A 112,757-nucleotide genomic window follows, 5' to 3' on the forward strand; every position below is an offset into this window, starting at 1 on the left:
GAGCCCCTCCGAGACAAGGCTGAGGACTGGGGTCAGCACCATGGCCAGGGGCCACGACGGATGGCCAACCAGGCCTGTAAGCAATGCTGAGGCTCCCGGGCTGTGCAGCCTGGGGCCTGTGGGAGGCGGGGCCTGACGACCAAGGGAGAGAAACTTCACAGCACTTGGTCCCTCCACACAACTGCCCCTTCCTTCCTCTCCCCCGCCCCAGCAGCTGCCCTGGGGCCCGCCCATGGGGACCCACTGTGTGGCTTCAGCCAGCACCTTCACTTCTCTGAGCCTTTCCCGAAGAGCCCAGAGAAGTGACGCTGCCTAGCCCCAATGGCAGAGGCGGCCACAGAGGTGGACTCTGCAGAAGTGGGACTGTCCCTTTCCCGACTGCCCCAACCTCTGCCCCCTCGCCTCTGCCCATCCGGTCCCCCTCCCAGTCTCCGGGGCCCACTCTCAAGAAGCATGTCTGGCTCCCCGGTGCCCATGCCCCAATATCCCCAACGGGCTTTCACCCCACCCACAGAAGCAAGCATCCTGCCAGATTGAAGGGGCCTCAGTCTTTCCCGGCCCAGTGCCCCCGTGCACCCTCCCACGGTCTTGGAGGGGAGGCATCATCCCAGGTTCCTGCATCAGGCAGCGGGGCGTCCCCCGGGACCTCGAGCAGAGGGGGTAGAAGGACGGGACGGAGGGCTGGGCCGAGACTGCAGCGGGAGGCTTAAGGCTGGACGCAGGAACAACTTCCAAGGGGTGAGCGAGGGTGGCAAGAGCTGGCTTGTGAGGGGAGCCCTTCCCTCCCGTCTCCCTGCCTGCCAGCCCGAGGCCCGTTACTTGGCTGGCCAGCCCAGAGCGGGTGGTGTGGCTGGGCCCATAGGGCGGGGGGGTGTGCTGAGGGTGCACACAGTGGGTCCGCAGAAGCCCCTTCCATGGCCCTGGAGGCAGATGGGGGTCCAGAGGGGGAGGAGACAGGGGGCCGCCCGCCACCCGGGGAGCTATAAGACTTGGTTCTGCCCTGGGTCTGGGCTGAGTGGGTAAGGGGCGGCCGGAGGGGCAAGCGGCTGGGCCCCGGAGCAGGGGAATCGTGCCTCCATCAGTGCCCCCACAATGGCTGTGTCCACGCGGAGCCCTGCCGTGGGAGGGGCGCTGCCACGACCGCAGGAGTATCTCATCATGGTCGGTTCACGACAGGGCACAGCACCCTCTGCCCGGGGACCCCTCCGCAGAGGCCAAACTCTGGCTGGAGCAGCGCTTCCAATACGGGAGCCATGGGTCACATGTGGCTGTTGAAAGCGAAATTAATTAAAAGTAAGTAAAATTACAAATTCAGTTCCTTGGCCACACGAGCCACATGTCAAGTGTTCAGTAGCCACATATGGCCAGTGGTGGCCATCCTGGACGGTCAGATGCAGAGCATGGCTTCCTTCCCTTCCATTGGACAGAGCCTTCTAGAGACTGGCTCTGGGCCTGAGGGTCAGGCCTTCTCGCCCTACCCACGGCTCAGTGGTGGGCTGCCTGCGGAGAGAGGCCAGGGGAGGGAGGGAGGGCAGGCCATCTCCCTGGGCCTTCTTGCTGCCGCCTCCTCGTAATGCCCCCAACTCTGGCCCTGAGCTGAGACAGCCGCAGAGCAGACCACGCTTGAGAGGCCTCATGGGTCCAGACCTGGCTGGGCCGGTGCTGGGGGATGGTCAGCGGAAGACTGTGGAACTTCGCGGCATCAAAGCTGACTGCAGTCGGCCAGGACCCACCGTGTGCCTGCCCCATCACCCCGGCTCTGAGCTGGCCCTGGGTGCAGAGTCCTTAGTGGAGGGTCTGCTCACGGTCCTCCTCTGGGCCCAGGCAGGAGCGGGGTCTCTGGGCAGAGGGAGCAGGGAGGGTCCTGGAGTGCCTGACTCTGTGGACGGGCTGAGAGAGGTGCCTGCGGTGGGCCTTGTGGTTTACCGACCGCAGGAGATGGGAGCCCCGGCCCTCGCTGTCCTTTCCCTGGAGCCGTGCCTCCCCTTTTCCCTTCCCTCCTCGCTTCAAAGCCTGAAGGGACTGAGGGTGGAGCTGGGGGTGGGGGGTGGGGGGCCTGAGGGCACAGGAAGGGCTCGTTCCTGCTGAGCGGGGCACAGGCTCTGTATGTCCTGACTGGGAGGCTAATTGTGGCATGTTGCATCCACAGTTAATTATCGTGCATGTGAACAGCTAATTACTCCCCAGGCTCAGCCCCTCCCCCTTCTGCCTCTGGCTCCCTAAGTTCCCTGGTGGTTGGGGAGGACCACGGGATGTCCCTGGGCAGAGATCCTGTGCTCTTCCCTTCGACCCAGCTCCCAGCTGGCCTCTGAGGGGCCTGGGAAGGGTGGCCGGACCCTAGGGGCCCTCACTCCGCCTCCATCCCCAGAGGGAGGGTGGGGAGACTACCGGCCAGGCCAGCCAGGAGTCAGGGAGCTTGTTCTAGGCCACCCTGGCTTCCCACAAGACCGCAAATAAAGGCCCCCTCCCCCAGCCCTCGCTCCTCCCTCAGAGGTTGGGATGAAAACGGCTGGAGATAGATAGGACTTGGAGATGCGCTCCCTGCTGCTCCACCCTGGGTCCTCCTGGCCCCCAAAGTGCTCCTGTTTCCCGTCCCTCAGGGAGCCTGAGCATCTACACTAGGACTGGGGACTAAAGATCTGGATGAGTATATTGCCACGGGGTCAGGACTCAGTGAGTGACCACGATCAGGACTCAGAGTATGACCAGGGTCAGGCCTCAGAGAATGACCAGGGTCAGAGCTCAGTGTATGGCAAGGGTCAGGGCTCAGAGTGTGAGAAGGGTCAGGGCTCAGTGTGGGACGAGGGTCCGGGCTCAGAGTGTGACCAGAGTCAGGGCTCAGTGTGTGGCCAGGGTCAGGGCTCAGAGTGTGACCAGGGTCAGGGCTCAGAGTGTGAGCAGGGTCAGGGCTCAGAGTGTGGCCAGGGTCAGGGCTCAGAGTGTGACCAGGGTCAGGGCTCAGAGTGTGAGCAGGGTCAGGGCTCAGTGTGTGGCCAGGGTCAGGGCTCAGAGTGTGAGCAGGGTCAGGGCTCAGAGTGTGAGCAGGGTCAGGGCTCAGAGTGTGACCAGGATCTGGGCTCAGTGTGTGACCAAGGTCAGGGCTCAGAGTGTGACCAGAGTCAGGGCTGAGAGTGTGACCAGGGTCAGGGCTCAGAGTGTGAGCAGGGTCAGGGCTCAGAGTGCGACCAGGGTCAGGGCTCAGAGTGTGAGCAGGGTCAAGGCTAAGAGTGTGACCAGGATCAGGGCTCAGTGTATGACCAGGATCCGGGCTCACTGGGTGATCAAGGTGAGAGTTCAGTGTATGACAAGGGTCGGGGCTTCAGCTTGTGACTAGGGCCAGTGATCATGATTTCAAAGTCACTCAGGGGTCATGGCTGAGTGGGTGGCTGTGGTCAGGGATTGGTTTCTGGCATCAATAACGCGCCAGTGTCCCACTCCCTCTGGGACTGGGGGAGGCGGTCCTGGGATCTGTCGTCCAGCTGGATAGGTTTGGCCCAGTAGAGGGCCATCCATTTCAACCTCCCATGCTGAGCCCACCCTGAGTTTCTTCAAGTTGTGGCCAGGCCCCCAGGTTTGGGTCTGGGATGGTACAGCGGTGAGGGTACGGGTGTGGCAAGTGTTGATGGAGGGGGTGCTGGATGTAAATTGGTAGCAAATCTCAGGAAAAGTGGCCATTGGCTCAGAGTTCTAGAATCCTGGAGTGTCTGGGCTCCAGGTCAAGAGTTTTGAAACCTTCAAAGGTTAAGAAATCTTCAGAACCGTTCAGTCAGAATACTCGTGTCCCAGTAGGGAAACTGAGGCTCCACTTCAGGGTGCTCAGCGGGGAGCCAGGTCTGGGGGGCGGTGGGCAGAAGTCCCTACATCTGATCCTCCGGGGCCAAGCTGACTCTTCTCCCTGCTCAGGGAGGAGCATGGTGGGGGGCGTCCTCTCTGCCTCTAGGAGGGGTTCTGGGTCAGGAATGGGGGTAAGGGGACAATTTTCTAAAAGGGGTAAGTCGGAGAGGGAAGCAAGGAGTCCCCTGTGCAGGGAGGGGGAAGGCAGGGCCCTGCGGAAAAGCCCCAGTCTGAGGGGACACCACCTCCCCCGGGGTGGCCTGGTTGGAGGGGCCCCAGCCTTCCCCGGGAACCCCAGGCCAGGGCCCTGAGCAGAGGGGCGGGGAAGGCTGCTACCCTCCCCCACCCGCAGGGAGATGGGCTGGTGGCAGAGCAGCAGCTGAAATCCTGACTCAGAGCTGCCCGCACCCTTGGTGCCGCCTCGCTGCCTAACATCAGAGGCCCCCTGGTGGCCACAAGCTGCTAGTGCAGCGAGGGGACTCAAGCAAGGACAGCTGCAGAGGACCTGGGCAGAGGAAGGGTGGGCAGGTGCAGCCCCGGTGTCGCCACCTCCATCTCCTCCCCCAGTTCAAAGACTTAGGGAAGAAGGCCCTTTCTCCAGAGGAAGGAGGGAATAAGGCTGCCTTGAGTTGCCCTTCCCCTGCCCCCGGGGAGAGTGGTGCTGGGGGGAGGGAGGCAGGCGGGTGCTGACAGTGACCCGTGATAGTGTTGACCGTGATGGTGATGTAGTGGCACTGGCTGTGGGTTATGGTGATGGTCAGTGAAAGAACAGTATAGGGGTAGAAGCTGACATTCAGATTAAGGATAGTGACAATGATTGCAAATTAATGTTTGATGGTGACAGTGATGACTCTCTGATGAAACCTCCTGCTGAGCGTGCTGAGAAAAGCAGACAACTGGACCAGATGTTAGGTTGGGCAGCAAAGGCATTAGTGGACTGCTAAGATGATAAGTGTATAAAGTATTGGACATTCAGGCAGAGCCAAAGAGGATCTTGCATTCAGAGTGGACCACAAGTTGCGAAAAAGGAGCAAGGGGCTGGGAGGCAGAAGCATCCTAGTAGAGAAGGATCCTGAAGTAATTTCCCCGAGGTCATTCCTCCAAGATTCTGGATTTCATTCTAGAGAGGCCCTCTACGAGTATCTGGCCAAAGGTCTTAGAAGAGGGACTAGGGACACTTGAATTTGGGAGGTGAAGCTGCTGAGGGGCCATCTCCATCAGCCTACGGAAAACAAGATCCCAGTATGGGAATGGGATGTCTGCACTGTCACCAAGTCAAAGGAAGAAGGACAGAGGATGAGAATGGGGAGGGAATGAGTGAGGACAGCCACAGAGAGTCAATGTGGGCTAGACCTCACTTTCAGACCCCCCCGCCTTTCAGCTCTTCTTCTAAGCCCCTCTCTCTGCATCTCTCAGAACAGGAGACGCCCTGAGGAAAGACTGGACAAATGCAACCTGGGCGTTCAAGTTGGCCCTCCTGCACCCCCAACCTCTGATCCTCTTGGATGGGGCCCAGATCCGTGCCTCTGACTCTGTCTCCTGCCCATCACTCATTCCACCTTCCATCCAACCTGCCCAGCACTCTCAGTCACGTAGCCCCAGGTCATCCATCCACACGGCCCACCCATCTCTTCAGCCCTCCGCTCATATGCCAACCACCCATTTACGCACCCATCTATCCTGTCCATCCTCACCGGCCTCTTTCCTCCATCCATCCACCCATCCACCCATCCACCCACCTACCCTCCCCCTTTCCATCGGACATCCCACCCATCTTCCCAGGCATCTGTCCATCCATTCATCCCCTGGAGCCCCTCCTGCATCCTTCCACCCATCCCATCCTCCCATGCACCTATATTGTCTGTGCACAACCCCCTAGAACTTCCTTCTCTTCATCCATCTGCCGTCTGTCCATCCATCCATCCATCCATCCACCCACCCATCCATCCACCCATCCATCGTCCAGCCAGCCAGCCGGCAACCACTCCTCGGCTCCTGGCTCCTGGAAGAGGCAGAGAGCAGAGACCCAACTCTTGGCTTTCCTACTGCATGGGGCAAGAGCTGGGCTTTCCTCGGTGTGCGCGCGTGTGTGCATTTTATCCGGCCCCCATCTCGCTCCCCTCCCCCACACCCCGCCCCCCGCTCGCGCTCCCCTCTAATGTGTGATCTGGAAGCTCTATAAAGCCTGATGTAATCCGTAATGCAGTCCCTGGCTCCCGATTCGGGATCCAGTTTCAGAGAGCGAGAGATTGGGGAGCGCCGGCAGCCCGGTGGGGGAAGCAGCTCGCCTCTCTCCTCCTCTTTCTCCCGTCCTCGGCCTCCTCCTCCTCCTCCCCGCGCCGCCCCGCCCCCGGCTCGGCTCAGCTCGCCCCCCCCCCCTCAGGAAGGGGAAAAAAGGCGAGAAGAGCGGGGCAGGCGAGAGGAGCGGAGCGGCGGCGGCCGGAGAGGGAGCGGCGGGCGCAGGCGGCGGCGGGCGCGGCGTTGGCGGCGGCCCCGGCGGAGGAGCGCGGAGCCGGCGAGCCGGGAGCACAGGCGGCCGCGCCGCGTCCTGGCCGGGCCCGGGCCCGCGCGCCCCGCATCGCCCGCAGCCCGGGCATCCGGACCTCCGCGGCGCCCGGGGGGCTCCGGCAGGCTGGGGGAGGGGAGGGGACCTGCGTGCGCCGGCCGCGCGCTCCAGGGGGCGTCCGGCTAGGCCTGGAGCGGGCCGGGGGCGGCGGCGGCGCGAGGAACCCCCCCTCCGGTCGGGCGCCCGGCTCGGCCGCCGGCGACGCGGGGCGCTCCGGGGGATTTGCAACTCGCCGGATCAAGTCTTCGCCGGCGGGGCCGCTGCTGCCTGGGAAGGTAAGGAAGGCTCCGGTTGGGGGCTGGGGGCGCGGCGAGAGGGGGCGCAGCCAGGGTGGGAGGGGGCCGGGGGAGGGGCGGGCGCCCGGACTTCCTAACTTCGCCGTTTGGGGCTTCGCAGCTCCGAGGTTTGCGCTCGGAGCCTGGGAGTTTGGACCCCCCCGCCCTCAGCCCCCTGCCTCCTCCGGCGGCGACGACGGAATCTGGCAGGTCTCCGCGCGCCCGCACCGGGCGGGTTGAGGAGGGGGCGACCCTGGACGTGGGAGAGGCTCCTCGGCGCTGCTCGCCTCCCCCCACTCCACACACACGCAGCCTGGCCAGGCTGGCAGGCTGGGCTGGGGATGGCACCCTCTCCTCATCATATGCAGACCCAGGGTGGGCTAGGGAAGGCGTTCCCCTTGGGTCTCTAACACATACAGACGCTGGCAAGGGTCTTGGAGAGCCCCAGATGTGACCCCCATAGCCACACATAGACCCAGGTAGGCTCAGGAGAGACACCCCAGTGTATCCCCCTTCCTCTAATCACACCCAGAGCCCCTACAGACATTGTAGGGGCCGGGGCTGTCCTCCCCCGCACGGAGCCCCGGGGTGGGCACCAGAAGACCCCAGGCTCCCCCTCGCAGCTCTCACCCATAGACCCAGCGCTGGCCGTGGACACTCCCCGGAGGTTCTCTTCCCCATCGCACCCCCTCCACACACACACACGCCCTGGCTCGTTCCGTTCGCGTCTTCTTTTCTCTCGGTCGGACAGGCCCCGCCGATAAGCCGCTCCGAACTTTGGGTCAGCACGGCGTAACAGCGAGGCCAGCCGCCGGGCACTCCTTGGTCCGCATGCCCAGCGGGCAGAGGCCGCCGGCCCTCCCCGGCCACCGCGCTCGCTTGCAGCCGCGCGGAGCTGCCTCGAGGAATGAGCATGGCCCCCGCCCCCTCCTGGGGAGGCTGGGGGCTCCGAGCCCGGCCCGGCGTCCTCTCCCGCTGGTCGCCGCAGCCCCCTGGGCAAGGCAGAGCGCGCCTCGGGCCTGCCTCCGGAGGGGGCAACGGAGCCGAGAATCGCCGCGTAGCGAGGTGGCCGGGAGGGCTCGTCACAAGCTGCAGCTCGGAGCCCGGGCCCCTCCGCCGGGCCGCGGTGGCTCAGGCTGGGTCACTTCCCAGGCAGCCCAGAGAGAGCGCCCAGCCGGGCACCCAGACCCCGGCTCGCCGGGCACCTTACCCTTCCCACTTTTATGTTGGGCTTCCGAGTTTCTTGGAGCGCAAGGATCCAGGCTGGAACCGGACGAGCCCTAATGCCTCCCCGCCACCACCTCAGCACCCTTTCCCTCCGCGCCTGCCCCATCACGTTCCATTCCCCCGAGTCTGGGGCGACGATTCCTTAGCGGCAACTCCCGGGGAGTTGAAAGGCGTGAAGGCTGTGGGTGGGCAGGGGCGCGCACCCCCGCTCTAGAGGATCCGCCTGGCGTACATGTTGGGAGGGGGCTGGGAGGTCTGCTCTCCCGCCCGACCCTGGGGACCCATGGAGACCCTTGGTGCCCTCCTCCACAAACACTAATACACGCCCCCTCCGAGCGAGAGCCGCGGCGGGGGCCGAGCTGCGGCCGCGCAGAGCGGGACCTGGGGGAAATGGCAGGCTGGGATCCCTTTTCATATCCGGGAGGTGGTATATGGTGTTTGGGGTCTGAGGACGCGGCCATAGCGTCTCCTAGAACCCTGAAGCCTTGCATTTCTCTGCGACCCTCGCAGCCGACGGGCAGCGAGGGAGGTCGAGGGAGGGAACCGCTGCTTCCCCAACCGCAGGCGGCAGCGAAACTCTGCTCCCGGACGCCCGGGTGCCGCCGGCTCCGGCTTTGAGTACCCGAGCAAGGTCAAGCAGCCGAAGGAGGGGGCGGGGGCTCCTGGGCGCGCCCCCGCCCGCGCAGAGTCGGAGCCTTGGGAGGGGGTGTGGGCCGCCCGCCGAATCAGCCCCGAGCGCCCGCCGCCTGCGCCCGGTCCCCGGAGGCGGACGTTGCGCGCGTTCAGGGATCCCGGAGCGCCCCGCGCCCGGCCCGGCGCCCTCCCTCCCGGCTCGCTCGCTGCTCCTCTCGCTGCTTTCAGACTTGTTGCGCCTCGATCTGGGGGACGAGGGGCCGGCCTGGGAGGCCCGGAGCCCGGGCGGCGGGGGACCGAGCCCGAGGCCGGCGGGAATGCGCCCGGGCGGCGCGCGGCGCGGGGCCTGGAGCGGGGAGTTTGCCGCCTCCGATCCTGGAGAAGGGCGCCTGTCCCCGCCGCGCTCCCGCGCGGGGGCGAAGAAGACGATTCGCCGCCCTCGGCATCACGCCGCACTCCCCCGGACCCCAGGCTGGAGAAGACGCAGCCAAGTTGCGGAGCCCTTCCTCGACCGCAGGCTCCGGCCCCTCGCGGGCCTCGGTGGGCGCATCCGTGAAATGGGGGCGCGGGTTGTGCTCTCGGAGCCCTTCCGGCTCAGTCCCTCCGCGCTCGTCCCGAGATCCAGCGTGCCGGGCCCGCAGCGTGCTGGGTCTGCGGCGTCCGGGCCAGCCAGCTCCCGAGGCAGCCAAGCGCCCGCGGACACACGCCGCGGGGCCGGGCAGGAGGCGGCCGGGCAGAGCCGGACGAGCGGCCGGGGCGCGGGTAGCCTCCGCTGGCGCCCTCGCCCCCTGGTCGGCCCGCCCGGCCGGGCCTCGCCTCCCGGAGCGGGTCCTGGAGCCCCTAGCCCGCCCCCTGGGGACGCCTCCGGTTCGGGGCCCGGGCGACGCGCGGGGCTGCGGTGGCGGAGGGCGGAGGGCGGCGCGCTGCCTCGGGCGGCCGGGAGAGGGCGCCCGCGCCCGCCCGCCGCCCTGCCCGCCCCTTACGTCTCCTCCGCGGCCCGCGGCGCCCGCCCACCCTGGGCAGCCCCGGCCGCCGCCGCCCGCTCCCGGGTCCCTCCGCTCCCCCGCCCGGGCCCCGGGCTGGACTCTCAGCCCGAGCCCCAGCCACCGTTTCTCCGCGAACTCGCCTGGCCCCCGTGCCCCCGTGCCCTGCACAGGCGTGAGCGAGCTTGTTGGTGTGCATGTGTACATGGGTGCCACGCATGTACGTGCCTATGCGGCCGGCAAGCTGTCGGCGTGTGTGTGCAGTCATGTAAAGTGCCACATGTGTGTGCATGACGCGGTGCATGTCTGGTGTGAATATGCACCTCGGATGGAGTACGTAGTCGAACCACGTTTTACTGTGGACAGGTCCTATGTCCGCGCCGTGTGCAAGAGGCGGACCCTTGGGAGTAAAGCTCTAACCTCCCCCCATCCAGACCCCAAACCTGGGAGGTTTTGTTAACCTCCTCCATGCCAGCAAACCCACAGTCCCCCATTGTCCTCTGGAACTCCCTGGTTGCAGCTACGCCATGGGGCAGAGCTGTGAGTTCTGGGTAAACACACACGACCCGGATACCTTGTGCAAAACCCGCATGCACACACATACTAAACATGTGGGTGTCCACACCCCTGCACTGAGGGGCAGTAAGGGTGAGGCAGAGAGTGTGGCTCCCAGGGGGAGGACGGGTGGGAATATTGGAGGAAAGAGTCCCTGACGAGCTCGGTGAATCGGCTTTGGGAGGTGGAAAGCCACTGTCTGCAGGAGCCCGGAGGTGGGGCTCCCCCAAGAGGCTTCCACAAGGAAGTGGCAGCTAGAGTGCGACCCAGAGAAGGGGTGGGCAGGTGATGCTGAAGGGCTTCCAGGGTTCTCGGTGGAGGGAGCAGCCATGCAAAGGCGCAGTGGCAGGTCAGGGTAGGTGTGAGGGGTGGACTGGAGCTGGAGAGGAGGGCTTCAGAGGGGCAGGGCCAGACCTCAGAGCCCTGGAGGCCTCGGGCTGTGTCCCCTGAGCAGAACAGAGCCAAGGCAAGGTCCTAACCAGGGTAGTGACTTGGCCTGACGAACATGCTGAAGAGATGGGGGCGCCCCGCAGGCAGCAAGGTACAGGAGGCAGAACGCCCATGCGGTGCCTGGGGCCACCCGCGCCCACACCTGTGCCACACTCCACATGTCCTTCATCACGACAGGGCGGCCAACACCCTCACCCATTCCAGACCGCTAAGCAGCATGCAACACACACAGACACGCCGTGCAGCACGCGTGTCCCAGAAAGAAAAGGAGCGCCCGGGGCTCCTGCCCCAGAACCTGGGCCCGCTGAGTGTTCACTGGGGCTGGCGGGGCACCAGGAGAGCCCCTCTTCCCGCCCTCTTACAGTCGCTGGAAGAGCAGGCCTGAGAGGGGAGAGCTGCAGTGGGAACGCTGATCCCCGAGCCGGGGACCAGCCACAGGTGACGGTACAGCTTCAGGTCACGGGCGCAAGCCCCCCCCCCCACAGGGCAGCCTTGGCAGCGAGACCCTGACCCCGAAGGCGCAGCTGGATACAGACCCTGGCTCAGGTCTCCTGCCTGAGACCCCCGGGAGCCCTCCCCTGTGTCACCATCTCAGCTGTGTGGTGGGGACAACGGTCCCCCGCCTCCCAGCATAAGGTGGGGACTGGAGCTCAGGGGACAAGTACAAAACACGTTAAGGGGGCTCCTTATGTTCTGCTCTGCCCCCCACTTTCATATTAACTCATTCCTATTAGCTGAAAAAGTGACAAGCGATGGTATCAGAACCACAGAACGAGTGCAAAAGGGTCTCCTTCCCACCCTGGAGCCCAGTCCTGCCGCCTGCGTAGCCCTGCCCTTCCAGAATGTTCTGTGCCTCCGCAAGCACAACTGTGTGTCTGTCCTGTGAATGGTTTAGACAAATAGAAGTGGTCTGTGTATGCCATGGGCACCTAGCTCACCACCCACACCCCTCCCCCACACCCCACCCTACTCTCCCACTGCCCCCACCTCTCCATCGTCCCCCACTCTATCTCACCTATTGCCCCCCTGGCACCCTCACCCTCACCTTTGGCACCTCCATTATCTTTGTGCTGATCCTGCCACCTGTCTTCCTGCCCATTCAAGTCTGTGGGTGTCCTCGAGGGCTCACCTGAGGGGGTGCAGATGGGGTCCCTGCGGCCCACTGGGCCCTGCTGTGTGACTGTGGGATCCTGGCCCCAGTGCCGCCAGAGCCCAGGAGAGGCCTCTAGGGCAGGTGTCCAGAGTCGGTCCCCAGCCCAGGCAGTTTCTGGGGGGCTCAGAGGCTGCGGTGGGCAGTGAGATGAGCACCAGGCTGTCCCCGTCCCCTCGCAGCTGTGGCTGGCTTTGGGGGTGCTGGCTTCTGGCTGCGATGTGGGCTGAGGGGTCCCTGAGCTGAGAGAAGAGGCAGAGGAGTGACTGGTGCTGGCGAGTGTGAGGTGCTGGTGAGCAGGGCCTTGGAGCTCTGTCCAGGGTGGCCAGGCCAGGTCACTGACCCCTACCTGGATGCGGATGGAGCTCGTTCCCAAAGCCCCAGGCCCCACCCCCGTCCCTCATGGCTCACTCTTCCCAGGCCCCAGGCCAGCCTGAACCTCCCTCCTGTTGGTGTGGTGACTTTGGACTAGCCACTTCTCTGAGACTCGTGACGCAAGGGTGGTGGACCGTCCTGCGCCCGAGGGGGCCGGGCCGTGAGCTGTAGAGTGCTGTGTACCTGCAGTGGCCGGGGCTGTGGAGGGCAATTCTGGGGGAGGACCAGATTCCACCTCGGGGGTGACATCTTGTCCCCTGAGGAGCGCTTGTGACCATGACTTCAGAACCTGCATGGATGGGAGCAGAAGCCAGTGGCCCAGAGAGAGTGCCTGCCGCTTCCACCCCACCAGCCCTGACCTGTCCCTGGGCCCCCTCACAGGGGGCACTGCCAGGAAGTCTTCCTGTTGACAACAGCACACCTATGCACACAGTACACATGTGCTCACACACACCCACATCCACTTGTGCACACTCACATGTGCACACTCGCACACGCTTGCACTCACACATGTGCACACTGCAACTCACATACTGCCTATGCACACGCTCCCTCACACTCACACCTCCATGCACACTCACTCATACACCGCATGCACACACACATGCATGTGTCCCCCCACACACACGTACCTGAGTGCCTGGCTGTCCCAGCCGAGGGCCCCATGGTCCTGTTTCTGGTTGCTGGGTTGGCCCCCTGCACGAGCTCGGCCTGGGATGCTGGTCTCCACCCAGCCCAGCCCAGTGATCAGGGGTGCAGCTGCTTGTGGCCCTGAGACCTGGCTCCAAACCCTCTCTGTCAACCCCCTTCTCCTGGGTTGTCCCAGTCAGGGGAGAGGGTGCCCCATGGGCATCAGGGAAGCCCCAGGTCATGCTCCCAGGGTGCAGCCTCCAGCTCGAGGAGACTCGGTTCCTCTGAACCCCGGGGACAGGAGGCTGCCCTGCCTCCTTCTTGGGACGGTGGGTCCTGCTGCAGCTGCTTGTGCGGTGGATGGGGGGCATCGGGAGCCAGGAGACTGGTTCCCACGGAGCACGTCCAGGCTGAGCACGGGTCTCCTCTGCCGCCTCCGCGGACTGTGAAGGCATGTGCTGTCAGGAGCTCTGCCATCCCCACCTGGCCGGGCCGCCTGGGACCTCGGCACCTTCTGCCCAGGGCCGTCCTGGGGCCTAGGCATGCCGTGACGTCCTTCCTGACCACTGCTTCCAATCTTGCCACTGTCCCCTTTCCCTGTTTTGTGACCTTTGACAGGTGACCTTGGACGAGCCCTCCCCACCCCAGGGAACTCAGGAACAGAGACCCTGGCGTGGGGTGTGGATGGGGGCATCACTCGTAGGCCAACAGCTAGACGTGGCAGCTGAGCTCCCGTCTCGGGATGCAGGGCTCTCTGGGGACCGAGCAGGGGGACGCAGAGAGGAGAGAACAAGGACATGTGTCCCACAAGAATTCCAGGAGCACCCCCTCCCTGTGAGAGTCCCCTGCCCGTGCAGGGAGGCCCAACCCATGGGACAGATGCTGTCGCTGTCTCCACTGGGAACTCTCCTGGAGAGCAGGTCTGTGTGGATACACAACGTTTTCACACATTTGCAAAATGTGTGCACGTTCCTGTGTGCACGTGCGTGCATTCTCTGCATGCACATGTGCAAGCTTCGGGTTGCGGGACGCAGAGGAAAGGGCACGCCCTCTCCTGGGAGGCCTTAGCAGGCTCACATGAGGCTTCCCGGGGCAGCCGCCTACCCGTGTCCTGAGGGTAGGTGGGTGCCCAGGAGGGGCGTGGCGCGAGTGAAGCCCTGCCCACTTGAGGGTGCTGCCGAGTATCTTCAAGGCCTGCAGGTGGTCTGGGGTGACAGGATCCTGGTCAAGAAGAGGTGTGACGAGGGCCATCACAGAGCTGGCCCCTGACCCTGGGGCCTTGAGGGGGAGGGGTGACTGTCTGTCCGGGGTTTCCTGGGGGTCCCTTCCCCTCCTTTGTGAAATGGAGGTCGTGATCACCCTGCACTCCATGGCCAAGGGGAGCAGATGAGCCTCTGTACCTGTACAGGGTGCCCAGGAGCAGAGCCAGCACAGGACAAGGCCCCTCCCTCAGCCCCAGCAGTGACCTTCGGGGGTCTCCTCTGCTCCTGGGCAGCTCTGCTTGCCTTCTGGTCAGGTTCCCCCGTGGCCCCTATGCCCAGGCCTCCCAGGGGGCCTGGCCTGGCAGGCATGGTGGGTATGGTGGGCCTCTCCCGGGACCCAGCCCTGCTGGCAACCCAGCCCTGTCTGGGCACCCCCTCCCGGCCCGGTGTGGACACTTCACTGGTCTGCCTTGTGTCCCCTACTCCCTCCGCCCCCGTGAGTGGAGTATGGCCAGGGGCCTCTTTAGGGCAGGTCATCTGGGGGGCTTTGGGGACCCGGTGGCAAGGGCTGGGGGTGGGGACCGATGGTGGCTGTGGGTAGGAGGCAGCCTCTCCTAGTGCCCCACCTGGTTCTGTGCTCATGGATGGGGGCTTGCCTGGGTTCGTGGCCCCGAGCCCCCGCGACCACTCAGACGGGTGGTCCTGGGTCTACGTCAGGGGCTCCGGCCCGAGCTGCCTCTGCCTCTGAGTGATGGGACTGCCCGACCTGCCACAGCCCCGGAGGGATCTGCAGGGGCCTGCAGGGCATCCCGAGTCGGGAGGGCAGGCTGCCCTGGACAGGGGTGGTCGGGCACCCCTGGGAGGCCTCTCCTGCTTGCTGGCCTAGCCCCTGCCGGCCCGTGAGCCCCTGGGCCGCCCTCGGGGCCGCAGGGCCCACCCCCCTCCCCCAGAGCAGCCTTTTCCCAGGGCACACAGGCGGGCACTGTTCAGAGGGCCGGCAGGACAACAGAGTGCCTTTTGTGGCTGGTGTCTGGGGATGCCATTGGCGGCCTGGGGTGGGTGGGGAGGGGTGCGGAGGCCGGGGCTGGGCGCAGTCTGTGCCTGTGCACCGGGCTGGGTGGGGGAGGGGGCTGAGCCTGGAGAGGAGGGCGGGACAGACGGAGGTGAGGCTGGAGAATCGTAGAGCCCGAGGGGCAGTGTCCACCTCAAGCCCTTATTGTACGACGGGGAAACCGAGGCACCCAGGGTTCTGGTTGCGAGGCAGGGGCCATGGATGGTTCTCACGTGCGTGGATACGTCTGGGACGGTGGTGGGAGGGAGGGTGCAGCGTCTCTCAGTTGACGGGGACCCTGCAGGCTGCGATATGGGGTGGGTATTGCTCCACCTCGTGGGGATCCTGTCAGGTCTTAGACCTGGGGTTCCTGGCGCATGGTCAGTGCTCAGTGAGCCATGGTCATTGTCACTCTTTTTTCTCGCCTGGTCTTGCCAGCTCTCTCAGGGCTCCCCTCCCACCCCCATGGCCTCCACCTGTTGCCCCTCTCAGACACCTGCAGTGCTGCCCCACCCCTCTCCCCAAGGCCACCTGTAGGCTCTAGGGGGCCGTGAGGCAGGAACGGGCTGGGAGCTAGCTTCAGGGATGGGGCTGGACACCAGCAGAGCCTCCTGGAAGTGAGGGCAGCGTGGCCCTGAGAAGGTAATGGGTGGGGCAGGGACCGAGGGGCTTGGCTGCCGATTGGTCACGGTCCTTGGGAGCCCAAGGCGGGCAGTGGACGGTGAAGCAGCAGTGACCAGGCTGGGAAAAGGGAAACCCGTGGCCAGACAACGGCTTGTGGTTTAGGGAAGGGGACAGTCGCCCTGGGAGAAACCCATAATTCAACCATGAGCACCTAGGGAGGGGAGTGACCCGCACCCACACTGGGCCCTCAGCCCTGGGACCAGAGGCCGTGACCCTCCTGCAGCCCCTCACCCTTGGCCCCCAGAGTTTTGACCCCCAGTGGAGGCCTGGGCGCTGGGTGTGGGGAGGGGAGGGGCCAAGGGCCTGTTGGGGGGCCCAGTGCAGACGTGGCTGGTTCTGCTGGCGGTCACCCGCGTCCGCCTGGCGTGGGGCCAGCCTTCCTCTTCCTCTGAGGCCCGGCCGTGGGCTCCTTGGGCTCCAGCCTGGCTGCTGGGCTCTCCTGAGATGGGTCCCTCCAGGCCCTCCTCTCCCAGTTCTGGTCTTTCTCCCGCACATCCCAGTGGGCGTGGGCTGAGCCCTACTCACCTCCTGCCATGTAAACTTGTACAAGTGTGCTACATGTGTGCGTACACATGTGTGCACACACATGCACATACAGACATGCACATACACACACCAACACATGCTTGCACAAACACGCACACACACATGTGAACACACGTCTGCCTCCCCTGCACACTGCTCCCCCATCTCAGCTCCCGTCACCCAGGCCTGGGATGGCCTTGACTTGTCAGCCTCCACCACGGCTGTGGGACCTGGGGCCTGCAACGCATGTGTTCCCGGCATGCCCAGCTCTCCGCCTCCCTGAGCGTGCGGGTGGAGAGGGCTCGGAGGGGCCCCGCAACCATTTCTCCAAGGCCTCCTTGGAGGGGATCAGGCAGTTAATGGGGATGAAGGAGGCGTGCTCGGCTGGGAAGGATTGTGGGTCTGCTGGGGCGGGGGCAGGCGGAGGGTGAGGGGCCACAGCAGCTGCAGGAACTGCCCACGCTGACAGCCTGGGCCCCCTGCCCAGCTCTGCCCTGTGACCAGCCGGAGGAGGCAGGGCCGGGCTGGTTTTGTGCTGCCCAGGCCTCTCCCAGTCCCCAGAGTGTAGACTGATTCAAATTCTAGAGGACCCCAGGGGGCCAGGAAGTGATGTGAGCCCTACTGCTCCCCCCTCACCCTGGCTCCCTGGTGGCCCTTGTGGTCCCCTCTGTGGAACCCCAGGACTCCAAGGAACCCTGTTTGAGAACCACAAGGGTGGGCATTTCTAGGCCATCTTCTGCCCCCTGGAGTCTGTCAAAGGCTCACTCCAGAGCTGTGGTCCCCGAGGGTGTGGCTGCCTCAAGGGACTCTGGGCTTTGCCTTGACCTGTCCTTTACCCTACCCTCCCTGCTGGCACCTCTCACCTCCTCAGCGTCCAGGCCAGAAATGTCCCCTCTGCGTCCCACCACCAAGCTGGCTGCTGGGGCCTCTCTCTTCTGTCTCCTGAGCATCCTCCCCCCAGCCTCCTTCCCTGCCATGCCTCTCCCACCTTCCCTGCCCCCACCCCGGGCCATCTGGTCCTGCGTGGGCTGCCAGGGCCCCTCTCTAAGGGGTGGTTCTCACTGGGGCGCGGTCCTGCTCCTGACCCTCGCTGCCACCTCTTGTCCGCTGTGCAGGACACTGCGTGTGGATCAGCAGGTGCTCAGGGAGTGGAGCGAGCCGGGGATGACGAGGCCCGGCTGGCAGGACGGGGACAGGATCAGGTCCGGTTCTACCTGCCCGGGGCAGTGCCAGCCATGCAGAGAGCACGGGCTTTGTCCAGCAGCGCCGGGCTCGAATCCTGGCTCAGGCACTCCAGACCTGTGGGCCCCGACATCCCCGTCTGCAAAATGGGACTGTAACGGGTGCCCTGGGGTTGCTGCCATGATGACGAGGTGCCCGGCCCAGGGTGAGCTCAGCCAACGTCGAGTCTCCCTCTGTGCGCCTGGGACGGGGCTCTTCCTGTGTCTTCTCTCCGTGCTGGGCCTGCGCTAGGATGCCCCTGCCCCGGGCCTGCCGAGTCCACACGGCAGCGTTGTGGAGGCAGTGGCCGTGCTCGCCAGCCCCTCACCCCCGGCACCAGGCTGCTCATGAGCACCCGGCTTCTGAGGCTGAGTGTTGTAACAGGCTGTACCCACTTTCCGGATGGGGTGGCTGAGCCCTGGAGGATCCTGTGTCTGGTGCAGGCCGTTGGTGGCTGGTGCTTCTGCACTTGCTCCCGGCCCCCCAGGTCCCCGAGAATCAGCTCCCCGTGGTGGGAGGGCTGTGGAGTGGGCAGCCAGGGGCCAGGAAAGGAGGGATGGGAGAGGGACTGTGGACGAGGTGGGCCCTGGCCTAGGCTGTCTCAGGCTGCGCAGGCCTCTCGGTGGGAAGGCGGTGGATTTGGGGTGGCCTTGACTCAGGGTCAGGGCCAGCAGCTCAGGCGTGGGGTATGAGGCGGTGTGGGCCCGTGCCGCGTGGTAGGAGTCGAGGTGGCGCCGGCTTCGATCGGAGTTTCCGCGGGGCTCTGCCGGCGTTAGCCTGGGACTGGGGCTGCGTCGCTGGCACTCTGGCATCAGGGAGAGTGTCCTGTGGGTGGGGCTCCAGCTTGGGGGCTGGCAGCTGCTCAGGTCCCAGCCTGGGACCAGGGAGGGGGCACTGTGGCCGGGCTGGGGCTCTAGTGAGGTTTGGAAACACTCCCAGCAGTGCAGTGTGGCTGGGCTGGTGGCCCCCACATCTGACACTGGCACTGGGACCCTGGCCATCACCTCTCCGTCCCCATAACATAGGGGTGGGTGGCCAGGGCAGGTGGCTCTGCTGTGCTGATGTCCAGGGCAGCCCCCTGAGTGGTCTAGAGGTGAATAGGATGAGTGTCTTCCCGGAGGTGGGGGCCAAGTGCAGGGTCTGCCCCCTCTGCCCAGAGGCACCAGGATGAGAAGTTGGCAAGTCTCTTCTCAGGGGACCTGAGCGTTTGCCGCTGAAGTTCCCCAGGGGGCCGGGTTTGACGCCCCGGCCCTGGCAATCCAGAGCCCCTGCGCCATCCCATCTCCCCACTGGGTTACCTACTGCCCTGCTTTGGGTAACCCCAGTCCTGTGCTTACCCTCCTGCCGAGAGAGTGAGGCTTCACTCCTATTTTACAGATGGGGAAACGGAGGCTGGGAGGTGAGGGACCTGCTCGAGGCCACACAGCCGTGAGAGGGGCAGCCCGCATCTGGGCCTCTCGGCTCCGGTCGGCTCAGAGCCTCAGGCGGCCGCGCCCAGCTCCCCGCTCTGCCTACAGGACTCACGCAGGAAGGACGCCAGGAGGGGACTGCAGAGCAGTGACCGACCTTGTGTCGCTGGCCAGCTGGGCCCAGGCGGCAGGAAGCGGCGAGTCCCTGTGGGCAGGCGGCCGGCGTGTGCACGGTCAGCAGAGCGGAGGCGCTGGCACCAGGAGGCCGGCCGGGCTCTGGGGTCCTGGCTGTGGCCCTCCCTCCCTCACCCACCGGCTCAGCTGCTGCATGGGACGGACGGCCCAGCCAGGTGCTCGGGGACAGTAGGGAAGTAGGTTTGGAGGCAGGAGGAGCTTGCCAGGGTCCGCGTGGAGGCGAGTCCAGGACGGGCAGCGCCGGCTTCCTGAGCCAGGGTGGCTAGGCTGGGTCCTGCTCACACGTGCTGGGAGCTGTCCCCCTCCCCCAGGTGTGTGTGGGCTGCACAGCCAGCACCCTCTCCTGGAGCAGGCAAGGTGACCCCAGTGACACAAGGTTAGGGTCAGTCCGAGGGGGTCAAGGGTGGATCCTCCCACGCCCTCCCCATGACCTTGGGTCAGTCTCTTACTCCTCTGAGCCTCAGTTTCCTCATCGTGAAGTGGAGGTAACAGCACTGGCCTCGCAAAGGAGGGGTAAGGCAAGGGGTTAGTGCAGGCCAAAGCCTGGACACGGGGCTCCAGGGGACACCCCACACCTCCCCGCCTGGAGCTGCAGGGCCCAAAGGCCAGTACGTCCTGCACAGAGGCAAGGCAGTGGCATGAGCACAGGGCAGGAGGCTGAAGGACGGGGCCTGAGAGCTTGCAGTGACAGGCAATGTCACAGTCACAGCCACGGGCTTGGGGTCTGACCCCACCTGCCCATCAAAGCACGCGTGAGAGGCAGACGATGGGCGGGGTCTCTGCACCCTTACCCAGGGCGGAGGCTTAGTTGGCAGGACTGCCCGCAGGCTGGGGCTCTGGAACAACCTTGGGGGGGCGGTGCTGGAAGACCCTCGCTTCCTTTCCCCCTGCCCACTTCCCTTCTGTCAGGGGGCAGGGGGAAGGGGGAAGGTAGGGGAGGAAAGAGGCAGAGCCTGGGAGACCCCGCCAGGGGGTCAGAGAGAGCCCAGAGGGGAGAACAGCCACTGTGGCCGTGATGGGGTGAGTGGGCAGGCTGGCCCAGAGCCAGTGGGAGACACGCCAGGCTGCTGGGTCAGACGGGCACAGCTGAGGCCGCTATGGCACGCACCCTGGCCTGATGGAGGAGGAGGTCCCCTGGCCCCCTGGCTGCTCTGCCCCTGCAGGTGGACACGCTGGTGGGTGCAGACAGACAGGTGGACAGAGCAGGTGCCTGGGAGCAAAGACCAGGGTGGGCGGTGGGGCGCTGCCCCCAGCGTGCCCGGAGTCCCAGTCTTCCGGGGGGGGGGGCCTCACACCATCCCGCCTTCTGCTCTCTCTCTTCTAGCTGCTGCTGGCGGCCACAGGCGGGCGTCGGGGCCCTGGACCTTAGGAGCCTCCACTGCCCTCTCCACCACCTGAAGCCCTCTCCTCCTCCTGCCCTCGCTCGGAGCCCCTGCCCCGCTCGCCGCCGGACCCTGGCATGTCAAGGCCTGGCTCGCGCCTGCCTGCCCAGCCCGCGGAACCCCGGCGGCCCCGCGAGCTAGGATGAGGGGCCAGGCCGCTGCCCCGGGCCCCCTCTGGATCCTCGGTCTGCTGCTGCTGCTGCTGCTGCTGGGGCGCCGGGCGCGTGCGGCCTCGGGGGCAGACGTGGGGCCCGGGTCTGAGCCGTGCGCCACGCTGGTGCAGGGCAAGTTCTTTGGGTACTTCTCAGCGGCCGCCGTGTTCCCAGCCAACGCCTCGCGCTGCTCCTGGACCCTGCGCAACCCCGATCCGCGGCGCTACACGCTCTACATGAAGGTGGCCAAGGCGCCTGTGCCCTGCAGCGGCCCCGGCCGCGTCCGCACCTACCAGTTCGACTCGTTCCTCGAGTCCACGCGCACCTACCTGGGCGTGGAGAGCTTCGACGAGGTGCTGCGGCTCTGCGACCCCTCGGCGCCCTTGGCCTTCCTGCAGGCCAGCAAGCAGTTCCTGCAGATGCGACGCCAGCAGCCGCCCCGGGACGGCGACCCCGGCCCCCCGGCTGGGCCCCCGGGCCCCGGCGACGACTTCTCCGTGGAGTACCTGGTCGTGGGCAACCGCAACCCCAGCCGGGCCGCCTGCCAGATGCTGTGCCGCTGGCTGGACGCCTGTCTGGCCGGCAGCCGCAGCTCGCACCCCTGTGGCATCATGCAGACGCCCTGTGCCTGCCTGGGGGGGGACACCGGCGACCCTGCCTCCAGTCCCCTGGTGCCCCGCGGGGATGTCTGCCTGAGGGACGGCATGGCCGGTGGCCCTGAGAACTGCCTCACCAGCCTGACCCAGGACCGGGGCGGGGATGGTGCCCCAGGTGAGTGACTGGCTGGGAGAGGACCCGTGGGTGGCTGTCTGCGCAGAGGGTGGGTGGGGGAGGGTCTTCTCTTCAGGGCTGCACTGGCTACCCACCCCCGAGTGCACCATCAGGGGATCTCACGCAGAGATCAGTCCTTGCGGGCACGCTGGGCGCAGGCGGCCTAGGGGGCTTGCACTGGCCCCAGGGCCCGTGTGGCGCCCGGCACACGGGAGTGCTTGCTGAGCGTGCAGTGAACGAGAGAAGGGAGGGAGCACCAGTGGGTCTGACTCCTCTCAGGAAGAGGAGGGAGTTTTAAATTCCTGGCTGGGGGAGGGTCCTTCGCATTTTGCAGGCAGGATGCTTCTGACGGTTCTGACGGGCCAGGGTCTGCAGGGCCTTGGGCCACGACTGTGTGGAGAGAAGGGGGCAGAGGGGGGCTGTGTGGAGACGCCATCAGGAGACGAAACTTGGGGGTTGAGTGTGGATCCAGGGGATGGCTACCGAGCACTGGCGGCGTGTTTAGGCGCCACGGACACGGTGAGAAAACCAACAACAGAGGCCCCTGTCGTGGAGCTGCCTTCAAGGGGGCCGGGGGCAACCAGCCAAACACGAGAAGCAGAGGTGTCCGGTGACAAGGGCTTCTCGGGAAAGGACACAGGGAGGCTCCCTGGTGGCAGCACTGCCATTTCACCAGAGGTCAGGGGGCCACTTGGACCAGGGGGCCGTATTCCAGGTTCTGGGAGGTGCAGGGGAGCCTGTTGGGCATCGGGAACGGCATTTTGGGCTGAGGGAAGGGCAGGCAAAGGCCAGAAGGGGTCGTATGCTCAGTGCATCCCAGCAGAGAGGGGTCCGGTGTGTCCTGCTTGGCTGTCCGGCTGTCCAGCTGTCCATCTTCAGAGAAGCTTGGTTTTTCCTCCGTGAGACAGGAGCCTGTGCAGGAGGATGGGGTCAGCAGGATGGGACACTGGGTGGGGCTCCACAGACAGCGGGGCAGGATGCACAGGATGCCCAGGGTTTCCTGGGAGCGTCTGGGAGGCCAGGGCTGTGGCTGAGATGGCAAGGGCAGCAGGGGACGGGGACGGCTCATCTCAGACTGTTGAGTTTGAGACACAAGGCCAGCAGCTGAATACGCGTGCTGGGCATCCAGGAGACCGGCTGGGCTGGCTGGTCCATGCTAGGCGGGTCACCGTGGAGCGAGGTGACATTGTCCAGGGCCCTTAGCCCCTCCTGAGTCAGAGAGGCCGATGGACTCTTCAGAGTAACATGTTTATTAATGTTAATTAACGTATTTATTAAAGGCACAAAATTAGCTTCGTAGGGTCACAAAGGAAGCCAGTTACCCCGGAACACGTTTCTATTCACAGCCTCTAGGGCGCGGCTCCCAGGTTAGAAACCTCGGTGAGTCGGTGAGCTTAGCCGGTGAGGAGAGGAGGTGAGCAGGGGCGATGCTAGCCCTCCGGTGGCCCAGGGAGGAGGAGGCAGAGCCCCGGGAGGTGGGGGTGTCCGGGAAACCAGCAGAAAATGCCCCGTTGAGACCAGAGGACATTAGTTGTGTCAGAGCGAGGCTAGGAGGGCTGACCTTCGGACTGGGCAAGGCGGAGGTCACTGTGACCTTGGCTTAGGCAGCTTTCATGGTGTGGGAGGTTGGGAGTGGGTCCGCGGGGACAGGAGGCGGAGAACGGAGCAGAGAGTAAGGAGGGCTCTTCGGAGGGCAGAGAAGCAGGCGACTGGTTTGGGAGGCGGGCGGGTCAGGTGGACCGCGCGGGGCGGTGCCCTGGCGCTGCATCTCACCCTGCCGCTCCCCTACAGGCGCTTGCCCCTGCGCCTCGGTTTCTCCGTCTGCAGAGTGCTGACTGCTTTGCGGGACTGTTATGTCACATCAGACACGGTGGCCCCAGGGCCTGGCCTGCACTGGCGCCCAGGGCACAGGAGCTGGTCTCTGTGAGCATCTCGGGGTGGCGGCCACGCCGGGGAAGTAGCCAGCGCTGCTCAGAGCCGTGTGGAGCTTGCTGGAGGGACAAGGTCATGGGGTCGGGGCTGGCGTGTTGCATGCATGACGAGTGGCGGGAGCTTGTATGGTGGAGGGAGCTGGAGCTTCACTCCTTTGCTGAGCACCCGCTGCATGCAGGCCCTGGACAGGAGTCAGCTGTAAGGGCGGACAGGCGTCCTGGGCGCGTTTGCCTGTTATCTTGAGCCCAGAGGGGCCACTGGAGGGCTGTCAGCAGGAGAGTGACTCACGCTGACCTTGTTTGGCCAATAAATGCAGAAGGGTGTCGGGGCTCAGAGGGGGAAGCTGGGGACCAGGAAGGGGCTGCTGCAGGTGTCCAGGAGGGAGGTGACGCTGGCCTGGTCAGGGCACAGCTGCAGCGGGGAGGAGAGTCTGGAGCAGGGTGCAGCTGATGAACTTGCCGATGCAAAGGATGTGGCTAGGGAGGAAGGGACGCTGGAGCACCCCCAGATTCCTGGTGGGAACAAGGACATCGGCCGAGGTGGGGAAGTGCTGGGGTGGGGACACAGTGGGGAGGAACAGCCTGGGGAAGAAGATCTGGAGGTCAGAGTGGGACCTGAGTGTGAGGTACCCGGGGGTCATCCAGGTGGGACTGTCACGCGAGCAAGGAGCTCGGGGGGCGCCAGGGCAGGATGGGGTAGGCTCCCATCACAGCCTGATCCCTGCTCGTTCTGCGTCCTGGGGCCAATCCCCTCAGCTCTTACAGCCCCTCATCTTTGAAACGGAAAGAGTGCAAATATCTTGTCTCCCTGATTGTGTGAGGCGTGAGGACTGGGGTGGAAGTGTTTCTAAGCCCCACCCGTGTCAGTGATGAAGCGTCAACATCTTTGTTTGTTATTAGGGAGGGAAATAGAGGCCCTGCGGGCAAAGGCGGGGTTGGAGGAGGAAGGGATAGTGGGAGATTGGGCTGGGCAGTGTGGACTTGCACAGGGATTCTGGGAAAGGGGAGGCTTGGAAGCCGTGCTCACAAGGTGTGTGTGCGCATGGACTTGTGTTCATGCTCCCGTGTGTGTGTGCACGTGCAATGTATTGTGCGTGCATGCGTGTGCCTGGGTGCAGTGCATCATGTGTGCATGTGTGTGCTCATGTGCCCAAATGTGCAAGTATGTGCGTGTGGGCGTATATGTGTGGTATGTATATGTGTTGATGTGTGCATTGTGTCAGCATATGTATTGGGCGTGCCTGATGTGTGCATGCATGTGTATGGTGCATTGGACACACAGAGGCGCCTGTTCATGCATACATGTGCATGTGTGCATGATTGCCATGTGCATGTGTGCAGTATGTCGTGTGCGTGTGCGCATGCATGGTATGTCCGTGTGTTCGTGCATGTGGGTACGTGTGTGCGTGATTGCCGTGTGCACGTGTGCAGTACGTTGTGTTCGTGTGCGCGTGCATGGTATGTCCACGTGTTCGTGCTTGTGCGTGCGTGTGTGTTTTGAGGCTGGGCCAGTTTCGGCGATTTGACAGAGCGCAGTGTCGGGCTGGCGATCTTGTGGGAGGACAGTCTGGAGAGCCTGTGGGCTGGGACTGCCAGCCACGTGCAGGGGGAGCTCGTCTGCACTGGGCAGGGTGGACCAGAATGCGGTGGCCCCGCGCGGAGACAGCTCGGACCCCAGGGCCTATGCCCCACACGCAGAAGGCCCGGCTGCTTCTGGGACCTTGGGAGTAAACATGGCATCAGAGGTAGTAACAGCAGCCCTGTTTGCAGCTTCCCCTTGTGCGGAAGCATCCACACGTGAACCAGTTTACTCTGCCAGCAGCCACGAGCTAGGCTCCCCTCGGAGGGCCCCTCCTCGTGGGGCCTGTGCATGGGCTGTCCCCGCGGCCTGGAACGCTCCTCCCCGGATACCCGTAGGACTCCCTCCCTCCGCTTCTTGCTGAGACATCACCTTCTCGGCCAGGCCCACCCTGACCGTGCTCTCCACGCCCACACGCCATCTCTTGTTCTCCTCCTCACCTGTGTCACCCGCCAAGGCGCTGCATGGTTTCCCGTGTTTGTTGGGTCTGTCCCTGCTTGGATGTAAGCACCACAGGCCTAGGGGTTCTCCCACTTGCTGACGCGGCCCCCAGCGGGTGCAACAGCACCTGGCACACAGCGGGCATGTAATACCTGCTTGTTGAGTGGAATGAGGCACAGAGACTTTAGGGCAGTGGCCAGGGTCACACAGCTTGTAAGGGGAATCTGATAGCAGAGTCAGCTCTTGGCCACCTGGTGCTCCTGCCTGGGGCTTCTCCTGCAGTGAGCTCTGCTGGGAAGGTCGTGTGCCCAAATGTGTGTGGGATGGGGTGGGGGGGGAGGTGAGGTGCAGAGACCAGAGAGGTCTAGCAGTCATTCAGAAGACACACAGCTGAGCTGGGCTGGCACCAGACCCAGATCTTCCCGCGGAGCCCTGTGCCCTGGGAGCTTCGCCCCTCTCGCTGGCCACGCACATCCCTCCATCTCAGCCCGGGAAGGCTGTTCGCGGTCGAGCCAGGGAGCGAGCAGGCAGCCCAGGCCAGCCTGTGGCCCATTTTCAGCCCTGCCCCCCGCCCGGCCTGTCCAAACGCCACATGGCCACGTCACGAGTCCGACTCAGCCGGCCTTCCTCAGGCCACAGCAACTGTTCTGTCTCCGCCCCGCCGCCCCCTCCGCGGCTGCCCGCCTGCTCCCACCCGGGTCTCTCAGCGCTGTCTCTCGTCTCTCCATCTCTCTCCCGGAGTCTCTCTCTGCATTTTTCTGCCTCTGGTGAGATGAGGCCATTTCTCTCAAGGGTTGTTTTAAATATTCATGTTTTAATTAAAGAATTTTATTGCAGAAGCGACATGTAAGATAATGAAAAAGCAGCGTCCTGGGGGCTGAGAGCCAGTGTGTGTGTGTCCCTGTGTGTGTGTGTCCCTGTGTGTGTGTCCCTGTGTGTGTGTGTGTCCCTGTGTGAGTGTGTCCCTGTGTGTATGTGTGTGTGTGCCTGTGTGTGTGTATGTGTGGCCCTGTGTGAATGTGTCCCTGTGTGTATGTATGTGTGTCTGTGTGTGTGTGTCCCTGTGTGTGTGTATGTGTCCCTGTGTGAGTGTGTCCCTGTGTGTATGTGTGTGTGTGCCTGTGTGTGTGTATGTGTGGCCCTGTGTGAATGTGTCCCTGTGTGTATGTATGTGTGTCTGTGTGTGTGTGTCCCTGTGTGTGTGTATGTGTCCCTGTGTGAGTGTATGTGTGTCCCTGTGTGAGTGTGTCCCTGTGTGTATGTGTGTGTGTCCCTGTGTGTGTTTGTGTCCCTGTGTGTATGTGTCCCCATGTGTGTGTGTGTTCCTGTGTGTGTGTCCCTGTGTGTGCGTGCACCCCCATGTGCCCCCACAGGGTGGTGTCGGGGCCTGGGCTGGAGCCCGAGTGTGTGACTGAGTGACACCTGGGCGTGTGGGTCTGGAGGGGTGTGGGAGGCTGTGATGCTGGCCGAGGGGCCATGACCCGCTCAAGGCCACACAGCCCACGCCGGGCTGAGTCCCTCCCTGCCCTCCGCCTCCAGGCCTGTCCCCAGGGAGCCAGGGTGGCCCCTGCCGTGACACCCACCCCTGCAGGGCTGTGGAGCGTGCCCCACCCTAGGACCCTCATAGTTTCCCTCAGGAAGCAGCTCTGGAGCCCCTTTCTGGGGTCTGTAGGGTGTGGAGACAGGGCCAGCTTGGAATTCCAGGGGGAAGGGCCCCATCTCTGTTTGGGACACCAGGGAGGACAGGGGGCATAGGAGGCGGTAGGGCCTCCCTGCTGGGGACTTGGTGTTATCATCTTGGCCATGGATGCTATTCTTTTTGCACAAGGGCCAATTTAGAAAAATCTAGAAAATGAGGTTTCAGGCTCCGTTGTAGACAACGCCCATTCCAGCTGGGCACGCAGGCCGTGAGCCTGTGAAAACGCCACGCACGCGTACGCCGTCATCCATGGAAATATTCCCACGCGAGGCCCAGCTCGCCCCACACCTGCCTGCCCAGCTGCCAGGGAGGCTGCGAGTTATGGCCCTGGGTGGGTGCCACTTCCCAGAAAGAAGGGGAGCGGGGATGTCCGTCGTACAGCCAAGGCCCAGGGAGGGGAAGCGACTTGTCCAGGTGGCCCAGTGCAGAAGGATGGGGGCAGAGGGACCTGGACCTTCAGGTCTGTAATAGGACTCCCTTCTTAGGACAGGGGACACCTGCCTGACTGAGGGAAAGAAGCACCCAGAAAGTGAACAACCTGCAGATGGGGCAGGTTGGCCAGCTCAGCGAGCCTGTCCCCTTCTGTGAGAGGGGGATGGGACAGCCCTGCTCCGAGGGTCTGTGTGAGGCTGAGGGAGGCGGCTCCTCTGGCCCGGGAGCCTGGAGCAGCCCTCCTTGTCCTCCTTCCTGGGAAGTGGCCCCGTGGGCGGTTGGCACCGCTCTCTCAGCCCCATCCTGAGATCTGACGGTGTCCGCTGCAGCTGGGCGCGCTGCCGGCCACTCCGGCCCTGGTAGTGGGAGCCTCGGCCCTGGTGGAGGATGGGCTAAGTCAGGATCTGCAGGGCGAGGGGGGCCGTGGACCCGGGCTGGGTTGGGGAGGGGCTTCAGGGAGCTGTCCTGCCTTCTGTGGTCCCCACTTGCACGTCCATGCAGGGGGCTCAGAGGAGGAGCCTGGTGCCCCAGGACAGGCCCTAACTTGGTGGGGGGAGCTGGATGATGCAGTGGGTCCTGGGGGAACCCCGCCTGGCGGGCGGGGGCGAGAATGGGCAGGAGCTGCCCAAAGTGCTGGGCTGGGGAGCCCTCTGCTGGAGGAGAAGGGAAGTGCATGCCTCCCCTCCTCCAAAGGGGTCCCCGGTAGCTGGGGAAGCCCAGCCAGGGGAGGGCCTCCCCCAGTGCCCCCATCCCAGCTGACCTGGGATGCAGGGACCGGGAGGCCATGGCTTCTAGGCTAGGGCGCCAGGGTGGGAAGGGGGCCCGGAGCCCCCTTGCTTCACTGGGTGCCCTCTCTCCTGGGTGGCCAGGCTGCCTGGCGGCCATTAATTGGCTCTATTCATCCCTTAATGAGATGGAAATGAGGCTTCCAGACAGAGGGGGCATTGAGCGGGGGAAGAAAGGCAGCTTCTTTCCGGGCCTGGAGGGGCAGCCCACCCCCTAGCCTTGCCCACTCCTCTGCTGCCCCTAGAAGCCCACTCAGCCCAGAGCACCATGGCCACCCAGCAAAGGGTGGCCTGAGCGCTTCTGCGCCCAGCACTTCGGGCCCCAGGAGTGCTTCCTGGTAATCCCCCCTGACATGGATGCATTCGCTCAACAAACATTTATCAAGTGTCAGGTATGTGTGGAGACACACGTTTAAAATAAAAATGGTAACAGAAATAGCAGCTGCCATTTCCTGAGTGTTTGTTAGTGGCGGGAGTGTGACCGAGGTCGGGGATCAGTATGTGACTAAGATCAGGGCTCAGTATATGATGGAGGGTAAGGGATCCTGTGTCCAGGATCAGAAGTCAGTCTTTGATGAAGCTCAGTGTGTGACCAGGATCAAGGCTCAGCGTGTGACCAGGGTCAGGGCTCAGAGTGTGACCAGGGTCAGGACTCAGAGTGTGACCAAGGTAAAGGCTCAGTGTGTGACCAGGATCAGGGCTCAGTGTATGACCAGGGTCTGCGATCAGAGTATGACCAGGATCGGGGTTCAGTGTGTGACCTGGGTCAGGGCTAGGCCTGGGGCTGATCTGTCCTCTGAGCCAGCGGCACCCCCTCAGGCCTCTCTTGGTGTGCCCCCCATCCCCCACCACATCCTCACCACCTGGGTCACCAAGGTAACCAGCCCCGAAATAGTGGGTGTTTTGGCAGCTGAGGCCTAACCTGAGTCTATCCTGAAAGACTGAGCTCTGCAGCAGTTGCCATGGGAACCGAGTGGCATCCTCCGATTAGCCTGGCTTGGACACCCTCTCTTTCCCACCCACTGCCAGTTTCCACGTCACTCAGGCTTCCTTGTGGGGGCTGGGCTGGGCTGGGCTGGGGCCGTAAGGGAGGACAGGCAGGACGTGCCCACCCTGACCCCGTCGCCAGGCCTGTGTCCCTGGACTCCAGCCCTCTCTGTTCCTTTGTCTGGGCATCTCAGGCTGGGATGGTTTGTCAGGTGAGACCACAGAGGCCTGGAACGTGGGGCTGGGGTCCTATGGTTGGTCCTGGTAGGTGGCCTGAGTCTGGGGGGCACAGGGGAACTTCTGGAATCTGATCACGGGTTCAAGTCTCTCTCCTTGTGAGCCCGGTGCATAACTTGGCCTCCCTGTCTGCATCTGTGGAACTGCCGGGGTCACAAGGCTGTTGGGATCACCCAGGTGGAGTTGTGTGAAGTGGCTGCAGTGAAGGCCGGGTGACCGGCAGCCTTGGCCATCATGCCTTCAGAGCCGCCCACCTGCCCTGTCCACGTGCCCTGTCCCTGGGGCTGTGCTGGGGACTCCCCACGCCCTCCCCCAGGGCCCCTGGATTGGTGGCCTTCTCCTGCACCTCCCACTCTCGCCTCTTTGGGGTCCCCCAGATATTTGCCGTTTACGATGAAGTAGTATTTACTTAGTATCCTCCGTATTTGTGATCTTACTCAGCACTTGAGACCCTGGCCCCAGCCGCCTCTGAGGCTCCAGCCACTGCCTCCTGGGTGCCAGCTCCGGGGCAGACCCTCCTGGGGGTGGCCTCACCCCAGCCCTCGGCTGTCCAGACCACCCCTCTTTAAGCCTCGGTTTCCTCCACTATAAATGGGGTGAAAATCTTGCTTCCTGGGGTGGCCTGGGCCTCGAGGTTCCTGTGTGCTGAGGCTCCAGGCACAGAGCAGTGCTCGCCAGGGTGGGGGGCAGGATACCCCAGCCCAGGGTGCCCCAGGAGAGCCGGCCACGGGGGGAGCAACCTTCCTCAGAGGGTGTGGGGCCCGGGTCCGACAGGGGGGCCCAATTCCCGCTCGGCCGCTTCCTGGCTGGGGGCACAGACATCCCTTCTCTGTGGCAGGCCTCGGTCCTCTCAGCTGAACAATGGGAGCAGCGAGGCCGCCCTTGTGGGAACACAGTGATGGACGAGGACATCACACCCAGACCCAGGAAGGGGCTCAGAGCAGGCCCCTCCCACCCCCCCGAGCGAGGGTCTATGCAGGCCCAGCCCTGCCCCACTCTGTGGCCTAGCGAGCTCCTCCCTGGGCCTCTGCTGTACATCTGGGGGCAGCGTGACTACATGTGAGTGAGGGACAGAGCAGGGTCCACACCCACACTGAGGGATGGCAACTTAGTCCGAGCCAGCCCCCTCCCCATCCGGTTCCCTTGTCTGGGTGCCCGCCCACCTGGCCCATCTATCTGCTGCCTCCCACCGGCATGGCCACAGGGCCGGCCCGCTGTAGAGGACAGGAGTCTTGGCCGCTGTGTGCCCCCAACCGAGGTGCTCTGCCTCTCTGGTCTCATGGGGAGGTGGGACCTGTGGGCAGGGGAGTGGGCTCTGTGAGAGAAGGGAGGGGGAAGATTCCACAACAGGCTTGGGGGCATGGAGCCTCCCCTCCTCACACTACGCGCCCAGCAGGGAGAACGAGGCCTGCCTGGTCACACTGGCCGCCTGGCTCCACCCGCCTCTGTTTCCTTTGCCCTGGGCGCCCCCTGCTGGTTGCTTCCTAGAACAGGCGCAGGGACAATGCGGAAGGGGGCTCTGGCACCCTTCAAGAGGCCCTGGACAGAACAGTTGGCACCTGACCGGAGTCACCTGGACACTGAGTTTGCTGCAAATCAACGTGGGTTCTGTGGGGTCAGCCGGACCCCAGTGACAACTCACACATGTCCTTTCCGAGCCTTTCCTTGCCGTTTATCCTCATGCCGTCAGTCCTGGGAAGTAGCTCCTCATTATCCTCAGATGACGGGCGTGAGGCCAGGGCGGGATGGACTTGACCATCCCACGGCCGTTGGGTGGTGGAGCCACCACGGGAACCTGGGCTTCCGGCTCCACTGCCCCCTCGGGCCCTGTTCTTGGGCCCACCCTCTGGGACCTCCTGCCGGCCTCATTGTCACCCCATGACGTGGGTCAGCTCTCCCAAGCCACTGATGAGCAAGCTCCAAGAGGCCCGGGGACCCTTCTGATGGGCCAGGTGTCACCTGCCCCCGGCCAGCAGGACTCACCTGCTCCAGCCCTGGGCCAGCAGGCAGTGTGGGGCAGGGGCCCAGCCCGAGTGCAGGTCCCAGTGCCGGACCTTGGCCATGCCATCCGCTGTCTCCTGGCCGCCTCGTGGGTGGGAGCAGTGTTGGGGTGCTGCGGGCGGGGTGCTGGCCCCTAGCAGGTGCCTGGTAAGGCTGCTCTCCCTTAGTGAGCCCGCCCGACCCTGCGTCACTGGGAGGTTCTTGAGGACCAATGGGCCGGCAGCCAGGGTCCCGTGCAGTGGGAGCCGCCGGGGCAGCCCTGAGCATGGCCTTTGGACAGGAGGCGGACGAAGCAGCCCGGCCTCAGCCCGTTGGTGCAGTCTCCACGCTCTGGCCCAAGACGAGCGGCCTCCCTGTGCCTCACCCCTCAGGGGCTCCCCAGGATTTCAAGGCTGTCCTGCTCAGTGTCTTTAGTGGCACTGGGGCCACCACAGGGCGCAGACTCTCGGGGGCATGAGGTCTGGATTACTAGGGGGACAGGGTCAGGATGGAGGAAGACCCATGAGAGGGGCTGAAAGGGGCCAGGTGGGGTCAGGGCAGGGGCGGCTGGAGGGGCCCAGAGGCCCGGGCGGAGGCCTTTGTCCCCAGGCTCCCTCCGCAGCCCGTGGCCAGCTCTGCCGGGTCCAGGGGAGGCTCAGCCCGGCTGGGCCCTGGGTGTGAGGTCCTGTGTGGTCACCAGATGTGGAAACTTGGTCACCTCTGGTGTCCCTGTGTGGGGTCAGGGAGACAGCACATGAGTCATAGCTGAGGGGCGGGGATGATGTGGAAAGCGAGGCTCAGAGGAAACTGGACTGAGCGCCGTGGGAGGGGCTCCACAGGGCCTGAGGACCTGAGCCCAGGAATGGGAGCCCTGGCAAAGGGTCCCCTCTGCCCTCACCCCCATCACCAGGACCTTGTAGGGCAGCCGCGGGGGTGGGCAGGGGTGTCTTCATTCATTCATGCATGCATGCATTCATTCTTCAGACGGGCCTGGGGCTCCAGCTCTGTGTCTGGCCCCCCACTGGGGACCTGGATTCAAAGGCAGTAGAGACCCTGGCACAGGTGCCTGTAGACAGAGAGCTGGAGGGTTCTGTCACCTGGGCACCCAGAGGGCGCTGGGGAGCCAGGTGGGCAGCGACCCCAAGCGCCCCTGGTCAGATCCTTGCCTGCACCTCTGCCTCTCCCGGCCCCTGCCCCCCTCTGCTTCACACCCCCATGACTTGGCGCCCAGGCCCAAAGGGCCTCCTGGCTGGCCCTCCACCGTGCTGTGCCGTTCCCACCCGGGGGGCTTTCGCACGTGTGGGTCTCTCCGCGTGGGCCGCTGTGCCCCAGGTCCCTGCCTGGGACACTCCAGAGGTCACTCTCTGAAAGACACCCCAGCCCTTTGCCTCTGCCCCAGGCCCTGACCCTTGCCCTCTGGTTCCCACCAGGCGGCTGGAAGCTGTGGTCCCTATGGGGCGAGTGCACGCGGGACTGCGGGGGAGGCCTGCAGACGCGGACGCGCACCTGTCTGCCCGCGCCGGGCATCGAGGGCGGCGGCTGCGAGGGGGTGCTGGAGGAGGGCCGCCTATGCAACCGCAAGGCCTGCGGCCGTGAGTGCGCGGACGGGCGGGCCGGGTGGGCCGGGGGCGGGGCCGGTAGAGGCTGGAATCCGAGTCAGGCTGGGCTGGGCGCGGGGAGGACCCGGAGCGGGTGGGGCCCGGTGGGGAGGAGGCCGAGGGGAGGGCGGGCCCTAGGGCAAGGCCAGGCGGGGGCGGCACCTGGCTCGGGGGCGGGGCCAGGGGGGTGGAGCCTAGCTAAGGGCGGGCCCAGGTCTGGTGCTGCGGGCCCAAGAGGAGTGGCGAGATCCAGAGTTAGGTGGGACTGGATGGAGCCTTCTTCTCATCTATGGATCGGAAATTTTGGCATGCAGGCGCAAGGCTGGCTGTGGGGCTTGCCCCCTTCCCCCGATCGGGGGAGCCCTGGCCAGAGCCGCCTGCCCCAGCCTGATCCTGCCTCCAGGATGTATTTCTCTAATAAGGCTCTCTAATGATCTCATGCATATTTTAAGGGCTTCTATAAAGTTAAATCAAGTTATAATGAGACTGTCATTCTTCGGGTTGTTCTTCCTCTGATGAAATTTCCTGGGGAGAGGAGCTCATCTCAAGAGCCTGGGGAGGGCCCTGGGGTGTGGCGGGGGGGGGGGGGGCAAGGGGCCTTGGTGGGATGCTGAGCAGAGGAGGACAGCAGCCACTCAGACGTGCCGTCCTGCGGGTGCTGCCTACAGGCCCTGAAGGAAAAGAGAGAGGGAGCGCAGGGGAGATGGGACCCAGAGGGAGGGGTCTCATGGTGGCCAGACAGGGGTTGGTGCCAGGCTGGGTGCCCTTGTGCCAGGTTTCCCAACAGTCCAGTGGGGCCAAGTGGCCGTGGTGCTGGGAAGCCCAGCCCCACGGTGGCTGGGGACTGAGGGACCCAGGGCAGAGAGCGCCGCTCTGGAGCTCCAGGGCCAGCGCTGCAGGCCAGGCCTGGACGCTGACCTGAGCCGTCCTGCAGCCGCCGGGCGCACCAGTTCCCGGAGCCAGTCGTTGCGGTCCACGGATGCCCGGCGGCGCCAGGAGCTGGGGGACGAGCTGCAGCAATTTGGGTTCCCATCCCCGCAGACAGGTGAGCTCAGGGGCTGGGCGGGGCTGACACGATCAGACTGAAACACTGTCAGGTGGGGAAGCTTCCAGGGGATGCAGCCTTTGGGCAAATATTATATGTTGTTAATTGCTGCTACTTCTAAGAAATAACTCTAATAACTTACCATAATTAGACTAACCTCTCAGGTGCCACGCGCTTGCCTCCAGGCAGATTAGCCTTAGGGGAACTGCTGTGAGGTGAAGTGCCTGTCCCAGGCCAGACCACAGGGTCCCAGGCCCGGCACGAGGCCGCCCACAAGGGGTCCCGGGCCGTGTCTGCAGAATGGCAAGTCCTTGAGGTCAGCCCCGGTTCAAGCCCCTTGGGTTTGAGGCCTTGCTGTGGCTGCCTGCGGCCCAGCTCGGCGGCCGTCCTCCTGGGGAGTCCTCTGAGGGTCTGACCGCAGCCCCGGGCCCAGAGGCAGCGGCAGGCCTGTGATGCTGGAGGCCTGGGCCCGCAGGTGACCCCGCGGCCGAGGAGTGGTCCCCATGGAGCGTGTGCTCCAGCACCTGCGGCGAGGGCTGGCAGACCCGCACGCGCTTCTGCGTGTCCTCCTCCTACAGCACGCAGTGCAGCGGACCCCTGCGCGAGCAGCGGCTGTGCAACAACTCCGCCGTGTGTCCAGGTGGGTCTGCGCCGCGGGCCAGGGCGGCCGGGCGGGGGCGGGGCATCGGGGGGCGGGGCGGCCGGGGGCGGGGGGCATCGGGGGTGGGGCGGTCGGGGACGGGGGGCGGGGCGGCCGAGCGGAGCCCCGCCCTCTGGTCTCTCCGCAGTGCATGGCGCCTGGGATGAGTGGTCTCCCTGGAGCCTGTGCTCCAGCACCTGTGGCCGCGGCTTCCGGGACCGTACGCGCACCTGCAGGCCGCCCCAGTTCGGAGGCAACCCCTGTGAGGGCCCAGAGAAGCAAACTAAGTTCTGCAACATCGCCTTGTGCCCTGGTAGGTGAGAGGGAGGGCGCTGGGAAGGGGGTGGGACGGGTCGAGGAGGAAAGGGGGAAGGGCCCAGGGGGTCGCTGGATAGCCCCAGGAGCCCAGGTGTGCCCAGCCAGGCTTACCTGCCAGGGTGCTCAGAGGTTGGAACCCCAGGCTTTGATCAGGCTGTGGGTTGGAGACCCTGGGGCATCTCACTCGTGTGCCATGGGCGTTGGGGTGATGAGTCCCCTGGGGGTGCTCATACTTGTGACCCAGACTCATTGTTGGGGTGGTGGCCCCAGCGGGGTGCACACCTGTGTCCCAGGCTGGGCACGGGGCCCTGGGTGTTCACGCCGGTTCCTGTCCCCTTCCTCCCCTGGGCCGGGCAGTGGATGGAAACTGGAACGAGTGGTCGAGCTGGAGCACGTGCTCCGCCAGCTGCTCCCAGGGCCGGCAGCAGCGCACGCGGGAGTGCAACGGGCCTTCGTACGGGGGCGCCGAGTGCCAGGGCCACTGGGTGGAGACCCGAGACTGCTTCCTGCAGCAGTGCCCAGGTCAGGGCGCCGGGTGCCTGTGGGCGGGGCGAGGCCCGTGGGGGCTGTGTGTGGGCTCAGCCAATGGCCGTGGGGGCGTGGGGGGCGTGGGCTGTGCGTGGTCATGAGGGGGCTGTGCAGGCCAGGCGGTTGTCTTTTTCTGCATCAAGTTGAACTCTGGTTTCTCCCCTCCTGGTCTCAACGTCTCCTCTCTTCATGGCTTCCTGGCCCTGCGTCCCCGCGTCCCCGCGTCCCCGTGTCTCTGCATCCCCACGGCTGCTGGACCTGCACCTCCTCGTCCCCGCCCCTGCGCCTCCGTGCTTGGCCGTGTCGCGCAGTGGATGGGAAGTGGCAGGCCTGGGCGTCGTGGGCCGGCTGCAGTGTCACCTGTGGGGGCGGCACGCAGCGCCGGGATCGGGTCTGCTTGGGGCCCTTCTTCGGGGGAGTGGCCTGCCAGGGCCCGCAGGATGAGTACCGGCAGTGCAGCCCCCAGCGGTGTCCCGGTGAGCGTCCCCCACTGCACAGCTGGGCTCTGGGGAAGGGTACCCTGAGCCACTGGGTGGGCTTGGGGCTTGGCTTTGCTGGGGAATGCCTCCCCCTCCAGGAGGTGTCCTGGAGGGGTCATGGCCTTCCCACACCTGCTGCCAGCTCTCTGTCCCCCTTCTGGATCCAGCCCCACTCACCGTCTCTGGCCTCTTCGCAGAGCCCCATGAGATCTGTGACGAGGACAACTTTGGCGCTGTGATCTGGAAGGAGACCCCCGCAGGAGAGGTGGCCGCAGTCCGGTGTCCTCGCAATGCCACGGGTGAGGGCCGCCAGAGGGGTGGTGTGGGGGGCTCCTGTCGTGTCGTCACAGAGGTGTGCGTGAGGCACCGAGGTGCCCCTACTGGCCTGCCCGGGAGTGGACGCGGCCCAGAGGCTTGCCCAGGCCGCCCCACGTGTGCACCGAAGCAGGCACAGTGCAGGTCAGGAGCCCAGGGCCGCCGAGTGGGGACGTTGCTGGCAACCACGTGTCCTGAGCGCTCACCAAGAGCCAGCACCCGCACGAAGCCCATTACATGCAATGTCCCACGAAGTTGTCCACTTATAGGTGGGAAACTGAAGCGCAGAGAAGTTAACACACTCGCCCCGGGCTTGCAGGGCTAGTAAGTGGGAAGTCGGCTTTGAAGGCCTGTGGTCTTAATCCCCGAGCAGCTCTGTGGAGTGATTGGAGAGGCAGGCTGGGCTCCCAGGGGAAGGGGCCCACCCCCCCCCAGGGGTTGGTCTTCTTTGCCCCTCTTATGTAAAGGAATGCTGGCAGTTCATGTACCCTGTTTGCTGTGTGACATTCAGGAAGTGACTTAATCTCTCTGAGCCTCCTTTTTCTCTCTGTAAAACAATGGTATTGCAGGCTACCCCCTGCAGGGCTGTGGTAAGGAGGTGGTGGGCTGGCCCAGGGGAGGTGGGGACAGTGCTGGGGGCCATGGATTCCTGCCCCCCTGATTTGTTTCCAGAACAATACGTGTTCTTGGTAGCATATTGCAAATCAGAGGAGCAAAATGAGGCAACACAGGCCAGAGGATGGTGCGGCTCCCCGGGCCTCCTGTCTGCACACGTGACTGTATCACTCCTCATTTTGATCCTGTGCCACGCCATGGAGTGGGTGTCACTGCCCACCCCGTGGCCCTGTTGGGTGACACATTGTGGTAGTTGTCAGTGGCCCTCATCTCTGTGTGTGCATGTGGCTGTGCTTGGTCCCCTGACCATTTCCTAGGAGTAAGTTTTGGGACTGAGGGTATGCCCCTGTTGAAGGCTGTTGGTACTGACTCTGAGTGTCCCAGTGTCCACAGCTCACCCAGGCCGCTGGAGGGCACCCTCTCCGGCTGGCCCGAGGCCTCTGCCACCCCAGAGGTGGAGCCGGGCAGGGTGTTGGCTCTCCCCCCACACCCCGCCCCGGGCTCTGGATTGGGAGGGACTCCAGGAGAGGCTCCCACCCGGCTGAGGGCTCCTCCTCCACACAGTGGGGTCTCTGGAGGTGTGGCTCCTGCCGGTCCCCACCCTGGCACAGCTCCTGACTGCAGCAGCTGCTCTGGAACGTGCTGAAGGAAGGACGAAGAGAGGCCGGGCCCCTGTGTGGCCCTGCTCTCAGCAAGAGGCTCAGGGCGAGTCCCTGCTTCTGGGGTCCCATCTGGAGGGGCTCGTGCTGGGGGCTGGGGGCAGGACTCCTGTGCTGGAGGTATCCCCTGCCTGAGAAGGGGAGGCAGAGCTGCCCGTTGTCCCCCCAGGCCTTATCCTGCGACGTTGTGAGCTGGACGAGGAGGGCATTGCCTACTGGGAGCCCCCCACCTACATCCGCTGTGTCTCCATCGACTACCGAAACATCCAGATGATGGTGAGGGCCGGCCTGGGGTCTCCCACCCTGCTCCCCACCACTCCAGGGTGCTTTTCTGCCCTGTGTCCCTCAGACATAGCCCGATGTCCCCAGTGGCATGCCCTGTGGGCACCAGTCAACTGTGACCCCTGGCTGGGGGCTGCAGAGGGTCCCCTACATGTGCGGAGTTCGTGGTACCGCCTTGCTGCGTCCTGCAGAGTCATGGCGCCCAACCCCCATCTCCCCAGACACGGGAGCACCTGGCGAGGGCGCAGCGCGGGCTTCCCGGGGAGGGCGTCTCTGAGGTCATCCAGACGCTGGTGGAGATCTCCCAGGATGGGACCAGCTACAGCGGCGACCTCCTCTCCACCATCGATGTCCTCAGGAACATGACCGAGATCTTCCGGAGGGCATACTACAGCCCCACCCCCGGGGATGTGCAGGTGGGCTCCCAGGGGCAAAGCCCAGGCCAGGGGTGTGTGGGAGGGTGGGCAAGAAGTAGTCCTGGACGCCAGCCTTACTGAGCCCTACCGGGACAGAGGTGGGGCCCTGACCCTGGTCTAACACTGAGCCCTGATCCTAGTCATACATTGACCTCTGATCCTGGTCACACACTGAGCCTTGACCCTCGTCACACAGTGAGCCCTGACCCTGGTCACACACTGAGCCCTGACCCTGGTCGCACTCTGAGCCCTGACCCTGGTCGCACTCTGAGCCCTGACCCTGGTCGCACTCTGAGCCCTGACCCTGGTCGTACTCTGAGCCCTGACCCTGCTCACACACTGAGTCCTGACCCTGGTCGTACTCTGAGCCCTGACCCTGGTCGCACTCTGAGCCCTGACCCTGCTCACACACTGAGTCCCGACCCTGGTCACACTCTGAGCCCTGACCCTGGTCACACTCTGAGCCCTGACCCTGGTCAGACAGTAAGCCCTGACCTTGGTCACACTCTGAGCCCTGACCCTGGTCACACTCTGAGCCCTGACCCTGGTCACACTCTGAGCCCTGACCCTGGTCTCCGGTTGAGCCTGAGTTCTGGTGCCTTATTCTCTGCTCACTAGCCCTCCATTTCTTTCCAGAACTTTGTCCAGATCATCAGCAACCTGTTGGCGGAGGAGAACCGGGACAAGTGGGAGGAGGCCCAGCTGGTGCGGACACGGGTCTGGGGCCCTTGTGGTCAGAGCAGCAGGATGGGCACCGGCGTCTCTGGCGCCCCCTCAGGCCCAGGCTAGCCTGGGCTGGGGCCCTGGGTTCCAATCCCAACAGGGCTTGTGCAGGGGCGTGACTTTGAGGAAGTTGCTTAGCCTTCTGAGCCTGGTTTCCCCATTCACAGAGGACGCCCTCTCACCTCGTGGGGCTCAGTGAGGGGTGAGGGAAACCGCGGTGACTGTGCGTGGCGGGTCAGGGCGACCGGGACGTGCTGGTTCTTTCTCATCTGGGAAGAGGGGTCAGCCTCCCTTCTCCCCAAGTGGACCTGGAACCTGCCACCACTCTCCGGGGCAGTCCCTGGTGTGGGGCTGCGGGTCCCCAGAGACGCCTGCCCACGGGGCCGGCTCAGCAGCCCCCCGGGCTCAGTATCCTCATCCACAAAATGGCAGAGAATCCTCCACCGTCCCGGAGCCTGGTGGTGCCAGGGAAGGAGCAACAGGCTTGAGAAGGGGGCAGACGAGGGAAGGAGGCGGGAGGAGGCAGAGGACCGAGAAGATGGGTCCCCAACTTGGGGTGCAGGGGCTGCTCCCCACCATCTCCGAGGCTCCCTGACCCATACCTCCCCGCCCCCCAGATGGGCCCCAATGCCAAGGAGCTGTTCCGGCTGGTGGAGGACTTCGTGGACGTCATCGGCTTCCGCATGAAGGACTTACGGGACGCGTACCAGGTGACAGACAACCTGGGTAAGCCCGCTCGCTCTGCTGGGCCCGTGCCCCCTGCTCTGCACCCCTGGGCCTCCGCTTCCTCTTCTGTATAAAGAGGTGGCGGCCAGGCCCCTGTGGACCCTCGGGGCCCTTCCTCAGCTCAGTCCTGTTTTCAGGTGCCCAGAGCCGAGGCTCCTGACTATCCTGGTCTGATGGGGCCCCGGGAGGGTCAGCATGGGGTGGCTCAGACCCAGACTCGGTCCTGGAGCCCCCGAATCCTGGGACACACCAGGAACCCAGACCACAGCCAGCACTCTGCTTACCCCTCACTCGGGCTGGGCCCACTGTGCTCATCACCCCCAGTGCTCTCTGTGCTGGCCTAGCCTCCAGATAGGGTGGGACTGTGCAGCCACCTCCCCCGTGCCCAGAAGCATCTTGTCGGAGGGGCCTGGTCTCCACCCAGCGCCATGGCATTCACTGAAACTCTGAAATGGGGCCGAAACAGGACTCACCTCTTGGGGATGTAGAGAGCAGTAAATGGGCCTGGGACCTGGGAGATTGATGGCGCTGTCATTGTAAATCCTACAGCAATCATATTTGGTGGTTACTGTCAATGTTCCCTTAGATAGCTCTCATGGCCGTGTTCCTCAAATCCTCCCCATCTTGGGGCTCCTCTCCTGACTCTCTCAGTGGTCAAGGTCCCTCCTCGCAGTGGGGGATGCAGGGGGTGCTGGCCCCAGCTGTGATCCAAACAGCACCAAGGAGGGAGATTGTCACCTTCCTGTGGAGACACTCAACCTCTAGTGATATGCCCAAGATCAGCCCCCGTGCTAACAGGCACAGAGCTGCCCTGGGCCAGGACGAACATCCCCACATCTGCTAAGCTGAAGATTCCCAGAGACCTGGCACTGCCTGTCTGCCCGAGGAGCTTAGCATCCCTGAGCCCAGTCAGAGCTGGGGAGACCCTCTGAGGCCAGGCGGGGGCATGACTGGCCTTGATCTCACAGATGGGGAGACTCAGGCCTGGGGGGGCAGGTGCTCTTGGAGGTCAGCTGGCAAAGCGGAGTCAGTGGTGGCACCAGGCCACCTGGGTCGGACCCGCTGGCCCAGCAGCTCCATCTCTGAGGTGCCCTCCTTCCTGTCCTTCCTCTTGGGGCAGACTGGCCCTTTTACAGGTGAGGTGCCAGTGGCCCAGGGTGTGGAGGGCCTCCGTGCAGCCCTGTGACGGTGGCGTGGGGCCCTCCCGGTCCAGGACCTCATGGGGCGACGGCACCGCCCACAGCCCCTGGAGGGCCGCCCTGGCACGGGCCACAGTCCCTACCAACCTTCTGCCTCGGGGACCCTGTGCTGAGTGGATGGCCATTCAGGGCCAGCTCTGTGTACCAAAGGTGGCTCCTCCCAGTCACTCATTAAACCCCACACACCCCAAAACCCTACACACCCCACACACCCCACGCATCTCTGGTATTCCTCCACGTCTCTCCTGAGGCCCCTCCTCTGTGCCACTGAGGACCCCTTTCATTACCAGCAAAATCCCAAGGTCTGACGTCGTTCCCTAGGGTTCCCTTTCCTTCCTGGCCTGCGTCCCTCTCTGGAGGGGGCGGGTGGTCCTTTCTCAGTCCTGGGACCCTGGGTCCTCCTGGCTCCTTGGGGCCCCTCCAGACCCTCCCCCTCCCTCCTGTCCCCACCTGCTCCTTGTCCCCATCACCCAGGGTCACTCTCTCTGTGCTTTCCCGGTATAGACCTTGGGGTGTCAATATTCACACACACACCCCTTCCCGTGCCCTGGCCCCTCAGTCCCCTGGAGTCCTCCAAGGACCTTGGCCCCCCAGGGACCCCCCGCTCTGGTCTTGTCAGCCCTGCTCTGCCCGCTGGCCTCTCCCCCGCACTCTCTCTGAGTGCCCCGTTGGACCCCCTTGGCTCTCCTCGCCATCCAGGCAGGTCCAGCGGCGGCACCACCCTTGTCCCCGCCCTTCTGCACAGGGTGGCGCCTCCTCCTGCCGCCCTGCATGGCCCGCGCCACATGTCTCTGAACCCCTGACTTCTGTGGGCCACAGCACTGCCTGTGGGGACTGCGTTCCCAGACCCCCATCTCCCGGGACCCTGCTTCTCTCCCAGCTGTTGGCCTTGCCTCCCAGCGCTGACCCTTCATGCTGTCCTCCCAGGCCTATGTCTGCCACTTTGCCCCAGGGAATTGGGAGGGACAGTGTGCCTAGGGTGGAGGGGAGCAGAGCCGGATGGGCGGGGGCCTAGGTGGGGCTGAGGGTCTTCAGGAGGCTGGCCAGCCCCCCAGGGAGAGTTGGGAGGGAGGTTGCGGGGTCTGTCATCTCCTTTAATGTCCCTGAGCCCTGTGGTGGGGCCTTTCTCTCCCCTTTTACAGAGCCGGGGTGGAGGAAGTGGGGAGCTGGGCTGCAGCGTCCCAGGAGTGGGGAGGCCACCAAGGTGGACGCTGCTCTCTGTGGATCCCTCCGTGGCCACAGACCTGAGCGCAGAACTCACCTTTGACACCTTCTGGGGCCGCGGAGCCCGAGTGCAGGCCGGGCTCCTCACAAGGACAGGGGCTCCTGCTGGGGCGGGACGGTCCTTCCAGGGCTGGAAGGGGCCGGGGAGGCAGGCCAGCCCCTCTGGGTTGGGCTCCTCAGGCCCAGGCCAGCTCTCTGGGGCTCTGACCACCCCCAGCTCTCGTCTGCTGCCCCCTCCCTGTCCCCTACCCAAGACAGTCTTGGGCTCTGGGGACACGGCTGACCCAGGGAGCCTGTGTAGGGACAGGGCCAGGGGCCTCACCCCGAGGCTGGGAGGTCGGTGCCAGGCAGCAGCCTGCCAGGTGGCTCCCGTGCCCTCTGAACCATGAGCACCCCTGCGTGGTGGCGCTGGACTCCCAGGCCCGCTCTCCGGCTCCCCAGGGCCGAGGCCCCTTGTTGGGTGACCGCTGTCTCTCTGTCTCCCCTTGTCTGTGTCTGTCCATCTCTTGCCCGCCCCCCACCCCCAAGTCCTCAGCATCCACAAGCTCCCGGCCAGCAGAGCCACAGACATCAGCTTCCCCATGAAGGGCTGGCGGGCCACGGGCGATTGGGCGAAGGTGCCGGAGGACAGGGTCACTGTGTCCAAGAGCGTCTTCTCCACCGGGCTGGCAGGTGAGCGGCCCCAGGGTGTGGGTGAGGCCCTCAGGGGAGACTCGGGCCTGGGGTCTGAGGGCACAGCCCCCCTAGGAAGTTCCTTCTGGAGTCTGGCCTGCTGCCTCAAGGGCCAGGGTGGCACCCATTTCTTTTCAGTGTTCCCGAGTTTGCCCCCTCCTCCAAGAAACTCTCCTGCCCTCCCTGTGTGGGGAGGCTCGTGGACCATCTCTGCTGAAGGGACCTTCTCATTGCAGGGAGGGGAAGGGTCTCGCCTGGAGTCACGCGGCGGGCGACTCTGAGTGCCCTGCCTGCCCCGGCTCTCCAACCGCAGCCCTGCGTCCGGGGTGGGGGTGGACGTGACCGCAGAGCCCGGGCCTCCTCTGGGACACGCGCTTCCCTGCCCGCCCCCTCCAGCCCTCCCCCAGCGGGAGTGGGAGCGGGTCAGAGGAGAGTGACGCGGTGGCCTCCCTCTCTTCCAGAGGCAGATGACTCGTCTGTGTTTGTGGTGGGCACCGTCCTCTACCGAAACCTGGGCAGCTTCCTGGCCCTGCAGAGGTGGGGCCGTGGGGCTCGGGGCGGGGGCACCGGGCCTGAGCCTGGAGGGTGCCAAGGGATGCGGGCCTCTGCGGGCCTGGGGGAGGGGCTGGGGCTCGAGTCATAGGGGGCGGCTCCACGGACCCCTGACCGGCCTGCTGGTGTCCCCAGGAACACGACTGTCCTGAACTCCAAGGTCATCTCGGTGACCGTGAAGCCGCCACCCCGCTCCCTGCTCACACCCCTGGAGATTGAGTTTGCCCACATGTACAATGTGAGTGCCCTCCACGTGTGCATGTCTGTGTGCGTGTGCGTGAGTCCTCCTGTCTGATCCACGTGTGGAGCGTGTGTGCGCGCACTTCGCGGGTCTCTCGCCAGCCTTGTGAGAGAGCTGCTTTTATCCCCAAATGGTAGGTGGGGAAACTGAGGCGTGGTGACTTGCCCAGGGTCTCACGGCAGGGCCACGTGGGAGCTGAAATGCAACCCACATCTGACACCACTGCCTGAGCCCTATCCACTCCTCCCCCCGGCCCCGCCCCTTCGGTGGCCTGGTTGCTTCCTTGGAGAAGAGAGAGCCATTCCTTTCTGAGAGACCAGTCTCCGTGCTCTGACCCAGGGGGCTCTCCACTGGGCCTCAGAGGAGCCGGGGCCAAGATGCCCTTTGGGCCAGCTGAGAGCCAGGAGCCCGAGGGCGCCAGCTGTCCGTGTTACCCAGCCAGGACAGGGTCTCCAACCCCAGGCCAGGGCTGTGCGAAGAACCAGCCCTGCTCTTACCAGCTGTGTGGTTTTGAACAAGTTGTTCAACCTCTCTGTGCATTGGCTCCCTCCGTTATCAAGTGGGAACTGTAGAGTTGGGTGAGGATGAAGTATTTCCCACCAGTGCTTAGAGCACCGCCCCTCGTGAGCGCTAATAACCCCCGCTGTTGTGCCTGCCGCAGCCCCGGTGCCCACTCAGTGTGGCCTCAGGACGGGCTGTTTACTGAGGCGCTGCCTGCGCCCTCCTGTCTCTGCTCCCTCTTACCCCTCCTGCTTTCAGCTGGACCGGCCACCTGGGCCTCCAGAGAGGGGCTTTGGTCACTGCTGCACAGCCCTGCTCAGAGAGGGGATGGGAGCTGCCCAAGGCCACACAGCGGGGAGTGGGGGGCTGGGCCAGCCCCTTCCCCATCTTGGCCTCAGTTTCCTTCAGTTCCTGTGTGCCTAGCACACCTGTGGGTGGACCTGGCCGTGACCCTCGGGTGGGCTCGTAGGGCAGCAGGTGGCCCTGACTCTTCCCCCCTCTCCCCCAGGGTACCACCAACCAGACCTGTATCCTGTGGGATGAGACGGACATGTAAGTCCATCTGGGCCTTGTGGCCTCGGGGGCTCTGGGGTGGGCTTGAAGGGGGGCTGACCCAGCGGGGGAGGGGGCAGCCTTCAGGTCTGAGGCCGCCGTGCCCCCATGCGTCTGCGCCTCGCACGGTCCCTCCCTGCCCAGGTCTGGCTCTGAGGCAGCATGGAGCCCACCCAGCCCGCCTCCCCCGCTCCCAGGGGAGTCTGCAATCCGAGGAGGAGCGGGGCGTGGAGGTCTGACCTTGGGCCAGGTGACAGGCAGTTTAGGCTTGCAGGAGCTGGGGGAGCACCACGGCAGGCGGGGCCCCCTGGGTGGGACTGGAGACCCAGAGCGATCAGATGGGAAGCAGAGGCCCATGGGGTCCCTGCCTAGATCCTTGTCCAGCACCCGCCAGCGCCAGCCCGTGCCCGCACTGCAGCACCGCGAGAGCAGTGGGCCACCTGCGCCATGCCTGGCGGGGACTGGGCTGCGTTGGCCGGGCCGTGATGTGGGATCTCAGGGCTCTGCGCGGGCACCAGAGTGGGGTGCCCTCCCAGACACACTGAGACCAAGGGGGAGTTGGGGGGCCTCATTTAGTCACGGGGAAGAGCTTGCGCAAAGGCCCCAAAGTGGCAGCAGCTCCCAGACACGAATAGGGTCAGAATTTTGGGAGACGGGGCGGGAGAGAGCTTGGTGGCTGGATCCGATGGGCCAGGTGGGTCTAGTGGGGGCTGGGTCTTCCCCACAAGGGGTTTGGTGTGCGTTGGAGAGGGTGTGATCAGGGCGCTGGGTGTCATTGTCACGGCCCGCCTCTCTCAGCCCTGGCACCGCCAGCCCTCAGGCCTCCCTGCGCCCTTCCCCAGGCCGGCTGGCACTGTGAGTGTGCTCAGCCTGGGCCTCGGGCCTGGGGTTACATCAGCAAGTCCCTCACGCTCGGGGCACTACAGTGATGAAAGCGTGTCCTGGGAGGTCAGGGAAGGGTCCCGGAGTGGCTGACACAGGAGGAGTCAAGTTTGCCTGACGGAGAAGGGCAGGAAGGGGTTTCAGAAGCGCAGCTTGAGCAAAAGTGTGGAGGTTGGAAGATACAGGAGGAACGTGAGGGGTGGCCAGGAAGAGCAGAGGCTGGAGAGCAGGCAGGATGGGTGCAGAGGGAAGTCTGTGAGGGGTGTGGGGGTGGTTTGTGGGGGCTGCGTGTCAGGAACTATCGAAGTTGTTGGAGGGAGGGGATCATCAGCCACCCATCCATCCCTCATCCATCGCCCATCCATCCACCCACCCTTCCATCCCCCATCCACTCCCCATCCACCCATCCACTCATCCATCCACCCACCCTTCCATCCCCCATCCACTCCCCATCCATCCATCCACCATCCATCCACCCACCCTTCCATCCCCCATCCACTCCCCATCCATCCATCCACCATCCATCCACCCACCCTTCCATCCCCATCCACTCCCCATCCATCCATCCACTCATCCATCCACTCATCCATCCACCATCCATCCACCCATCCATCCACCATCCATCCACCCATCCATCCATCCACCCATCCATCCATCTCACATCCATCCATCCACTCATCCATTCTTCCATCCTCCGTTCATCCATCCACCCATCCATCTCCAATCCATCCATCCCCCATCCATCCATTCCCTATCCATCCATCCATCCACCCACCCTCCTATCCACCCACCCACCCATCCACCAATGGTTACTGACCACCGACAAGGCACTGCTCTAGGAAGTCCTGGCCCTCGGCCTCCTCCTATCTCCAGGGAGAAAGGATACTGAAGCAGGAACATATAGACCCGTGTGAAAATGTCAGGTCATGTCACATGCCAAGAAGTGGAGCCAGATGGATCTCATGGCAGGTGGGGTGAGGTGCTTCTCAGAGCAGGTTCACGGAGGCCTCTCCGAGGAGGTGATGTTGAGCGGAGGCTGACACGGCACACGGCACTCTGCACGTGGGGGTCTGGGGACAAACATTTTGGCAGAGGGAACAGAAGTGCAAAGGCCCTGTGGTGGGAGTGTGTGGGCTATATGGCAGACCCACTGCCTTTCCTACTCTTGGTCTGGGGGTGTGAGGACAGGGTCTAGGCCAGGGGGCTGGGCTGGGGGAGAGCTGGGGCGGAGCCTACAGCCCTGGAAACAGGCCCTCTGGCTTGGATTGCTGTTGACTGATTTTCTCTGGGTTTTGCAAGCAGCACAAGCTCTTTGTACGAAATGGGGTGTCAGAAAAGGATAAAAAAAGAAAAAGCAAGAAAGAAGGCCCACACGCTGGCAGCACCCAGGCGGGCCCCTGCGGCCCTCGCCTGTGGCGCGTGGCGGGAGAGCCCAGAGCTTTGCATTTTCGGAGGTGGAGCTGGTACTGCGGCTGCAGGTCCATCCTCTCTGGCCCCTGATTTTGGCACAGGCCCCTCCCACAGCCCAGACATCCCCCAGGGGCTGTTCAGAGGCTGCCTGCGGCTCCCTGGGGCGCCTGCTTCGCCCCGGCGGCCCGACTGAAGGAGCCCTCCGCATTCTACTGGGAACACCAGCCTGATTGGACAGCCCCGCCTGCATTTCCCAGTACTTCCTTGGCATTGCGTCCCTGGAGAGTTTTAAGCTCTCGGTAGTAAATTGTTTTCCTGAAAAGTGGGGCCCATCCCCTTTGCCTCCTGGGGCAGCAGGCTGTGACATCTTGCCAGCCCAGAGTGTGTAAATTCACTGTCCCTCGGACCCTTCTGTGGTCAAGGAGGACCCCTGCGGCTGTGTGGCCTGAGCAGATCGCGCCCTCGGGATGCCTCAGCTTCCTGTCCCGTGGCCGAGTCTGCCTGCCTGCAGGTGGGAGCAGAGCGGGGAGAGGACTGACCGTGGCCTCCATTTGCCCTTCCTCTCTCAAGGGTGGGGGGGGCACATTTGCCACCCCAGGGGTGCTCTGCCCACCTGGTCATTTCTGGATGGATGGGACTGTTAAGGTCTCTGCTCCTGAGGGCCTGGGGCCCCAAGGACAGCGGCAGGGTGCCCACAGCTCTGCGGTGTTTGAGGCATGCCCCGGACAGCATTTTGCACATGAGTTCTCGCTTCCATCTTGGGCCCGGCCCTGGGAGCCTGGTGGCACTGTGCCTGTTGCCACTGAGGACTCTGTGGCTCCAAGAGGCCCCAAGCCCAGCTGAAACCTCAGGAGCGGGGACTGAGGCATCTCACGTAGAAGCGGGCAGCCTGGGCCCATGGAGAGGGTCAGAGGCTGATGGGAATTGGCGGGGGGGCTGGCTCTGCCCTCTCCTCCACCCCTGTCCCCTCTGCTCTGTGCTGGACAGCTACTCTTCTGGGGCCTGGTGGGGCCACTCCAAACCCCATGAATGGGCTAAGAGGAGCCCAGGGTTTCCCAGGTGACCGGAAATGGGGTCCAAGGGCAGGGCCCCAGGTCTGCTTCCACCAGTGTTCCCAGGGCTCGGGTCTGTGCTGATGTGGGCCTATGTTTGTGTGTGCATGATCAGAAAGGGTCAAACATGTCAGCAGGACTGTGTGTGTGGGGTAGGGGCGGAAGCTAAGAGCCATCAGTGACCTTCAGCTGAGAAATAGTGATCTCTCCGTCCATGACTGTGATCCGTTACGGAAACCTCTTCCTGGTCACAGACGGAGCCTGGATCCCAAACTCAGACAGAGCCTTGGTCCTGATGACACCCTGAACCCTGACCCTAGTCACTACTGATCCCTAACCCTGCTCACATGCTGAGTCTTGATCCTGGTCACACTCTGAGCCCTGACTCTGCTCACACTCTGAGGCATGACAGTGCTCACACTGAGCCCTGATCCTGCTCACACTCTGAGCCCTGACCCTGCTCACACACTGATCCCTGACCCTGCTCACACTCTGAGCCCTGACCCTGCTCACACACTGAGCCCTGACCCTGCTCACACACTGAGCCCTGACCCTGCTCACACTCTGAGCCCTGGTCCTGGTCACACTCTGAGTCCTGACCTTGCTTACACTCTGAGCTCTGACCCTGGTCACTCTCTGAGCCCTGGTCCTGGTCACACTCTGAGCTCTGACCCTGCTCACTCTCTGAGCCCTGGTCCTGGTCACACTCTGAGTCCTGACCTTGCTTACACTCTGAGCTCTGACCCTGGTCACTCTCTGAGCCCTGGTCCTGGTCACACTCTGAGCTCTGACCCTGGTCACTCTCTGAGCCCTAGTCCTGGTCACACTCTGAGTCCTGACCCTGGTCACACTCTGAGCCCTGACCCTGGTCATACTCTGAGCCCTGACCCTGGGCACACACTGAGCCCTGACCCTGTGTCTCACCTGGAATCACTGTGCATGTTCACATGTAATTGCGCATGTGTCATATGCTTGCAGGGCCGCCTCCCTGCATGTGACACACTCGCCTTAGAAAGAGTGAGTCAGAGGCTTCCACCCACAGTGCAGACCCTCCACCTGCCTCGCCCCAGTTACACACACACACTTACCCACAGCGGCTCCACGTCCCCTCTCAAGGCGACTGCTCGTGCTCTGTAAACACTGGGCCCTGACAGCCCCCTGGAGTCGCTCTTGCCCCTGGAGCCCAAGTTATGCGACCAGTCCCACCCTCTCAGCCCAAAGACCCCGGATCACCCGCTGCTGAACACTGGCTGACAGCATGGCCCAGGGAGCCCCCTACACCCCTGGACTAGCCTGGCCATTGGCAGTGAGGGCCTGGGGAATGAGAGTGTTAGGGAGGGAAAAGGGGGTCCTTGCAGAGTTCCCAGATGTTTAGGAGGGTGGATGGATGGCCGGGTGGGTGGAGGAGGAGTGGAGAGAGGATGGAGGGGTGGTGACGGGGGTCGAGAAAGGCTGGGAAGCAGGTGGCGGGAGTTGAGTTCTGTGGTTCTGAAAGGACAGCTCCCTGGGTCTCGGACTCATGGGAAGTTGCAAGTGTTTCGCAGTCTCCTTTTTAAAAATAAATAACCCAGAGTTACATAGAGCATAAAAGTCAGAGTTTGCAAGGTCGCGAGAGATCATCTGCTCTGCCCTCACTTGAAAGTGGTCCGACTGAGGCCCAACGTGGGGACGTTAATATCGGCCAGGGCCTGGGCCAGACCCCATCCATGGTGCTTGTCCTGCTAGGCCAGTGTCTCAGGGGTGTTCTGCCAGATGCCAGCCCCAAGAGGGCTCCAGGAAGAGCAGGGTTCCATGCCCACCACACACACATCAGCTATCAAGGCCCTGAGAAGGCCTGCAGCGGGCTCCTATTCACCTGGGTTGGGAGTGTCCCTAACTTGTGGGCTCTTGGCACCCTTACTCTCCAGACCCTGAGCCAGTAGAGTAGACACTGGGACAGGCTGGCAGAGAGGGGGACATCCCCGCACACAGTGTGGGCTCCTTTCCCGAAGCCTGACCCCCCCAGGCCCCTTTAGATCTGCTCGTTTACTCACACAAGCTTTCTCTGTCCAGCTGAGGGGACTGAGGCCCAGAGTGCTGTCTGACAAGCCCAGGGTCACCCCGTGAGTCATTCCAGTCTGTGCAGACTCCCAGCCCTGCCACATACACAGGGCCCAGGCCGGGGGCAGCTGTCCCGGGAACATACAGGACCTAGGCCCAGCCTCCTCCCTGGGCTCCATGCCCAAGTGTGCGTCTTTGTCCCTTTAAGAGCTTTGCCCCCCCCCCCCATCCTTGGTTTCCGTGGAGAGGGCAGTGAGGGGGCAGGCCGAGGGGGGCGAACGGAAGGGAGCCTTGGCAGGGTCCCCAGGTCGCTGTCAGCGGCCGGTTCCCAGCCCGATTTCTCCCACGCCGGCTGTTGCTGATGGGGGCAGAGGGGGTGGGCTGAGCCGAGACAGGCCCAACACAGAAGGCCTCTGTGGCGGCCTGGGAGGGCCTCAGGATCCTCATCCTCCCTGAGCGTGGTGGGGCAGGGGGAGGGTGTGCTTGCTGCCCCCCCACCTGGGTTGGGGAGAGGTGGAGTCTGCTCTTAGAAGTGAGACCGTCCACCCATCCTACCCTCCGCCCCTGCCCAGCCCTGGACTCAGCCCAGCCTTTTTCCCCAGCGCCCCCTGGTCTCTGAGTCTGCCCCCACTTTGTCCTTGGGGGCAGCAGGGGCTGGCAGAGGCTGGTGTGGGCCCACCTCTCCTCAAGGGGCTCCAGAGCCCAGCCTGCCAGTCTCCTTGGCTTTGGGAGCTGGAGGAGGAGACAGGCCATGAGGTCAGGAGGACCGGGGTGCTCTGAACCTGGGGTGGGACAATGAGCATCCCCTGGCCCGCCCCCCACTGCCCTCCACCCCGCCGGCCCCCTCGCTGCCTGGTCCCTGTGCTCTCATCTCCTCCTCCGGCCTCAGAAGCCACCTGTGCCGGGAGGCCTTCCTGCCCATTTTCCTACATCTGTACCCTGTCCGCTTCTTCCCTGCTCCGACCCCAGTTTGCAGGAAGTCCATACATCTGTGTTCCCTGCTTCCTGTTGGCCCCACCCCTGCAGAACGTGAGCCCCACCCGACGGCAGGGCTGGGTCTCGTCCACGTGTTTCCATGCTGGGCACACAGTAGGCCCTCAGGAGGTGAACAGAGACCACCGGAGTGCGACCACAGGATGACGGGGTCCTTCATCCTCCGGGGACTGGGGACTCACCCATTCGACCATTCATTGACTCACTCATTCATTCTCTGAACGCATCTTTCCCGCGTCCAGCCTGCCCAGTGCAGTCTGACTGTGGTGACAGGGTCCTGCTCTCAAGGTGCCCCCACACACTGCCTACCCAACAGGACATCCATCAGGGGGCCAGGCCCTGGTGAGCCCACCCTTCCTCCTCTTGGAGATGGGGTGAGAGGGGCCCTCCCAGGACAGGGGGGACCTGGGCCTGCCCTCGACACAGCTCCAAGGTGCCCCCCTGGAGTGCCTGCTTGGACCTGTGTGTCCAAGGGCTGGGGCTCTGTGGGGTCCTACAGCCTAGGTTGGCCCGTCAGCACGGCCCCTCCCTGCACTCAGGAATCCCTGGTTCTGCCTGTGATGGCCGGGCAAACCCGAGCCTCAGTTTCCTCAAGTGTACACTGGGACACCATGAGTGCCCACCGTCTCCTGGTCCAGGCAGGTGCCACCCAGCACCCACCCCCACCCCTTCCTGGGGCCCCCAGGCAAATGCAGAGGGTGGGGCTGCTGGGGCTGCCAGAGCTGCCCACCCCTCCCCCGGCCCCTCCCCCGGCCCCTCCCCTGCTCTCCTTTCTCTTCCTGCTAGAAAAAGCACTGCCGGCTGCTGCTTGGCCTGCGACAGCCCTGGTGAGGAGTGTCTGGGGAGGAGGGGCAGGAGGAGCGGCAGGGTCCTGTGCCAGGAGCATGCGGGGGTGTCCCAGACACCTGTGCTCCAGCCTCTGGGGCTGTTAGTGTGGCAGGGGCGTCTGGGGCTGGGGGCTTCCCTGCACGGCGCTGTGTCCAGCCCTGTCTTGGCCCCGTGCTTTCCCACCTCGGGGGTTCCCGTGTGTCCGGCTGCCCCTGTGTCATGCAGCTTCTCTGCACCTGTGTGGGTGGGTGGGTGCGAGGGTGGAGGTCTGTGGCTTTTTGGGCACGATGTCCATGGAGACAGAAGGGGGAGGGGAGGGGGCTTGCGAGTCAGGGAGGCACAGAGCGTGGCCGGCCCTGAGCTCCGGGATCCGCTGGACGGGAGTGGGGGCGGCGTGTGGCCAGTGTGGTTTCCGGAGGGTGCCTGCACTGGTGAGGTGGGCGGGGCAGCTGCGCGGCAGGGGACAGGTTGAGTCAGCCGTCAACCATGTCGTCTGTCCCTGGTCAGGAGGCTGAGCGTCAGAGGTAACTCCACAGCCTCCCCTTCTCTCTGGGTACGGTCACCCTCGCCTCCGGCCCCGCCATCATCACCCATCCCACTGTCAGCACCCCCACCCCACCGGCTCTGCCATGAGCCGCCTCCTGACTAAACCCGTGCCCAGCAGAGGACAAGGGGAGGAGGTGGAGCTGCCCTCGGGGAGGGGGGCACCCGGGAGGTCACTGGGCAGTAGAGCTGGGCACTGAGGACACCGGGCCATGCCAGGAAGTAGGAGGGAGGGCTAAAGGGCTCAGCCGTGCCCGCTTCCCTCCTCCCACTGAGACCTGCGGGGTCCAGGAGGGGCCGCCGCGGGTGCAGGGGGAGCGGTTGCCTTGGGCTGTGCTGGCGCAGGAAGGGGCGCATGTGGGCACAGAGCAGGGGACTCTTGGGATGGGCCTGCGCCTGGCCGGCACACAGGGGTCCTTCAGGATGCGCCTGGCAGGGATTTCATCCATCTGTCCGCTTGTCCATCCGTCCTTCTATCTGCAAGTGCCGAAGCCCTGTGTGTTCCCAGTGATGACCCGCCCACATGGAGCGCTCAGGCCACGCCCAGCCCTCTGGCCTGGCTTCACTGTCCCAAGAGGAGGTTGGGGTGGGGGCTGCCTCCTGCCCAAACCTGTGTCTGATGTCATTCCTGCAGCATCGCCCCCCCACCTGCCCAGGCCCTGTCCTGCTGCCTCCCACGGGGCCCCAGTCCTCCTCGCCATCCTCCCGGGAGCCTCGCCCACTGCTTTCCAGGCTCACCCCACACTGTTCCCGCAGGGCCGTTCCATCCGCCCCCATCCACTCCCTCCAAGGCTGTGCCGGTGGGGGAGCCCACAGGTCCCGAGTGCCCTCCCCGAGGCATGGTGACACGGGAGACAGGTGGGCACGAGGGGCAGGGCTCTGACCTCCAGCAGGCCTGGGCTCCAGTCCCGGCCCTGTTTCTTACTAATGGGGTGACTATGGGGAGCCCCTTTGCCTCCCTGAGCCTCAGTTTCCCCATCCATAAAGTGGGGTTTCTGAATGAGATGATGTGCGTCGAGTAACTGGAGCCAGGAAGTGCTCAAAAGCAGATGCCATCGTGTCCCCTATTCCAGGAGGACTGCTTGGAGGAGAAGGCCCCTTCCCTAGCTGGCACTGTGTGTGCCCTGTGCTAGGGGACAGCAGGGAGCCACTCAGACAAACCACTCACCCTCCGGGGGCTGGGGGGCTGGGGCATGACTGCCCCGTGTACTGGGGGTGACAGGCCAACTGTGAGGTGGGCTTCCTGGGGAGGGACACCTCAGGCTGGTCGTGAGGGCGGAGCTGGAGTCCACTGGTAGCAGGGTTGTAGAGGCCCCCAGGCCCATGTGCAGCTTGTGCAAAGGCACCAAGGCAGAGAGTGGTTGAGCTGGGGAACAAGCAGTCCAGTGAGAGGTGGGACTGGGGCCTCCACCAGCCCCTCATCCAAGTCCCCAGGCCTCATTTTAGGAGCAGACAGGGGTGAGCTCTCTGGCCTTGGGGGTGACCAAGGAGGGGCAGAATTGGGGTAGGGGTGTGGAAAGGCAGAGCTGACACTTCCTGGGCACCTGCACTGTGCCTGGTCCTTCTGCCAAAAGCTCATTCCATTCGCCAGCCCTGGCAAGTTCACACCAGGCCCCAGCCCTCAGACAAGAAGCCAGAGGCTCAGAGTGGTGGTGATGCTTGCCTGGGTCACACAGCGGCTCATGGGTCCTCACCCCAAGTTGAGTGACCCTGCAGTGCCCACCAGGCTCCCTCACGCAGATGGCCCCCAGTGACCCTGAGGCGGCATGGCAAGGGCAGGGGCAGGGGGCAGCAAGGGTCCACACATGGGGGGGATGTTCCTGGAGGGCTTGTGGTCACCCTCGTCCTCAGGACACTTGCTTCCCTCTGCTGAGGGTGCAACTGCTTGTTTCCAGAGGCAGGAAAGTCTCCATCAAAACCCCAGCTCCCGGGCTGCTCAGTGGTTCGCGCCCTGCTAGCGTGTTGGGGGGCGGCGGCTAACTGTCCTTGTCTCTGCAGGGAGCCCTCGGGATGTGAGGGGCGGGAAGTGGGGTCGACAGGAGGGACTCCCAGGCTGGCAGGGACGGTACGGTGACCGTGGGGGTGCCCATTCTCCTTTCCTGGCCTGGTGCAGAGGCACCTGGAAGAGCCAGATGGCAGATGACCTTGCAGTCACCTGAGGAGACGGGACCTTTGGGAGTCAGGTGAACTGGGAGATGCCTGGAGGGTGGGGTGGAGGTGGGGGTGTGCCGGACAATGGTGATACTGTGGCTGCCTGAGCTCAGTCTTCTGGTTGACGGGGTGGTGGCAAGACCTCCTGCGAGACAAGGCGGGTGTGGAGTAAGTGCTTGTTGCTGAATGCTGGTGATGGGGGTTCTGGTTCACGTCGGTCCTAGCGACAGTGGCGATGCTGGCTCTGAGGAGGTGATGGCGGTTATGGTGATGGTGCTAATAGTGGAGGCGATGCTGGTGACCTGAAGGCACAGTAATGGTGGTGGCAGGGGTAGTGACGATTGTGGTGGTGGTGGTGAGAGCGATAGCACTGGGAGTGATCGTGTTGTTGATGGTGGTGATGATGGTGACAGTGTTGGTGCAATGGCGGTAGCGTTGATGGTGTGATTGTTGGTGATGGTGATAACGTACTGGTGGTATTGGTGATGTGGTGGTAATGGTAGTGGTGTTAATGGTGGCATTGTTGGTGGTCGTGGTGGTTGTGATGACTGTGTGGTGATTACGGAGATGGTGGTGTTAATGTTGCTGATAATAGTTGGTGGTAAGGATGATGACGTTGGTGCTGGTGGTAGTGATGATGTCGTGTGATTGTGTCGTTGTTGGTGATGGGGGTGACGATGATGGTGTTGATGTTGACAGTGTTGGTGGTGGTGGTGATGTGGTGGGGTGTTGGTAATATAATGGTGGCGGTAGCAGTGATGATGACGGTGGTAACGATTGTATTGATGGTGTGGAGGGTGATGTTGATGAGGGTGGCGGTGGTTTCACTGATGGCTATGAAGGTAGAGGTTGTGGTGACAGTTAAGGTGGCATTGGTCACGGGCTCAGCTAGGGAATTTGAAGCCCCCTTCCCTGCGGGAACCAGGACACACCCATGGCACCGTTAATGAGCAGCAGACAGGATCCGACGCCAGCCAGGGTGGATGAAAGGACGGGGCGGAGAGCAGAGGGGAGCGCTCACGAGGCCAGGGCTGTCTGGGAGGATATCTTGGAGGAGACAAGGCCAGGCCGGCTGTGACAGATGGTCAGGTTTGGGACCTGCTGGGGTCAGGGGCCTTCCCACGGAGGTTCCCCATGCCCAGCGCCGGGCCTGGCACAGGCAGGCCAGGGAGGTGCTTGCTAAATGAATGAATGGACGTACCAGCTTGACTCTCCAGCTACATCAGTGGCAGGAGCGTGAGGGGGTGCGGGTGTCAGGGCAGAGGCCCCTCAGGTGACAGACTGGACAGAGCTGGGCCGCAGGCACTCCAGGTGAAGTGCTGAGTGAGGGGCAGGGGCTCGGGGAGGAGTCCTGGGGTGTGGGCCTCTGAGCTGGGAGGACTCAGCAGGGGGAGAGGGGTCGGCAGGACCCCTGCCCTCCCAGGCCGACCCCTTCCTCTGGAGCCGGGGAGCCCAGGGTCCCACCCTCTCCAGGGCCCTGTCTGCCTGGCAGGCTGCAGTGCGCCTGTGGCCCTGCCCAGGTCGGGGGGCAGGGGCAGGAAGGGCCACTGGACCCCAATCAGGCCTGTGCTGGAAGCCCTGACTCCATGTGCGGGGGCACCGGGGGCAGCCATGGGACTGGCGTCGTGGCATCGCAGGGAACCTGAGAAGCCCTGGAGGCCCCCGTCACAGAAGCACAGATGCTGACCGAGGCTCAGAGTCAGCGCCGGCTCAGGCCCCGGAGAGCCAGCCACAGGCAGGGACACGGGCCCGAGGGGGCGCGGGTCTCACCTGGCAGCTCACTCAGCCAGCAAGGCCCAGGTCAGGCAGGTGTCCATCCCTGGGGTCCATGCGTCACAGACCCCGGGGTCCCCACGGGGCCACAGGCATTGCCCCCAGGCCCTGAACTGAGGGGACGGAGCTGATCTGGCCAAGCCCTGGGGAAGCGGACATGGCCGGCCTACCCTGGGGCCTCTCACAAGCCAGCAGCCAGATAGGGGCTGGACATGGAGTGGGGATCAAGGGGGCTTCCTGGAGGTGGCAGTGGCTCTGAGGAGCCTTGAAGGACTAGGCTGAGTCAGCCAGGGGACAGAAGGCATGTGGTCATAGGGACCAGCCAAGATCAAGGCCTGGAGGCCGGAGAGGGCGCCTGTGTTTGGGTCACTAGTGGTTCCTTCTGGGCTGGCGTGTGCAGGCAGGGCCACCAGGGCCCAGGGCGGGTTGGGGAGTCATGGTGAGCTCTGGCTGCTAGGCGAGGTAGCACCGGGGAGGAGAGCCCTGGCCCAGCGGCAGGGAGGACCTGATGGAGGGGCTGGGGCAATGCTCAGGAGCTGACAGGTTATCCGGGCAGGCTCCCTGGAGGAGACAGCACCAGCCGGAGGGAGGTGGGCCCTCCTGATGGGTGACGCATGACTTAGCAGGGCTTGTGCCTGGGATGGGTGGTAGGGAGCACAGATGGAGGCCAACCGTTGAGGGTCTCGGAGGCCAGGCTGAGAAGTTTGGAGAGGTTCCTGGAAGCCCCTGGCTGAGAGACACCTTGCCCACTCCCTGTTCCCCCACTGGGGCGTGCTGTGCCCACTCCGGCTTCTTCCTGCTGTGTGGGAGGACACCTATGAGTCATTCACACTCCAGTGTGAATTAGCCCATCAAACCCCAGGGGACCCTGACGGGCACAGTCCCATAATAGCACCTGCTTCGTGGGCCGACAGGAGGCATCATGCATGCAGCCAAGGCCCTGGCTCGGTGGGCAGGCGCGTGGGGGGGCACTCTCCACTCTCTCTCTGTGTTATTGTACCCTGGGTGGGTCGGGCCCTGAAGTGGGCCCTGGGTCCCTGTGGTCTCCCTGAACAGCATGTGGGGTGAGGACTTGTGCCCACCTCACAGGGGAGGCAGGTCGACTCCTAGTGGCCAGGAGGGAGCCGACCCAAGGGTGGGACCAGGCCTTGGTGGCCCAGTTCCCCTCTGGAGCCGGGCTGGACCAGCGTTATCTGGGCACCGGCCAGGTGGCAGGAGAGCAGGGGTGCCACAAGGCTGGGCCTCCTCTTGGGGCCTCTGACACTGCTTGGCTCCCCACCACCCTGGGCCCAGGGTTAGTGCCTTGGGGAAGCTGCCTAGCCAGAGTGGGGGCCAAACCCACTCCCCCTGTCCAGCTGGAGACGGGAACCAGGCTCTCTCCTCCGAGCCGCCTGCACTTGGGACAAGGCCGTGGCCCCGTGCTGGGTGCTGAGGGTGAAATGCGGAGGGAGCTGCTGGGGCTTCGCGGCCTGAGTATGGCCGGAGGGGAGCGCTCGGCGGGGAGTGGGGAAGTCGGGTCGGAGGGTGGGCCAGCCCCCGGGGCCCTGGGGTCCCTGAGGGCGAGAGGCCGTGGCTCTCAGTGAGAGAGCTGTGCAGGGTTTGGAGCAGGGCGATGTGGCCAGGCGTGTTTCAAACAATGGTGCTGGCGCCTTGCAGTGGCCAAGTGGGGGCCCTCGGGGCAGCAGCCGCAGCGAGGGGGGATGCGCTGTGGTGGGTCCCCCGGGGTGGTGGCCATGGAGGGGTGGGCGGCTGGTGGACTCTTGGTGCATTTTGAAAGGAAGGCCAGGCGGACTTACCGATGGGGCGGCTGTAGGGGAGGGAGGGAGGGAGGGAGGAAGCGTTGAGGTTTCGGGGGGCAGTGGCAGGTTGGAGGGGCAGAGAGGCTGTGCTCCTCAGTCTTGGCTGAGTACTGTCCCCACTGGTGTGCCTGCAGCAGGGTGAGCAAGCCAGATCCGGTCCTGCCCTCCTGCGGGGGACGCTGGGCAGGACCCAGAACCAGGGGCAGAGCGTCATGTGGTGGGAAGAAGCAGGCAGGAGGCGGGAGACCTGTGGATGGAAGCTGCGGGTCAGGGACGGCCTCCCGGGGGGACAGGGGGAGCCTGGGAGCTGGCCTTGGCTGTGGCCGGGGAGGTGGAGCCAGCCAGGCAGGGCCTAGCAGGTCAGCTGATCTGATGGAAGGGGCACAGCTCTGCCCTGGGGGCCCTGTCTGATGGGAGAGACAGCCCTTCTCTGGGATCTCTGATCTGAGGGGCCCAGGGCCCCTCACTCTCTCTTGAACTCAGGCAGGGAGGGGCTCCTGCTCTGAGCCCCGGATCCCCCTGCCCTTCTGGTCCTGGGAGGTGCCACTGCCCCTGCTCCTTCTCTCACCCTGGACCTAGGGAGGCGGGAGGAGCAGGTGTCGCTGACCCAGATTCCTCGGGTCTGGGCCCAGGAGGGAGGGCCTGGCTCTATGACCCAGATATTCCAAGTTTCTGAAGCTCAGACAGGAGGCAGCAAATGGTCTCCCACGTGTGGCAGCGGTCGCTGTGCACAAGAGGAGGGAATGACCTGCCTGTGTCGCAGAGATGGGAACAGGTGTCCCCTGGAGCAGGAAAGATTTTGGTCAGACGTGGTGAAGAACCTCCAGATGCTGTGGGTTTAGGAGGATGCATCCTAGAGGTTTTGTTGAAAATAGGAGGGCTGAGGGTCCCCTAAGCTTCCCCAGGTCAGGGTGTGCCTAAGATGCAAGGCAGGGGCCACCCATCCACCTGTCCACTGATGTCCAGCACAGCGTGGAAGGCTCAGCCAACTGCCTGGGAAACCTCCATTGACCGAGTTCTTTCCCTGGCTTGGGATGGGGGCTTGACCTCTGTGTCGTCTGGGTCCCTTGAGGGTCCCGTTCGGATCTGTTCTTCAGAGTCCAGTGGTTCAGACGGCGGGGGGCGGGGGGCAGGCAGGGGAGGGGGTCAGATAGAGAAGAACTGTGATTTGGCCCTCGTGATGTCTGCTGTGTGGCCTTGGGTAGCTGCATCACGTCTCTGAACCTCAGTGTCTTCATCTACACAGCTGAGCTGAGGGTTATTGCAGAGATTAAGTGATAAAATGCACAGGAAGCTGTTATTATTGAGGTGCTGGGAGGGGGCAAGGAGAGGGTCCGTGCCCCCCTGCTCCCCTGATACAGGCCACCAGGGGCTGCTGAGCCCTGGGGACTGCAGAGCGGGGGAAGACGCTGACGCCGGGCAGCCTGCACTGCACTCCCACAGGGTCCAGCAACTTCCAGAGCGACCAGCAGCTGCCCACCTCCTGGGCTGCCGGCCCGACCAGCTGGTTCTCTGGCCCAGGGGCGGGCGCCTCCTTGTGCCCTCCACGGCCTGAGGCTGCAGGGGCAGGTCCTGGCCCCACCCCTAGGCAGAGCGGGCAGCTCCCCCTGGCTCTGCCCTCCTCTGGGAGGCTGATAAGCTAATTAGTGCCCACAGCAGGAGCCCTGCAGGGCCAGCTACCGGCCTGGGCTGGCGTTCTCCCAGGAGGTGGCCGGCAGCTGTCTGCCTGGCGCCCTGCAGGCCCGCCAACGCCGCCGGCTGGGAACCTGCCAGGCTGCTGGCCCCAGCCAGCCCGGCTAGGCTCACCCCAGGCCTCGGGGTGCTGTTCCCTCCCGGTCCTCCAGCAGCCCTCAGGTCAGCCGGAGAGCGGGTCTCCAGGTCCCCCCTCCGTTCTCAGGAGCAGGGCGGAGGCGGTGTCCGTGCCTGGATCCTGAGAGGCAGAGCTGGGATCTGCACCCAGCACTGGCTGGCCACAGAGCCTGCCCTAAGGAGCAGCCACACGGTCAGTGTTGTGGGCAAGCCGGTCAGCTTGAGACACGGCCTAAAGTCTTCCTGGGAGCACTGGGTTTTGGGTCCTCTGGCCCGCGCTGCGTCGGCTGTCCTTGGGTCTGGTCAGCAGCTTACACGTGCAAGGCTGCAGCCACACATGCATCCCTGGGCGTGAGGACAGGGCAGTCCCGGGGGAAGGAGGGCTGGAGGGCCTTGGTGGGGGCTGGGGTCAGCCAGGGCTCAGTGCTTGGTGCCCATGTCCTGGGTGGTGCTGAGGGACGAAGGGAGATGGCAAGCCGGCGTGCCCGGGGCAGCCGAGTGAGGCCTTGATAAAGCTCCAGTTGAGGGTGTGAGGCTCAGGCTGGACCTGGGGTGTCACTGGGACTTCCAGGACCCCACACTCCTTCTCTGTTACTGACGTCCTCAGGTCTTGTTCCTGCCGCTGTGGTTGGTGGGGTCTCCCTTCTCTCGAGGAAGGCAGGGGAGAAGAGGTCTCTGCCAGGGCTTTCCTAGGCTTTGACTTCTGTTCCTCACTGTGCCGGGAGCGGGGCCATGCGGGCGGCTGAGCCGCTGGCCTCCATCCTGGTGGCTGGGGTCAAGGCTGTGGCCTCCGCCCTGGCCCTGGCTGGGCTCTGCTGTTCCATGTGACCTGGCACACCTTGGGTCCTTCTGGGCATGTGGAGGTTCAGCTGCGCCGAGGCCAGAAGGCTCAGGCAGAGGCGTCCATGGAGCTGGAGGCTGAAGCTGCAGGGCCCCTCCGTGGCTGATGTCTCCGTCTGCATTCTTTTTTTATAGAGGGCTCCTAAAATGAATGTGCTTCGGGCCTCGCAAGCCCTGGCCCCCATGGGCTCAGGGCATAGTGCCCACAAGAGGGACGTGTCCTCCTCTCACTGCACCTCAGAGATGAGCGGACAGGCTGGCAAGGAGGGGCCCTGATGCACCTGCAGAGCCTGGGGCCAACTCCGGGGCCTCCTGACAGCTCTGCCTTGCTCTCACCTGGGGCACATCCTGCCCCTGGGGCCTCAGTTTTCCTCCTTGTAAAATGGGCGCAGGTCCTTCCCTGTGGGGGGAGAATCAAGAGAGAAAAGCAGATGTGAAGGTGACAAGCTGGCTCAGAGCACATCCCTTCTCCCCTGGTGCCTGGAGCTCAGAAAGGGGATTGTGTAACATCTCAAATTCAACAGAAGCTGCTCTGGGGCTCTCAGATACCTGCAGCTGGTGACTCTGAACATTCCCAGAGACGCTAACACGGACACGCGAGCACTGTGCCGGGCGCTTAGCGGGGCGTCTGCCCGCTTCATCCTCTCGCCTGTCCCCCTCCCCATTTTGGAGATGAGGAAACTAAACCTGGGGGGGTAGGTACCTTCCCAAGGTGACACAGCTAGGATGTAGCCAAGGCCGGTCGTGTGCAAATCCAGGTCTTGAGCAGATGTGGCACTCTCAGTGTGTGTGTGTGTGGGGGGGGGTCAGGCCACTGGGGAGGGCACTGGGCAGGGAGCAGCTCAGCCCCCAGCCCACCCCTGATCCAGAGGGAGGGATGGGGGAGGCGAGCTGAAGGCTCTGACAGACAGGCACCGTGCAGCTCCATCGTCTTAGGCTGGAAGTGGGTTGAAACTGCAGCGTGAGGGCTCTGGGCAGACCATGGGAGGACCCTGCTAGCAGAGACGGAATTTTCTCCTGATGTCCTGGGGCAGGTGCTGGGTCTGTTACCAGGGAGGGGCGAGGCCTTGTCCGCCCTGAGTTCAGAAGGAGACCACTCCTGCGGTGGCTCCTGAATCGCAGAGTGAAGGAGCTCCCCACAGCCCGCAGGCCCCCCGTGGGCACCTTCCGCAGGCCAGACGCCAGCAGGCTGAGAGAAGGCAAGCCTGGCCCAGGGTTGTGGAGCTGGACACTCCCAAGTTCCTGGACGCACGCGGGCTGGCTTGGATCAGTGGCACTGGTTTGCAGAGCGGTTTAGTCGGGCGGGTGCACTGAGACCCTCCCCAGTGCTTTGTGTTTCGATGGAACCGGCGCACGCGTGGGCCTATAGACAGCAGAAGGGACCTGGGTCAGACCCGAGGGGGTACTTTCTGGCTGCTTCCCAAATGCGAGGGGAAGCCTCTTTGTGTCCCAGGAGACGAGCAGCGCACACCAGGGGCGACAAGGCCTGGGGGAGGGAGGGGGGATGGGGCAGTCCCAAGGTCACCGGCGCTCGCGCCCGGGGCTGTGGAGGCGCGGAGGCCGCCCCTCGCCCGGCTCCCAGCCGCGCCGCGCCGCGCCGCGCACCCCCGGCCGGCCGCGCCCACCCCGCTCTCCCCTCCCGGCTCCACGTGCGCCCACGCGCCCCCGGGCTCCCCTCCCCCGGCTCGGCGGCCGGCGCGGGGCGGGGGCGCGGCGGGGGCGGGGCGCTCCGGGCTCGGGGCCAGCGCCCGCCCCCCGCCGGCCGCGCTCCCGCGAGCCGCTCTCCCGTGGCTCGGCAGCGGCGGCCATGGGGCGCGGGGCTCCGGGGGCCGGCGGCGGGGCGGGCGCGCGGCTGCGGGCGCAGGGGCGGGCGCGGGCCGGCCGCCGCTCACGCTGCCCCTGTCTCCCCCCCGTGTGTCCCGCCCCCCAGACCCTCCTCCCCCGCCCCCCCGCAGCTCGGGCCCTGGTCGTGGCGCGGCTGCCGCACGGTGCCCCTCGACGCCCTCCGGACGCGCTGCCTCTGTGACCGGCTCTCCACCTTCGCCATCTTAGCCCAGCTCAGCGCCGACGCGGTGAGACCCCGGCCGGGCGCGCGGGGGGCGGCGGGGGCGCGCGGGGGGCTTCCGGCGCCGGAGGTCGCCTCCGGGCCAGCGCGCGGGGAGGGGCCGGGACTGGCGACCGGCGGGGAGGGGCGGGACTCTGCCCTGCCCGAGGGGTCGTGCGCCGGGCAGCAGCCCCTGGCCTGGCCGGCAGGGCCCGGGCCTGTGGAGCGGGTGGCAGCGTGGAGTTGGGGACGGCCTGGGAGGAGCCGGCTGGGGCCCCAGGAGTGACTGATGGGTGGGTCTCCCCAACACTCCTTGGGGTCCTCGGGGGAGCAGGCACGCTGGGCCCCGAGGCTCCCCGGGCCGGGGGAGGGCTTGGCCTGGCAGAGGCCCACATACCCCTTTGCTCGGCCGGGTCCTCCCTCAGCCGGTGGCAGGGTCCCAGACTGCCAGGGAGAGGGAGGAGCTGCCACCTTCCTCGGAGCTCTTCCCCACCCACCCCAGGTGGACCCTGGTCTTTGGAGGTGTGGTGCCCCCAGGTAGGGGTCGGGGTGGCGGAGGGTGCTGGGCCTGGTCTCCCCAGAAAGTCCCCTCATCTCAGGGGCCTCCTTTTTGTTCCAGATTCTTGTGGGGGCTGCTGGTTTCTATGGTGACGGCATCTGGGGCTAGCTTCATGGCTGGGGCCCTGGGTGCTAGGCCCAGCCCACTGGGGCCGGTGGGCTGTCTCACCCAGGGTCAAGCTGCGCTCAGGGTCCTGGGAAGGCCAGAGCCATAGGCTGAGGAGGGAAGGGGCAAGGGTCTTTGCTCCCTAAGTCCCTTGGCCCAGGCCCATGGGGCATCAGGATATGGACGACAGACCGAGGGGCATGGCTTTCCGGAGTGTTTGCAGTGGTTGGCCCTCATCCGTGGGGCGGCACAGCTCTCCCCCAGTGGAACCCCAGGTTCCATGTGGAAGATAGCTCCAGGTTCTCAGAGAACGTTCCACCCACCCCCTTTGTCCTCTGGGACGTGGGTAGGTGGGGCGATGTTGTCAGCCAGGGTCCCCCACAGGGTCAGAGCTGGGTGAGACCTTAGAGGTCATTGCCACTAAACCCTTCTATTGACAGGCAGGGAAGCCAAGGCCTGGAGATGGGAGGGGGCCTTGCTGAAGGTCTTCGGGCATTCGGCTGAACAGGGGTCTGTGCTCTTGGCCCTGATCCAGGCGTGCTCTCCCCCATCAGGCCGTCCCTGTGACAGGACTGTTGGTGCTGCTGGTTCTGGGAGCAGGGCCCTGGAGGCAGCAGCCAAGGGCCATCCTGGGGGCTCCCTGGAAGAGGTGGCTTTCTGTGTAGACAGTCATCAGTGCTAAAGCAGCAGGCTCCGTCTGCAGTACTAAGGGGACCAGGGGCTTTCTGGGTTCTCTGCAAGGCTGGAGCAGACAGGGCAGGGCCCAGCCTTGGGTCCCCGGGTGGTTGCTCATCCTTTGGTGTGTGAGGAGGGCCCAGGGCAGGAGAGGGTTCTGGAGTGGGACACGTGGCCCATAACCCCTTCTCCCAGCCTAGGGTCTGGCCCGGTAGAACGTCAGTGTTGGTTGAATGCTGAAATAGGCTTGTCCCTTAGGCATGGGGACCCTAGACTGGCCTTTAGTCTCTCTGAGTCTCTGCTTCCTCTCCTGTGAACGGGAAGTGCTCCTGCGCTCCTCTGGGTGGCTATGGGGGTAAGCCAGTCGACGGGGCCCTCCTGGACCAGGGCCGCTCCACAGGAGCCCTCCACAGGAAGGTGGCGTCCCGGTCGGGGGCTGAGCTCCTGGCAGGCTTGGCAGGGAGAACATCTTCCATGAGGGAGGTGACGGTGGGTGGCTGATGCTGAGGATGCTCCAGGAGTGGGACGCTCGATGCCGAGGGCGCCTTTCTAGGAAGAGCTGACCTGTGCTGGTGCCTCGGGCAAGCAGACAGCAGCTGCGGCACCACCTGGGCAGACAGAGGAGAGCTCCTGGTCTGCGGGGGTCTCCGGCCTCACTTGGCAGGGCTCGGCAGCTGCGGTCAGGGGCTTCCAGGTCAGCCAGGCCAACCAGGTCAGCTGCGCACAGGCAGGATGGAGGCCAGCAGTCGGGCACCCCGTCCCCGGAGCCCAGAAGAGGCAGCTGAGGCTGAGGGTACAGGAGCTCACAGCAGCCAGAGTCACCGCTGGCCTTGGACCAAGGGCAGGCTGCCTGGTCGCTCTGGACCTCAGCGTACCTCAGTTTCCTCATCTGTAAGATGGCATAGAAGTCAGCCCTGCCTGATTCTGTGATCTCTGCGGGCATGGGCGTGAGCTCAGAGGGAGAGCGCCAGAGAGAGCAGGCCGCCTGGCCTGCCGCCTCGTGCTTGCCTGCCGTCAGAGCCGTCACCCCCTTCCTCTCCTTTGCCGACCGGCTCTGGCCCCAGGGAGGGGTGACCCCAGAGAGGCGGAGCGGGGAGGGACTGAGAATGAAGGCGAGGTCGCTGTCATGCAGCCTGTCACTGAGTGCCTGGGGCTGAGGCCCACACCGGACTCCGGTCCTGCCCTCGAAGGGCACAGCGTCTAATGGGGGAAACAGACATCCTGGACCAATGAGGAGGTTTGCAGTGGGACCCTGAAGGGTGAGCAGGAGTTCACCGTCCAAGCTCGGTGGGAAGGTGTGACGGTCATCCCAGGGAGGGGGAGAGAGGAATGCAGCAAGTGATGGGGGAGACAGGGTGAGGGCAGGACAGGGCAGGGGTGCAGGCGCTTTGCAGGGCGGGGGCTGGGGAGAATTAGAGCTTCATCCTGAGGGTGGTGGCGAGGGGTCGGGCTGGGAGGTGAGAGAGGATGGTGGCGGGATTGGGGTCCTGGCGGGATCCCAGCAGGAGTGAGGGCACAAAACCCCGGCCAGCAGCTGGGGTGCTGGTTGGGGTGAGCTGGGCTGGGCGTGGGGATTCAGGTCTGAGCGACAGGGGTTGCGGGCAGCCTGGCGTATGGGTGGCCTCAAGGGACTGGAGAGCAGAATGAGGGCCCGAGAGATGATGGCAGGGAGGGGGTGCTGTGGTCACACCCCAGGAGCTGGGGAGGGATGAGATCCTGGTGGGGGTGTGGAGTGAAGGGAGACAAGACTCAGGCATTCACCCCCCCACCGCCTGGAGCCTGGTGTGGAGCCAGAGTGTTGAGTAACTGCTCTGAGTCACATCTGTGAGGGGGGCGATGCCACCTGCCTCAGCAGTGGGGGGACTGAACGAGGTGAGGTGTTTACAGCCCCCAAACAGCCTGGTGTGTAGTAAACAGTCTGTGTGCACAGTTGTTGCTGGTGTTGTTTCTATCATGTGCCTGAAACAGGGTCACTAGTCTGGTCAGCATCAGGGCTCAGTGTGTGACCAGGGTCGGGACTCAGAGTGTGACCAGGGTCAGGGTTCAGTGTGTGACCAGGGTCAGGGCTCAGTGTGTGACCAGAATTAGGGCTCAGCATTTGACCTGGATCAGGGCTCAGGGTGTGACCAGGGTCAGGGCTTAGGGTGTGACTAGGGTGAGGGATCAGCGTGTGACCTGGATCAGGGCTCAGCATCTGACCTGGATCAGGGCTCAGCGTGTGACCAGGGTCAGGGCTCAGTGTGTGACGAGGATCAGGGCTCAGCGTGTGACCAGGGTCAGGGCTCACAGTGTGACCAGGGTCAGGGATCAGTGTGTGACCTGGATCAGGGCTCAGAGTGTGACCAGGATCAGGGCTCAGCATCTGACCTGGATGAGGGCTCAGGGTGTGACCAGGGTCAGGGCTCAGAGTGTGACCAAGATCAGGGCTCAGCATGTGACCAGAGTCTGGAATCAGAATATGACCTGGATCAGGGCTCAGCCTAGGTTGTGGTAGGGGCCTATTTATGTGGGTAGTCATGAGCTATGGGAGGTGTTGGAGCAGAGACAGGACAGAGATGGTGGTATAGTTTCGGAGAATATTGAAGGTAGGGAGTTCATGAGGTAGAAACTGACAATAACCTTGTAAACAACCAACAGGAGCAGCCCTGGGTAGGAGTGGGGACCAGTACCCTGGAAAGGCTCAGGACAAGGTCATGGGGCCGAGAGTTGAGGGGCCGGTTCAGATCGAATGTTCAGTGAGGGTCTGTGAGGTGGTGACATCTCAGCTGAGAGAAGTGCCAGCCATGTGAAGGTCAGGGGAAGAGCACCAGGCAGTGGGACCAGCATGTGCAAAGGCCCTGGGTGGCACTGAGCTTGGTTAATGAGCCGGTTTCCAGCAGGAGGCTGGCCTGCCTCTGCCTGCTCTCTGTTAAGTTGGGACCAGTCTCTCACACTTGAGGTCTCCAGTCTAGCCTTCCCAACAGACCTGAAGTTCCCTGACACCCCTGTCCACCCGTTCTTTCAGCTGTTCGCTCCCACCTGATCCAGAACCTTCCAGGCTGGGGCTGTCAGGAGTGACGGATGAGCCAGGCAGAGGGGAGGAGGGAGAGGGCGGGCAGGTGGGCGAGCTGGCAGACATGCGGCTGCCAGGCCTAATGAGGGCAGATAGAGGCAGATGGCCACAGAGGTCGGGTCCGGAGCCAGCCACGGCACAGGCGTGAGCCACTTACTCGGCCACCCGTGACTTGCGTGCCTGACCGGGGCTCCAGTACCTGGCGAGGTCAGGGGCGCCGGCCGCAGCCCTGCTCCCCCTTCCCTGGGGCCCTCCAGCTCCCCGTGTGCAAACATGGAAGCTCGTGTTGGAGCTGTGCCCTGGGCCGTGCCCCCGGGGACCGCTGGGGTCTGGGTGACCTTGGATGACTTTCTCAATTTTCCTGGAGCCTGCCTTCCAGTCTCCATTCACCCAGCCAGGCACATTGACCGCGCGTCTGTGCCGGGCATGGCCCGAGGGGGCCCAGGAACGTGAGGACATTGGGCTGCCTGGACAGGCAGGCATCCCCAGCAGTGGGACCCGGCTGGGACAAAGTGGGACAGCTAGAGGGACCTGGCGGGCAGAAGCTGGTGCTTCGGGCATGGGGAAGGGCAGTCCAGGCCGCAGGCATGGCGTGCGCGTGGGGAGCATAGCCGGGCTCGGGCACCCGCGTGTCGGGGCAGGTGGGGCAGGCCCTGGGGGCCGTGTTCAGGAGCCCAGGACCTCAGGCCCCAAGCAGGGCGGGAGGCCCCCGCGGCAGGAATGCAGTGGGAGGGTCTCACTCTGCAGTGTGCAGGGGTCAGCAGGGGTCTGAGAGCTGCTCTGAAGGGTGTTGGCCCAGTCAGACGTGGGGCAGGAGCAGGAAGGGGTCATCTTTGGGTGGGAGAACCCCATAAGAGGCCCTCGTGCCCGGTCCCCGCTGTGCTTTCTCTGTCACCTCCCGGCTCTCTGCTTCCTTCCTGGAATGGCAGGCAGTGGGCAGGGGAGGGGCCGTGGAGCAGGTTCTGTTCAGTCCCTCGAGTGGTCTCTGAGTTCTGGACACAGAGGGGCCCCGTTCATCCCTCAGCGAGTGCACACTGTCTACCTGTCGTGTGCCAGCGTGCCCTGGGCACCACGTACGGTGTGGCCTGCGTCAAGGACTGTGGGTCGTGTAGTCACATGGGGGCGAGCACATGGATGCATAAGCAAGGACCAGCTGCCCATCAGCCAGCCCGGGGCCCCTCAGAGAGGCTACGACTTGAGACCGGAAGGCTGTGTGATGGGTGGGAAGCATATCCCAGGCAGAGGGAACGGCTGGTGCAAAGGCCCTGAGGCAGGAACAAGAAGGCAGCCCAGTGGCAAGGGGCAGTCTCAGGAGCTGGAAGTTGGGCAGGGCCCAGCCTGATGGCCTTGGGGCACTTGGATGCGGCTCAGCAGAGCGGGGCAAGGAGGACTCTGAGCCAGCCAGGGAGGGGGTCTCTAGTGGCATTTTATAGAATCTCTGGCTGCTGCTTGGAGAAGAGCTCAAGGGGCTGGGCCTGGGGCGCAGCGGGGAGGGCCGAGGACCGAGCTGAGACACGTGGGTAAAGTGAAGGGACCTGGGAGAGCAGGAGGGGAGGCGAGGGAAGAGGACAGACTGTGGGGGAGCAGGGTTGGGCGGGAAGCCAGGTTCGGGGGGAGGGGTCCAGGCGCGGGTCAGATGCCAAGTTAGATGCAGCTGGAGCTGCGGGGGCCTGTCCAAGAGCTGGGGCTTCCGCTTGGCTGGTGTCCAGAACCACAGAGCCTAGGAGAGCTGTCCATGGTGGGGGCGCCGGGCCTGGTACCTCCGTGACCCCATCTGTGACGCGGGGGATGGTCCTTCTTTGGAATTGATGGGGGGGGGGCAAGATGTGATGGCTGCAAAGGGTTTATCGCCAGTCTTGGTCCGTGACTATAATTACACCATGGGGGGGACAAAGACCACACCCTCAGCCAGACCCGAGACCCCCTCACAGGGGACAGCCCCGAGCAGAGGCGCCAGGACTGGCGGCTGCAGGAGGCTGGGAGGTTGGCTGCAGGCCGCTGGGCAGTCAGGGGCTTGTGAGAGGAGGGGTTTGGGGGTTGGGGAGCTCCACCCGGCCGTCCCCCCAGCCTTCAGGGACACACAAAGTGACCTTGGGGCCTCCTGGGGCCTCAGTCTGCACGTGCGGCCCCTGCCCCCCTCACTCTGTTCTCCCCTGACATCCGCCAGAACATGGAGAAGGTGATCGTGCCGTCGGTGACGCTCATCGTGGGCTGCGGCGTGTCGTCCCTGACCCTGCTCATGCTGATCATCATCTACGTCTCCGTGTGGAGGTGCTGCCTGCGCCCTGGCTCCCAGGAAGGGGTGGCCGGGCCAGTCTCATCCTGTCTCATCCAGGGCGGCCATGGGGGTGGGGTGGCCTGGAACCCCCTTCCTTCTCTGGTCTGTTGTCACCACCGCCATACCCTCCCCTGCCCTCTGCCATCACAACAGACAGGACCCCTCCCTCCACCTCTGCCATGCCTTCACCCCCATCCCCCTCACTCACCCACATCCCCACGCTGCTGGTTCTAGGTTCCTGACTGAGGGCTGCTCCGCAGACCCTGCCTGGGGCGTGCAGGCCAGGGATGGACGGGGCCACCGCTTTCTGCTCCTACCTCCCTGGGGCCCCACTCCCTCCTGCCCCCTGAATGCACTCCCTGGCAGGTGCCAGCCCTGAGCCTACTCCCAGCTTGGCACCTGCCCCTGGACCACCCGGGTCCCCATGGCCCCCTGATTGCTCTGTCTGTCCTGTCACCAGGATGGGCAAGGCCATGGCCTTCCTGGACCCCAAGGTCAGGTGTCAGGGCGGGAACCTCTGCTCACGCCCTGCCCTGCACCACCTCCCCCAGGCCCCAGGGCCTCATCGCGGGACGCCTTTGCCCCCTGGGTGCTCTCTGTCCAGTTTCGGCCTGTGGGGTGGATGCAGGGCAGTGTCAGGGCGTCCGATGCCCTGAGAATCTCATCTGAGCTGGTCACCAGCCCAGGGGTGAGGGACGTGCATGCAGAGGTGTGGGCCTCAGTCAGGCCCAGGCAGCCACAAATGTGTGTGAGAGTGTGTGAGTGCACACGTGTGTGGCGGGGTGAGTCCCATCTCCCTGCCCCCAGTTCCCCACTTTGAGCCCATTGAGCAGACGTTTGGGATGAGGAGAGTGAACTCAAGGTCACCCACCAGGCAGCCGCCCACTGGGCCCAGCTGGGACTCCCATTGTGTCCAGCTCCCTGGGCAGCACGGTGTCAGCTGGTAATTGGAACTGATGCCGCACCCCGAGGCCAGCAACGAGAGGTCGATGTGGCTGGTGGGGAGGGGTGACCTGTACTTCCTGGCGACTGGGTGGCTATGAGCAGCAGCCACCCCTCCTCTGTCCTGCCCCATGGTGGAGGCGCCCAGAGAGCCAGCTGACCCAGAAATGCCAGCATTCAGTGCCCCTCCCACCGGCGCTCATCAGACCATGTGTCCTGAAGCCCCTGTCGGCCTGCTTGGCCCCCTGGCCCAGCCCCTGCCCTGAGACGTTCGTTTCCCAAGACATCTGGTTTCGGGGAGGCCCCTCCAGCTCTGCTGAATGCAGTTCTGAGGTTTTCACCCCATTTCCAAAGTGCCCTCTTCTCGAGCTCTGCTGGCCATCACTGCTCCTCATCAGGAAGTGGAGACCCAGAGAGGGGACGTGACCCATCCAAGGTCACACACCACATCAGGCTACACATCGTGGCCCTGCACCCTTTCCGCGCCACCTGCCTGGATCTCAGCCCCCAGGGCTGCTGGGGACACTTCGCTGGGAAATGGGGGAACAGAAGCAATGATGGCTGATGCTTCTTGCATCCTAGTTCTTTCATCTTAGCCACAGCCCTGAGCAGCAGGTGCTGTTACCCTGATCCCATCCCACAGATGGAGAGACCGAGGCACAGAGAGGTTGAGTCGCTTGCCCAGGGTTACACAGCCAGAACGTAGCTGAGCCACTGCAGGCATGGGCTCTGCAGCCCCCACTCGGAACCACTCCTCACCTCAAATTAGGGATCAGACAGGGCCGGCAAGGTTGCAGTGACTGGGGTGTGGCTGGGGTGAAAGCCAGGAACAGGCAGACAGTGAGACCCTGGGAATGAGCTGTGTCTGAGGGGTGGAGTGGCAGGGGGAGGATCTTGCATTCCTCAAGAAGAGCCTTCCCCAGCAGGAATGTGCGGCAGTGCTCAGTGGCTCCCTAGGGCTCTCCCTAGCACCTGACTCTGTGCTGAAATTTCATATGTGGTGGAGTGTAAGTGGTGATCGTCGTGATGGTGGTGCTGATGGTGATGGTGCTGATGCTGGTAGTGGCGGTGCTGATCCTAGTGGTGGCAGTGCTTATGCTCATGGTGGTGGCGGTGGTGCTGGTGGTGCTGGTGGTGCTGGTGGTGATGGTGATGCTGGTGGCAGTGGTGGCCGTGGTGGTGGTGGTGATGGTGCTGGTGCTGATGTTGATGGTGGTGGTACTGATGCTGGTGGTGGTGGCGGTAGTGTTGGTGCTGGTGCTGGTGCTGATGGTGCTGCTGTTGCTGATGGTGGTGGTGGTGCTGGTGCTGGTGGCAATGGTGATGGTGGTGGCAGTGGTGGCCGTGGTGGTGGTGGTGGTGATGGTGCTGGTGGTGGTGCTGATCCTGGCGCTGGTGGTGGTGATGATGGTGACGATGGTCGTGGTAGTGGTGATGGTGATGGTGGTGATGATGGTGACGATGGTCGTGGTGATGGTGATGGTGGTGGTGGTGATGATGGTGATGATGATCGTGGTGATGGTGATGGTGGTGGTGCTGATCCTGGCGCTGGTGGTGGTGATGATGGTGACGATGGTCGTGGTAGTGGTGATGGTGATGGTGGTGATGATGGTGACGATGGTCGTGGTGATGGTGCTGGTGGTGGTGCTGGTGCTTGTGCTGCTACTGATGCTGGTGCTGGTGGCAATGGTGATGTTGATGGCAGTGGTGGCCGTGGTGGTGGCGGTGGTGCTGGTGATGGTGCTGATGGTGGTGGTGCTGGTGCTGGTGCTGTGTTGGTTCTGGTGCTAGTGGTGGCAGCGGCACCGATGACAGTGGCGGCAGCAGTGTCTGCGGGGAGGAGGTGGCACCCTCGTTTTGGTGTGGCCACAGGACCCCAGTCTTGTGAAGCGAGGCCCTGTTGGGTGCTGACTGTGCACCTCCCTCCCTCTCCCACAGGTACATCCGCTCAGAGCGCTCCGTCATCCTCATCAATTTCTGCTTGTCCATCATCTCCTCCAACGCCCTCATCCTCATCGGGCAGACCCAGACCCGCAACAAGGTAGGTGGCCTTGGCCCTATCACGCACCTCCCGTCATCCCTGGGTGTGGTGTGGTGGGGTGAGGGTGGTCATGGTGATGACCCCCAGCAGGGGCCTAGACCTGGGATCTTTGGGATGCTCAGGGAAGAGGGCTGCAGAGCCCTGTGCAATCCTGTGCTCTCCACCTCGGGCCATGGCAGCCAGGCGGCTCAGGCCCGAGGGGGCTGTCACCTAGCAAGCATGGGCCTGGGGGCTTGGTGTCCAGAGTCTCCAGCTAGACTGGTGCTTCATGATGAGCCAGCTCTAGCCCCCTGTCCCCGGCCCACTAACGGGCCAGGTTCTGTCTGACCTTGTCTGTGCCTTGCCGGGTGGCCTTCGGGTGACTTACTCTCTCTGGGCCTCGAGTTCACCACCTACTGAACAGGTGGGCTCGACCCAGGACTTCTGAGTGGGCTGCTTGCGGGCATCTGGTGTGACTGTGAATGGGGGGCTGAGGAAGACGGGGAGGGAGGGGTGTCTGTCCCTAGCGATTTGTGGGCAGGGTCACGTGAGCACGCACCAGGATGCTTAGACCTTGCACAGCCCATCTCAGGGCAGTGGCGGGCAGCCCCTCGGTGGCCTGCCTGGGCACTGGATGTGGTCCCAGCAGCGGGCGCCAGGCTTGGGCCTCTCTTGGCTGCGCTGGGCCGTGACGCGGGGCGGGCGCAGGGCCAGGTGGGCAAGCACCTGCCAGCCTCGCCCGCCCGCCCGCCCAGGTGGTGTGCACGCTGGTGGCCGCCTTCCTGCACTTCTTCTTCCTGTCCTCCTTCTGCTGGGTGCTCACCGAGGCCTGGCAGTCCTACATGGCCGTGACGGGCCGCCTCCGGAACCGCCTCATCCGCAAGCGCTTCCTCTGCCTGGGCTGGGGTGAGCTCTGGCCGTGGGCCTGGCCCCCGCAGCCCCTCCCCTCTCCCATCCCTCTGGGGTCTCTTGGCGCTCCCTGGGCGGGCACTCTCCCGGGCCACCATCCTCCGTAGGGCTGCCAGATACAACGTGGACGCTAGGTTCCATCTGAATTCCAAATAAAGCATAGTGTTTTAGTGTAAGTCTACGCCTCGTTCAACGTTTGGGATTTAACTTATGCTAAGAAACGTTTTCTTTTTCCTCTGAAGTTCAACATGATTGGGTGTCCTGCATTTTATTTGCAGATCTGGCTGCCCTGTCCCCAGGTCTCTCGGTCCTCACCCATGATTCCCTCCTGTTCCCTCTCTCACACACTTGGGGTCACCCCCTGTTTGGGAACCTCAGAGGCGCGTTTCTGGCCCCCGCCCTCTGCTGGCAGGGCTGGAGGGAGGCAGAGGGTGGACAGGGGAGCTGGGCACGGTGGTGGGGCCCGACTCCCTTTTTTTCTCGTCCTTCCCCAGGGCTCCCTGCACTGGTCGTGGCCATTTCCGTGGGATTTACCAAGGCCAAAGGGTACAGCACCGTGAACTAGTGAGTCGGGGCGGGGTGGGGACGTGGTGGAGGCCACACGGCCCCCCCAGACCCTCCCACCACCCTAGAAGGTGAGGGCTGGCCGGGCACCCATCTCTCAGATGAGAAAGCCCAGGCTGGGAGAGGGCGGGGCCTGGGAGCTGGAGGCCGGGCTCCTCAGGCAGCCTCCTCCATCCCATCGCCAGCTCCTCCTGGCAGTGGGCAGTGGGATCGAGAGACGTGGGGCTTGGGGCCATTGGAGCCTCTCTCTTTCTCCTCACGTGGCACTAGACAGGTCCTTAGTCTCTCAGAGCCTCAGTTTCCCCATCTGCATGATAGGGCATTTACCCTTGCACAAGGGGAATTGTGTGGCCCCTCGCGAAGGCAGGCAGGTGGGGGTGGCTGTTTTACAAATAAAGTCACTGAGGCCCTGAAGGTCAGCTGGGCCAGGTCCTGGGGGCCTTGAATGCCAAGCCAGGAAGTTGGGGTTAGAGGCAGTGTGGCTCCCAGGGTCGGGGGAGAGGAACTGCGGCCTGGAGGGGCTGTGGCTGAGAGGATGGGCAAGAACAGGACAGCAGGAGGCAGGAGGAAGGACTGGTGAGGCTGTGCAGGCTTGGCTCACTGTGGAGCCCCAGGGGACAGGATGTAGCCAGGCCCTGGATCACCGCTCGCCCTGGGCGGTGGGGGGCAGCAGACGTGAACGAGGACCCGGTTACTGGAAGCCCAGTCGGGTGAGTGCTGGGAGGGAAATATGGACACCGTCCCCAGACCTGAGAGGAAGGAGCACCCAGCCTACAGGGTCAGAGGATCAGGAGAAGATGGGACGTTGAAGTGGGGTTCTGAAGGGCCGAGAGGAGTTTGTTGGACGAACAGCCTGGCGTAGGGTGCTCGGGGCAGAGAAGGCATCACGTGGAGACTGCCATGTCCTCACTGGGCTCAGGGCTCCTGTGGGCCCGCATGGGTGGCATCTCGGAGATTTGGGGAAGTGTGGGGCTGGTGACTGAGCGTGGGGAGGGACCAGACCGGATGTGTGAGCAGAGGGCCAGGTGCCGAGGCCATGGGGCCTGCTCAGGTGGGCGGACGAGGGCCAGGCCTGGGACCCAGCCTAACGTTCTGGCGTCATGTTGGGAGGGAGGGTCTGCCCAGGAGATTGGTGAGGGTTTAGGAGAGGAGAGCCGGGGGGCAGAGCGGCCAGGGCCCCTTCATCCGGCCCTCTGCTGAGTGGCTCCGAGCAGGTGCGCCCCTGCCCTTCCATCTGTGAACTGGGGGGACGATGCCGCCGGGCTCACCAGGATGCTGAAGCTCAGGAGTGAGCGTGAGGTGTCGTGCGCAGAGGCACCTGTCAGCGCTGGCCGGCCTCTGCCGCTTCTCCTGGGAGGCCGGCAGGGTGCGCTCTGTGACGGGGGAGGCGGCGCTAACTGGCCTGTCTCCCTCCCCAGCTGCTGGCTCTCCCTGGAGGGGGGACTGCTGTACGCCTTCGTGGGACCGGCCGCCGCTGTCGTGCTGGTACTGACCCCGCCCCGCCATCCCGGGCTGGGCCCCTTGCTCTCCCTGGGCTGGGCCTTGGGCTGTGCCTGCTGCCCCAATCAGGGTTGGTTGTCCTGGTCACCAGAGGGTGGGTTCCATCCTCTGTTCCCCCGACTTTCCACTGGGGTGCACAGGCTGGGGTGCACAGGCTGGGCTGCGGTGGCAGCCTTTTATTGCTGTCAACACAACTTGCCTGATTATTGGGCACCGGCTGTGTACCTGCCAGGAGGTGCGTGCGGGTTTGATGAGTGAGTGACGGGGTGGTGGGGGCTGTTGGGCAGATGGATGGCTGGGGCCACAGGGGTGCGGGCCGGGCCTGGGCACTGAGCCGGAGGCTGGCTGGGCTGGGCTTCTCCCTTGACAGGCCACCAACCCCGCCCCTGGAGAGGGCAGCAGCTCTCCTCCATGGGCCCTCCGCGTTTTCCTTCCCGCTGTTTTTGCCTTTGTTTGGTGAGGGATGCGGGGCAGCGCTGTGTGGCTCTGGGGCTGTTCTGCCCTGGTTGCTGATGAGCAGGGGCAGCTGGGGGCTTGACCAAGCTCGCCGGGCTCCGTTGGCCCGGCTCTGGGCCCATCTCGCCCTCCCCTCCCTCCTGTCCCCAGGAGAGGGCATCGGGTGTCCGCACAGGCCGATGCTGCCTTGTTGGGGGCGTGGTGCCAGGCTTGGGCACAGGCTGGACGTGGCAGAGAACATTGCAGCCAGGGCACCCAGGGGGAGGCCGAGTCCACAAGGGACGAGTTGGGGGAGCCTGGGTAGGGGCAGAGGCGGGGGGCAGTGTCCTTGGGCCAGCCCCACACCCTCTCCACAGCCCCAGCCCAGAATCCCAGCTCCTTTATTCCTCCAAGGCACTGGGCAGGGAGAGGCCTGCGTGCTGTGCATTTCAATGCTGGCAAGTCAATGGCCCTGGCCATTTGAAGGGCTGGCTCCCCAGCAGGGGTCGGAGGGGCAGGTGTCAGAGGCAAGAGCCCCCATCCCCCCACGTCCCTCCCACAATGCATGGCAGGGGCAGGGGCTGGTTCTGAGCGTCTGTTGGACCCCTTCTGTAATGTGGGGACATGCAGTCAAGGCTGAGCACAGAGTCTGCTGCAGGTGGGTGGTGATGACTGATGTCCTGCCTGCGTCAGAAGACGAGGCCACGCGGGAGGGACACTTCCACTGTCAGGCCCCAAGCATTGGGCGCCCCCGTCTGGGGACTTCATTTACCTGGTGGTGGAGGGCAGGGCCCAGGCCGGCCGTCCTCTGTAGCTGTGCACTCCAGAGCTGTGGGGCTGCCGGGCCTGGGTCTCCCTGTACCAACAGGCCCAGGGTCACAGGTCCAGGGATCCACAGGGTCCCAGGGTCCCTGAAACACAGCAACGTGGCTGGGGGGTCAAGCCGGGCGCCCCAGTCAGGCAGCCCCCCTGCAGAGTTGGAGCCGAGGGAGGGCGTGCAGGGGAGGGAGGGTGTGAGCTGGGGGCCTGGCCCACCCAGCGGAGAAGGTGGGAGGAGGGTCCCCAGGGCCGTGGAAGCGGCTGGCCAGGGCGCCCTGGGGACAGCTTCTCTTGTCATAGGCGGTGGCTCAGGCAGCAGCATAGACTTACCTTGGCACCGAGAAGTACTTCCTGGGTGCGGGCACCCGGCAGTGGGGGTCAGGGAAGATGTCCGCTGGGAGGGCGGCTCTGAGTTAAGGTCTCTGAAGGGCTGCCTGGGGCGGAGGGCGCAACGGGGTGGCCCAGCAGGGCCAGGTCAGGGAACGTGCCCCCAAGATGGGCCTCCAGGAGGGCCCTGGTGCAGAGCGAGTTCCTTGTTGTGGGAGGATGCGAGGAACAGGGCTGCTCAGAGGTGGGAGCACGGCTGAGCCTGGATGTGGGCAGCTGCTGGACTGGACGTCGCCTGAGCTCCCTTCTGTGGTCTGAACAGGGTGACTGCCCAGCAGTCGCATGCTTGACTCTGATCAGCCCCGCTGTGGACAGGGCCAGGCTCGCCCCCACCCCAGCCTGACCTCTCACCTCTAGGCTCTGTCCCTGTTGGGATCCCGGCTTCAGAAACTGCTGCTGACCACAGTGGGGACAGCAGATAGGCCTCTGGGCCATGCACTGCAGCCCACCCCTGGGACCCAGCCCCAGGCAGCCACCATGTCCAGCCTGCGGGGAGAGCCGCTCGTGTCACCTTCGGAGCCCGACGCATGGGAGGGTCACGTGGGAGCCCTGAGCTGCAGTGCCCGGCCTTGTCAGGGGCATGGGGCACGGAGAGCCCCGCCTGACAGATGATGTTCTAGAAGGAGATGAGGGAAGGGGGCGAGAGTGCAGGCCGATTGCTGCTTCCCCAAGCCTCGTCTCCCAATGGGAGTGGGGCGCAGGGCCACCCTGTGCTGGCCCCGTGCTGCGGGCAGAGCGCGAGCTGAGCCCCGGTTTGGAGCCTGGAGTCCCCGCCCTCGCTTTGTGTTCACCGTCCCCAGCTGCTGGCCTGGGCTGGCGCTGGGGGTGACTCGCCGGTCCAGTGCGGGCGCCCCCGCCCCCACACCCAGCTCCTCTGTGCCTGGCAGGTGAACATGGTCATCGGGATCCTGGTGTTCAACAAGCTCGTGTCCAAAGACGGCATCACGGACAAGAAACTGAAGGAGCGGGCAGGGTAGGACCGGGGCCATGTGGCTCCTCGCCCGCTTTGAGTCGAAAAGACCCAGGGCCCCCCCTCCCCCGAGGAGGTGGGGAAACTGACACACAGAGGTCTGCATAGGCTCACAGCCAGCCCCTGCCTAGCTCTGTGCCTCAGTTTCTCCATCTGACCTGTGATGGTGCCGGGGCCGTATAAAGTCCTCAGAAACAGTGAAACAGCCCCCACCCCTGCCAGGCCCATCAGGGATGGGGGAGGGTGCCCCAGCCTCCCTCTTCCCTGTCACGGGGTTGAGTGACCCCAAGCCAGGATGCAGCCTGCTCGTCCTGGGGGTGCCTTCAGCCTGGGGAGGAGAACGCAGGCCAGCCGCCTGCTCCTCCCCGCTGGCCAGAGGGCACGCGGCACTGGGGCGGCTGGGTGGTGCCCAGCGGTGGCAGGGAGTGTGCTTGGGAAGGTGCACCTACAACCTGCTAGGGACCCAAGCCCCAAGGTCATGGGGGGAGGTCAACTCCGGGCCGGGACAGGCGCGCCCCCTCTCTGACCTGCCCCAGCCCTCTGAGCCCTCCGCACCTCACCTCCGCCTGCTGCTGTGTCTCTCCCTCTGCCCTGGCCACTGTCTGTGTGGGGTCCCCGCCCCGCCCCGCCGCCCTCCCTGCCTGTCTTGCTCAGTCTCTGTGTCTGTCTCTCTTGTCTTTCCCCTCTCCTGCTCCTGCTTTTCCCAGTGAACAAAGCTTCAGGAAACCTTCCCCTCAGGTCCCTGGTGCAGGGTTCTGCTCCCAGTTGGGAACCTGCTGCCCTGTCTGGGGGAGGCGTGTGACCGTGGAGTCCCGCAGGCGCGGGCAGCCTGGCCTCGTGGTCCGTGGGCCTGGGCCCCCGCTCCCTGGGCCTCAGGTCCTGGTCTGTGTAGTGGGGATTGGCAGGCCTCGCCCCAGAACATACTGTTACCCACCCATGCTCCTGGGACAGTGGGTCACACACTGAAGAGGCCCCCAGGGCTGCGCAGCGGGCTCAGGGCGCTGCAGACCATCCCGGCCATGCACTGTCCAGGCAGCTGTCGTGCAGCGCTCACCCTGCGCCGGCCCTGTGTTGCGTGCTATCTGCGGTCACCCTGGAGGCAGGGCTGTCGTTCCCATCGTACAGCTGAGCATTCTGAAGTTCAGGCAGGGGAGTGGCTGGCGGGGCGGGGTTCAAGCCAGGTCAGGCGGACACTGGAGGCCAGCGTGTCCGAGTGGCTGCCGCCTCGTTGGGCCCCTTCTCCAGTGTGTGCTGGGTGCAGCGGCTCAGAAGCACACCCAGACTCGTCCATGTGGCTGTGCACAGAGGAAGCACCCTGTGCACTGCTCTGTGCCCAATTGCACGCACACACATGCATACACACGGCCTGTGGGAGGCCGCTGCCCGGGTAGCTCACAGACCCCTCAGCTGACTGGCTCCTGGGTCCCTTGCTCCCTGGCTGGGGCAGCATGTAGTCAGACCAGATACTGGGGACCCCGGGGAAGAGGCAGCGGGCTCACTCTGGGATTTCTGCTGCTTTGTGTGAGTGTAGGCCGATAGTTCACCCTCAACGGGGCACGCACGCACACGGGGGCCAGCCCTGCCCTCCCCTCCCACCCAGGCCCTGGTCGGCCCACATACCCTGCACTAGGCTCTCCCCGCCCCAGGCTCTGGGTGCAGCAGGTGGAAAGAGGCCCTGAGGACGCCCCCAGCCCCACCTGAGCACCCTCGGACCCATCCCTCCCACCGCACCCCTCCCAGGACCCTGTCCCACCCATTTGCCGTCTCAGACCCCATCCCCACCCGCCCCATACTAGGACCTTGTCTCCCTGTCCTAGGACCCTGACCCCCCCACAGGATCCTGTCTCCCCACCCAGGACCCTGTCTCCCCTCACCCAGCACCCCATCACCACTCCCGCCAGCATCCCCCCAGGACCCTATTCCCCCCAGAATCCCATCCCCACTCCAGGACCTGGTCCCGCACCCCCACGACCCCTCCCCCCCAGGACCCGGCCCCCCAGGGAGGCTTGGGCTGGCCCACTGTCTGGTTGGTTTTGGTTCGCCCGCGATCGGTTTCTGTGAGAACAGTGTCTGCTTCTGTCTCAGCCTTTTAATTTCACTTGCAGTCAGCTGCCCCAGGCCCCCCTCGGGCGTGCCCTCAAATGTGCTGAGTGTGGAGCCCTCTCTGCGGCCGACGCCACCTCTGAAGCCGCCAGTAACGCCATGTTAGTGCCTCTCATCGCCAGCGCCCGCCCGCAGGGCCCTGCTCTCCTCTGAGCTACATTTTGTTTGTTTTAAGCTTTTCCTGTCATTTCTGTCATCTCTGCCGTCCACCCTGGGGTTCCTAGGCAGCCCCTGCCCGGCCTCCCTGGCTCTGCTCCCCGCCAGGCTGCCCTCTGCTGTCCTCCGGGCCTCGAGGTACCGACCAACCGGAGGGCAGGATGTCAGCCAGGCCTCCAGCCGCGGGCAACATGTGGCCATGGACAGGACGGGGCTGTGGTCCGTGCGAGAACGTGGTCAGCTGGTGGCCATCGTCAGTGTGAGGCCGTGCTGGGGTCAGGGCTCTGAGTGTGTAAGGGCATGTGATGTGCAAGATGATTGTGAGAGTGCGTGTATGTGAGTGTGTTCACGTGTGTGAGTGTGCATGTTGGTGATCATCACGAGAGTGTGAATGTGAATGGGAGAGAGTCAGTCATGGCCACGGAAACAGGCAGCCGGCTAGGGGCCAGCTGGCTCGTTGGGTGACCCCGGGCAGCCACAGGCGCTGTTTGTAGGACAGGGACAGTGGGGCCTGGGGCCTGGGGCGGAGGCTAGACCCGGAGCGAGCTTGGCACAATTGACTCGAGAGTGGCCGGGTCATCTTGTCCCCAGACCCGCACATCCCCTGGGGCCGGCCTGTGTCTGCTCCCTGAGCTGGGCCCTGGGGCCCAGGGTTCCAGGAGCCCCGTGGAGAGGGCTCTCCTGGCCGTAGGAAGCACCTGACCTAAGGTGACTCGGGTTCAGGGCAGCACTGGTTGGATGGGCAGAAGCCTCTGGCTGGGAGGGTGGGGCGGAGATGAGGTGTCAGCGGGCAGCACCCTGGTGCCTGGCGCTGCCCCCCGCACCGGCTGCTGATGGAGGGAGCAGCGCCCCGTGGTCTCAGCGGGGCCTCCTGTGTTCCGCCCGAGTCTTGGCGGCAGAGGCACCACTTCACCCTGAGGGGCGGGGGTCTCGAGAAGCCTGGAGGGACGTTACCTGCGTGGTCACACAGCAGTCGGAGGCCCTGCTCCCCCAACGTCTGCACTCAAAGTGCCCCCCAGCCCAGGGGCACCTGATTTTCCAAGGGGACAGAAGTTGCCCTCTCCCTGGCGGCTCCTCTGCGCCCCTCTGATGGCGCCCGACCTTCGGGTTTCTCCGCGAGGCCTCTGCGGGGTGTTTCAGAGGCTGGGCTGCAGGAATTCAGTACCTTACGGTCCCCAGGCCCCGGCATCGGCATGTGAACGCGCCGGCCGAGGGAGGATGAGGGAAGATGGGTCACGGCAGGATGAGAAGCTTCGGCGGGGGAGGGCTCTGCCCCTCCTGCTCAGAACGTGGGTGCGGAGGTGGCCAGGTGTCCCTCCTACCTTGGAAGGGAGGAGAGAGACCCTTGGGCCCCACCAGCCACGGGGGCGAAACTGAGGCCTAGCCCCAGAAGGGGCACAGGGCGGCTGTCAGGGTGTGCAAGGTTGATGGAGGGCCCCCTGGGCCGGCTCTGGGCTGGGTGCAGGCCCAGCAGGCATGGAGGGAGGTGAGCACCATGGCCGGTTCCTCCTCAGTGGGCGGGGGTCCTGGAAAGGGAGGCGAGGAGGGGGCGGGGAGGTCTGGCTCTGGAGCCCATGCTGTGCCCAGGAGTGAAGAGGGGTGGGGACTCCGGTAGCCATCCCCTGGGGACTCCATCCTGGAGAAGAGACAGGAGTGGGTCTGGGACGGAGACCTGGGTCCTGGAAGAGGGCTGAGGCGGGGTGGGAAGGATGCCGGTGTCTGCACTGGGCGGGGCCACAGAGAGGGGGCCCTGCAGGCCTCCACCCGAGGGCAGGCGGCTTCGGTGCTGAGCCACGTTGGAGAGCGTGGAATAGCGGAGTATGCGGGTTGTGGTGCACCCCGGGCCCCTGGCCAAGGCCCCGCTGGTTAGTCCCAGCCGGATGCAACCCTCTCAGCCCCTCTCCCGGTGCCCCTGGCTCCTCCCTGGTGGCCCTGCCGTGTTCCGTGACCCCCACTGCGTGCTCTCCTGTCACTTCTGCCCCACCTGCTTCTGCCACATCCATAGGAGGAGGGTGAGCTGTGAGGGAGGAGGGGACGCCGGCCCCTCCCTGGCCACAGGGACAGGGACCCATCAGCCCCTCGGAGCCTCTGCAGGCAGTTACGGGCCCCTGGGGCGGAGCTTGCCCTAGCTGTCGTCCTCAGGCCATGGTGGCCCCCAGAGTCCTAGTAGTGGTGAGGATGGGATTAGGTGCATTTCTCAGACACCTGCTGCGCACCAGGCACCCTGCTGGTGCTCGCTCTGTCCCCACAACAGCCCCTTGAGGTGACACAGTGTTCCCTTAGTACAGATGAGGAGACAGGCTCCGGGTGGCCACACATTTAGCCCACGGTGGTGCAGGGCAGTGCCTACTGTAGGGGCGCTCCTGGAGGGCTTCCTGGAGGAGGGGGTGAGGGCTGCAGGGCAGAGGCAGCTCTTCCCCTGGGGATGGGCAGAGCGGGGCCCGCCAAGAGGAAGGAGCACCTGTTGGTCTCTCTGTCTGTGTGTCTGTCTGTCTCTGCCCTGGTCCTCTCTTTGCCTGGCCTGTCTCCTGTCTCCTCCCTCGCAGGATCCCTTGCTGGTCCTCCCTGAGCCCTCTGTCCCTCTCTGTCTCCCTCCCTCTCTCTGTCCAGAGCTCAGAGGCCTGGCCCAGTGCCCTCCTCCGTGGCGTCTTGCAGTTTGGGCCCTGGACCCCTGGCTGGGGGCCTGAGGGCCCCGGGAGCTGGAGCCAGCAGGGGCTCCTCCCCTCCCTGTGGCCTCCTGGACAGTCAGGAGCCTGGGTCTCCTGGAGAGCGCCCTCCCTGCCGTGTCTGGCCCCTCAGGACCACCCTCTTGAGCCCCAGCTCCTCGGGCTGAGGGGTGGGGGTGCTGGCAGGACGCTGCTGCCCAGGAGAGAGGGTCTCCAGGGAGAGGATGGGAGTGGTGGGGAGCCCAGGGAGCTGTGCCCACGTGGGAAGGGCAGCCCGGGCGCCGGGGAGGGAGATGGGCTGGGGCCGCGGGGGTTGGGCCCCAGGGTCCGGGCAGCCCTGATGCCTGCCGCCCGCCGCCCGTCCACCCGCAGGGCCTCGCTGTGGAGCTCCTGCGTGGTGCTGCCGCTGCTGGCGCTGACCTGGATGTCGGCCGTGCTCGCCGTCACCGACCGCCGCTCCGCGCTCTTCCAGATCCTCTTCGCTGTCTTCGACTCGCTGGAGGGCTTCGTCATCGTGATGGTGCACTGCATCCTGCGGAGAGAGGTGGGCCGGCCCGGCGGGCCAGGCACCCGCCCGAGCTGGGCTCCTCTGTCGGGAGGAGTCTGGGTGAGGCCGGGAAGAGGGGGGTGCGACTTCCATGGCCCCTGACCCTCCCGAGGGGTCAGACTTGCGTCCAGCACGCAGCCAAGGTCCCGAGAACGGTCAGCCGTTGTTAGAACAGCTTCCTCCCGGGGACGCCCTGCGCCCGGGCTGGAGCAGACGGGGTGGGGGCTCCGTCCTCCGGGGCCTACAGGAAGGAGAGCCACTGGAGACGAAGCTTTCACGGCGGCTGATTCCCGTTCTGGCGTTTCCTGGACCTCTCCAGAAGGTGGTGGGAGAAGGTCCTCACCAGACTCCATCCCAACGACCACCTGGCTGGTAGCCATGATTACGGTGGTGTGCCCGGATCTTAGAGGGACCACAATGCGAAAAGGTGGCCCTCTTGATGTCGACGGAATGGGCTCCTCCTTCAAGGCCGTGTGGAGAGCAGTGAGGGAGAGCAGGGCAGCCAAGGGCGCGGGACGCCGGGCTGGACTGGCTTTGGCGCCAGGACGGCAGCGGAGGCTGAAGGGGCAGGAGCAGGTGGGCAGACGTGTGGGATCAGCTCTACTTCCCATGGAAATGCCTAGAAAGATGGCAAAGGGATGTTTTAAAGCGAGATGTGAAAGGATAAAGAAAACCACAGGAGGCGACAGCATCAAAGCCTGGAAGGCTGGGAGGCGGGTGCATAAGTGCTCGTGGACTCGGCCGGCCCACAGGAGCCTGTGTGCAGCTGGCAGTGGGGCCATGTGGCAGCTGCTGCACGCCGCTGAAGCCCAGGGCACTTGTGGAAGCGCAGCCGCCAGGGCCCAGGGATGCTGAGGGGAGGCCCGGAGTGGACGCCTGGTTATCCATCGCCTGGGCGGCAGCTTCGATCCCCACTGAACTGGCAGTGCTGCCCCCCAGCCCCCCACCTGGAGCATTGCTCTGCAGGAGTGGACACTGGGCCCTGGCCTGGGGAGGCCCTGCACATCTGAAGGTGGGGACGTCATACTGAAAAGATTGAGGGGAGCCCGCATGCTGACCCCCAGTCTCCCCGTCAGCTGAGGCCCGCGGCTCATTCCTGCGGGGTCCCCCTCTCCAGGGGCTCTGACCACAAGGAAGGAGGAGGATGGAGACCGGAAGTTGCTAACGTGGCAACGGCCCCAGTCGCTCCTGAGGGTCCAGTGCTCAAATCCTGAGGACAGGAGGAGAGGCTGCGCTGGCAGAGCCACAAACGCCACCAGCCATGGGCCATAGACACAGGCCGGGAAGAAGAGACTCCGCAGACCCGCGTGACATCCGCGGAGAGAAGCGCTCGCTCACAGGGCCCAGCACCCACATGCGCCAGGCCCTGGCCCCCGATTTACTCGGGTTGGCGATTCGCACGACAGCCCCACAGCACACTTACGCCCACGCCCCTCACCAGACGGGCCAGCTCCGGCCAGCACGGACCTTGTCGCCATGGGTGGGTCTGAGCCTAGAGCCACACTCTGACCGGGCTCTAGGGTCACCCTCTTGGCCCTCGGCCGCCTGGCTTCTGTGAAACAAGAACAGCAGGTAACACAAAAGGAACGTGCTGAGGACGGAGAGGGAGCTGTAGGAATTAAAAATGCAAGAGCTGACACTGAAGAGCCCAGGAGATGGCAGACCCGGCCGTGTGTACCGAGGAGAGAAGGGGGGTTGGAAAACATCAGAAGGTGGCTTCTGAAGGGCCGCCTGGTTGACAATGGGAGGCGCAGGGCGAGGCTTGGTGCTGGGGTGGAGGCAGTGATGTCTGCGGCCGAGCCGGCTTCCCAGGAGAAACAGGTGCACCCCTCGGGAAGGCAGCACCTGGGGGCAGGGCAGAGGAGATCCCACACATGTGCCCCTGCTTTGGGTGGGCAGAGGACACGTGGGTCAGATGTCTCCATCAGGCCCCGTGTGTGGGGTCCATACTGCAGGGGCCCTGCCGTCTGGGCCAGCTCAGGCGTGGGCCTCCATACTCATGCCTCCGTGGGGAGGGCTGCAGGGGGGCTGGGGAGGCCACACCAGGCAGCCCCAGCCAGCCCTATGGCATGGAACATTCTAGCAGGTGGACAAGTAAGGTCCTCATCTGCTCTGACGGAGCCTGGGCTCCTGGGGGAGCAGAGTCGGGTGATGCTGGCCCAGGCCGTCTTCCTGGAGGAGGAGCTAGGAGGCAGGTGCTCTGGGAGTCCCAGCTCCTTTTCCTGCTGGCAGAGAAACTGCTTTCTCATCTGCCGTCTCCTGGATTGTGGCCTGCCCCCTCAGGGCACACAGTAGGCGCTTAGCAAGTGTTGGCTGGGCAGGTCAGGGAGCACAGGATGGAAGGAGGCATTTCTGCAGTGGAGGGGGGCCCAGGGGCTGGCTGGTGTCCATGGCTCCGAGGCCAGCAAGACCCTGGCCTTGCCTCTGACCCACTCTGTGGCCCTGGGTAAGTCTGTAGCCCTCTCTGGACCTCAGTGTCCCCGTTGCATGATGAGAAGGGTGCACAGACTGCCTGAGCCCCTCCCCACAGCATAAGCTCAGTGGCCAGGGTGAGCCGGGACAGGTCCATGGCTCCATGGTGAGTCGCTGTCTGGGGGCCAGGATATATTGCCTCAGGACACCTCCTCCAGGAAGTCTTCGGTGCTTTCACAGCCCCTGCACATTCATTTATTCAGTTTGCACGTTGTGGTCCTAAGCAACAGCTCCCTGTGGATGGGCACTCTGCACACTGCCACCCCCAGGGCCCAGAGAGCACCCCTAGGTGGCCATGGTACTGGCAGATGCCTCCCTGGATAAGCAGGTATCTCCTCCTCCAACGGCTCCTCCCTGTTAATAGGCTCTGTGCTGGCTGCTCAGTGGCTCCTCATGCACGGAGCCATCATCACCATCCATTCTGAAGAGTCTGGGGCCACAATGGTGAAGTTCCCCTGGAGGGAGCAAGCTGTGCCCATGACACAGCTCGTCCTCGCGCACCATGGCGCCCGGCTCCCTGCGGACACGCTCTCCCCGCCAGGAGCCTTGTGCACGCTCAGGCTGGGTGTCCCCCCGATGGGGCAGGGGCTGGGCCCTTGGCTTGCCCCCGAGAGTCGGAGCGGAGGCCATGGGTGACTCGGGACAAGCCTGGACACAAGTGACCCTCCCAGCTCGATGGTCGGTTCTTACCCACGGGCTCTGGCGAGGAGGGCCGGCAGCATTCCTCAGCGGCCGGAGCTCCACGTCTCTGAGTTTTCATGCCCCAGAGGGCGAGGGTGCATCTCAGAGAGGAGAGGGTGGCCGGGCGCGCCCCACGGCCCTCGGCCTGTGTGAATCTGCAGCCGCCCCTCACCGAGAGGCCGCGCCCAGCTCACCCTCGCCTCCCCAGCCTTGTGCCTGTGGGCGTGGGCTGCCCGTCGATGCCTTTGCTCTCCCTCTCCAGGTCCAGGATGCCGTGAAGTGCCGCGTGGTCGATCGCCAGGAGGAGGGCAACGGGGACTCGGGCGGCTCCTTCCAGAATGGCCACGCCCAGCTCATGGTAGGGCTTGGAGCCAGGGGCACACGTGGCCCCCACTTGGTGCCCCCACCAGGCGTCTCCAGTCATCCCTCTGCCCAAAGCTTCACTAGCCCCCAGCAGCCCCATTAGGAGGAAGTCCAAGCCCAGTTTGAAGTTGGGGAAACAGGATCGCCAAGGTGAAACTCCTGGTCTAGGGTTTGGGGTGGGCGGGGTCGAGTCGAGGAGTCTGGGCGGGGCTGGCGGCCACCCCATGCCCAACCCTGGCACCAGCAGTGCCATGGGGCGGCCCTCACCTCACGCCTCTCCACATGCCTTCCCCGCCTTCTCAGTGCCCTCATGCTCAGCCGGGAACGGAACTTGGCTTGCTCGGCCTCCACCCGGGACCCGTCGTGGCCTTGTCTCCACCAGGTCCTCTCAGGACCTGAGCCCCTGGTCCTCCAGCATCACACACACCCTCCGGCCGCAGGCCCTGCACACCCTGCCTCCTCCTGCTGCCCACTTTGCACTGGGATGTCCCCTCCTCCAGGGGGCCCTCCCTGATGGCCCATCAGGCTGCCTGTTCAGGCCCTAGTAGCACCCTGGGTGAATTCTCCTCCCTGTCGTTCGGCATCTGCTACCGCCGGGTGTCCCCAGCGCACAGTGCGCCTGGCAGGCGGGAGGTGCTTATTCAGCCTTTGGGTGCCTGCCACCTCCTGGGGGTTGTGAGGGTCACAGGCAGGGCCTCAGCAGATGCCAGTGGCCAACCCCGGGGAGGCTGCTGGCATCCTTGGGGGTGAGGGCAGGGGCAGGCTGTAGGAGGAGGCTGGATCCTGGATCCCCTGACACTTTTCCTGGCCTGATCTCTGACCTCTGGGGGAAGCCCTTGTGGTCTTCCAGCTGACTCGATGTCTGCATTTGCAGGGAAGGAGGCTCCAGGCTTGAGATTGAGGGCCCGGCCCTCCCCTGGGCTCCACAGCCCAGCCTGGGTGGCCCACGCCTGTTCCCCAGCTGGCCGAGCTCCCTGAGGGCAGGGCCAGGGTGGCCCTGCCATCTCCCAGCTCCTAGCCTGCTCCACCACTGCTGCAGGGCAGCTGGTCCCACCCTGGCACCAGACATCTGCGTCCCAGCCCCACCCCACCTCTCCCTGGCCGCTGGCCTGCACTTCCGCATACCCAGGGCTGTGAGGACTGAAGAGGTGACGTGGGGCAGGACCCCGTGCCTGGCATGTGGGCGGATCGCAGCCTGGGCAGCAGGGGCTCTGGCCTGGGCTCTCTGTGTGCCCTGCCCCATTGGAGGGACAGAGCTCTTGTACCGAGGTCAGGGGCTAGGGGTCGGAGGAGACTGAGGCCGGAGGGCAAGAGCGTGAGCGAGCTGTGGTGGGACTGGCTTCCCGCTTCCCAGCTAATCCACGAATGCTTTAGAGGGAGGACGTGCTCTCGTGTGCAAGCATGCAAACACATGTGCACACACAGCTACATGCACGCGCACACACACGGTAAGAGCGCGCAGAGGCGCAGCCGTCCATCTGGGAATCACTTCATGTGAACACATCAGACACGGGTGTCCTTGAGCACATGGACCCCCTTAGCCGTCAGCATGTACACATACACGTGCGCACGCACATGCCCCTCCAAGGTGCGGCTGCAGCTCCAGCGTGGTGCTCCCCCTGCCCGCAGGCGGCACCCGCCCGCCCCTCGCCCACGGGCCTTCGCCCCACCTCTCTGTCTTGCAGACCGACTTCGAGAAGGACGTGGATCTGGCCTGTAGATCAGGTGAGCGCCTGACAGGTGAGAGCCACAGGGGGCCTTGCCTGGGCCTGCTTCTTGTTTCTCTTTTCTCCATGTATCTGTCTGTTCATTCGTCTGTCTTCATCCCGCCCCTTACCCCCACAGCCCCCACCGCGGCCCTGGAGCCCTGGTCTGAGCCAGGAGGTGGGGACGAGTGCCCCCATCAGGGCCTGGGCCGCCTCTGTGCCTGCCCGTAGCCCCTGCTCCCTGGAGGCTGCAGGCAGGGTTGGTGGGGCATGAGCAGAAGCCTCTGGAAAACTGTCCTGGAGCTCGGGCTCGGCGGCTGCGGGCTGTCCAATGCTGCTGGAGCTCTCAGCGCCCCCAGGGCCGCCCTGGCCCTCTGCTCTCTCCTCGTGCCCCTGATTCTCAGCACCCACACACCCTTCCATCTTGGCCCTCCAGCCTCCTGGGAGCAGCGGCGAGGCTGGGCAAGCTCCATGTGAGACCTGCAGCTGCCCCGCTCCCCACCCAGCCTCCACCCTGCAGTCCCCCACCCCCTCACCCCTGCCTGCCCTCCCTCAAGGGCCTGTGTTCTGTGTTGCCTTCATTTCTTCATCGTTAGTTCAATGTGGAGGACGGGTGGGGAACGTCAATGGGAGCAGGAGAAAAGCAGGGAGAAGAACCCAAAGCTGAGCCCTGGATTCGCCATGGGCTTCCTGGGTGCAAGTGCAAAAAGGCAATCAATCGCCCAATAAAAGGAAGCCCCCCCAAGTGTCATTGTTCTGTGAGCCAAGTGCCTGGGGAAGTGGCAGGCAGTGTCTTTCTGGACTGGGGAGGCCCAACCAGTCTTCTGGCCTGTCAGATATTTAAGGAGCATTTTCTCTTAGAGATAGCCATCGGGGAGGGGCTGGGACAGCCCTGGTGGGAAATGTCAGCTGCTGCCAGGTGAACCCCAGGAGGACTTCCTGGAGGAGGTAACCTCTGGCTTGGACTAGGCAGGAAGTAAACAGAACATCCTTCCTGGCCCCTCTTAATCTCATGTGCTCTAGTCAACCTCCCTGGGAGGTGACTCCAACACTTGGAGGGTCTTAGGGGCTTGGGCTCAGCCCTGTTTGGGCCATACTGGCCTCTGTCGCCTCTGGTTCCTTCCTTGTTGGTCACATGGCCCAGCCTGGCCTGTGGCCTCTTGAGCAGCAAGTGGCCGGCAGCCGGGGATGGGGGTCACACATATAACCAAGAGCTGAGTGTGCAGAGAAGCAGTGACCTGCCCAGGCAGGCAAGGAGCGGGGGGGGGCACCCCCACGAGTGCATGGGACCCCTGCGGCTGGGTTGATGCAGGGGTGTGCACAGCCTGGTCCACGGCTAGACTCTGGCTCTGAGGTGGACTGGGAGACCTCGATGGGAGTGACGTGCAGGGGAGAGGCAGTGAGGGAGGGGGCCTTTCCTGACCCTGCTCATGCCCCACTGATCCTGCCCACCTGCTGCCCAAGGAAAATGGCAGTCCCCTGTTGGGCCACGTGGAATGGGGCAGGGAGTGGACGTCCAAGGGCTGGAGAGAAGGGCCTGGGACCTGCGGCTGTCAGGAGCGGGTGGTGGGGAGGACCAGGGGAGGGCGGGTGGCCGCTGGCATGTGCTGCTTGGGGGCTGTGTGCTGACAGGTGGCTGCAGGGAGCAAGTGGCGAGCGCTGGTGTCTGGGAGCTGGGCAGGGGTATGGCGTGGGAGCCCTCGCACCAGGCCAGCTCAGGGAGAGCCTGCAGGCAGAGCAGGTTTCCTGAGGATGGGCCCCGAGTGAGGGGTCAGAGGTCAGGGCGGCCTGGTCCTCACTCAGCTGAACAGACGAGAGGGGTGGCTAAGCAGACAGGGTGCTGGCCCCCCAGGAACAGGTTGTCCTGCCCACGGCGAGGAGCTGTGTCCCCGCACTGGCCCTTGGCAGCTGCTGGGAAGGGCAGTGTGTGGGTGGAGGTCATCTGTCCCCTTGCAGAAGAGGACAGAGAGGCACCCCTGCGTGCCAGCCTTGTGTGAAAGGGCAAAGGAACCCCCGGTGCCACAGCAGACACAATGGGGTGTGCCTGAGATCACCCAGCAGGTGGGGCCACGCGGGACCTGGTGGCTCCCCCGGCTCCGGGCCGTCCTAACGCCCTCGCCTGTCCCCACAGTGCTGAACAAGGACATCGCGGCCTGCCGCACAGCCACCATCACAGGCACGCTCAAGCGGCCGTCGCTGCCGGAGGAGGAGAAGCGGAAGCTGGCCCACGCCAAGGCGCCGCCCCCCAACTTCAACAGCCTGCCGGCCAACGTGTCCAAGCTCCACCTGCACGGCTCGCCCCGCTGCCCGGGCGGCCCCCTGCCCGACTTCCCCAACCACTCGCTGACCCTCAAGAAGGACAGGGCGCCCAAGTCCTTCATCGGCGACGGGGACATCTTCAAGAAGCTGGACTCGGAGCTGAGCCGGGCCCAGGAGAAGGCCCTGGACACGAGCTACGTGATCTTGCCCACGGCCACGGCCACGCTGCGGCCCAAGCCCCAGGAGGAGCCCAAGTACAGCATCCACATCGACCAGATGCCCCAGACGCGCCTCATCCACCTCAACATGGCCCCTGAGGCCGGACTTCCCGCCCGCAGCCCGCCCTCCCGCCAGCCCCCTGAGGCGCCCCCCGCCCAGCCCCCACCACCACCCCCGCCACCCCCACCCCCCCAGCAGCCTCTGCCCCCACCGCCCACCCTGGAGCCGGCGCCCCCCAGCCTGGGGGAGCCCGGAGAGGCCGCCGCCCACCCGGGGCCCAGTGCCGGGACGGGGACCAGGAACGAGAACGTCTCCACTTTGTCCGTGAGCTCCCTGGAGGTGAGGGCCCAGGGGGCGGGGCAGGGCGCATGGTGGGCCCGTGGTTGGGGCTGTGGCTCCACAGGGGGGGCTGGCAGCCAGCGTAGGAATGCCAGCACCCTGGCTCACCTCTGCTGCAAGTGTCCCCTTGGCAAGAGGGGAGACTGAGACCTGTGTGGGAGGGCTTTGCCTTCTTGCCCCTGCGCACCCACCTGCATGGCTAGGAGGGGCAGAGTCTGTCCTAGGACCCAGGGGTCCCCACTCTGCGAGGGAGACGCCTCTATCTGCTCTCCAGCCATACTCCCCGGGCCCTCTCGGGCGCTCCTGATAGCAAACCACAAACCACGGCCCTGCAGTGGTGGTCTCACCTGTTGCAGAGGGGCTCAGGGGCCCACAGCCTGGACTCACCCAGCTGCACTTGAGCTGGCCCTGCCTTCTGCCCAGCCTCTTCCCCTAGAGCCCCCAGCTACACCCCCATTGTCTCAGGGCACAGAGAACCACAGCTCGAGGGCACCAGAGCCGTGTCCCGCAGGGCTTGGCTGGGCCCCCCCGGCAGGCATGGGGTGAGGGGTCCTCAGTCTCCCCGGTCCTTAGGTGAGGAGAGCCTGGACTGGTGGTCTGGGGGAGTCAAGGGAACTGGTTGCAAATGGGCGCAAACTCCTTCTCCCCACAGAGGCGGAAATCGCGGTACGCAGAACTGGACTTTGAGGTGGGTCCTCGTGTCCCTTCCCCAGAGCATCTGGGCCCCCAGCTCAGGCCCTTCCAACAGGCAGGGAGGGGGCTGAGGAGGAGGACCCCGCCCTGGCCCGGAGGCCACGAGCGCAGGCAGCCCTGCTCCTGGCTCAAGACTCGCTGTCCCTCCTCCCCCTTCAGAAAGTCATGCACACGCGCAAGCGGCACCAGGACATGTTCCAGGACCTGAACCGGAAGTTGCAGCACGCAGAGAAGGACAAGGAGGCGCTGGGCCCGGAGAGCAAGGTCTGGAGGGCGGGGCGGGGCCGGGGAGCCGGGGGTGGGGAGGGGGTGGGGAGAGAGCGGGGCCGCGAGGGCTGTGGGCGGAGGGGGGTGGGGCCTGGGAGCTGTGGCTGGGGAGAGAGGGCGGGGCCGAGGGGCAGGGCCGCGAGAGCTGGGGGCGGGGCTGGGGAGCTATGGACAATCGCGGGGGCTGTGGGCGGAGGGGGGCGGGGCCTGGGAGCTGTGGCTGGGGGGAGAGGGCGGGGACAAGGGGCGGGGCCGCGAGAGCTGGGGGCGTGGCTGGGGAGCTATGGACAATCGCGGGAGCTGTGGGCGTGGCCGCGGGGGCTGTGGGCGGAGGGAGCGGGGCCTGGGAGCTGTGGCTGGGGAGAGAGGGCGGGGCCGAGGGGCAGGGCCGGCGAGAGCTATGGGCGGGGCCACGACATCTGGGGGCGGGGCCGGGGAGCTGGGGGTGGGGCTGGAGAGTTGTGGACAGTCGCAGGGGCTGTGGGCAGGGAGGGGCGGGGCCTAGGAGCTGGGGCGGGGAGAGGGGGCGGAGCCGAGGGGCAGGGCTGCGGGAGCTGTGGGCTGTGGGTGGGGCGAAGGGCGGGGCCGCGGGGCGGGCGGAGGGGGAGCCCTTAGGTAAGGTTGCCTTCTCCCTGCTTCCTTTTCTCCAACTTCATCCACATGTTCATTCATTTGTTCAGTCTTTCCCAAGGCCTGGCCTGACCGAGCCCATGCTAGACCTTGGAGGGACAGGACAGGCAGATGGGTGTGTCCCAGGGGCCCGGTCTGGAAGGGTAGGCAGCGTACTGGGGTGCAGCTGGGGCTGAGTCAGCCTGCACAGGCTGCCCTCCGGAGAAGGGTAACAGCCAAGCCAAACGAGGGGTGCCGAGCAGGCAGGGGCCTCCAGGCTGCCCTCCTCTGCAAGCCGTCCCCAGGCGGTGACGCACTGGTGGGGGCCGCACACTTGTGCAGTCTGGGAAAAGCTCTGCTCCCGTGCTTCTGTGCTGGCCTCTCCTTATTGCCCCACTCCTCCTTTCCTTCCGCTCCCTTCCTCACCGTTTTGATTCTTGTCTGCATCGTTCTCTCCCCTCCCCATGTGTTCTTGCTCTGTCTCTCCATCTGGGCCCCCAACCCCTCACCGCCGCTGGCCAGCAGCCAGAAAAGCAGCAGACGCCCAACAAGCGGCCCTGGGAGAGCCTTCGGAAAGCCCATGGGACGCCCGCGTGGGTGAAGAAGGAGCTGGAGCCCCTGCCGCCGAACCCACTGGAGCTGCGGAACGTGGAGTGGGAGAAGTCGGGCGCCACGATCCCGCTGGTGGGCCAGGACATCATCGACCTCCAGACTGAGGTCTGAGCGGGTGGGTGGCGGCCACGCACCGGGCCACGGAGGAGGGATGCTGCTCTGCCCGCTCCTGCCGCAGGACGGGCACAGACACGCTCGCGGGCGGCGGGCCAGGCCCGCGCCCCAGCCTCAGGGCGCTCGGACGGCGGCCAGGCAGAGGCCCGCAGTGCTGGGACCAGAGCCAGACAGGACAGGAGGTGGCGGCGGCCCAGGCGGGCACAGGGCTCCAGAGGCCAGAAGGTGCCTCAGACTCTGCCCTCCTCAAGCCCAGCCCCGGCGGGCGGGCGGGCGAGCGGGCAGGCGCGGCCAGCAGCCAGACTGGCGCGGACAGCATCCCTGGACGTCCGCCTGAGCTGCTGCGACAGAGGACCAGCCTGCTTGGCCCAGCGGGCCCGGCACCGTTTTTTAGACACCCCCACCCCTCCGGAAGCAGCCAACCCCCACCCCTCCAGGGCCCGGGGCCCCTCCCTAGCCCGGGCGAGAGCACAGCCCTCTCACTTGCACCGCCCTCGGGGGCGGGACTAGAAGCCCACTCCAGGAAGAAGCAGGGTGGGGAATCTATTTTTTCTCTCCTTTTCTTTTCTTCAATAAAAAGAATTAAAAAACCATGTCCTATGTGTGTGGTCTTTCTCTGTGCAGTTCCCAATCTGTGGCCCCGTTGGTCTGGGGGTGGGCTTCACTGACCAGTCTTAGTCCCCCAGCCAGCGTCAGGGAGGGCTGGGGGATGCCTGGTAGGCACCACGGCTCCTCCCCAGCCGTCAGCTCTGCCTCGGTGTCAGGGTGTCAGGAGTGGACTCTGTGGGCCGTGGCCCCCAGGCCAGCAGTCATGCGGCCCCCAGGCATCTCATCCCCCAAGGGGGCTTCCAGGGGACCTGATGGGGAGCCTCCATGCTGGTTCTCCCCTGCCCCGCACCCCCCCAGGACACTCAGACTCATGGGGGGATGCATTTGACTTTCCTGTACATTCACTCATTGCAGGAGAGACAAAAGCAACAAATGGTGCTTTTTAAAAACATCCTGAGACTGTAGAAAGAAATGCAAGGGCCTTGCGGTTCCCCCTCCTGCTGGCCGACCTTGGTGGACCCTCACTTCCTCTGTTGCTCCCGTCTCTGGGCCCAGGGCCCCTGTCTGGTTTCTGAGCAGGAGCTTTCAGATACCAACGTAAACTGAAGTTCTGCGTCTGGCCTCTTCTCCATGTGTCCAGCAGGGGGCAGCCTGAGCCTCCACAGGGAGCCCGGCTGGGAGCTGTGAGGCTGGGAAGGTCCCCTCTGCAGCCTGTGCCCCACAGCGGAGCTCCCCAGGGCCTCAGGCAGCCGGGTGACCCTGTGGGGTCCTGAGAGAGGGAGTGTGCAGGTGGGCCATTGGAGTCCCAGCACCCAAGATTATGGCCCCCCAACCAAGTCATTCAAAATGAAAGCAATGCTAAGCCAAGTGGAAAAGTGGGGTGACTGCCTGTCTTGGGGTTCCCAAGCGGCCTTGCCCGTTGTTGGGAAGTCCACACTCAGGGCACAGCTCCTGGGCATCTCGCGGGTGTGGATGTGTCCCTGATGCCCCCAGAGTCTTCATCGGGTGGAGATGGGATGGAAATTGGCTGGGTGAGGACCACAGTGACTGCGGGTGATCACGAGTGACCACAAGAAATAGAGAGGGACCCCCGGTGACGGTGCATGGCTGCGAGGGTCGGAGTGACTGCAAGTGACCACAGGAATAGAGAGTGACCACAGGTGGTCATGCATGGCTGGAGGGGCGGAGTGACTGTGAGTGACCACAAGTGACCCCGTATGAATGGACAACAGAGAGGGCGTGTGGTTGCAGGAGCCGAGAGAAGGTGGGACAGAGCCCCCACGGGCCCCGTGGCAGGCGCCCAGCAACCAGCGCTTTACAATGGGTGCACGGTCTTTGAGCCACAGTTCTGAACACTTTCTAAAAAGCCAAAAATTTTTGGCGAGATTTGGCAGCAAAACCTGACCCACACTGAGGTTCTGGTTCATTTGGACCACGAAATGCACAGAGACGCGTCTTAGTAGGGCCTCCTGGGATTTTCAGTGAAATCTTACACACGCCCCGTACCAGCTCTCTCAACCAGGAGAGGTCCTGGGTTCCAAACCCACCTGGCCCGGAGATTCAGATGAGGGTTGTGGCCTGTGCTGGCTTCCCCTCCTCCCGCTGTTACAGGAGGAAGCTGGGAGAGCCCCCGGGAACAGCAGGCCGAGACGGAGGAAGTCTGGAGCCCCCAGCAACCCTTCTGGCGAGGCAGCACAGGGCACTGGCCGGGGTTTGGAGGGCTGCGCTTCTGCGAAGAGCTCATCCCCATCCCTGTGGAGTGACCAGGCCAGGGTCCTTCCAGCTCCCTGACCTCCTCTGCCCTGCTCACACCCAGCACCACTCAAGCAGAAAAACCGAAAGAAAAAGAGAAGATTGACCCACGTCTCACACTTATTGCATGGGAGGGGAACTACTCAGACAATGGGAACTGCTAGTGTCAGGACTGAACATGTGAGCGGGATCAGGGATCAGCATGTGACCAGGGTCAGGGATCAAAGTGTGACCGGGATGAGGGATCGGAGTGTGACAAGGTCAGGGCTCAGAGTATGACGAGGGTCAGGGCTCAGCGTGTGAGCAGGGTCAGGACTCAGTATGTGACCAGGGTCAGAGCTCCGAGTGTGACCAGGGTCAGGGTTCAGCGTGTGAGCAGGGTCAGGGTTCAGCATGTGACCAGGGTCAGAGCTCAGAGTGTGACCAGGGTCAGGGCTCAGTGTGTGAGCAGGGTCAGGGATCAGCGTGTGAGCAGGGTCAGGGATCAGCGTGTGAGCAGGGTCAGGGATCAGAGTGTGACCGGGATCAGGGCTCAGAGTGTGACCAGGGTCAGGGCTCAGTGTGTGAGCAGGGTCAGGGCTCAGTGTGTGAGCAGGGTCAGGGATCAGAGTGTGACCAGGGTCAGGGCTCAGTGTGTGAGCAGGGTCAGGGATCAGAGTGTGACCAGGGTCAGGGCTCAGTGTGTGAGCAGGGTCAGGGATCAGAGTGTGACCAGGGTCAGGGCTCAGTGTGTGAGCAGGGTCAGAGCTCAGAGTGTGACCAGGTTCAGGGCTCAGAGTGTGAGCAGGGTCAGGACTCAGTATGTGACCAGGGTCAGGGTTCAGCGTGTGACCAGGGTCAGAGCTCAGAGGGTGACCAGGTCAGGGTCAGCCTGTGACCAGACTCCAGTTTCTCCTCCATCCCAATCTCTCCCTCCAAGAAAGCTATGTCATTCCAGGAGAGTCCACATCCTGTGTCCTGCCTGGGCCCCACGTTCACAGTTCTTCAATGCTCCGTGACCGTCTGGTATGGGACTAGTCACAGGTAGTGTTGTCTGCTCCCTCGCTCTCAGCAAAAGAAGGCTGCCAGGGATGTTCCCATAAGCTTCGTCAAAACCCTTGGGCCCTGCCTGGGTCTGCCCTCCATCACCCTCTTGCAGTGAGCGCTGCTGGGCAGTGCTTTGGGCCAGGGGCCATGAGGTGCGCAGACCCAGGGTGGGGACCTCTGCAGGTTCCCTCTGTATTCACGCAGTTGTTCAGACAGCTCTTGACACTGGGCAAGGCAGGGATGGTGATGCTATCTACGGATGAGGAACCCAAGACTCCAGGTGGCTAAGCGCTGCTGCCAGTGTCCCACAGGTAGCAAGGGTGTGACTGCGCCTGAACCCAGCTCTCCTGACCCTCCTTCCTGGACCCTCCTCTCAATGGGGAGGCTACCCAAGGGCAGCAGTGGCATGTCCGTATCAGTTCCCACCATCAGAAGCCACTCCTTTCCTGTGGAGTCTAGAGTTGGCCTGGCCACCAGAAAGATCTTCCTGGACTTTGTTCCTTCGATTGTCTTTGCTTCTTTGTACAAGTGCCGTCCTCCAGATACCAGTGAAGCTGACACCGCTTTCCCTGCTGCCTTCCGTCTACTGTCAGCAGCACCACCCTGCCCTGGGGAGAGGTGTGGGGCTGCTGACGGTGGTGGTCACCGCGATGGGCAGGAACGCGTGTGGCCAAAGGTGATGGTGACGGTTTCGTGGACAAAGCTGGAGCTGGATATCTTGGCAGTGGTAGTGATGGTGGTGATGGTGGTTATGACGGGGGTGATGTTGGTGGTGGCGGTTATGACAGTGGTAGTGATGGTGATAACGGTGGTGGTGACAGTGATGATGGTGATGGTGGTGATGGTGGTGGTGGTGATGGAGATGATGGTGATGGAGGTGGTGATTGTAGTAATGGTCACGATAATGGAGCTGGAGATGATGGTAGTGATGGCGATATGGTGTGATTTTGGTGCTGGTTCTGCCCGGGACAGCAGCCACTACAAACTATGTTCCTGGTAACGGTGCTTATGGAATTGAAAATGAGGATCTCACCAGCTCGCTGTGTCCCCTACTCCTATGGGCTGGGAGTATCTGGAAGACGGATGGATAGATGGCTGGATGGAAGGAAGGACACATAAGGACAATGACTGGAGTGTCTGAGTCACCTACGGGGTGGAGCTGACAGGCGCAGCAGCTGCCAGGTGCTATGCGTTTCATCAGCACCCACACTCCTGAGATCCGGAGGCTGCTTCTTCTCACCTGACTTCTTTCTGCTCATTCCCCTTCCTGTCAGCAAGGCGCACAGGGCCAGACGGGAGGGAGGCCCTAGAAGTCGCCACCCCTGGCTGGAGGGGCCCTACCTCTCGGCAGGTAGTGGCTCTTTCTAGCAAAGCCTTCACGACCGCTTCTCCCACCCACTTCCACCCCAATCCAGCAGCAAACACTTGCCGTCAGGAAGTCCTTCCTCCAGTCTAACCTCGTGCTGCAGAATGAGGGGTCCCTGTCTTCATCAGCAGACTCTCTTATCAGTTCTTTCTCTTCCCCTCCCTCCATCTTGACAACCTCTCTCTCCTCACTGTCTGGGCTGCTCCTTGACCACCCAGTGGTCACCCCCCAACCTTTGCCGGCTCCTCCTGATCCCATTCAAGATGAAGGACAGACCCTTCAGGGTCCCGCCACCTCCCCAGGCCCTGCTTCCCTCATGGGCTTGTCTCCAGAAAGGAGCAAATCTGCAGTGTGCATCATGCTCCAGGACTTGTTCCAGAACCTTCCACCAGCCAAAAGTGCCCTTCTGTCCCTGTTCCACCCCCAGCTCACTGTGACCTCTTCCTGAAACCTGGGCCAGTGGGGTGGGGGGGACGTGGGACCTGTGTGGCTCCCCTGAGGTGAGAGAGCAGCTGGTATCCCACCTGAGAAGCCCAGAAACTGCACCCCAACCCCTCTCAGCCATCCACTGCCCTAGGACGTGACCAGGCAGCCCCTCCTGACAGATGGAAGTCTGGGGGCCCCAGCCTCCACCCTCCCAGACCCCCGTAGGCATCTTGGCTGGAGGCATTATTCTGAGGAGTCCCCATGCCCAGGCCCTGGGGAGGGTGTGAAGACCCTGCACAGAGCGGCCCCCAGACCTTGGAGAGCGCCGGTCGGGCTGGGAGTGGTCACACAAGCCGCTGCCCTGCCATCTACCACCTCTGCAGAGTAGGGATCCCCGCAGTCCCCTCCCTGCAGACCTGTGAGAGATGGCAGGGTGTTTCTGGTCCCTGCAGGACCCTCTCCTGCAGGTCCCCAGCTGGTGCAGCCCCACCCACTGGGGCATCCCTTGCCTCTATCCAGGTCTGCTCAGAGTGGCCCACAGACGGGCCCAAAGGCAGGCAGGCGAGGCCCCGGGTGCAGGGTGAACAGATCATGGCCACGGCCTGGCTGGGGGCGGGAGGCCTTGACCTCAGGCAAACCCCTCCACTCTGAGCCTCGGTTTCCCCTCCAGCCCATGGGAGCAGGACTGGGTAACTGCGGTCCCCTCCCGGGGCAGCAGTCTGTGACTCCGCACTTCTCAAGGCGTGGGGAGCAGCAGTCTCCCCAAGTATTTTTTCCGGCCCTAAAAATAACCAGGAGGGGAGGGGTGTCCCTGAACAGCTCGCGAACGTGCCAGTCACTGCCCCACGTGGAGCGGAAACGCCTCCAAATAAGGCCTTGGCATCGCCGGAAGCGAGCGCCACCAGTCACCGCGCGTCAGCCTCCCAGCTGTGCTGCTCCAGAACCTTCCCTCCCAGCAATGCCAGCCCGGGGAGTGGGGCTCTGTGCGCGGGGGTCTCCCCTGGAGGGTGGTTGGGGCTGGGGTGGGGAGTGGGGTGGGGGGCCTGGGAGTCAGGCTCAGGCTAGAACTCCTTGAACGAAGAGCCTCTGGGCCTCAGAAGGCAGATGTTCTGAACCTCAGATGTCCTGGTCCAGAAGGCTGCATTTACATGTGTGCAACCTCAGGACAGGCAAACTCAGACCCTCCCCCAAATCTCAGGGGACCCAAGGGCAGGGCCTCTCCAGGAAGGGAGGCTGGGCTTCCCTCATGCCCTCCCAGCAGCCAAAGCCCAGCCTCCCAGCTAGTGGGGACCCAGACTGGGGAGGGGGGTGGCTCGGAGTCCCACTCAGGCCAGCCGCAGGGCGAGGGCGGCCCCAGCTGGCCCGGGAAGGCGGAGGAGGTGTTGCTGGGCTCAGTATGGCTCTCTGGGAACACCATATGGACCCCGCCCAGGAAGGGGAGTGGGGAGGAGGTAGGAGACTGCACCCCCATGGGCTCCCTCCTCCCTCCATCCCTGGGAGTTCCTTGGGAGGCAGATGGCGAGTGGGGGTGGCCTGGAAGTCTGGGGTTCCAGGATGGCTGGGCTGCCCATGACCAAGGGGGCCCGGTCCTCTTGATGGTTTCCCTCCACCAGCCTGGCCCCCGCCTCCTCTCTTGTCCTTGCTGCTCCCTCCCAGAACTTTTCGAGGCCCAGCTCCCCCAGTCCGCAGAGGGGAGACAGCAGACAGAGTCCTCCCCAGTCTTCCAAAGGGCAGCCTCCCAGATGGATGAAGGTGTGCCTGGGGCGGGCCGACAGGAAGGAGGAGGGGTGGGGAGGAGCTGACTGCTTCACTGGAGGAGCAAACGGGGACACGCCTGGTGGCCTGGTGATGGGATCCTGAGAGCTGGCAGGGGAGCCAGAGCAGGGACATGACCCCCAAGACTTCCTGGAGGAGGGAACTGGGCTGAGCCTGGAGGTGCATGGGATAGGTAGTGGGGCGCCCAGGAGGGCCACCTGGACACAGGCTCAGAGGCTGCTGATGGCGTGAGTGCTCAGCAGGAGGCCCACCTGCTGGAGGAGGGAGGCTCCAATCTCAGGTCCCACCCCTGGGGGAATTCAGGGGATTCTGGGTCCCAGAGAGGTCTCCAGCCCAGCCCAGGTCACCCACAAGACACTAGGAGGGGGCTGTGGCTGGGGTCACACAGGCGGGGCCTGGGCTGCTGCTCGGCCAGCCCCAGAACCCCAGAGTCTCAGCTCCACCTGGGCTCTCGCCAGCCTGGATCCAGCAGTCTCTGCCTTTGGCTGCTGGATGCTCTCCGGGCCCCATTGTGCTGGGGTCTCCCGTCCCGCCCAGCCTGGCTCTGAGCCTCTCAGTCACCACGTCTTGCATCAGGCTTTGGTCTGGGGGTCTTGTCCCCTCAGGACAGGGGCCACCTGAACTCCGGCATGCACCTGGGTCTGCTCTTCTGACAGCTGGGCAGACTGAGGGGGACCCTGGGGAAGCAGGCCCACCAGTGCTTGCTGGGGAGGGGTCCACAGATGGCCTTCACCACCTCCAGGTGTTTGCCAGGGGGTGTGCCTGTCCCTGGAGGAGGACGACAGTGGCAGCAGGCAGGACACACAGAGGTGAGGGTGGAGGCAAGGGCGGAATCCAGGCTGAGGAGCCGACACCGTGTGCTGAGGGCAGCGGCCCACTCTGGACTCTGAGGCAGAGGCAGGGTTAGTCCCGTCTCATCAGTCCCTTTGGTCTCAGTGGCCCATCGAGGCAGCACCTCCTGTGGGTGCCAGGTTTGCAGGGACACTTGTGGTGGTAGGCCCGAGGGCTCCTGGAGGAGGCTCCCAGAGCAGGTGGACTTCAGTGAGGACCAGAGCCATCACAGACGACCTGTCGGGGTGCCTGGCGCTGGTGAAGGGCCGAGGGGCCCGAGGGAAGGCATCTGTAACAAACTCCTGGCACCCCGACGGGGCAGGTGCCATTATCATCATCCTCCTTCACAGAAGAGGCACAGAGAGGGTGAGTGACTTGCCCAAAGTTGCAGAGATAAGTCAGTGGTGGGCTTTGAACCCAGGCATTCAGGCTGCAGCAGCTGCGCTCCTAACAAACACCACACTGGCCACCCGTGCATGAAGTGATTGCGATGACTGAGTATTGTTGGAAAAAAGAGAGCCGTTTCCATTCAAAACTGAAAACAGAGCGAGAAGTGAGACCCCACGCCACTGTGTTAATCATCTGGGCCTGGACTCTTCTAAAGTGCCAGCCGGATGTAAAATTTGCCTGTGTCCATGCCAGGCACACTGACAGGCCTCAGGCAAGAGGGCAATGCACTGACTTCACCTGCCTCGTGCCTCTCCCGTTATCCCAGAACCGGTACAGTGGGCCGCTGGCTCTCTCCTGCCAGGTCCGGCGTCCGTGTCCACGCCCTGCCTCCCGTCCCTACCTCCTTGTCTGCCCTTTACACCAGGACACTTTCCTCTCTCTCCGGACACTTCCACATCCCCCTTAACTAGTCTTTCTCACTGACATTTAATCATAGAGCTATTCAGACTTTCCATTTCTTCGTGAGTCACTTTTACTAGGTCACATATGTTTAGAAATCCGTCTATTTCAACTAAGTTTTCAAACGTAGGGGAATTAAGTTGCTCATAACATTCTTATTCCCTTTTTGATCTCTGATGTGTCTGTAGCTGGGTCCCCTTTGTCATCCCTAATGTTGTTTGAATTCTGTCTTCTCTCTTTTTCTTGTTCAACTTATCAGTTGTAAAAAAAAAAAAAACTCTTGGCTTTGTGGATCCACCATGTTGTCTCCTCTCGGTTAATTCCTGCTCTTCTCTTTGTTATCTCCTTCCTTCCTTCTTTAGGTTTGTTATGAAAACATAACCACTTAAGCTAGATATTTAACACACTAATTTTTAGCCTTTATTGTTGTCTAACATAAGCATTTTAGGCTACAAATTTCCCTCAAAGTGTTCCTTTAGCTCCACCCTGCAAGTTTCCATATATATTATTTTCATTCAGTTTTAATGGCTTTTAATTTCCATTATAATTACTTTCTTTGATATATGTTACTTTGTACATGTTTCAAAAGTTCTAAACCACAGAAATTTAAAAATCTACCTTTTTGTTGTTTCCAATTTAATTATAATGCTGTCATAGAATGCAGCCTGTATGAGACTCGCTTTGCTGCATAGTATGTAGCAATTTTTGAAAACACTCCATACGTATTTTCTGATTGCTGAGTGAAAAATCACTTACATGGTGGTTAAACCAAGCCTATCAATTTTCATTGCTCAAATCTTCTATATTTTCACTTACTTTGTATCTGTTGACCTATCAATGGTTGAAAGAGATGTATTGAAATTCCCCTCTATGATAGTAGATTTTCTCTTTGTAATTCCACCAAATTTTGCTTTATATGTTTACATGCTCTTTCATATGGGAAATACAAGTTTAGAGCTGTTATATCTGCCCAGCAAATCAAATCTTTTATCCTTTTGAAGTGACCATCTCTCTATATAACATTTTTATCTTTTGAGTAAAGTCATGCCGTCTGATATTCATATAAATACCCTATCCTTTGCTAAACAGTATTTTCATGGTTTCATTTTCAAATTTTAGGTGTAACTCATGTAACAGCAGACAATTAGACTTTTAAAATACCAATCAGAGAATCTGTTTTTTAACTGGTTTTTTAGTAACATTTTTTTGTCATTACTGATTTCTTTGGGCTTGTTTCTCCATCTTGGTTAGTGCTCTATATTTGTCCTGCTTTCACTGTATTTTTAGAAAACCCTCTTTCTCGGGCCAGACCTGGTGGCCTAGTGGTTCACTTCAGAGGGCTCTGCTTCAGCAGCCCGGGTTCGGTTCCTGCAGCAGGTCTACACCACTGCCTGTCTGGGGCTGTGCTGTGGTGGTGGCTCACATAGAAAAAGAGGGAGATTGGCAACAGATGTTAGCTCAGGGGGAATCTTCCTCAGCAAAAACAAAACAAAACACCCTCTCACTTGCTTTTTTGAAATGATTACATTTTTTAAATATTTATTTTTAATCCACTTTTACCTTTTATTGGTCTGAAAATGATACAGATTCTTTCTGTTCCTTTTCAGCTTACCTTTGAAATTTTACCAGTTATTTAACTTAACAAGCTCTAAAATTTATCAATATATTAATGCCTCCTTCAAACAATACAAGGTCCTCAGAACATTTTAATCATTCTATTTGGGTGTACACAGTAACATCGTCTATTATTTTAGTGTTGTATTTTTTAACTCCATAAATTAGACATTATTATCATCTTTTTAAAAAATAGACAATGTTTGGTTATATTTATTTATGTGTTTAACAGTTTGTTTGCTCACCATTTAATTGGGTTCTGCACCCAATTCCTATTCCTGGAGCGTCTCCCCCACACCTCCCCCCACCACACACCAACAAGCAGAGCTCCAGACACCAGCTGGGTGTCCTACAATTTAACTCAATTCTGACACCATCTACCTGGAGATAGCGTCAGACCCCACAGATTAAGGGCTCAGTCCTACAAAACTGTCTCCCGAACGCACACACACACACTTCAAATGCCAGTTGCAGGTCCAGGTCATCTCCTGTGCTTCTGACCAACTGGCTACAGATTGGAGGTTCCCACGCCCCCTCCTTGGGTTTGATTAACTTGCTGGAGCGGCTCACAGAACTCACAGGAACATTTTACTTACTGGATCACTGGTTTGTCATGAAGGGATGTAACCCAGGAAGGGCCAGAGGGAAGAGATGCACAGGGCAGGTATGGGGAAAGGGCGTGAAGCTTGCAAGCTCTGTCCAGGAGCATCGCTCTCCCCAAACCCCCATGTGGTCACCAACCTGGACACTCTCCAAAGGCCCTCCTTTTGGGTTTTTGTGGAGGATGCATTACATAAGCATGACTGATGAAATCATCGGCCATTGGTGATTGATCCAACCTCTAGCACCTCTCTCCTCCCCAGAGGTCAAGGGGGTGGGACTGAAAGTTTCAACCCTCTCATCACTTGGTTGGTTCCCCTGGCAACCAGCCCCCGTGGTAGAGCACCAAACATCACTTCATTAGCATAAAAAAGGCACCTTTATTGCTCTCTTAACTTAGGAAATTCCAAGGGTTTTGGGACTCTGTGCCGGGAAGGGGGATGAAGACCAAATGTATGTTTCTTACTATAAACCACATCTCACCATTCCCTCTTAGACTTCATGCCTTCCTTCCTTCCTCCCGAAGGACATTCTGTCCAGGTCCTTCTAGTCTGTTGATGGTAAATGCTCTTTCTTTCACATGTAGAAGATTGTGTTACTCGTACTCAGCCCGCAGCGAATTACCACCACTGGCCCATGCAAGCCTCATTTTTATTTGTTTATTTATTCTTTTTATCCCCATAATCCTCCTACCAACCTAGAAGCAACTATTCTAAATTATTCTAATTTAATTTAATGTATCTTTTTGTTTGCAACTGCTCTTAGAAAAAACAATGTATCTTTTTGTTCAACTTTGTATTTCGAAATAATTTTAGGCATACACAAGAGTCGAAAAGACGGTATAGAGAGGTTTCCTGGACCCTTCACAAGGTCCCACAAACAATAACAGCTTGCATAACCATGGTACAATTATCAAAGTACATATATTCTAATTTATTTAAATTATATTGTTACATATCTCATTCTGTTTTTTACTTTCTTCCACTAAGATCTTTTTTTTAAAAGATCCATCTGGGTTGCAATGTGTGCATCGGATCTGTTATTTCTCTATTTCTTTTTTTTTCCTTGACATGATTTATTTTAATAAAAAAGAAAACCTTCCAAACCTGTATCGCAGATTACATGGAGCTCTACACAATGATGTTCCCGGTGCGGAGTAATTAACACCCCCGTGCCTACCTGAACTTCACATTTTTTACTCAGCTTCGTTGAAGTTGTAGGGGAGGAAGACATCCTTCTGTCCTCTGGGTCCTTCTCACGGGTCTAAGAATTAAATTGACACGAGACAGAATAACAGGAGAAAATCAAACAGAGCTTTTATCGTGTATACGTGGGAGGAACCCAGGAAAGCTGAGTAACTCACCAGAGTGGCCGAGGTTACCATCTTCTGCTAAAGACAAAGGAGGACGTTGGGGGTGGGGGGAGTCAGTTACAGGAGGTTACCAGAAAAGGCACAGTGAACAAGAAGAAGGTTATTGTGCAGATTTGAGTTCTCGGCCTTCCGCATGGACAAGAGTTTCTAGAGATAAGGTTGTCCCCCTCTTCCTGGTGCAGAGAGGGAGACACCTTTACAGATGGAGATTTCCCTGGCAAATGGAAATATCTCTTACAAAGGATAACTTCTTGGTTTTTCAGAGCTTCTCTCGTGTCTGCAGTTTTTTAAAAATAACCAGCCCAAAATAATCCTCATGCCAAAGAGACAGATCTTGAGACGGCAAATCCTGCTCCCCTGCAAGGTGTATAAGAAGACCCGCCCTTTCTAAGCGTTCGATGAGTTTTGACAATGTCTACACTTGCGTGGCCACCTCCACCATCAGGTGGTGCAGCTCTGGAGTGAACTCTCGTGGCCTCCACAGCAAGCCAGATGCAGAACTGGGTGTTTCCTGATTGTGGGGTCTTAGGACTTCTTTGTACATGATGGATGACAGTCCCTTATCACATGTGTGTCTTGCAAGCATTTCTCATGGTCCGGGGCTGGTCTTCTCGTTGTATAGCAGTGTCTCCTGCAGAGCAAAAGTCTTTAACTTTAAAGAAATCTAACATCCATATTTTCTTTCACAAACAATGCTTTTGGTGTTTTATCTCAAAACTCATTTCTCATATCCAAGGTCACCCAGATTTTCTCCTATGTTATCTTCTAGAAGTTTTACAGATTTACATTGAGCTCTAAGGTTCATTTGAGTTCATTTTTGTGGATGGTGTAAGGACCACATCTGGATGAATTTCCTTTTTTTTTTTTTTTTTTTTTTTTTTTTGCTTCTGGATGTCCCCAGCTCCATTTGTCGAAAAGACTATCATTTCTTCACTGAATTGTCTTTTCTCATTTGTCAAAGATCAGTTGACTATAATTGGGTCTATTTCTGGGCTCTCTATTCTGTTCTATGACCAATTTGTGTCTTCTTTCACCACTACCACACTGTCTTCACATTCTGTTCTCTTTCTGTCTCCTAGTTCTCTGTTGAGATGGTCTAGCTTTCCACTCATTGCAACACTTCTGAGAGCACAGCGACAGTATTTGTGGTACAGTCTTTGATATTTCAACATCCGTGTCATCCCTTAGCTGGTATCTGTTGAATGCCTTTTCCTTGCAATTGAGATTTTCCTGGTTTTCCCTGCACCAAGTAATTTTGGACTGCATGCTGGACATTGTCAATATTTGGTTGTGTGACTCTGGGTCCTGTTTAAATTTTTTGAAGGATGTTGATTTGGGGGTTTGTTTTTGCAGGCAATCAGCTAAGTTAGGTTCACGCCGCCACTTCCACCTTCTGTGAATGTGGTTCTAACGGCAGGTCAGTTTTAAAAGCTTTTCCAGTGTTACTCAGATCTGTCTTGTGTGTGCACCCCCAGCAGCAGGTCTGGGTCATGGGGGGCGGCGGTCTACCCCTTCACTCCACTCTGAAAGCTTATGTGTGCTGGTCAGGGTCAGCTGCAAGCATGCCGAGGGCAGGGTGAGCCCGGGGGGCACACACAGCTTCGTGTGGTTGTTTTCCAAACGTGCTCCTCTGGTGATTTCCCGATGCTTTGTGGTTCTCAGGGGATGCCAGATCTGGCCTTCTGGGTAGAAAGTTGGGACTTGAGTGTCCCTCTCTGCTGGTTCTGTCTCCCAGGCCAAGTGCCAAGACAATTGAGAGAGAAAAACAAAGAAGCAGCGGGGGTTCCCTCCCCACACTCCTGTGCTGGTTTGAGGCGCCTGTCCCGCCGGCACCGCCACTGCCACCTTCTCCCGTGCAGATCTGCTGGGGACCGTGGCAGAGAATAGGAGACAAAAAACGAGGGAATGCCCCCTCCCCGCGTCATGCAGGAGCCCGTTTCCAGCTCTTGGACCAGAAATGGAGGGTTTCTCCTGATGCTCCTTCTGCCTGCTCCTGAGGAACATTCAGGCTGTGGGTTGGCTTTGAATCCAGGCCAGGAAATACCACGAAAAAACTCAGAAACTTCACCACCAATTCAGTAGTACTTTGAGTTCCACAACCCCCTACTGGTCCGTGCTGTTCCAAGTCCTCGGGAGCTGGTCTGTGCACATCGTCCAGGAACTGTGGTTGCATTCCCCAGGGAGGCCGTGTGGCATTGCCCAGAGCCGGAACTGCGTCCAGGGCATTGTTTCTTCTGTTTCCCAGTTCTCCCAGCGTGCATTCCTGTATTCTCTCTGTCCACCTCCAAACTCCCTGCCACACAAGCTGCTAGAGCGCGCAGCCTCCCACGGGGCCCTTCAGGACCAGCATGGGAATTCTCCGTTTCCTAAACTTAGGAGTGGAACTGCTGGCTTACCAGATGTGTGTGTCCTAATTTGGCCCGGTGGGGTAAGACTGCCCTCCGCAGCGCCCCAGCAGCATCTCTCTCCCGGAATGCACCAGGGCTCTCACAGACACACATTCTCACCAACACACTTTCTAATTTTTTTCAGTCAAAAAGGCACAAAGGGATGTATCATTTTGTGGAATGTGCCTTTCTTGGATTACTAATGAGTTTCTGCATCTTTCCATATACCAGTTAGCTTGGGAGGCCCCTCTCCTGTGAACTGCCTGCTCGTTGTCCGGACCTGTTTTTCTGTGAGACTGCGGCCTCGTCCTGATTTTGCAAATGGTTTGCAGGAACCATTTGTCTATTCTAGGTAATGCTTTTGGCCACTGAAAGTCTATTCTAAACAATGGCTTTAGCTGCTGCAAACTTCTTCATGCTTTTACATGTCTTTTCTCTTTATCCACAATGTCCTTCATTAAATGGAAATCCTGTTATGGTGATACCGTCCAGAATTTTGGTTCTGCGTTGTTGTGGGTTGCCTTCTCTTTTTCTTCAGCCGTAGAATTGTGTTTTTTATTTTCTTTTCTTCTTTTTTTTTTTGGTGAGGAAGATTCGCCCTGAGCTAACATCCATTGCCATTGCCAACACTCCTCCTTTTTGTTTTTCTTCGCTTGGAGAAAATTAGCCCTGAGTGGACATCTGTACCAATCTTCCTCCACCTTGTGTGTGGGATGCCTCCACAGCATGGCTGATGAGTGGAGCAGGTCCGCGCCCAGGATCTGAACCCGTGAACCCGGCCCACCAAAGTGGAGCACGCAGAACTTCAACCACTCGGCCATGGGGCTGGCCCCCATTTTCATTTGGATGTAATCAAATACACCAATTTCTGCTTTGTGGTTTGTGCTTCTGAGTCTGTTTGTAAGGCCCCTCACTATCCATAGGTCATATGGATATTCTGCATTTTATTCGACTAACATTAACACTTTTCCTTGCACATTTAGTTCTGGAGCCAACTTCTGTGTGGCATTGGGCAGGGAGCCAGCTTAGGGTTTCTCCATAGAGCTGATACCCAACACGGGCCCTGAAATAGTTCATCCCTGCTCTGTGGATTTGCTCTCCCATCTTTTCCACCATCGAGTTCCCGTAAGTGTGAACAAGGATTTGTCCCTGAGCTGTCTTTTTGCTTTTGTTTTTGTTTTCCTCCCCAAAGCCCCAGTACCTGGCCGTATATTCGAGCTGTAAGTCCTTCTGGTTCTTCTGTGTGAGCCGCTGCCACAGCATGGCCAATGACAGACAGGTGGTGTGGTTCCGCGCCCAGGAACTGAATCGGGGCTGCAGAAGCAGAGTGCGCTGAGTTTAACCACTCGGCCACCAGACCTGGCTCTGCTGGTCTGTTCTTAAGCCAAAACACACTCTTGTTTTATCGTATTTCTTTATTTTGCTGTTACTGCTTTCCAAATTCACTACCCTGACTTTACAGCATGTCTTAAAATTGGGTGTGATTCTATCAGTTGTTGCTTGGTGGATTTGAGGCTGCTGGGGTACTCAGTGTTCGTGATCAATGCTTTGCCTGTCACTCCTTTTGCTAGTACCACGTCCATGTGTCCACTGGAGCGGTTCCAGTGTGTTGGGTTCCGCTTTGCCAGATAAGATGCTGACACAGCTCTTGGTTCATCTGTGCTGTTCCCGGCGCCTGGTCCTCTTCTCTGGTTCCTCCAGGCTGCCTGGGGCAGGGAGACAGCAGCCTGCACCAGGAGCCGCCTCCGATGTTCCACCTCCTGCCAGCAGGCTGGTCGTGCTGGCTTTACGGTTCCAGGTGGACGGTTCCAAACCCCGTTCCCCTCTCTGCTGCTTTCCCTTGTTGCTGTTGGTGTAATGCCAGCCAATGCCAGCCCTCGGTGGAGTCTCTTCTCCTATTTTCTTTCTTTTTTTTTTTAAAGATTTTATTTTTCCTTTTTCTCCCAAAGTCCCCTGGTACATAGTTGCATATTTTTAGTTGTGGGTCCTTCTAGTTGTGGCATGTGGGATGTCGCCTCAGCATGGCTTAATGAGCAGTGCCATGTCTGTGCCCAGGATCCGAACCAGCGAAACCCTGGGCCACGGAAGCAGAGCGTGCGGACTTACCCACTGGGCCCCGCGGCCGGCCCCCTCTTCTCCTGTTTTCAAGATTTCTTTCTTTTGTGTTCTGCACACACGTCTCCTTGTGGGTTTCTGCGTCTTCATCTTGTTTGATATGTGTTGTGCTTCCTATAACTGTGGATTCATTTCTTCCATCAATTCTGGAGAATTTCTGGTAATTTCCTATCTAGCTTTTAGCTCATTAAGTCTTTCTTCAGCTATGTTTAATACGCTACCTCTTTTAGCAGCTCGGATTTAAATATAAGGATGTAGTTTTCCTATCGAAAAGTTCTGATGCTTTTTCACGTCTCCTGGGTCATCTTTGATCATTGCTCACCCTTGCTCATTTTCCGGGTCTGTCTTTCGCCTCTTTAGATGTTTCACATGTGATCATTTGTGTGCTGTGTTTGTTAGTTCCCGGGAGCCTAAGGCTGTTGAGCCGGCTGCTGACTCTCACCTGGGGCCTCTCTCCTTGTGTCTGCAAACCTTCGTCCTGAGCGCAGCCACGGTTCCACTCATCCTGTCCACGTGCTGAGGGCCTGTGTGGGGACGCCTTCCTCCAGGAATCGGTGGGAGCCACTGGCCCGCAGCTGCTTCTGGAGTCCAGCTGAGGGCCACCTCCGGTTCAGCTCTCCCCACCCACCCCTCCCTGTCTCCCAGCCTGCACTCCAGCAATAGCCCCGGGGGTACCCTGCATCCTTCAGTAGCTCTCCGCTCACCATCTGATTGTCAGCTCAGTTTTGGGCTCTTCAATTTCTTTTTTGTTTTTTGTTTTTAAGCCTTTAGAGATTTCCCCTACTGTTTTTCAGAGCCAGCAATACATTACAAAGTACACTTATTGTAACTTCTCCAAGATCTAGCTGTCTCTTAGTGGGAGGCGTCTGTGGAGCATCTTGTCCGCACGCTGCAGAGGTTGGAAATTTCCGTTCCGGCTTCTGTTCCCACCTGCCGACCCCCGAAGTCTCTCGAGAAAGACACTGATCTCTTTTCACCTTCCTCATCCCCAACCTGGGGTGCGCCCCCAGCGCCGACCACCGCTTCCTCCTGACAGCTCGCTCTGTCCTTGGCTCCGGTAACTCCAATCACGCCCGCGCCCACCCATTTCCTCCTCCCTCCTAAGCATCCTTCACTGAGACGCCCTCCTCCATCAACCGTGAAGAGTACGAATTCCTCAAAATGCTGTGCCCGCCTGCTCCTCCTCCCTGGACCCTAGCTGCACTGTTGCCGCGGACCCCTTGCCACAGCTCAGACTGCCCCCCGCCAGGCCCACACAGGCTGCCCTTGGCTTCTCCAGCGGGGCAGATGCACTGGGTTTCCACCCCCAGCTGCTCAGCCTCCCCGCCCTCCTGCCCTTGCCCCTCAGCGCCACCTTCTCGCAGGCAGGCTTGGAGGGCAGGGGCCCGGGCACAGTTAGGAGAAGAGCTCCGGCCCTCTGCCTGCTGGGAAGGACCGTGGAGGATGGCGCGGGCTCCTCTCCTGACCGGCTCCCCTGCTGGCCCCAGGGCTTCAGCAGATGGAGGTCCAGACCCCCAGGCGGGTGGTCTCAGTTTCCCGGCCTGCCCTTCCAGCTGTCTCTCCCTCCGCTGGCCCTCTCGGGCCCCCATGCGTCAGCTACTGGCTGCAGCGCAGGCCTCCCGCCTTTGCTCGTCGGCACCTTCCGCCCGGACAGGCCCGCGGCCCCTCCTGACCCACTGGCTGTGCACGTCCGCCAGGCTGGGCTCCAGCACGCCCTTCTCCATGAAGCCCCCCATCCCGTGCCCTGGCTAGAGGTGGACGCTGCAGGGCGACTTCGGGGCTCTGACGTGGCCCAGCACACACTCCCTGGGCAGCTGTCGGGGTGCGCATGCGCCTCGCTCTCGAGGGCCTGAGGTGCCTCCTGGGGATGAGAATCGCATCCAAGCATCGTCTTGAGCGTTCGCTTGATTCACACGCACCGAGTGATCCCCACATGCCCGCAACTTCCTGAGCAGCTGCAGATGCCACCCACCAGAACAGCCACAGGGAACAAGGGGCTGTGGGGCACAGCTGAGGGCCCCTCACCAAGGCCTGGGGTAGGAGGGCAGACTTCACAGAGGAGGTGGTGATGTCCGTGCCAGAAAGGCCTGGGCCTCGCCCAGCTGGGCATCAGCGAGAGTGAGCTGGGCGGGTGGGAAGGCAGAGGACGGTGGGGACAAGACCCCGGAGGGTCTCAGGGCCACGGTCCAGATTTAAACATGCCCCTGAGGGCAGGACAGGTGTGGCGTGGGCTGTGCGTTGAGAAAGTGGGAAGATTCTAGACCCTGGGAAGAAGGATGACAG

At 62.8% G+C, this 112,757-nt stretch overlaps 1 protein-coding gene across 7 annotated transcripts; it reads left to right on the top strand.

The window, feature by feature from the left end:
• Nucleotides 1–6,066: 6,066 nt before the first annotated feature.
• ADGRB1 (adhesion G protein-coupled receptor B1) lies at nt 6,067–94,404 on the top strand. Of its 7 annotated transcripts, none has more exons than XM_070221948.1 (32): nt 6,067–6,675; nt 20,290–21,270; nt 32,772–32,933; nt 33,874–33,984; nt 34,460–34,624; nt 34,773–34,937; nt 35,300–35,464; nt 35,782–35,946; nt 36,147–36,248; nt 37,708–37,814; nt 38,042–38,236; nt 38,873–38,941; nt 39,577–39,685; nt 42,637–42,780; nt 43,242–43,317; nt 43,468–43,570; nt 44,583–44,626; nt 62,677–62,818; nt 69,349–69,452; nt 72,340–72,442; nt 73,177–73,327; nt 73,825–73,894; nt 75,313–75,379; nt 77,923–78,008; nt 80,111–80,209; nt 83,303–83,474; nt 86,893–86,988; nt 88,679–88,733; nt 90,831–91,516; nt 92,169–92,204; nt 92,369–92,473; nt 93,608–94,404. In XM_070221948.1, the coding sequence occupies exons 2-32, from the start codon at nt 20,490–20,492 to the stop codon at nt 93,806–93,808; spliced, it is 4,836 nt and encodes a 1,611-aa protein (XP_070078049.1). In that variant the 5' UTR covers nt 6,067–6,675; nt 20,290–20,489; the 3' UTR covers nt 93,809–94,404. The 7 variants fall into 7 exon arrangements, with proteins under 7 accessions (XP_070078049.1, XP_070078052.1, XP_070078054.1 ...); XM_070221951.1 differs by having other exon boundaries at nt 6,069–6,675; nt 88,679–88,718; XM_070221950.1 differs by having other exon boundaries at nt 6,071–6,675; nt 93,611–94,404.
• Nucleotides 94,405–112,757: the final 18,353 nt, after the last annotated feature.

The sequence above is a fragment of the Equus caballus genome, chromosome 9 (assembly GCF_041296265.1).
Source record: "Equus caballus isolate H_3958 breed thoroughbred chromosome 9, TB-T2T, whole genome shotgun sequence".
In the NCBI taxonomy this organism is placed as follows: Eukaryota; Metazoa; Chordata; class Mammalia; order Perissodactyla; family Equidae; genus Equus; species Equus caballus.

Bases quoted from the DNA above. Each gene is read 5' to 3' on its own strand.
- ADGRB1 (XM_070221948.1), top strand. From the start codon at position 20,490: ATGAGGGGCCAGGCCGCTGCCCCGGGCCCCCTCTGGATCCTCGGTCTG. The intron at 35,465-35,781 runs GTCAGGGCGCCG...CGTGTCGCGCAG, and splicing joins CTTCCTGCAGCAGTGCCCAG to TGGATGGGAAGTGGCAGGCC. The intron at 80,210-83,302 runs GTTAGTGCCTCT...GTCCACCCGCAG, and splicing joins GAAGCCGCCAGTAACGCCAT to GGCCTCGCTGTGGAGCTCCT.